The 125188-nt window shown below is 38.4% G+C and overlaps 1 protein-coding gene, 1 long non-coding RNA gene and 2 other non-coding genes across 7 annotated transcripts; all 4 read right to left on the bottom strand.

The window, feature by feature from the left end:
- Positions 1-2490: 2490 nt before the first annotated feature.
- LOC120529967 lies at positions 2491-9640 on the bottom strand. The gene is made up of 3 exons (XR_005633836.1): positions 9396-9640; positions 9232-9300; positions 2491-2749 (listed from the first exon to the last, which is right to left on the bottom strand). It is a non-coding gene; the product is annotated as an uncharacterized LOC120529967 (long non-coding RNA).
- Positions 9641-25185: 15545 nt separating this feature from the next.
- Positions 25186-25258, bottom strand: trnaa-agc. Its single transcript has one exon. It is a non-coding gene; the product is annotated as a tRNA-Ala (tRNA).
- Positions 25259-25798: 540 nt separating this feature from the next.
- trnay-gua lies at positions 25799-25884 on the bottom strand. Its single transcript is given in 2 exon segments — positions 25799-25834; positions 25848-25884. It is a non-coding gene; the product is annotated as a tRNA-Tyr (tRNA).
- A 12381-nt stretch (positions 25885-38265) lies between these two features.
- On the bottom strand, positions 38266-111574 carry dnajc5b (DnaJ (Hsp40) homolog, subfamily C, member 5 beta). 4 transcript variants are annotated; one of them, XM_039754584.1, is made up of 7 exons: positions 111330-111574; positions 111166-111234; positions 100228-100315; positions 89295-89417; positions 65680-65893; positions 59636-59810; positions 38266-38950 (listed from the first exon to the last, which is right to left on the bottom strand). In XM_039754584.1, the coding sequence occupies exons 4-7, from the start codon at positions 89399-89401 to the stop codon at positions 38850-38852; spliced, it is 597 nt and encodes a 198-aa protein (XP_039610518.1). In that variant the 5' UTR covers positions 89402-89417; positions 100228-100315; positions 111166-111234; positions 111330-111574; the 3' UTR covers positions 38266-38849. The 4 variants fall into 4 exon arrangements, with proteins under 4 accessions (XP_039610518.1, XP_039610521.1, XP_039610522.1 ...); XM_039754587.1 differs by lacking the exon at positions 100228-100315; XM_039754588.1 differs by lacking the exons at positions 100228-100315; positions 111166-111234; positions 111330-111574 and adding an exon at positions 98444-98523.
- Positions 111575-125188: the final 13614 nt, after the last annotated feature.

Raw genomic sequence — 125188 nt, 5'->3', positions numbered from 1 at the left:
CTGGTGGTGGATTTTAGGAGAACCAGGCACCTCATTAACCCCGTGATCATCAGAGGAGACTGCGTGCAGAGGGTGAAGACCTATAAATACTTGGGAGTGCAGCTGGATGATAAGTTGGACTGGACTGCCAGCACTGATGCTCTGTGTAAGAAAGGACAGAGCCGATTATATTTCCTTAGAAGGCTGGCGTCCTTTAACATCTGCAATAAGATGCTGCAGATGTTCTATCAGGTGGTTGTGGCGAGTGCCCTTTTCTACGTGGTGGTGTGATGGGAAGGCAGCATAAAGAAGAGGGATGCCTCACGCCTGGACAAACTGGTGAGGAAGGCAGGCTCTATTGTAGGCACGGAGTTGGACAGTTTGACATCCGTGGCAGAGCGACGGGCACTGAGCAGGCTCCTGTCAATCATGAAGAATCCACTGCATTATCACTATCATTATCATTATCACTGCAGTATCATCTCCAGACAGAGGAGCAGCTTCAGCGACAGACTGCTGTCACTGTCCTGCTCCATTGACAGACTGAGGAGACCCCACACTATGTGACTCTTCAGTTCCACCCTGGGGGGTAAACGTTAACATTATACAAAGTTATTGTCTGTTTTAACTGCATTTTTATCACTCTATAATTTAATATTGTTTTTTATCAGTATGCTTCTCCTGGAGTATGTGAATTTTCTATCTATCTATCTATCTATCTATCTATCTATCTATCTATCTATCATTTAAGTTATTTTTCCTTATTTTTGTTTTCTTGACCTTTTCTTAACCCTGATGTCTTGTTTCTATTTTTTTAATTTTATACAAGAAATAAAGAATTTAGGAGTTATTACAGATCCAGATCTTTACTTCAAATTGTGTATTGACTATACTGTACTACTGTGGGGAGAGATGAATTTTAACCTGCAGACCCAGGGACAGATATAATAAGGTGGAAAGAATGAAAGATTAACTCAGTTAATTCACTAGGTGTTAGACTATTAGACATTAAAAAAAAAAAAAAAAACCTAAAAACCCACTTATTGAATTTGGCTTTTTCATATAGTGCCCACCATAATATTAGGGACAAAGGACACACTTTTTTATTTACCTCTCTTCTCCAAAGTTTAAAATTACAAATCAAATAATTTGGATGTGATAAAAGTGCATATTGCAGACTTTAATTTTAAGGGTATTTGCATACTTTTCTGTCATACCATGTAGAAATGACACCTTTTTCTACGTGGTCTGCCATTTCAAGTCACAGTAATATCTGAGGTAATTTGTGGCACAGGTGTTTGTGAATGAGATTATAAAAGCTACACCAAGAAATAACTTGCATTATTTCATTTGAACCCGGCAGTACTTTCTGGTTGAGGTTAATTTACATTTCTTAGCATCCAGTGAAGAATTTGGAACTATGTGGGAATGGTTGAATCCCTGCTTATATAAGCAGAATGGTGGGCTGAATAACCAGATTCTAAATTCCCTAGCTGTTCTGTCATTATTTGAACATCCTGGCCTTGCAATGTGCCTCCGTTGTGAGATGCGCCAGCTATTGCAATATCCTACAAAATTCAACAGATCCTTATAGAGCTGGACATGCTGAAGTAGATACAATGTGCGTTTACAATAGGCATAATTCACAAAAAAGGATCATTTTACCAGTAGAAAAACCTACAGGAGTAAGATAACAAATGAACCCTCTATGTATATGTGATATGCTCTTCATAGGTATAATGGATCCATATTCATCCATCTGTTTTATAACCTGCTTACACAGTTCATAATCACAGAGGGCAGCTACCCATTTTGGCCTTACTGAACACAAGATGAGAACCAACCCTGGACAGAACATAAATCCATTATAGAACACACTAAGCAAATACCAGATTATAGTTATCTCCCAGTATAAAGCCAGGGTGGTGAAATGACCTGAAGAAGAATATTCATGTTTGTCAACAAACAGGGTGTGATGTAACAGCCACTCAAAACAGTGAAGGAATGTAAGAAACAACAGGTGGTAATGCAAGATGGAAGCATATCAGAGAAGTCATATGATGGTGTTGAAGCATGCACACATTTAAACCTAATGTGACCACGGGGATCACTTAAGCATCCAAGACACCAGAGTAGCTTAAAATCTTTGATTGCAGTCATACTTGGATATGTGTGGTGCAGTGAAGGCATCGAACTTTAAGCCCCCAGACCCCCAGAGAAGCTGGTTTTGCCACCCTCTGCCACTGTGTGTAAACAACCTAACCTGACTGATCCATCTGTCAAAGTATACAGGTATATTTCAGCAAATGCTTCACGTCTGTGTATTTGTTACATGTCTTAGAATGTTGCTTCACTATATAAAGACGCAATGAAAATGAAGTGTTGTTAGCTTGTTTATTTTTTCACCTGAAATCACAGAGGAACGTACCATTTAGAAAACAAGCAGCAACAAATAAATATTAAATTCAATAAGCACACTCTTGGTTTAACAGAGTGATAGTCTTCTCCCATGATTAGCAGAGCCAGGTCCTCTTGGTTCTAGTTGCTGGTATGTATTTTAGAGAAAATATCCTAGATGGAGTTCTTATTTTCATGAAATCAAAACGCATTCCTTTCCTCTGGCCTCTTCCTTTGATCAGTCTGGCTGCACATAAACTAAAGTGGCTGACCTCTCATTTTCCTTCTGACCTTCACAAGCTGGGCTGACTGCCTAGCATATCCAGATGACTTTGGTTGTGTACCACCAGTTTGATATATTTCTCTACCTCACCTAAAAAGAAAGCAAAACATAGTTTAAAGAATAATAATAATAATAATAATAATAATAATAATAATAATAGGGGCGACACGGTGGTGCAGTGGTAGCACTGCTGCCTCGCAGTTAGGAGACCCGGGTTCGCTTCCTGGGTCCTCCCTGAGTGGAGTTTGCTTGTTCTCCCCGTGTCTGCGTGGGTTTCCTCCGGGCGCTCCGGTTTCCTCCCACAATCTAAAGACATGCGGGTTAGGTGGATTGGCGATTCTAAATTGGCCCTAGTGTGTGCTTGGTGTGTCCTGCGGTGGGTTGGCACCCTGCCCGGGATTGGTTCCTGCCTTGTGCCCTGTGTTGGCTGGGATTGGCTCCAGCAGACCCCTGTGACCCTGTATTCGGATTCAGTGGGTTAGAAAATGGATGGATGGATAATAATAATAAATTTTATTTATATTGCGCTTTATATTTAACAATCTCAAATTGCTACAAAAAATAAAAGAATAAATTAACAAACAAGTAAATAATTTAGCAAAATGCCTTTCCAAAAAGATAAGTTTTTAGGTTTCGTTTGAAAGCATCAGTTGACTGTGGGGCTCTCAGATAGTCAGGGAGAGAATTCCACAACCTCGGTGCCACCGAAGAAAAGGCCCTATCACCCAAACTGCTAAGCTTGGTTCTGGGAATTTGAAGAGTGTTAGTATGCACAGAGCGGAGGGTGCATGAGGAAGTATGAGGAGTAAGGAGTTCCTGTAAATACAGGATAGGAGAGCAGATCCATAGATGAACTGATGGGTAAGGAGGGAAACCTTGTACTCAATTCTAAGTGGTACAGGGAGCCAGTGAAGGGTTTTCAAGATAGAAGTGATGTGGCTATGCTATCGCACCCTCATCAGGATCCTGGCAGCGCTGTTCTGAATGTACTGGAGTCTCTGGATACTCTTGCCAAGAATCCCAAAGAGGAGCGCATTACAGTAATCCAGCCTGGACGAGACAAAGGCATGGACAAGCCTCTCTGCATCTGCCAGGGTAATTGTTGGACGAAGTTTAGCAATGTTCCTGAGATGGTAAAAAGATGACTTACAGAGATGTTGTGAGTGTCAAAAGTGAGTTGAGAGTCCATTATAACACCCAAATTTGTAACAAATGTAGAAAGAGGAATGTTTTGATGAGAAAAAGTGATACTGGTGATGGTAGAAGAACGAAGTTGGTGTGGTGTTCCAACTAAAATGGCTTCTGTTTTAGATCTATTTAGCTGAAAGAATTCAGAGTTCCTAATTTTCTGAGAGTGCCTGTGATTCCAGTAAGTTTCACCTAATGAAGCAATGCCAGCTGTGACAAAAAGATTTTGTATTTAATGGCACAATATTTTGATTACAGGTCAGGGCCCGTATTTATCAAGCATCTCAGAATTAGGAATTCCGTTAAAGTTACACGAGGATAAGAACTTATCCTACCTCAAAGGAGAACAGGAGTAGTATTGTCTTGCCCTGGAAACATTTTGGACAATATTAAGTGAGACAGATGTGCTTGATGTATAATTTTGAGTTGAATAATTGTATGCTTTGTGCATATGGAGCTTGAGTGAATTCTCTGCATTGCTACCTTCATCTCCTTTTCTGAGATGTTAAGTGAGAGATCCTTTTTCCATTGTCCCTTGGATCTTTGAAAGGGAGGGACTGTATGATGGTTCTAGAAATTGCAGATATGCTGTCTAAGTCCTTAAAACTGATCAATATTTTTTCCAGCATAGAGGAAGGTGGGAGGTGAGGAAAATTGGGCAGGTTCTGTTTAACAAAGTTTCTAATTTGAAGATAGTGAAATAAATGTGTTGTTAGAAAGTTAAATTTAGAATGTAATTGTTCATAGGATGCAAAGACGTTGTCTATGTGCAGATCTCTAAGTGATTTAATCCCAAATATTTTCCAGATATTAAAAACTGCATATGTTTGCGAAGGTTGAAAAAGGTGGTTCTCATGCACAGGTGCCACCGATAAAAGATTCTCTATCTTAAAATGCTTCCTACATTGGTTCCCATATTCTGAGTGAGTTAAGCACTATTGGGTTATTAGTAAATTGGTGATAATTTGTATTTATTGGGGCGCAAAGCAAGGAATATAAAGAGGAACTGCAGGATTTTATTTCTATTGCAGACCAAGCCTATATTTCTTCATCTATTTGTGTCCATGTCCAAGTTTTTATAGCTTGTATGTTTGCTGCCGTGTAATAAAACTTAAAGTTAAGTAGAGCCATGCCACCTTCTGCCTTAGGTCTTTGTAGGATCACTCTTTGGATACGTGGATGTGGATGCTTTGAATTCCAAATAAATGTGGTTATGGATGAATCTAATTTCTTAAAGAACAATTTATTAATGTACATTGGAATATTTTGAAATAAAAAGAGAAGCTTAGGGAGGATATTCATCTTAACAATGTTAATTCTTCCAGCTAAAGTGAGATGAATGGTCGACCATCTATGCAAGTCTTGCTTGATTTTTCTCATACGGAGTAGTATTTATGAAGCGTCCTATTCCCAGTCCCAGCTAAGGGTAGGAATTCATGTCTGAGAACGAATGACCTCATGATTTTACAGTAACGCTTGCTGTAAATTGCTGCTGAGGATGACATTTTGAAGTTTTTTTTATATTAACACAGGCTTCACAGCAAACAGGATTGACTCTAGTATTTTTGCCTCCCTAGGCAAATCTGTATATGGTACCCCACCACCCCCTTTACTTTGAGTGGTATCCTCACTGTCAGACCCACACATAGAAACCTGGAGACACGAGAGGGGAGCCAGGACAGAGGAGAATAAAATATGATTTGAATTTGAAAATGTTGTTTGGAATGTTTGATTTATTATAGCAATGTCTGCTTACAAGACAGTGTCAGGAAAATACACCCTTGAGAGGTTCCATTTCAGAAAACATGTAGGAACTGACCTGTATTAACTGGCTTTATTGCTTTATTTGCATTTAAAGGTTCTCTTAGAACACTAGAAACTTTTTTGACACATAATTAGATAATAGCTCTCTTTTTAAACCAATTTATTTTACAATGATGGCAATAATTTAGTAAAATCTTACCAAATTAGCTCCAACAACACCCTAGTACAACACCCTAGTACTACAAATTAGCTCCATAAAAATATAGATTTAATTTCATTTTATTTCATTGATACGCTTATTATAATGTCATAATTCAATTAAATAGAAGCATGATTATCCTTAAAAATAATTATTATACATTTTATTATTAAACATTTATCGTATTTACCCCATTCTTGCTAATTTAGACAAGTAATCCAATTTAATTATCCAACCAGTGCACAACTTCAGAGAGTACTTTCAAAGAGAGGGATGGACTATGAATTCTGTAATACTGTGAAGCTCTGAAGAGCACAAAGGGCATAAAGGAGTTGCCTGAAACAATAAGGCAATCCAAAGCAAGGGCAGTCCCAATACAGAATCCAGGAAACAAACTTTTCAACAAAAAGGACAAAAAACAAAAGTTTGAGGTGTTGAAGCCCAAGAATAGGTACACTTATTTAACAATGAATGAGCCACAGACATACTATATCACCTTCCAGCGTATAGACACGGGAAGCGCCTTGTAAAGTAATAGTTATTGAAACTAGCAATGGCTATAAACGGCAGTCATTCTTCCAGTGTTCTTTTTATCTTCCAGAGTCACTCGGCATATTTTTCTCCATGATCCTCCTTTACCTTCTGTGAGGGTCAATATATTTAACATCCTGGGAGACTCTGCCTGCCTTTTTGAACCTTCTCGGGCTTGTAAAATATAATGGGGGTATAACAATTCACTTTCAATCTCCAATTCAGCCCCACTTCTCTTCAGGTTAATAAGCTGGCTATTAAAGTACATTTTGCACCCATGACCACCTGTGCATTGATACTGTGAAATCAATTGTGATTCACATTTGCATGCTCATCCACACTTGAAGCAAAGATTTTTTTAAATACAGTACGTGACGATTTGCCTAAGTGCAGAAGACATTCAAAAATAAATGCAAAATTTTTGAAATGGTTGGTTGTGACATACAGCAATCATTGCTATTGCAAAGCGGCCATTTCCCCATGGCCAAAATGTTACCAACACTTTCATTTTGGCTGACCGTAAATTGGCTTCTCTGTGTAAATGGATTGATCCCATAATGAACAAGCTTTGTTGTGAATATTATTCCATATCTTTCCAATCGGTATCTTGTTACAAGCTCAATGTGCTTCCAAAACATTCAGCCTTTTTTTCCAGAATGTACGTGCTGATCTCTGCCTGAATACAAATCTTCTGGCAGCTCTTAGCAAGTTTTGATGACTCACAAGCTCTCCAAAATCCTTGTGAAGTTACAAGTAGAATTCCTAAATTAGGAAAGTGTATAAAATGATTTTACTCGTACTCCTAACAGTAGGGCTAAATTCGGAGCCAATCAGGACCATTTTCCTACTCTTGACACACTTGATAAATATAGGCACTGGCGTTCTCCTTGTGTTATAGAATGCATTTGTGATACCTTATCTACTGTAAAATTGCATGCAGGTTTACAAAAAACATACAAGAAGGTCCAGGAAAGACGATAGCAGACTTATTCCAGGACTACAGAATATGACTTATAGGTAGAGTCTGAAGGAACCGAATCCTCTCCATTTTTGCAAATGGAGATTACTGTGTGATTTAATAGAACTATTCTGTTTCTCTTCTTCATATCTTGTTGAGGCACGTGGTGTCATTGTTCTACTGCCCATGGAAAAGTGATCTAAAATACTAGGAGTCTTGGAATTATCAAATGGAACCTTTCTGCCATTAGATTGGACAGCCCAGCACAGACAAATGTAGAATGCCCAGAGTTCATCAGAACTGTGACTGTGTCTGACTTTGTTTTTAATTTTCTCTCTTACAGTATAATTTGATCGTAGACCCCACAGAGATTTATATTCTCCAGGGAAGCTGCTGACTGGAGTTTTTGTTTTTCTCTTCTCTGTTGTCAACTGGCCATAGTTCATCAATTGATTAACCTGTCTAACGTTAGACTTGAGGATTACTCAGGCTGTGAAAACAGTGCTGACAGCGTTAGTCCTGAGTGTTACCTGGGCAATGGTGTAGGCACGTCTTCATACTAACATAATGGCGACTGGTAAGAAATGTTTTTCAGCAGCCCAGGTGTGATACGAGCAGTAATGTTAAGGAGCCTCTCATCGGCAGTGATGATGAAGTGAATCTGTCTTCAGGCAGTGAAATTGAAATGGACAGTGAAACCAAAAGTGACTCTGATGAATCTGAAAGTGATGCTCGTGTTTGGGTTTGTGTTGACCCTGCTTCAAATAAACCAGCATCACCTTATTTTGATTGTGTCAGGCAGTCAGTAATAAAAGTCAATGCTGACAGCCAAGATCCACTTACTTACTTCAAGTTATTTCTGATGGTGACATGATCGAAAGAACCATCGTTGAGAGGAAACCTGAAGCTGAACAGTGTCGGGTAAATGAATATACACCTAAGCAGTTTTCCCGTTCAAACATTCTGACTTTGCACTTTCAGTGTTTTGTACGTTTTTGACTGTATATATGGTATTATTATTATTTGTATTATTGTTATACTTTTCACAATTCTGACTGTATTTTCAGTGTTTTGCACATTTTTGATAGTATATACCAGGCATGTCAAACTCACTACCATTGGTGGGCTGCTTTGACTGCTATATGTGCGTCAGCGGACAGCACTGTAACAAAAATACTATTATACAAAGTTACTGTAGCTTTCTTTCCAATACTGAAAACTTTAAAAACATTAACACTTAAAGTTTAAAGAAAAGCAATTTATTTCCATACAATCTCCGTACAACAGTGTACAATTAGAGTTTTAGCCTCTTAGCTAGATCCTTATATAGGAGTCTTAGAGTCTGAGACTTATTTCTTTTCTCCCAACACTTGGCATCTCTTGTTAGTAACCCGTTCGTCAATATCAGGCTTAAAATCTTGTGCAGCTGCAACTTTTATGAGGGATGAAAGGTGCTCGACAGTAAGTCTTGAGCGACATGGGGTTTTGGTAGCTTGAATTAACGAAAACAATTGTCACAAAGGTAAGTGTTTCCGAACATACAGTACTCTCGATGCTAACTTACGGATCTGCACATACGAGGGTGGCAGGTAAGCATACAAGCCTGGCACACCAACTTCATTTTATTTTGCCTTCAGAATAGAATCTGACTACAGTTCAATCAATTCCATTTGGATATTCTCAGGCGCATTCTCAACATTGTAAAAGTATGGGGACGTAAACAGCGCAAAGTCCTGTTCATGTGAACTGAAATCACGAAAATGCTCACTGAATTCATTACTCAGTAATTCAAGTTGGAAAACAAATCCTCCAAAAATCTAATTTTACTTTACTAAGTTTACTTCAAAGTTTATATTGCAAAATAAGCCGATATGCAAAAAGCCTCCTTTTTACAAACTCAAAATTACAAAACATTGTTAATAAGCAACTCACCAACTTCTCGCATCTTCTTGCATTTTATTATCATTTCCGTGACCTTGTTCCATAAACACACCGTAAGAGCTATAAAAGGCAAAGTACAAAAGAAAAAGCATGTAAATAACTTAACATAAACATTCGTAACCTTTGTTTTACATATAACACAGAGAAATTAATACCTCGTTCACCTTTCAGCAAGGTGCTTGATTGTTAACCCCATATGTCGCCATTTTCCTTTCCTATTCCCGGCAAAACCGCACAATTAACTATGCAAACTAAAGACACCCAATGACTTGTCAAAATAAAAGAAACGCAAACCGCTGTATTTCAAGCCCTGCTGAAGCATCATGTGTCCTTTACAAAGGGAAAGCCCAGACACTTTGCGGAGGAAACTCATTTCAGCCGCTTGTATTCGTGATCTCATTCTTTCGGTCACTTCCCACAGCTCATGACCATAGGTGAGGGTAGGAACATAGATCAACCGGTAAATTGAGAGCTTTGCCTAATGGCTCAGCTCCGTTTTCACCACGAAAGACCGATGCAGAGCCTGCATCACTGCGTACGCTGCACCGATCCGCCTGACGATCTCCCGCTCCATTACATGAAAATTATGCAAGCTATTACTACTCGTGATTGTCAGTTCTGCTTAGTGGCCAGTCTCAGTAGCCAAGCCTGTAGTGTAGCCCGTCAGGCTGCTGCAGCCTAGCACTTCAGTTGTGACATTGCGGCTAAATTAACTTTGGTCAAGGGGGGACAGTGTCATGCCCAGGATATCGAGGAGCTGACGCCGCAGCTGCAGCTATACTAGCAGATGACGTTTCCGGTACTGTAATGCCATGGAAAAATGCGCTTTTGTCAGAGGCGGAAGAAGGAAAAGTCAGTAAGTAATGCCGAAGATGCAGAATGGTTCAATCACAAACAATAGTAATCATTTTGTACAAGTTTAGTGCTAACTAGGATCTGTCATGCGGGCTGCACAGATTTCTGCTGAGGGCCGCATGCGGCCCGCGGGCCGCGTGTTTGACATGCCTGGTATATACGGTATTATTAGTATTATTATTTGTATTATTATTATTACTTTAACAACTCTGACTTTTAGTGTTTTGCACATTTTAGTAGGAAGATGAGATTTAATAAAATGTAATTTTTCAAGCCAAAAAATGCAGCTTTTTACGTTTTTTTTTTGAGAAAAATTGTAATACTAAGAAGGTTTGTGGACAGACAGTGCTGGGCTCCATTTATGTTAATCAGTTTCAAATGGCTTTTTTTTCCTGTGTGTTTAAACAAATCTGTGTCTCCACTCAGTGAAGAGCACCATACAAAAAAAAAAATTAATAGAACTATTTAAAATCCATCCATTATCCAACCCGCTATATCCTACTTACAGGGTTACGGGGGTCTGCTGGAGCCAGTCCCAGCCAACAGAGGAAACAAACCTTGGGCAGGGTGCCAGCCCACCGCAGGGCGCACACGCACACACACAGCACATATTAGGGCCAATTTAGGATCACCAATGCACTTAACCTGCATGTCTTTGGACTGTGGGAGGAAACTGGAGCACCCAGAGGAAACCCACACAGACACGGGGAGAATAAGCAAACACCACGGAGGAAGGACCCGGAAAGTGAACCTGGGTCTCCTAACTGCGAGACAGCAGTGCTACCCACTGTGCCAACGTGCCTCCCACTATTTAAAATGGTAATTGAAAACAGAAGGGTGAATGACAGCTGTCATAATAAGATCACCACCCCTCTTCTGTATCATGAAAGGTGACTAAAAGTGGTTGGCAACAGGATAGGCATTTGACTGTAAACAATTCTAATACTTCCTTTTAAGGCGGGGAAGTGGAGAACCTAGGCAAACCTTGAAGATGGACATCAGCAGGGAAAAAGAGAGAGAAAGAAAGAAAAAATATGTGCATATATATATATATTTGTAACAAATTACTAAGAAACGTAGTAGACAGCACTACTTTGGGAATATTTCATAAGGACATTTTGAAAATGTATTTCAATTATGGTTGACAAGCTACTGCATGTTGTGCTTAAAGGTTTTTTTCTGCCTCACTCCACGGAGTCTGTGCAATGTGGCCGCAGAGAGCTTAAACAACTCGGCACATCCACATAAAAATGACAAGGGGTGAGTTTTCTTGAAGGCTTTTACTGGACGTACCTCATTGTAAACTGAAATAAATACAAAAGAAACATACAGGTATTTTACAGGTGTACAACCAAAGACAATAAAGAATGATTTACAAAGAAATACATAGCAGAGAGTATACACTAAACAATGAAGCTTTAAAAGACACTTACAAGGCGAGTGATTTCCACGGTTGGATCAAGACAAAGAGAAGCGCGTAGACAGAGGTTCAGATTGCAGCGTACCACAACTAACCAGACCCAGGGGTTTATATACCCTAAAGCAGGGCTATTCAATTACAAATTCAGTTGGGCCAGATTGTCAAACCAAGAAGGTTAGCTGGGCCAGTCATTTTAGCGGCAAAGCAGCTCGTAATGACAAATTTTAAAACCAACACAAACAAATTTATTGAAAAACATAAGGTTTATTCGTTGTTTCTCTTTTAACTTTGGTCAGTTTGCAGAGCAAAAGGTGCATACAAAAAGAGCTGAATTAACAGAATCTGAGGTAGCCCCTATTTTTTCTACTTACAAAAGAAAAAAAAACTGACCTAGGCTACATATCTGACCTATCTGATCACAAAGTGCATAAAACAAAATAGTGCACAGTAGTAGGCTATTAGAAATAACATTGTTTCCTTTTGAAACAAAATAAACAACTTGCACACATTTGACCCAGGAACATCTCAAAGTGCATAAAATAAAAAGTGCACAGTATTCACAACTATAACAACACTGAGGGAACATATTTTAAATCACCATGTGTGATTAGGCATGCCTCTGTTACGCATCCCACATTATATTGATGTATTGTAGGCTACAGTTACCCTGCTGACTTAGTGGGAGAAGTGACATTTTTTGTTTTGAACGAGAGCAGTGACTTTAGGCTCGTAAGTTGTCAATGCAATTCGAAGGCATTGGTGGAGAGTATGGTCAGTCAGGGAGCAACGAGAGTTGCTTTTTATGGAGTTCATGTGTGAAAAACTTGACTCACATGTATATGTTGATCCAAACATACTGAGCATGATGATCGCTACTTTCTTAATGTTAGGGAACTGATGTGCGTTGACATCAGTCCAAAACATTGCAGGCCTGTTAGTGGAAAGCTCCTGTGCCATGGTTACAGATGACTGCATGTCAACAAGTTCGAGTGTGAATTTCCCCTCGTCAATGGAAGGGACCAGTTTCTTAGCTCTGGCGGATAAGTCCCTTCTATTGCAACAGTGAACGGGTCTCTGACAAAAACGGCCAACTCTGTGGGCAGATCAAGTCCATCCAATCAACCAGCAAAGTTATTTTTCAACATCGCAATGAAATCTGTCATCACATCCGTGATTTGTGCGGGGGGTTAGATGCCTTTGCGGAGTGTCGGAAAATGCAGCATTCGGCCTGTGCTCAAATCATTTGCGAAAAGGTCCAGTTTAACTTGGAATGCGCGCATCTGTTCCACAAGGTCGATGACAGTTTTGTCTCTGCCTTGTAGTCCCAAATTGAGATCGTTCAGGTGTTTGAATATGTCGCTCAGAAAGCAGGCATCGGCCATGAAGTTGTCGTCCAGTATGCGACTCAAGTGCGTTTCTGCCTTTTTGCTTGCTGCCGCGGAGGAAAGTTATGATCTCTTCTCTGAGACCGCAGAAACGCTCCAGTGCTTTGCCTTTGGACAGCCACCTCACGTCATTATGCAAAAAAAGGTCGTGGTGCTCAGCAGACATTTCTGACAGCAGCATGCGGAATAAGCGGTGTTGGAGGCTTGATGTGGAGCGAATAAAATTAATTATAGCCATAACGCTGTCCATTGTCGTTTTGAGCGCCCGCTTAGTTTTGCGCACAACACCGCCTGATGCACAATGCAGTGTAAGGAGATCAACTGAGGTGCAACAGCGGACCAACGTGCTGCCAAACCATTCACTTTCCCTGTCATGGACGGAGCCCCATCTGTCACAAGCATGCACACACGCTTCATATCCAGACCACTGTCTTAAAAAAAGGCGGAAATTTTCCCAAAGACTATATCGCCAGTTGTGTGTCCTTCTAACGGCAGTAGGCCGAGCAGCTCCTCTCGGAAGCATTTGCCATCAAAAAAACGGACATATATGCACAACTGAGCAGTATCAGTTTTGTCTGTGGACTCATCTACTGCTATAGACATAGTATCAGCTTTCATCAGGTCTCCTAACAGCGTTTCATACACATCTGCAGCAAGAATTTCAACCCTACGAATGTTTGAAGTATCTGACAGGGGTACGTTTTTTATAGCAGATACCACGCTCATTTTAATTTTATCGTCATTTATCACCTCATCCACGACAGCCAGCATACAGTCCTTCACGGTTTCAGAGTCTGTGAATGGCCTTTTCTTTTGCCAGTATCCAGGAAACACGAAGGAGAGTAGCTCTCTCTTGGGCTGTGAATGACCGCACCATGGTAGTACTGCTCGGTTGTAAGATGCAATCAAACTCTGCACTTTTGCAGCCCTCTCTTGAGATCCCTCTGGAAAATTGGTGCGAAAAGTGTGGTGTTTCTCAACATGATGCCTCCGCACATTGTAATCTTTAAATACTCCAACGCACTCATTACAAATTAAACACATCGGTTTGGCGTTTGGATGTGGCGGCAAAATAAACAAGTATTTGTCAGTCCAGGCAGGGTTAAACCTACGGTTTTCATTGGCAATTTTACGTTTCAGTGTTGAGAAAGACATATTGATAGTAATCTAAGTTACTATCGGTACGCTCTGCATTTTTGCGTGTTGCAGGCTACGTAATTTACGTAGGAATGCGCGTTTAGCGGGACCATAGACATAATAAATACTTTATATTTATATTAATATACTATATATTTATATTAATATAATATATATATTAAATTATATTAAATAACAATTTATGAATAATATATATTAATTTATTATCTATGGCGGAACCACGGGCCGGGCCACTCGGAGGTTGATTCTGGGCCGCATTTGGCACGCGGGCGCCAATTGAATAGCCCTGCCCTAAAGATACGTTTTGGACGTGACTGAAACAAGAGATAAAGGGGTGCCTATGTGAGACACATGGGGTGTATTGTATTTATATGTTTATTATGGGACCCACATGCTTTATGTGAGTTTCATAGACATTTATGACACCACTGTGAGTGTCGGACGTGACTGACAGGTGTGTTAATAAATGACAAGATGAAGGGGGAGCACAGCTCAACAAATAACAGTTAACAGCTAACAACATGTAGGGCAGAACATTCCCCATCTAATATAATAACATTATATCACTAAACAGTACATAAAGGCAAATGTTAACTTATCCATTTTCCAGTAGAAAGAGTTTTGTGATAGGCCTGATAAGAGTTTCTGGAGATGCCTTGAGAGGCAGTATTAACTTCTATTTTTTGTTCAGTACCATCACTGCTAGGGAATACCAAGGAGACAAATCCCATAGACCATTTATTGTGTGATAATGGAATCTTCTTCAACAACACAATGTCTCCTATTTGTAAATTTCTGGATCGGTAAGCCCTTTTGCGCCTGCTCTGCAAAGTGGAAGGGTATTCACGTCTCCAGCGTGTCCAGAATTCATTTGCCAAGGCTTGCACTTGTCTCCACTGGCTTTTACAGAGATCGTTCTCTGTGAAACCACCAGGAGGTGCAGACAGTCTCTTCCATGGCAACATGGAGACAAAAATTGTCCTCATTTGACCATACTTTTGTGGATATGTTCTGAAAAGTGGCAGGTACCAGCGTTCTTACCCTTCTTTCATTGGAAGGGCTGGTTCTGCATGTCCATTCTCAGATATTTTCTCCATAAAGCTGGTGAACTGCTCTTTCATCTCGAGTCTTCTGTATAAAGAGCTCTGCAGAGAGACAAGGCAAGAAAGAACCTGTTAATGATTCTTGGGGAGATTAGATCTGAAAAACCTAAAAGGTAACGGAGCAACCCAGCTATTTGCTTAATCTCTGATAGGTTCCTTCTCCATAATTTTGAAAAAGACTTGGTCTTCAATTGAGAAGGTACACTTATTGTCTTTAGTTTTGTCAAATATTGTCCTTGCCCAGCACATCATTATGTGCAGACTTGATCAAAGAGCCGAATGGTGTTGGCTCCCCACCGTAAGTCACCCTCTCTCTCAAGTGAAGGTGGCTGTAAAAAGGCGTGAAAAGTGAAGGTCGCCCAATTTCCAACACATTTGTCTTGAAAGTACAAATTATTGGTTTGTGTGCATTTCCAAGGCAATCTTCACATACGAGAACCCATCCTAAGCCAAGTCTTTGAGCCATTAGTAGTGTAACACGGCTGCAGAGAGCTTAGACAACTTGGCACATCCACATAAAAATGACAAGGGGTGAGCTTTCTTGAAGGCTTTTACTGGACGTGCCTCGTTGTAAAAAGGCAAGTGATTTCCACAGTTGGATTAAGACAAAGAGAAGTGCGTAGACAGAGGTTCAAATTGCTGTGTACCACAACTAACCAGACGCAGGGGTTTATATACCCTAAAGATACTCTTTGGACATGACCGCAACAAGAGATAAAGGGGTGCCTATGTGAGACACGTGGGGTGTATTGTATTCAAATATTTATTATGGGACCTACATGCTTTATTTGAGTTTCATAGACGTTTATGACACCACTGTGAGTGTGGGACGTGACTGACAGGTGTGTTAATAAATGACAAGATGAAGGGGGAACACAGCTTAACAAATAACAGGTAACAGCTAACAACATGTGGGGCAGAACAGGTTTGTTCTTGTCAAAATTAATCTTTTGTTCTAATGGCAAGACTTCTTGTCACACAGAAGCAAATAACACGCTTTCTGAAGGAAATGATGTAATAAATGTTAAAAATGCAGAAAAGGTTTTTAAATGGAACTGTGTCTTGTAAACATTGCAATTTAGAGATACAAAAAGCCAGATCACATTACTATAATTTGTAGAAAAACTGTAAAAGTACAGCATGTTAACAGATAATTCAAACTAATTGTCTTTATAGTTCCTTACAGTGAGTCAACTGAATGACAAATATCAGGCGTGGATAGTGGACGGTTGCCGAAGACCACTAAGAAAACTCCATTTTTAAAAAGATATCACCCAAAGGGCAGCTTGGGATGACGAAGTTCTTTTTGAAAAGAAGCAAGAGATGGAGAAGAAGGCAGGACTTCTGTGTGAAAGTGAATATAAGCTGTCTAAATATGATCCTGCTACGTAACGTTTATTCAGTTATTAATTTTTTCTTAGTTTTTCATTGGTATGTTGAGCTTTTTCTTGTGTTGCATGAATTGCTTGTGATGTATCTTGAGTTGCCCTTTGCTGTCTTATCACTTTCAACTTTATTACTATGAGCTTGTAAAGCACCGTGCACACAGGACTGATTGATTTATCACTACATCTGGCAAGGCACAGGAACCCTGCAGTCAGCAACACCTCTTGACGATGTGTTTGCAGGCACTTCTTCATTAAGGATGCACACACACATGGAGCCGCTCTCCCCAAGTGCTAATTGACTCTTTTCAGACTTTTGGGTATTGCATTGAATTCCTTGGCCCCAACTGAAATCATAGTTGACATTTTTGTATTTTGTTTTACTGTCCTGGCTATGATTTAAAAACTGCACTATATTTGCATTATTTTATTTTGTAGGCTGCACATTGCTGCAGTGGTTAGCTCTGATGCCTCACAGATCCAGTGTTCAGAACTTAAATGTATTGCCCTGCCACTGTAGACCACAATATGATGTTTTGCCAGAGCGTAGTTATTATTATCTCACTTAGGAAGCCTTCTGAAGTTCACCAGCATCTGCCATCCTTTACCTTGGTTGGAGCATCTTGGCTCTCTTCCTTTCAGGTGCTTGCATGCCACTGCCTGGCTGGATGAACATTTTGTAAGCAGGCTTTCCTGTTTCTGAGATATTGTTTGCTACAACCCTAGTGTCCAATGCCTTGACCAGCTTCATCAGGACTTGGTCATGCTGCCACCTGTAGCGTCTCAGGATCAGCGCTACTGCTCCAGTCAGGTGACTAGCGTGTTTCCCCGAAAATAAGACCTACTCTGAAAGCATGATTTTCAGACTGCTCTGTAATATACGCCCTACTCCAAAAATAATCCCCAGTCAAGATCGTCAGCTAAAAAGTAAGGCGCCTAAGGCCAGGTTTATACTTCACGCGATGTGACGCGTGTGCCCGAAACATCCATTAAATTCCGAGGACACCTTGCCACAATATCTCTGAAAAGGATGTTTAATGATTACTGTACATCCATCAATTCTGGGATGCACCCATTCCAGCAGCATCGGCGCAAAACAGAAACAAAATCGCAAGGTGAACACAAGCACACGCATACACTAACGTCATTGTAGCTTCACCAAATCCCCACACCTTCATGTCTTTGTAAGGAAAACTGAGCACACTGAAACCCACCAGGAAAACAAGCAAACTCCAGGCAGGGATCACAAGGAGGGACGTGACTCCCTGCGAGACAGCAGTGCTACCGCTCTGCCACCGTGCCACCGCCATATGTGTAATTATCAACAGTATTCATTATTTAAACAAAGTTAACGATTTATCTGTAAAATGTAATATACATATTTTAATGCATTTCATCATGAAAGTGATATCAAGTATACTGTAAATGTAAGAATTCTAAATGTGCAGAGAGCTGGAATATTATAAATTTAATGTGTTCTGTGGTGTCGATCTATTGCTGCTTGCCACTGCTGTTAGGTCAGGAGGAAGCCCCAGCGATTAACAACTGGGTTGGTTTTAAGATGACGTTTGCGACAGTCTACTTTAATGATAAAGTAAACTACGAGATTAAAGTGTACATTTCGGGTTTAAAGCCGAAATTTCCACTTTAATCAAAAAATAGACATTTTCATTATGTCCTTATTTTTTTTTTTCTCTGTGGCTCAAATATGCCGCCGTACATTCCGATGGTATTGTGAAGGTGCAAAAAAAAAAAAAAAAGACGGCACAGAAGATGGTATGTGAGACTTTTAAAATATATCGTGTCATTACTTTGGGGAATATGCGAAACTTGAATATAAAAGCATCGTGACTACATTTGTATGTTGGCATTTTGTTTCACCACATCAAACCATTCATCAAACATCGAATAGCAAGAAATTCAGGCTGAAATTCAGGGTTTGAAAGTGGAGAGTTATGACGATGTTCCAGAAGATGACATGACTGTATTTGGATAAATGTATATTGTTGTACATGAATAAATATAAGATATCCCCTGAAAATAAGCCCTAGTGCATCTTTTGGAACAAAAATTTATATAAGACCCGGTCTTATTTTCGGGGGAAACACGGTAGGTAAACTGCCATGGCCTTTTATTGCTTCTTGTTGGCTTTTAACCAGAACTGCTGTGTTACACCCCAGACCATGCTGGTTTGGCTGGTCTGGACTACCCTCATCACTGCTTGATATTGCAGCCTTGAGACGGCATGGTGGATTTCATCCTGTGTGTTCCACTTATGATCAGAGCAGATGGGAATTTCAGTTTACTACAGCACAAGTTATGCCTTCTCTGGCTTGTACCCAAGACTGAAGGATTTCATGGTATGTTCTGTGATGGTGCGTGCTAAGGTTTTTAGCTTTGAAAAAAGAGCATCTTGGGTTCTGCGGGTACGGCCACAAGGTGTTCGGTGTGGAGGTAAGTTGATTTACCTGTTAAATGGCAGCCAAATGGGAAAGCTGTTCCATATTGAGATTCATGTATTGTACTTGGGATGCTGCATCCACAGAATGTACAAAAGGGGCCTGCAAGAGGAAAAAGGAGGAAGGCAAAAGGACAGAACAGGCACTCACAGTTTGGAAGAGTGTGAGGTTTTGGTTCAGTAAATGACAACTATACTGAGTTATTGCTGGAGCAGAGCACTTACCAGTAGATGGAAGGTACAAAGATCGAGAGAGAGAGTGCTGGATGCCAAAAGAGGCAATAGCTGGAGGTTCTATTGATCTTTAAAGTGAAGGACAGATGAGGCGATCATCCATTGCCCACAGAAGTAACAGCTGTAGCTTGATGAAAGAAAAGATCCACGAACATTGTGGTTTTCTGGACCAGATTTGTAATTTTTTTTTTTTTAATAATTGGGGAATTATTTATTAATCAATATTATCGTCCATGTCCAGTACTTGCTTTTATTATGGATTATTTATTGACTTATTCATTTAGAGAAGAAGCACTACACTTAATATATTGCTTGGACACTGTTTTGATAATAAAAACACTGACACTTGCACCATCTCTTGTTGTTTTTTGTCCTTATTTTTCCAGTCTGTCCTTGGTCTATGACTATCAGTGTTTGGGTTTCAAGAGAAGTGTGCCAGCTGCAGACAACCCAGGCATCACATTTTCAAGTCAAAAAGGCCTACATCGGAAAAGCTAGGGGGGCAAGCACTTCCAAATGTAGTCGTTGGCTAGGCTTTCTTTCTTCCTGACTGCTGATGATGGTATTTTGCAGATTTTCAAAGATCACAAAACCCATTGGTACAATCAGGGGTGGGTAGTAATGAGTTACATTTACTCCATTACATTTACTTGAGTAACTTTTTTAAAAAATTGTACTTCTAAGAATAGTTTTACTGCACCATACTTTTTACTTTTACTTGAGTACATTTGCGAAGAAGAAACGCTACTCTTACTCCGGTACATTGGGCAACAATCGACTCGTTACTTCTTTTCATTTACACATTTATATACACTATATTTTAGTTGGAGAGAAGTCGCTAGTGGATCTACTGAATGACTGTTTCACCAATCAGACGTAGCAGCAATAATCACGACTCCATTTCACCAAACAGACGTAGCAACAATAATCACATGACTCCGTTTCACTAATCAGACGTAGCCATGCAGTCACATGACCACACAAACTTCCTGCGTCTGCTGCCTGTGACAGACTTTCTAGTCATAAAGGGAGGGCTCTTGATCACAGCTAAACGGTCACAGCTTCACTGCAGAAACCTTGAGAGCCAACTCCTGCTGAAGCTTAACCATCACTTCACTGAGTGAAGAACAAGCACGTTATAACCAAACATGCACAGACACAGACAGTCAAGGTAAAGTGAGACTTCTTGTACGTGCACAAGGTGCCTTGTTCTAATGTTATTTACTATCAGCTGTGCTATTTGGAGGGCAAGTGACTATGCAGTATTATACTGTCAGCGTACAGGATATCTTGTCACTGTAAGTAGTCTGCACTGTTCAAACACACATGTTACCTACTGTAGGTATCGGCTTCAAACGTTTTCTTGTGAAAAACTGAGATTTGGAACTTTGTGTTATTTGTGCATCTTTATTGTGTAAAGATGTTATTTATTTTTACTCATTTTTTATTTTATTATTTGCAAATAGCACAATTTGCGCATTATTGTATATTTTTGTCTGTCTTATTACATTTCTAAAAAATAAATCATTTATTATGATCAAACAGTTACTCAGTATTCGAGTAGTCTTTTCACCAAATACTTTTTAACTCTTGAGTAATTTTTTGGATGACTACTTTTTACTTCTACTTGAATAATAGTATTTTGAAGTAACGCTACTCTTACTTGAGTACAATTTTTGGCAATTCTACCCACCTCTGGGTACAATAAATGATGGAAACACGTCTTGTACTTCCTAGGAAGATGTCTTGAGTTGATCTTTGCTAGTTGCTGCTTCCTTATCTTCCCCATCTATATTTTGGACAGGTCAGCAGTGTGTGTCCTCCCCCAGCTTCAGCCAGTTGAGGAATGGGCTCACCTTCAATGAAAAAGACGGTCTTTTTTTGCCAAACCCATTCTTATTGAGAGACTTCCTGATATCCTCATCTTGATTCTCATTCTACTCTTGTGACCAGCTCATCCAATTGGAGCAGTCTGAGAGGCGATTGCAATGTAATCCATGTAGCACCTCAGTGGAGGAAGCCTCTCACCAGATGATAGCATAATACCCCAGACTACCTGACTGGTCCCACTGAGGGTTATGTTAAAGGCTACCATGAACAAAATGGCACATCCCATTGCAATTCTGTCATGTACTCTCTGAGAGCAAACAACTTGTGGAAATTGCTGAAGTACCTTGTGATGATATTCCAGTTATTCTGGTCGCATGTTGGAACAGAACACCGTGGTGATGCCTATCAACCTCAAGTCTATCCAGCAGCATGGAGAACTCACAGGGTCTAGCACACCACATGCAGCTCGCTTTTTTCTCTCTCTTTGCTTGATGGATTTGCTCCCAGATCATTGATGAATGTCTGGCACTCCAATGGTTAATATATCCATTACCCATACAAAAGTTGCATATATATATATAGTAACAAAGGCGCTATATAGGCACCTGACCCGACACTGAAAGACATGGAGGCACGTATAAAAAGTACAAAGACTTTTATTTTTCTTCAGCTGTAGGACACGTCTTCCCCGTGCCACACACCCCAAACACAGTCCCAAAGCACAATAAACACAACCAATAATCCTTCTTCTCTACCACCACTCCTCCTCAAGCTTAGTCCTCCTCATCCCAACCCTGGCTCCTCGAGTGGTGGTGTTTGGGCTCTTTTATAGCCCACCTGGAAGTGTTCCAGGTGATTAACCACCTAGTCCTAATTGCACCTCCGGGTGGGGCTGAAGACTCGTCCAGCCGGGCTGTGGGAAGCAGACAGCCCCCCCTAGCGGCCACCCTGGGCCCCAACCCAATTGTGGAGGACTCCATCTCCCATGGAGCCCTGCGGGCGGTTGGGGAATCACCGTCGGCCAGGGAGGCTTCCACCAAACGCCCCGGGGGAGGTATTGGAGTGCCCATGGTGGCTCCCCCGGAACATAAGCAGCAGGGGCGTCCCTGCCGGGCATGGGACCCGGCTGTCCTTCACAATATATATAAATTGTGACTCTCCAGCAAAATAGTGACAAAGACACACTGCATCTGACAATTGTTCAAATTTATGTAGGGAAAGACAAGGCTTGTATAATTTTATACTTGGAAAATCTTTGAAGAAAAATAGAAAACTACAGTAATTGCTGACACATTTGGGCAGGAGCTGTTAATGTTTCCTATTTTTAAAATGTAATTTAAAAATGTGTGAGATGCACTTTGCAGTTTTTAGCCTTTGCACATCATTCAGTTTCAGTGTAAATGACACAGTACCTTGTTTAATAAATAACTCTTTACTCCCTCATGCTGTTTCCAAGTGTTAGAAATTGAAAATGCTCATAATTATTCTGGAGTGTTCTGCTAATCTTGAAGGCTCTTCCCAGTACCAGTTTTATATGTAATATGCAACAGAGAATATTATCAACTGATATACACTTATGAGTAAAGATTGAATTAGACATAGACATACTAGGCATGATTTGATGAAACTATATTATTAAAAATTATGAAGGGAATAAGTAATGTTAAGACTAACTTTTAAGTTCTTCCACCAGGATATAGATACAAACAGAAACCGCTGAAGATTAAGGCTGAAATTTTTGAAAATCACGGTTATTACTAGCCACAACAAGACGTGTTATTAATTAAAAAAAAGAAGAAACGGTAGCTTATAATTGCAGCCTATAGGAAATACATCCACTCAGAAAGTGAAAACAGAACTGTTTGTTCGAAGTTATGTTTTTTTTTTTTTTTACTAAGTAGAGGTTCTTAGTTAAAGTATTAATGGGTTGTAGATACATTCACGAGCATATCATAGAATAACACTCTGAAAGGTACAGAATGCCTTCTTATCTTTAAAGGTTTCTATTTTAGAAAACTTGCCTTCAACATTCCTTCGTTATCTTTTTTGAAGAAAATAACATTGCATACAATCAAGTTGAACTTGTACAACAAATTACTTCATAGTCAAACTAGAAAAAAAAAAGAAAAGAAAAAAATCCAAGTCAAAAAAGAAAGCAGGAACATAAAAAGAGATATCCTTACTGATTGAATTATATATGTCATGTATTCACTTTTCTGTTCAAGCATCTGGCATGGGTGATGTTTTCATGTAAACATCAGAAGTGCTGGAGAAGAATAAAACATAAATTACATACCTGTAAATGTTTATCATAACAATGGCCATCAACTGAAACAATTTGGGAAGTGAAAATCAAATGAAAAACTGGGTGTCTAAACTTCTTAGTCATGATTGAAACAGTGGGGTTTCGTTTCACACACAGTTTATGTGATATTGCCCCTCAGATTTGTTTAATGTTTAATTTTCTCAATTATGAAATGTTAACCTTGCTAAAATTAGGTTTTCATGTTTTTTAGTTTGTCTGGGGTGGTAAGTAAGAAATACTGCTTCCTAAAGGTTATTCTGCAGCTTAAACATCTATATCTTTCCTTGCCCACCATCCATCACCACCTCGATCTTCCACAGCTCCTTCTGCGTGGCTCCAGACAGCTCTCATCTACCTCGTGTACTGCTTGCCTGCACATTCACATCACAGACTCCACCTGATATTGCTCGTTTGGTCAGTAAAACCATGTGTGCGGATTATCCCTAGTTCTGAATCAAATACAGTGAATACAATTTAATGCTGAGTACTTCTCATTAGTATCTATAAATATAAAATGACAAAACATCCAGTGTCCATGACGTGGGTGCAAGGTTATCCAGCGTACAAAAGAGGGTTGCAATGTCTGATGAACGAAGGCGACACGAAGCAGAAGGAAAGATGGCTGTAAGGGCTAGAATGTCTGCTGAACAAAGGCAACAAGATCCATAGCGAAAAAGAGAGATTAGGGCTAGCATACCAGTGAACAGAGATTCCTAAATGAACAACATGATTGATAAAGACTGACTTACCTTTGTTCTATTTTACTTAATGGATATTTCAATGTGGTAGTTATAACATTCTTCCCATGCTAAAGGTAGATGCCCGTTACCTGGCATATAGTATTGTGAAGAACAGGAAAGTCGCAAGCAGTTAAAAAGATGATTTAATAACTCAAAGCTGAGATATATCCATTAAATGTCAATGCATTTGCATTCAGTAGCATCAGTGTCATTCAAGCAGTGAGCACTACATACGGCTATTAATATATTTACAATATAAGATTTTAGCAGCCATACATATGTATATTTAAAAATATATATATACTTGACCTGAAGTTACAATTTAAAGGGAAATTCATTTGTTGATAGTAGAGGACAGAAAGATACGGAAAAAGATGATCCACTCTGGCAACCCCTAACGGGAGCAGCCGAAAGAAGAAGAAAATTGTTTGCATTATACGTGTCTTAGTGTGCTCCACAAGGGACTGTTTTTAGCCTTTCCATGCTCTTGTTCTCTAACTATAACATAAACATAAAATGGTCAAGATAATTGAATAATGTATATGTAGCATATATTAGTAATAACAGTAGTTACTTAAAATTCTAATAAGATGCTGCTCAGTTTTCCTTGCTTCGATGTTATGTATCACAAACAATGCCATATTTAAGCATAAGCTAAACAAGCTACAGCTTGTGGACTCCATTTTTTTTAGACTTTTAAAATTTTATGTGGCTTTTTAAGTGTACAGTACTGTACTTTTAAATATGTAATCAGTAGATGCATTCATTTGAAAATAATTTATTTTTTACTTTAAATACCTTGCTATTAAATAATTAAAAGGCATATATATGCTCTGAAAATATTTTGCAGCGACCCAAGGTCCTGTTTTGGTAAGCACCTTTGTAAGACCTGGTGTAACTTTCTAGTGAGGGGACTAAAAGCGTTATATAGCTTTGGGCTTCGCCAAGTCTAAATCTGTCACTGATTATTGAAGATGAAGAGTAATTTAACGTTTATGACATGTTCCGATTTCAAATATAAATATTTTTCAGGGAAAAAAAAAAACCTCAAACAAAGAAAAATGTGTTTTTTTGGAGAATGCGGGCATCGATCCCGCTACCTCTCGCATGCTAAGCGAGCGCTCTACCATTTGAGCTAATTCCCCACTTATTGCACAACTATAACCGCGGGCATTTTGGTATGTTTCTGTTTTGTGTTTCAAGGGGAAATTATTTATATAAAGTAAATGTATATATATTTAACTGCGTTTCTGTACTAGTTGAATGCAAAAACCACTTCGGTGCTTTCTAAGTGTAAACACACCGGGAACGCAAAGAGACTGCCCTGCGATCAGCAGTCACAAAAGACAGCGTGCTAAAAAATGGACAGTAAATGAAAAAAATACGCCAGGGATCGTTTCCAAAATAATGTTATTTAATTTTTTTGATTGTGTCAAATTCGGCAATCGAAGCTCACTTTCTCCACAAGTAATCATTTTCCGATAAATATATTAGTACAAACCACGTAAGAGTGATTAAAACACCGATATCGCCTAATCTTAGTAAAGTCATGTAAAGTACAGTATAGTTAATTGTAATTGCACTTTACCATATCCGTTTTCGTACCCGTATTGCAATGTTTTTGCCAACGTTTTATAATACTGAAACAATGCTAATGTTGCAAATAAGAAAAAAAAAAGTCTGTGTCCTTCGAGCCGGATTCGAACCAGCGACCTAAGGATTACCATTTCTCCACTACAGTCCTCCGCTCTACCAACTGAGCTATCGAAGGCACATACACACAACTTTCTAAAAAATGTTTTTATAAAAGTCATATTTTTGGTATTTTTGTAGCAGTATGTTCTGTACTTGAAATAAGTACCAAAGTGCATCTGGAAGTTTTAACAAGATCTCCAAGAACCCTATAAACAAATATGAAAGAAACAGTCACACTATTTTCTGTATTTAAATAAACATGAATACGACTTTATAAGGCCCGAGTTTTAAAAACCTTGCTTTAACGACATCTAATTTGAACAGTATGGCACGTTTAGCCAAATCTCACGAGAAAAATAAAGAACGCTATTAACGTAAATTGTGTTTTGCTGTTAAATCTACATCTCCTACTAACACCTATACCAACTTTAATATTTTCGCGTGAATGAACTAGTGTATGTGTATTGTGAGATTCCAGAAAATATACTGCTTGTTGACCAAAAATTACTTTTAAACTTAATTGTGCGTGATAAAAAACATATATACACACAAACTACGATACGATATGTTGTTATAAGTGCGCAGCCTCGCACTTCTCGTCCACCGAACCTACCGGTATAGTGTTAACTGTCCTGGGGCGAGTTCCATGAAAATTGATCAAACCTAAGAGTTTAAAGAACACTTTGTTGATTTTCCCAAATCTATCTCAATCGGTCACTTTACTAAGGAATATAGTGTTGTTAAACATACTTAAGAAGAAAACAACATTAATATTTAATTTTTGGGAGTCAGTGTAAAAGGTCACGATGACAACGCATGGTTGTCAAAACAGAATTGCGGGACGTTACCAAGTGAGCTGGTGCGCCGTTGAAGTGTACGAAGTACGTGTAACTGTGCTTTACAAGCCAAAACCATGGAAGACGAAACGAATCCAGTTTTCAATATTATCTCGACATCAGCCCAGAAGGGTGATTTGGGAGTATGAAGAAGAACTGGTGAGTGGCCCTAGCATAACTGCTATACTGAAGAAAAACATACCCCGAGACTATTTTCTGTAACATCACGATGGCAGTTTGCAGCATTAATTGTTAACCCCACGTCTGAGGTCGCTTACGAATGCAATTCGACTGAGAAACATCTGTTGACAATACTGTAGCGACCCCTCGTACTAACCTTGAAAGGAAGATACAGTAATATAAAGAAGTAGTCATAGGAATGGTTTATTCCTAAACAATTCAAAATAAGCAGAACGTCTACTAAGAAAATTACCATATGCAACTACCTATAAACCTCGCCCTCTTTTTTGGTTTTCCGAACGCTCGCCAGGTCAGACCTCAATCCCCTGAGATTTCCCTAAACTCCCACCACCACCTCTTGCCGTTGTCGACAACACTCTAAAACCCTCTCGGCCTCGGTTTTTATCTCACTCATTCACGGAACCACCCCTTCTCGTCTTCTCCTTGTCAATTCATTTTGTGACGGATAGTCGTCCATGGTGCTCTCCCCGCCTCCTTCGTCATGCGCAAAAGCCTCCCAGCCGCAGGCAAAATCCCGGCCGGGACGGTCCAATATTTTAATTATGTGGTGCCGTTTTAGTCGATGAATGGGATGAAATAACCTTATGAAAAGTAATATGGTATTAACACTATATCGTAATTTAATAAACAAACAATATAACGCTTGTGCACAAAATTGAATCTATTGTTTCTTAAATGAATGAAAAGAAATTACACATTCCATAAAAAAGAAAATCGCACTTTTGTAAAGAGGAGCTTTTCCTTTTCGATGGCAACACAGTGTTGATGTTTATTGACACTCTTTATAAAAGCTAGTAATAATAAAAGTGGAAGATGCAAAAAAAAAGTGTCTGCACAGTACAACCTAACTTTGCTCTCTTTCAGAGCGACACAACCTAAACAGCCTGATGGCAATTTTTTAATTTTTTTGTTTATGTAGTTAATATGTATAATTCATAATTTATCTACGATCCTTAAATTAAGTATGTTAATTTACTTAGCTGTGAAAAAAAACTGAAGTTCAGATGTGATAAAATTAAAGACTTTTAATTAGAAACTGATGAAGAAAACAAACCCAAATTACGATGTAAAAACAGGAGTGATAATGACCTGCCTAATATAATCGGCACTAGATAGATAGATAGATAGATAGATAGATAGATAGATAGATAGATAGATACTTTATTAATCCCAAGGGGAAATTCACTAGCTGGATATGAACCTTTTGCCACAAGATGAGAAAACTTGACATTTCCATCTTCTATACCACCTTATAATAGATTTTTTTAGATTAGAGTATTAGATTGTTTATTTATAAAAGCACATTTAAAACAACAGGGGTTGTGCCGAAGTACTGTATAAAGAAGTATTAAAATAAACACAATACAAACAATCATGTAGAAGCAGATTAATAAGACAACCAATTATAATATCCACCACAATCCCATTGTACACAGTGAAAGGCAGAAGAAAACAAGTAGGTCTTAAGCAGACTTTTAAAAGCCCCGATAAAGGATGAAGACCTGATGTGAAACGGCAAGTCATTCCAAAGCCTAGGAACAACAACTGAGAAAGCACTGTCTCCACTAGACTTCAGCCGAGATCTTGGAACTACAAGAAGAAGTCGTCCAGATGACCATAGTGCTCTTGGTGGCACATAAGGGTGAAGGTGGTCACAGATAAGTTTTGGAGCGAGACCACGCAAGGCTTTAAAAACAAACAACAAGATTTTAAAATCAATGCAACACCTCGCCGGTAGCCAGTGGAGAGGGGCTTAAATAGGGGAGATGTGATCCTTTTTCTTGACCCAATTAAGAATCTAGCTGCAGCATTTTGAACCAGCTGAAGGCACGACAGAGCAGATTTTGGCAGACCCTGCGTATAAGGAATTACAATAATCTAGGCAAGATGTAATAATGTTATGTAGCATTGCACATACACAACATGCGCTGCAAGGCAGAGGTCAAGGACTGATGCCAACTGACAATTTATGAAGTCACCAGAAGCACATTTTCTAGATAGCTTCCCAAATAATTTAATGTGGATTTGCAGATGAGTTGAAAATGATTTGCTGTGTTGTATTGTTCTTTGTCTGTTGGCTGAGCGTTAGGTGTCAACAGGAAACATGAAATGGATATCCACTATTATCCAATAGTTGCTCACCAACAAACTCGCCCTTTCTTTTCTTCTGACACACTGGCCTGCAGAGGAAGACATCTGGGATACTCCCACTCCAATTTGCCACAATACCCATAAAAAAGACATTGGTAACAGCAAATCACGTGTTTGTTCATTGAAGAGCCCCTTTAATGGTAGGTGTTACCAGACTTTAAGAGGCTTGGAGTATGTGAGGGTATCTGTTCTAAACTAATGATTTAGTTTAAATGAGAGAGTTTTGGGTTTGTGAGGTGGGGGTCGCCAGATACAGACACACAATTCAAAGATATTCTTCTCAGTGGGTTTTATTTATTGTAGCCATACTATCTGTCCCCAGTCTGTGCTGTCTTTGCTTCTTCTTTCTTTCCCCATCTCTCAATATCCAATTGCAGTAGAGAAAATGTCAAAGTAAAACTAAATGGAAATTTAGAACATCTTCAGAACTTTAACAGAGATAAAAATATTGCAATTACCTGCATGGTGAGGGAGACTGAAGAGTGGAATCAATTTCTTTACGCTGACTGCTGGTGAGTGGCTGTAAAAGGACCACTAGCATCATCAGCGCCATGCTCAGGGCCGCACCTGGGGGGGGGACAACCATGACACTTGTCAGGGGCCCGAGCTAGATAGGGGCCCGCCCTTTTAAGTGGTGTATTAAAATATGTGCACATATTTGAAACACGAAAGGGGCCGAACTCTGTCAGCTGCCTGGGGCCCAGAATTTCCTAGGTGCCGTTCTGCCATACTGCTCAAGTCTTCAGCAGCCTCATCCCTTTGTCTACTCATAGACGCTGCTCAGCCCTGCCTCGCTCTGCTCACCCAGGGTCAGAGGCCACACTATGGAGTGGCTGGGTTTTAGCAGCCAGGAGGCTAAGTCCTCTGTCTGTGCCCAACTCCACACTGCTCACAGAGTTGCTCTTCATAATTGACTTCTCCAGGTGTACCCGCCCCCTTGGATTAGTCTTAGTCATCTGAGAAGCATGTCACTTTCAGACCTAGGGGTTCTACAATATTATCAGCTTATACATGTGTGATTGTTTACTGTAGGCATAAATGCAATTCATAGTGTATCTATAAATTTAATTGTACAAATTCATCATGAAAATTATATCATCTCAATAATAAAGTTTACTATTCTAAATGGTCAGAGAACTGTCATGACATTAATTTAATGTGCTCTGTCTGGCTACAATTGGCGCAAAATGAAGCCAGTTTAATAAAAACTCGTCCAGAAAGAAGTGGAACAGTGAATACTTGGATTTAAAATGATTTGATATGGTACTTTAATTCTGATGAATTGCTGGGTTCCTTCATAAATTAACAATTAATCTTAAGATTACATTTACAATATTCTTAGTGTTGGTGCTTTTGGAAAAACTTACCCTGCACTCAAACCAAACATCCTGTGTTCCACTATTTTTGGGTTCCCTACCAAATTTTGCAGCTGTAGGTGTTAAAATGATAAGGACAAAAATGCATCAGAGACATGGACAACCTGAATTTATCCATCATTCCATCCATTATCCAACCCACTTACTCCTAACACAGGGTCACAGGGGTCTGCTGGAGCCAATCCCAGCCAACGCAGGGCGCAAGGCAGGAAACAAACCCCAGACAGGGCGACAACCCACCGAAGACCTGAATTTGTTCAGCTCTGTAAATGAAACATGGCTTGTCTCTGTACTTTAAGTAGGCTGCAGTAATGCAGGTATACAGTAGATAATAACTGATTCAAAACAATGCATGTGCAGTTTTTTCATGTACCCTATCTCAAACATTGTTTTTATCTTTAATACTGTAGGTAAGATAAGATGGAAAGGTAAAAGCAAGAACATTGTCTTGGTTACTAGATTTTTCACTGCAAAAATGCTAAAGACTGGACAGAGGTGGAGAGATCTGGCAAAAGATGAAGTAGGAGACATAAGGATAGACATGAGAACAGTTAAGTCAAAGAATATGAGAGACAAGGTCCTGGAACCTCAGAGAGAGGTCAGAAAATTAGCAAGGGATTCTTGAGCATTAAAGAGCTGAGAGAGATAAAGAAAGAAGTGTGAGAGGCAGAGCCAGTGAGATAGATGGAAAAGATCAAGAGAGATGGAAAGAGCAAGACTGCAAAAATGGATAAAAAGAGAAAGAGAGAAAGAAATTGATAGGAAAATAAGAACCAGCAGGGATAAAGTGGAAGAAGACAGATTGCTTACAATGCTTGCCACAGGCCCAGCTGGACCTCAAGGCAAGTTTGCTTTCTCAGTTTTAAGAAATTCCAATGTAGCAACATGCAATTTAAATTAGTAAAACATAAATAAATTAGTTTTTAACTAGCGACTGCTGTCAAATAAAGTAGGGTTTAGGTATTTGCTTTAGTGGAATTGTATGATTCAGTGTTGCTTTACTAGTAATTAGGCCCCACTAGGAGTGAAATGATTGCAAGAGCCCTCACAGCAGGCTATAATGGCTGTGATGATTGAACTGTCAGGTCTAAGTAGGACAAATTAGTAAGCAGAAATAGTATTCACAGTTTATAGTTAGTTTAATTTTAATGCAACAGTAGTTTTAATTCTGTTATTTCTTTTCTGCTGTAGATGTGTCAAGATTAAATAATGGGCCAATGCAACCAAATTTAGAGGTATTTCCCAAAACCTGACGGGAGGGAAGATAGTCTTTATACCACTGAATATGGTAACTCTCCATGGCTAGAATATTTGCTGTCTAAGGAGGCTGCCTCCTGATTTGCATGACATTTCTAATATCATCAAAGAGCGTGTTTACATCAGCAAACAGATTTCCAATTAGAAGAAGGCCATGTGTAGCCTCCTTAGCATTATGTTTAGTTCCTGAAAATCAAGTGGAAAATGTTGAATAAAAAAAAATAGTATTATGTATAACAGAAATATGTAAATAATGAAACAGCAAAATAAAGTTGTAAAGGCATGTCCAGTGTCCACTGCTGTACTAATGCAGATTTAGTATACGTCCTTCATGTAGTAGTTTTTGAGAGTCAATAATGCACAGCCTGATGGATTGCATTCAGGACAGTGGAAGTGTATTTCTTTGCACACTTAACAATATTTTTTCTGCTGCTTGAGCATGAGAGGGTAGATTGTCAGTGCCTGAGCCTCAAAATCAACGTTCCCCTTTGTGTTATTCTAAGCTACTACAGTGCAAGGTTTATTCATTTCCGCATTTCCCGACATGAACAACACCATACTTGTTCTACTTAATTACAATCATTTTGCCCTTTTTTCACCTGGCATATCACAGCAGTTCGGTTTTGTAGTGGCAAATGCATCCGTTTCACTCTGTGTGTCAATTTCTGACGACCAATTGAAATTGTCACCACAATCACCTGATTTAACTAATAGTTCAGTTCCACGTTTTTCTAAAACTGGCTTTACAGCTTCTCTATTAAATGCTACATGTTTTGGTTGAAGGCTCTGTCCCACTGATGAATATCGATGAGTTTTTTTTTTTGCAGCATGATATTATTTCATCCACTAGATGGCAGAAGAATGCTGTTCAGAGTGTTTTTCAGGCTTAATACTGTACTTGACAGGACAGAGATGACAGCTCCGTCTCTCAATTAAAAGAATGCAAATGTATCTCCTTCTTCAAAGGAGTACGCGTCAGGAGCAGGAAATGTCTGAGAGAGAGAGAAGCAAAACAATCAATTCCAAAACTGACAGGTGCCGTACAGGTTTTTGTAAACAGAATACCGCGGAAGAGGCTTGTCACGCGACAGAGCTGCAAGAAAGGTAAGGAGCAATGTGAAGGTAGTCTGTCAACGTTTTTCAGGGGTTTTCCCAGGAACATCTGTATTCTCTGAGGGTGCGATCAGCCCCCCAGCCCACAATATATATATATATATATATATATATATATAGTCACAGATGGCCGACACCTCTTCGCTGAGAGGACCAGGGGGGCAAGTGTGGGCAGAACATTACCTCCCCAAGGATGCTTGATGGCAGCCCCCATGGGACTCCTGCAAGTCTTCATAGGAGTTAGAGTTGTTTACAGCCCTTTTGGGATCCGGGGGTGCCACCAGGGGGTGCTGCAGCTGCTCCTGAGCCCATATGGGTGATCCTTTCACCACACCCAGAAGTGCTGGAGCACTTCCGGGTAACATATAAAAGAAGCCAGCAGCCAGTACTCGGAGAGCCAGAGTCGGGAGGAGGAAGACAAAGCTTGACTATAGGAGTGGAGGAGAAAAGAAAGAGCGAAGGAAGACTGTGCTGGGCTTGTGGGAAAAGGGGAAGGCGTTCCCCACAAGGTAAAAATAAAAATAAAAAACATGTGTGTGCCTTGAACTTGTGTCCCATGCTTGGCTGTGTTGGGTTAACCCTTAAACCACCAGATCCGGCTATGGTCAGTTCCCAATGCAATTTGCCAGCACACCAGATCCGAGTATATTCGGCAACGCACATTCGTTGAACGCTGCAACCGGCTAAAGTTGGTTCCCAGTGCAATTTGGCAGCACACGGAGCCAAGTATATTTTTCTTATCATCATCAAGCATATGCTGTGTTTGGGGAACATATCTCTCAGCTATCTTCACATAAATTTCTCTGAGTATTTGTGCACGCACAAGCGTGCGTGTGCCTCTGTGTGCAAGTACAAAAATATTCAAATAACATATGCCATACCATTTTCTAAGCCTACTTAATCCTGAGCAGGTTTGTGGGAGGCTGGAGCTTATCCCATCAAGAATGCGGCAAAAGGCAGGAGCAATTTCCTGGACAGGGCACCAGTCTATCACAGGGGAACACACTCGCACATGCGTACATCTCATACATCCACTAGGGTCAATTTAGCATCGCCAGTCCCCCAACCTGCATGTCTTTGGACTGTAGGAGTAAAACCAGAGCACCCATTGGAAACCCATAGACATGGTGAGAACATGCAAACTACACACAGGGAGGACACAGGATGCAAAGTCTGGTCTCCTTATTGCAAAGCAGCAGTTCTACCACTGTGCCACCAAACAAATAAATTGTGTGTCTCAAACGCTGCTTGTTCAAAACTTTTGCAAATCATTAGGCCTGGAGCCATAGTTAAATAGCACAGACTGTAAAAATCCCAGTTTAATTTAACAATTTCCAAGGCAAGGCAGTTATCAATGGACATGGATCAAACAGTTTTTGAAGGAGATGGGGGTCGGTACTGGACCAAACTGGACCAAAAACAATAGGCATGGAGCCTTGATCATGGCATACACCATACAACTTGTTTGAAGGTAGTTATGTTTTGTTGTAAGTCACCATTTTACATTGGTCTCTGCATTCAGAGCATATATTTCGAAAACCACTTGTTCTAAAATGTTTTATCTTTATTAGGGTGTAGTCATCAAGGATTTAACACGTTGCAAAAAAACTTAATTTTAAGGCTTGAAAATCAGTTTTGATTTTCCACAGAGACATACTTACAGACAACATGTTAAAATCCACCTTTCTCTATGATTTGAATTTCATGGAATCGGAATCAGAACTCAACTCAATAACAAATTTTTGACGCCATCACCAAACTTCCATTTACCTGGAATTAAAAGAAAATGGTCACAGAGCACAAGACATGCTAAGTACACAAGTAAAAAAAAAACTAAAATGCAAATTTAAGGAATAAAATGTGAGTAAATAATATATAATATATTGTGAGAATGTTTTTTCAGGTGAGCAATGTTTTATTAATAATAATAATAATAATAATAATACATTTTATTTATATAGTGCCTTCCATATTATTAGATGGATAGCCTGTTAAAACCTGGACATTTTAATATTTTTCAGTTATTTATTGGAACACTTGAAATTAGGACTGTTCATGTCAATGTGACATGTGGTCACACCAATAAATTATGCTGACAGAAAAATACTTAATCATTGTAATCTTCAAATAATGGAGCTATGAAGTTAAGTTAGTGTAAGTTCAATACTGAGTAAATGTTTATTTATTCTTGTGCAAAACGTCAAAGGGTAAATCATACATATGTAGACAACCTTTTGGTTTGGTTAAGAAGATCATTTAACTTACCAGTTATGACTTAAAGCATTGTGAAGAATGAAGTGCTGATGCACTTGTTCTCATTTGTTTCTTCTCAAACATCTAGGAAGACTTCACAAGGCGAAAATAATTTGCTGATACAGAGTTCCACACATGTCTCCTTGGACTTGCTGATGGAGGATTAAAGTCCCATGCATGCAAAAGCATCCAGTGACAGCAACTTCCTACTTGTGCATGCAATCCGCTAGTGCTTCATTAACTTGTATAGGGGATCTGTTTGCAATCAGTAGCAGCTATTGGAAGTGAAAAGAGGAAAATATACAAAATATGCAATTTGGCATGAGCAGCGTAAAGGTAAAATTGAAACAGTAAAATAATTCATGGTTGAAGCCACACAGAATGTTTCTTTGTTTTACGACCGATGAGTTTACAATTTCACCAGTGTTTGTTCAATTGGGAGATTCTGAAAGTTTATTACTATACAACTGTATAAGATATCTCAATGAAAACTGAACAGTCTTGACAAAATTCCTTTAAGAATAAGTGTGTCGCATTTCGACAGTATTTCAACACGGTTTCTACCGACAGACAGAAGGATGGTTAGACAGACAGACATGACTATTGCAGTTCTTGCTTTGTGCATTAAATGTGAGTACACCTAAAAAAAAAAAATTTCAGTAGTTTTGCCTTGTTGTCAGATGTTTAGTGTGAGCACAGCTTCTTAAAGCTCATGAAAAGTCTCCTGCCTTCCGCCTTGGTTTATAACCAGTTGATAGTAGTGCTCTGTTCACCATTGACAGCAGGCGTGAAAAAATTGTGATCTTAGATGTATTTCTTAAACACTTTGCTGCATGGCATAAAAACCATCACGTTAAACTATTTAAAGATTGTAGGGGGGAGATGTTTATTTCTTAATTTATTGACTGTCTAGCCCCCTCCCATTCTTTGTGTACTCCTCAGCCGTCCTGTGCATGCATGCACCACCCTGTCTAAACTCCCTGCCACTCATATAACATTTTCTAGATCTGCCACTGACTATGTTTATGTGGTGGTGTTTGGTCCAAAATTTTTCAAATGTTCAAATTTTAATTTTACCTATCAAAGTAGAACACATCCAACATGGGAGGCTATGTTTAACCTGCCGTGGAAGGGATGCCAAATGAAGATACAAGCAAGAAAGCCCTTTAAAGAATTCAAGGGATGTAAGGACAACAGAAAGACAGTGGGGTATCCATAATAAAAGATTATTCATTCTCAACCCCTGAAACTGCTGGCAACAGAAGGCTGCTATTGAAACCTCTGCAGGGTTGTCTGGCCCATGTTAAAGACAGGGTATGTGAGGCTGTCAGGGAAACATCTGGGAATATGGCTCCAGGGTTTTTGTAGGGCATATATATTTTTTAAGTTCAGGAAACCAGAGTCTATCAAAGTAACATCAGACACAAGGTCCGGTGCACTCAGAAAGTCAGAATGAGAAAGCAAAAACAAAAGTTGTTGAAAATAAAAAAATGTACATATCACATGAGCACAATTATTCTGACCCTTTATATAACCCTTTATATAATATAATATATATATAATATAATATTCCCTGGCTGCAAAAAAGGGTAAATTGCTAGCACTGATGTGCTCAGAACAGAGTTCAAAACAGAGCTGATCAACTATTTGTCAAATGGTAGTTTTAAAGGCCAAAACAGGATATGATGTCAACAGGGGCCAGATCCTGAAGGATATTCCTCCATAGGCTCAGACCCGGAAGTAACGTCATTAAAAGGGCCAGAATCGGAAGGGTCCTCCTTCGTGGTTTGGAACCGAAAGTGACATCATCAGAAGGGCTGGAACCAGAAGTGATGTCATCAGAAGGCCCGGAACTGGAAATGATGTCATCAGGACCAGGCGGAATTTCCCGTGAACGGTCTGCAGGAAATCAAGAAAAAAGGTCAGCACACTCCTCCACCCTGTGGTCTGATATGGAATTACTCTCATTTAGATCTTTTGGCTGCCTCCCATGCGCACAGGTGTGGCAATAGGTACTTGGTTGATGCACCTTTGGCAGTGATTATAGCCTAAAATGTTCCTGGGTATGATACCATAATCTTCACATGCCTGAATTTAAGGATTGTCTGCCAATATTTATTGCAGATCATCTCAAGTGCTCTCAAGTTGGATGGAGACCGTTGGTGGACAGCCGTTTTCAGGTCTCTCCAGAGATGTCTTGGCTCTGGATGGGCCACTCAGGGATATTCTCAGGGCCACTCCAGTATTGTCATTACTTTGTTCTTAGTCTGAGGTCCAGAGCCGTCTGGAACAGATTTTCATTAAGGATGTATCTATAATTTGCTCCGTTTAGCTTTTTCTTAACCCTGACTAGTCTCCTAGTCTCTACTGCACAGCATGATGCTGCCAGCATTATTGGATACTATTGGCATGGTATTGCATAAATGATAAGCTGAGCCAAATTTCAAGTATCATAGCAAAGGAACTGTGTCAATGTGTCATTTCAGGTTTTTTTATATTTTTATTAAATTTGCATACATTTCTAAAGTCTTGTTTTTGCTTTTCATTCTGAAGCATTAAGTGATGTTTGATGAATGGAAAATTAATTGAAATGATTTTAGCACAAAGCTGCAACATAGCAAAATGTGAAAAAAGTGAAGGGGTCTGAATGCTTTGTGAATCCTCTGTAGGATCAATCCTGGATTTGACCCTAGTCCATCACTGAGAAGATACCCACCTATCTCATGACATTTTTTATTGTATACTAATAAAATATGATTAAAGTGATGATACATAATAATACATATTCTTCCTGATCATGGGTTCATTGATGTGATCTAATTAGTAAATTAACAGCAAGCCAATTTATGAGAAATAACCCCCAGCTTATTATAAATTTCAAAAAGTTGTTACTGCTGTTTGATTATTACAATTTATGCTGCTCAAGTACAGAGTGTCCAAAGAGCTTGGAGTGCAAGGAAAAAACCCACCAGGAAAAAGAGACTGTTCAAGGAATCAGACTAGTTCCCTGGAGTTAATCATTGTGCTGCAGTGCCTTAAACGTTTGCATGTAAAAGTAGTGCTTTGATATACAGTTTATAGGCTGTTAGAACTTAAAGCTCAGAATGTAATATGATAATTTTTTAACATTTGGGTAACTGTTGACACCCAAGGTAGTCATCTCACTCATCCAGTTTTTAGCAATTAATTTTGTATAAATCAAAAAGTTCATTTTTTTTTAATTTTGGTATCTTCTTGATCACAAAGTAAAAACAACAAAATCTAGAAGGCATATTATTATTTTTATGTATTGCAGTATATTTCATTTCATACATTTCATTATATATGTTCAGTATTCTGCTTGTTCTTTGAATGTATACTGTAGAATAAAAATACACTTGGAGTAAATCATTACAATCTAAACATCATAGCATCAAACTGTATATTTAAAAATAAATAAAACTATAAACTCATCACTGAAGCAGTACATGGGTCACTTCTTTCAAGCGGTACAGTTAAGTTACACACCGTGGAAAAAGTTATGGTGAGCTGCAATACCTTTTTATATACAATACTGACATTGTTCTTCACTTTTATCATATCTCTTAAGATTTACACCATGAAATTTCTGGAGTTTTAATGACTTATTATAAGATAAGTTTTCTTCAAACAATCCACATTATTGGACATTTTCATATTTACATTTACTAACGCAGAAAGTCAGATAATTACAACCATCATACAGTTTGTGCTGTTGGTAAACTACCACAGACAAGGGTGAATAATAAATACTTATGTGAAATAATTAATTCCAGAATGTATGTGTAAAATTCAGATGTTTATTGGTCTCTTTTCAGCTGTCCTTTGTTGCTTCTTCAGTTGTACGATTCTGTATTATAACTGCGATGACCATCTCCAATCAGCTGTGTTTTCTCACTAGCATTGGTTGGCTGAATCACAATTGGTGTATCTCCATCTGAAAATAATATAGAACACTGCTGTTACTTTTTCACCAAGAAATTATGATCACAACAAGTGGGAAAACATACAGTCCTTTACAGTACGTAGGAAAGGTTATGTTTGAAATATTGAGGTTTTCATTCCTGGTGTTTGTACTGACTGTTACCTTTAAAATTCTTTCTAAGTGGAATACATTTGGCACATCATCACCAATTTAGACTTACCTGCATTTCTCATATTAAGTATTTCTGTAGTTATCCCATCCTTGTTATTTATTTGATTGCAATTTCTTTTGTATTTTATATATAGTATTAAATGGCAGAATAGCCATACTGTTAGAGATATAGTCGTGTAAAACACAAAGTTGTGTACCTTTACTTTTTTTGGATGATGTGAGAGGCAAAAGTCAGGGTCTACCTATAATTATCCTATTTTGCCCATCAGATGCTGTTATCACAGTTGTCCAGCTGGAGTATAAAATTGGCAACAATGAAAGGACTATGGCCTTATGATGTGATGCAGATGTACTCTTTAGACTTTTTAGCTTACAAGGGTAAAGGAAATGTACATTTTTGTATTTTCTGGCAAGATAATAGTCATGAACTACCAGCGTAGATACCACAGCCAGAAATATAGTGTGACAGAATTCTCAGTCACAGGAGAAGTTATTGTGGATCTTGGTCAACAGTTTGTCCCAAATAGATATCGATAAAGATGATAAGATGCATAGCTGATTGGAAGATAGTGTCACATTAAGCATTAATCATAGATCTCATTTGACATATTTGGACTCTTGCATGTACTGTACCTTCCCATTGAAGGCATTGAAAGATGCACTTTCACTCAATTTTCTATCCTGCTTCCTATTTTACTGCAGTATGTTCTGTTGTTATGATATACACACATTTTGTGTTTGTACCTCCCTATTTATTGATCCCAAGTTTTTAATTTGAATCTTGATGTTTTTAAGCTGTGGATGATATTTAAATGTTTGGTTGTACTTATAATAGTACTTGTTGAATGCAGCACATGAACCTGAAATAATTCATCCAAGTGACTTGTTATTAGTGCGAACCTGCATCTGCAAGTGGCTCCTGGTTTGTCACCAAGACTGAATCTCAGCCCAGTCACCATCAGGATAGGGTTGAACTTTCTCTTTAGTTCTGTGTTGGGCTCTCTAAAATAACTTTTGCTTTTTGTTTGATCAAATGACTTATGTATTAGTTTAATCAGTGATTCTAAATTAGCTTGGTAAGAGTGTGTGAATGAGTGTATCCTACAGTGATTAGGCACCTTACCTAGAGCTCCATTTTGCTTTTTTCCTATGCTGCAGGTATAGGCTTCAGCTTCTGGCAACCCAAAAATTAAGTAACTTGAATGGAGAAGTGACCAATGTCTACATAAACAAGTTCTGTTTGACCTACAAACTACTTTCACATTATTTTTTCCCTTTATCGAAGAGTTTCAAACATTGCATGCTGTTCATAAAGATAGTATCCAGCTATGCCATATGAACCATTTTTAAAAACTGTACTTATAACTTATAATATCCTGCACTGTTTCTTTGTCTATCACAATTCTGCACTGATCTTTGTAGTTGTATACAGTAGCTGTGTTTTTGTTATGTACAGTACTTTTTAAAATCCCTCATTATGGCTACCTGAACGGTGTTGTTTCCTCTGTTATTTTTCCCATACTACTCAGTTTGTGCATTTAAAACTGGGTCCTATAATGGACCGTCCTTTTGATGGCACTATGTAAAGTCAAGGCTATTATTGTAAAATTTAGTTTTCATTTATTTTCTGACAAACTAGCATAAGACAAACAGCATTTGCCGGAGCTGCACTTAATTTTCATATATAATGTAATTTTTGTAACTTTATCATGATACCATTGTGGATGTTGTTTTTAATCATGGGTGCCACTATTTTGTCAATTTTTCAGTAGCCACACCCATATTGTTGTTAACAATGGTTCTCCATTGCTCACTCATGACTACCAGAAGTGGAAAGCATAATGTCATTGTGCCAAGAGTATTTAAGACGGCAGTGCACTACTACCAACATCACACGTTTATGGACATCGATGTGCTTTTTCAGATTAGTTTAGAGAGTGCCAAATATGCGTGCTGAAGGGACACCTTCAGGGCTCCAACAAGATAAGCACTAACCCTCCGAGACATTGGCAGGTGCTATCACAGACATCTTCTCCTTTTTCATCCGAAAACCTGAAGACCACCACTTAGGATGACTGATGTCATTTCCTCCATGGTTTTGAAAGCTCTACCCCTTCCACCATGTGCTCAATTTTAGCACACACAGAACTGGAAGCTAGCGTTCATTAGTAAATCCACAACTGAGAGTGACAGAACTCTCATGTTTACTCTACTTTTTGGTGAATGACATAGACTGTTACTGTAGTCTTTTCCTTCATTAGAGGAGTTAAACCTTTGGTTATTTATCTTTTGGTTTCTGACTCCTGCCTCTCCCAAACTACATTTACTCTCTCGTTTCCTGCTCTTAGTGGTTCATATCTCAAAACTAACCTACCGATTCATGGCAGAACACTGACATTTAAATCCAGCTATTCAAGTGACTAATACAAAACTATTTGTAACCAGATATACCAATCATGTGCTTCTTCAGTCCACGAGAAAAAAGTGAGAATATTGTATATAGTGTTGGCTTTATACAGCATATGCATCATTATTAATTCATAGATCTATGATGTTTTCAGTTTTGTGCAGCACACATTTATATATTATAAGCCTGGACATCATGCCTAATATCATATTAACATTTGTTGGAACGCTAATCAAAGACTAGTACTAAGTCATCTAAACTGGTTTTAAAAATTGTTAAATTCAGTTGTTGCTCTGTACCAACAATAACAGTCTCAATTCTATTTTCTGCCATGTAGGCTGAAAATAAATATGTCTTAATGATGACCTTCTGTTAAAACAATTCTTAGGCTGCTTAACACAAATTATGTTGAGTAAAAAAGCACTTTAAAAACAAATTTAAAACAAATCTTTAACACATCTTGGAAAACAGTTCAATGGGACTGCTCCCCTGTGTCAGTTATTTAAGTTTGGGACAGCGTTTTTACATCATATTTAATTGGGAGTTGGGGGAGTGCAAATGTACTAAAAACAGTCTGGCATCACAGTAGTTTTCTTGTGAATTATGGGTGTCATCATTTATTGTTCTGTGGGTAAAAATTAGATTTAGGTTGTTTTAGTACTTGTAGAGCAACTTTTTCAGTGGAAACATAAAATACTTAATTTAAAAAAATAACTGCAGCAGTAGTTCTAAGAAAATAATGACTTTTAAACATGAAGAGGACAAGGGGAAGACTGGAACCAGTCCTGGAAATGACATCAGTCCATGCCAGATCCCATGCCACCTACTGGGACAAGGGAACCCTCAGTTAATTTGTGTTTTAGAGAAATAAGACTGCCTGGTGTGAAAACCCATGTAGCCTCAGAGACAACATTCAAGTTGCACACAGACTGGAGTTGGATTGGGAATCAAACTGAAGTCATTGGAAATGTGAGGCGTCAGCACTAACTGTTATACCACTTCACCACCTATCAAAAGTCAAACCCAAGGTATTTATAAGCATGGTAGTCAGAATAGCAGGTGGAAGCTAGGCTATTGACTGATTATGAGCTTTATTGCTTCTATTTGCTACAAATAAAAGTTGAATGTTTATATGTTTGCAAGAAAATGGAAGTGGTGTGGGAATGGCTATCCCCAAAAAACTCAGGACATGGAACAGAACGACTTTCCATGCATGTAATAGAAGACATTTACGTTTATGTAATCATTTCTAAGATTTATTTTGTCTTTTGTGGTTGTTTTAGAGTGTTTATTATTTATTTGCATTTTCCCACTACAGTACACCCTTTTTTTAACATGAGAGGAGCCATTTTGTGTTGTGTTGTGATTGCTAGTTGCAACATCAGAGGTAATGGAGGTGATATCAGGGATCACAGGGTGATCCCTAGTGTCAATTTTGTGTCCAAGTTCACATATTCCTCAAAAGAAAAAATACAAAGTTAGTTTGTGTGGTTCTAGTTCATAGTTCTTGACTATTTTTCTGACATTTTGACTTCAAGTTTGGGTTTACTTTGTGCTTTAATGCTAAGCATTGTGATTCTTCAGTTTAGAGTTTTGCTGTGGTGTTCAAAACAAATTTATCTTCTCGTCCTTTCATTGCTTTGTGGCACAACAAAAAGATTTTTCCATGCCAGGTGTCGCCCACATTAAAACCTTCTTTATGTGGAGTCTCTCTACTTTGCAGAAGTTCACAGTCACAATGTAACTGTTTTTCCTGCTTTTGGAAGCTAATTATGATATAACAATTTTCATCTGTCTCTAACAATGTACTTGTTTTGTCTTCTGAGTTTCTTCAAGCTTTGCTTGCATCTTTCTCTAAACTTCCAACAAAATAGTACAGGTGTGACAGCATTTTGGATTTCTGTAAATTTCAGTATTTTTAAAGTAAAACTATTTTCAAGTTATTTTGTCTTTTCCACTTCTTTCTACTGTAGATATATTAGCTAATTAGTAAATTAAAATACAGTTTTTCTTTACTTATATTTGAAGTGATGTGGGAGATAGTTTTTAGATCTTCTCTGATGGGTCCCATTGCTACATAATTTTTATACACTTCATGATGAATAAGCATGCATAGTAACAACAAAGAGCAATGATCCATATCTTTTGAATTTGTGTCCTTGGATGCATGTTGGCACAGTGGGGCAGCTAACATCATGGGTCCTCACTGTGTGAAGTTTATATGTTCTCCCCATGGTTCTCTGCATGGGTTTCCTCTGGGTGCTTCAGTTTTCTCGCCCAGTCCAAAGACATGCAGGTTAGATGGACTGGTGATGCTAAATTGGCCAGTGTGTGCCTTTGCTTTAATCCTGTGAGGGACTGGCACCCTGTCCAGGGACTGCTCTGCCTTGCACCATATGCTTGCTGGGGTAGACTTCAGACCACCGTGACCCTTCTCAAGATTATATAGGCTTAGAAAATGATATGTTGTGGATGCATGTTCAAAGCCTTCTTTTTAAAGTTTAATCTTCTCTAATTGCTACAGAGATAAAATTCCAATGTGAAACATGCATACATAAGTAAATGGAAGTTTTATGAGACTCTTATTAGTCCAGTTGCAAAAACAACATTAAAATGAGCTTTAATATCCTATAGTGACACTGTGTCATTCTTCTATATTTATGCCCAGCTCTTCAATGAAACAAGTACAGCTCACCTCGCCCAAAAGAAACGCCATTGACTTTTGCTTTTCTCAGAATGTCTATGGTTCATCAGTGTTCACTAAATTTTCTGTGGTGGTAAAATGCGGTAGAGTGGTTCTCTCTGCTGTTTCTATAAGATTTAGCTATTGATAAACATAATAAGAATAAGACTTTGTGGAGGACGGCCAGGACACCCCTTTGATACTGGACCCGGGGGAGCAGCCATGGGATACACACTATATGCCCTGGAACATTTGGTGGCAGCCCCCCTGGGTTGAATCGGGGCCAATACCTTGGAACACTGGAGCTCATCCCTGTTGGGCTCCATGGCCACCGCCAGGGGGAGCTGCAAGGCTTCCTGAGCAACGCAGCCACACCCAGAAATGCAGCCTAATCAAGGTTAACTGCCACCTGGAGCACTTCCAGGTGAACTATAAAGAGAGCCTGCGGCCACTACTCAGGGCACCGGAGTCGGGAGGAGGAGAACAAAGCTGCCTGGGAGGAGTGAAGGAGAAAGAGTGTGGTTTGGGGTGTGCTTTACTTTTGTGTGTTGTGGGAACTGTGTTGGGCCTGTGGGACACGGAAAAGATGTGCCCCATGGCTGAAGAAAAATAAATCTTTTGTTTCATTTTTACCTGTGCCCCTGTTGTCAGTCTATGTCGGCTCAACGCCTATCTAGCGCCTATCCCACAACTTACATTACTTTTATTTTAAAAGATTCTTTTTGTCTTAATTCATCTTTGCAGAAGTGTAGCAGCCTACCTTCTACTTACTCCACAAACTGCTTTTATTTATTGAAAATGCCAAAATCAACAGTTTAGTAACTGATATGAAGCAAAAATGTCTGTAACTTCATCTTCATTTCACGTGTCACCAGGATGCTAAAAAGAGCAGCTCATTAATCTTTCACTGCATTTCAGCCACAGCAACAGGCAGGAGATGGTCACCATGTCACCAGCAGCATCTGCTTATTCACATTAGGTGGTGGGGAGCAAGCAATCTGTTTCATTCAATGTTACTTTCAAAGGAGCAAAGCTACCTATGGTGGATTCATCTGGTACTCATTTTGAAATACTGCATCCCTGAATAAAGTTAAAAAAGATGTCCTTATTTAGAGTAAGAAGGTGCCAAGGTTGGATATAAATATAAGACGTAGCTAAAATAAACACTTAAATAAAGCAGGAAACAAGCACACTAACTTATCATAATGAAAAAAAATGTTGTTAAAAATGCAACACAAACAAAAGAATAGCAGTCCTTGAGAAAAAATAACATAAAAAATGGCAACAGTCTTCATTGATTCCATTCAGCTCTAACCCCAAATATTGTCCTCCTGAGCAGCAATGACCCTCGCCCACGGCTGTAATCCTTAAAGATGCAAGTCATGCACTGCCAGATCTGCAAATGATTATAATGGCAATACATTGAGATAGGTGCAAAAAGGAATTACAGTTAATTTTCACTTTCTGCAGATTCTGTTTCTATATCTGCTTCTATAAAAATGTAACCCATTGAATTACACATTTGTGGCCATGCATAGCAGAAAAAAAACATCTCTTGTACATTCATTGGTCAAAAGTCCTGTTTTCAAAGGTCAAGAGTCCTGTTTTCAAAGGTTAAAGGCCATGCATAGCAGAAAAAAACATCTCTTCTACATTCATTGGTCAAAAGTCCTGTTTTCAATTCTGTCATGAACTAGGAGTCCCAGCACTAAAGAGTTTCAAAGCAAAGTTTCCAAAGTAGTCCCAAACACTTCCAATAAGAGGTGATATACCGTCAAACCCCAGCTAGCAATAGGGCAAATGCTGAATCGTTATAAAATAAATCGTTATAAAATAAAAAAGTGGGTTTTAGCCTCACTTGGGGAGGCAAAAAGGGAGGGTCGGGGGTTAAGGGGGGAAGAGAAAGAGAGCAGGCTTGATCTATACCTAATCTATCATCTCAATCTTTATAATTATAACTATCAACGTAATAATAAGCTGCATGGCAACAACTCTTGGGGAAATAGGAAATTAAGACCTAAACTATTTCACTTCCAGTTAAGACTATAAAATGACATCAAAAACTCAGAATCAGTGTCTCCATGATGGGACAGTTAACTTCGTAAGCTGGAATGTTAAAGGCCTGAATCACGAATTAAAGAGAAAGAAAGTACTTTCTCACCTAACAGGTCTAAATGCTAAAATAGTATTTTTACAGGAAACCCACTTACTAAGTAAGGATCAGTTCGGCTGCAAAAAGACTGGACTGGCCAAATGTTCCATTCTAGTTTTACAAAGAAAACTAGAGGGGTGGGAATTCTCATACATAGAACAGTACCATTTGTAGCATCAGATGTAGTATTGGATCCTGAAGGGAGATATGTGATGGTCATGGGAGACTTATCTAACTGTAAAATGATTTTGATAAATGTTTATGCACCTAATGTTGATGATAAGGAATTTATACAAAATTTATTTGCATCCATTCCCAATCTGAACACTCATAAACTTATAATGGCTGGGGACTTTAATTGTGTTCTAAATCCACTTTTAGATAAGACTTCCTCCACAGGGGAACGCAACTAACACCGCAAAGATAATTACAAAGTTTATAACTGATCACAACTTATCAGATCCCTGGAGGTTTTAAACCCAAATTCAAGAACATATTCTTTCTACTCACCAGTACATCATTGCTACTCAAGGATTGATTACTTCTTTATAGATAATAACTTCTTGCCTAAGATTAAATCTTGTAAATACGATGCTATTGTTATTTCAGACCATGCTCCGATGATCTTGGAGCTGAAATTACTAAGCCCCATACACTCACCCGCAGATGGCGCCTCAACCCGCTTCTATTAGCTGACGAGAATTGTACTGAATTTATATCCAAACAAATCAAATTCTTTCTAGAGACAAATACATCCCCTGAGATCTCTGCAGGAATACTCTGGGAAACTCTTAAGGCCTTCTTAAGAGGACAGATTATCTCATATCTTTCCCACAGAAATAAATCCAGAGCGAAGAAAGTAGCAGAGATAAAAAGCGAAATTACTAAAATAGATGAAGAACATGCCAGACTACCAAGCGAGACTCTACATAAGAGGAGGCAGGCTCTACATTCAGAATTAAACCTCTTGACAACTAAAGAAACTGAACAACTAATTTACAAATCCAGACATCATTATTATGAACATGGAGATGAAGCTAATAAGCTTTTAGGCAACAAATTCACAAGCAAGATGTACGCAACGCAATCTCGTAATTACTAACACTAACGGAGATAAAATCATCGAACACAAAAATATAATGTACACTTTTAGAGACTACTATAAATCCCTATATACTACTGAGTTTAAAGAAGACAATATACAATCTAATGCATTTCTGGATAAATTACAGATACCACAAATTGACGCTTTTAGTGTGGAGGAACTCGATAAACCTCTGTCATTATCAGAATTACTGGATGCTATAAAGTCACTCCAAGGTGGAAAAGCAGCAGGCCCTGATGGCTACCCTGCAGAGTTTTACAAGAAATTCTCCGCTCAGCTAGCTCCCTCCTATTAGCAACATTTACAGAAGCCAGAGATAACCAATCTCTTCCACAAACCTTTCGCCAAGCACTAATCACTGTCTTTCCAAAACAAAATAAGGACTTATTACAATGTGCATCATACAGACCAATTTCACTTCTGAATAACGACGTTAAAATACTCTCTAAAATCATAGCTAGAAGGATGGAGAAAGTGCTCCCCTCGTAATATCACAAGACCAAACTGGATTTATTAGGGGCCGACACTTATCTTCAAATCTTCGACGCCTGTTTAATGTAATATACTCACCAACTAAATCAAACACCCCAGAAATATTATTATCATTGGATGCAGAAAAAGCATTCGACATGATTGAATGGAAATACCTTTTACTATTTTGGAGAAGTTTGGGTTTGGCCCAACATTTGTGCATGGATTAAATTACTGTATACTAACCCAGAAGCTTCAGTTTGCATCAATAACATTTGCTCAGACTACTTTAAACTAGAGCGTGGCACAAGACAAGGATGCCCTTTGTCACCACTGCTGTTTGCAATTGCCATTGAACCACTGGCAATACATTGTCGAAATACTGATCAGATAAAGGGGATTAGCAGAGAAGGACTGGAACAGAAAATCTCATTATATGCAGATGACATGGTACTGTATATATCGGACCCAGAAAATTCTGTGCCTGCAGTCTTAGCAGCACTCACAGAATTTCAAAAGCTCTCTGGTCTCAGAATTAATCTGAATAAAAGTGTACTCTTTCCGTGAATTCTCAAGCATATAATATTAGATTAGACACCCTTCCTTTTATCATTGCAGAACAGTTTAAATACCTAGGGGTAAACATCACAAGTAAACATAAAGCTCTTTATCAACAAAATTTCGTCTGCATGGAAAAAATTAAACAAGACTTGCATAGATGGTCAACCCTTCATCTCACACTAGCTGGAAGAATTAACACTGTTAAGATGAATATTCTTCCTAAGCTCCTTTTTTTATTTCAAAACATACCAATATACATTAATAAATCATTCTTTAAGCAATTAGATTCAACAATAACCTCATTTATTTGGAATTCTAAACATCCACGCATCAAAAGAGCGACCCTACAAAGACAAAAGGCAGAAGGCGGCATGGCTCTACCTAACTTCCAGTTTTATTACTGGGGCAAATATACAGGCGATAAGAACCTGGACACAAATAGAAGAACATACACAGGCATGGACCGCAATAGAAGTAAAATCCTGCAGTACTTCTTTGTATTCCTTGCTCTGTGCTCCAATAAACACACGTTATCGGCAATACACTAATAACCCAATTGTGCTCCACTCACTTAGAATCTGGAACCAATGTAGAAAGCATTTTAAGACGGAGAAGCTTCTTTCTGTGGCACCCTGCAAAGAACCACCTCTTTCAACCTCACAAACATATGCAGTTTTAATATCTGGAAAAATTTGGAATTAACTTGCTTAGAGATCTTTATATAGACAACGTCTTTGCATCCTATGAACAATTACATTCCAAATTTAACATTCCAGCTACAAATTTCTTTCACTATCTTCAAATCAGGAACTTTGTTAAACAGAACCTTCCAGATTTTCCTCATCTTGCACCCTCATCCACGCTGGAAAAATATTGCTCAATTTCAAGGAGTTAGACTCCATCTCTACAATATATAAAATCCTTTTACAATCCCTTCCTTTCAAAGATCCAAGAGGACACTGGGAAAATGACCTCTCAATTAATATATCAGAAAAGGAGTGGAAAGTAGCAATGCAGAGAATTCACTCAAGCTCCATATGCACAAAGCATACAATTATACAACTCAAAATTATATATCGAGCACATCTGTCTCGACTAAAACTCTCCAAAATGTTTCCAGGGCATGATCCAACCTGCGAACGTTGCAACCAAGCCCCAGCCTCACTGGGTCACATGTTCTGGGCCTGCACCAAATTAACATTATTCTGGACAAAAATTTTTAATTACCTCTCAGACAGTCTTGGACTCACAATCCCTCCTAACCCATTAACAGCTGTGTTTGGGGTTCTTCCAGAGGGCTGTAAAGTGGAGAAAGACAAACAAATTGTGATTGCATTCACTACACTGTTGGCACGCAGACTTATTCTGATAAACTGGAAGAACCCAAACTCTCCTCTTTAAGTCAGTGGGAAACTGATGTGTTATATTATTTAAAATTGGAAAAATCAAATACTCAGTTAGAGGATCTGTACAGACTTTTTCAAAACATGGCAGGATCTAATCAGTAAGATTTTAAAATAAGTTTATAAAGCACAGAGAATTTGTTGATTTAGGTATTTTTACAAGCCTTAAATTTTACACGTTTGGCTTGCTCTCTCTCTCAAGGGTGGGGATCGATCTGTTCTTAACATAATTCTTTTTTTGTAAAAACTTGATTGCTATGTATTGATTGTAATAAAATTAATAAAATAAAAAAAAAATAATAAAAATAAAAAGCTTTATTACACAAAAAGCTCTGTAAATAAAAGAAGCTCCATAGAGCACATAAGGCAAAAAGGAGTTACCAGCAAGGGCAATCCAAGGCGAAGAAATCATAATACTCAATCAAATAGTGAAGTCGACAAACAGACAAAAATGGTCGAAAATCCAATGAATCCCAAAACCGCAGAATTAAACAAAGAAACACTTGCCATACTCCTAAGTAAATTCGAAATGACCACCAAGAACTGTGGGCGACCCTTCAGATATAAAGGGTAGAAGGCACTAGGATGGAGGAGAAGGAAGAACACAGTCACCAGCAAGACCTATACTGTGTGGTGCAGCAATGTAACCGGAAGAGACTGAACACCACACACATTAGGTGTGTAAGCCCGCATTATCTGTAGCAGCTCCGGAAATAGCCATGATGTATTAATTGATTTGTCACAAAGGTTTAGCTTTATTCACTTTGTTTTTGGCACATTAGAACTATTTAACAATGTTAAAGACTATGATGACTGAGTAAGAGTTTATTGCCTGCTCCCCTTGCTTCTATATCTTGCCACCTGAAATATAGAGAAGAAAAAAAACCAAAAGATATCCTCCTGGAGAAGTGAAACACAGGAGCAGTCACTGCTGGGTGAAGTCAGGTCCATAGGCCCAGCTGCAAGTGTATTGTGTCTCCTTCCTTACCAGCTGAGTACAAGAATGAGAGAACAAGTGTTGGGTGAAGGACATATGTGTGGGTTTGCATAATAAAGAATCTGGGTATAGAAATAAACTAATCTATATTTTAGGATAGGCTCATCCCATAATCCTTCCATGATAAATCAACTATGATTTCTTTAAATCCATTGCTTTTCGTAGAACATTTAACAGACTCACATGTATTGGCCTAACTGTATGTCTAACTAATGACAATCCCACTCAAATCACTTCATAGTGTGATAATATTCCACGTGGATGGTGATTATAGTCATAAAAAAGACATGGTTATAAAATTTAACAGACAGGAAAAATATAAGCAGTTAAAGCGGTAATCTCCAATGAAGGAAAAAGATGGGCCGTAATGTAAATGAAATGAGTATGTAGTAGTCAAAAAATGACTAAATTATTCAGTCTGAGATCAGATTCTGAAACTAAAGTATTTGATTAGATCATAAAGAAAGAATACTCTCTAGAGATGGTGTGGAAGACTAGAAAAGAAGTATATTCTGCAATGCAGCAGAGAATTGAAATTATCATGGTAGTTATAGGCAAGGTAACTACATTGATAAATAATGGAAGTATGTTAAGTCCACAAACAATATGGATATAAAGCAAAGCATAATAGAAAATGTGGGTTGAATAGGGCAAAATGAAATAAAATGTGTGTTTCCCTTTAGATGTCAAGTTTGAACTGTTATGTTTCATCCAGGGTTCTTCTGCTGGCTTGTATTTTTTTTTGTTCTGTTTGATTCTTTTGTTTATGTTAATATGGATATTTACTGTATGTTTATTATTTGTATTATGTGTTTTTGTTTATTAGTTTTATGTATTATTTATTTCAATGTATCCATGTTTGTGTTGCTATTAAGCTTATATTTTGTAGATGGTTCCCCAAGAGCTTGGTTCACCTGTCTATCACTGTCATAAGACTGCCCTCAACCGTATTAAAGACTGAAGGAACTTGCAGTTCCTTGTGGTACATTGTATGCATTTGGCATTGTTTTGCTCTCTGTGACAATTGTTTTGATTTGCTGTTGAATCTCTGGATTTTTTGCTCCTCTTTGCTTAATTTCTCAGCCTCTCTTTGGACTTGTGCTTTTGGGACTTGTTCACCAGTGGATTGCTTATTGTTCTAAGGGAACTCCTTCTGGGCCTTTTGTGCTCCTTTCAGCTTTTGTGTTAAAGAGCATTTTTGATAATAAATTTTTTATTTTATAATGATTCTTCATTTGCTTGTTTGTCATATGAGACAAAGGCTGATGGACCCTTCCTTATATGGGGTTGTTTGCTACAGTTTTTGGAACTTTGTTTGAAAGAACAATTTATTGACCGAAAAGTAATGTGCCTCAGAAGTGACATATTTAAGTATCACAAGGGACAATAATTATAAGTCAGAGGAAAACAGGCTATACTTCTTCAGAATTGGAAATTGAGTATAACTACAAAACAACACCATCAATCTATGGAATAAGTGTCTAGGAGACAAGTAAATAATCAATATAAGCCTGGAATTTACCCAAGATGAAAGTGAATCTTCAAGCTGACAGATACAGGGCTTATCATTCATATAATCAACTTTAGATTTCTAAAATGTGGCAAAAGAAAATATACAAGCTGAAATTTAACAAAAAGGAACCTGAACTTAAAATTATACCACTGGATTGATTGTTAAGCTGATTACCTCATCCATGCAAAATACTGGAATTGTATACAGCATAGAAGAAAACAGATGTAGAAATAAAAAAAGAATGTTGCAAACACAATATTTCAGTTACTGAGCCTTAGTATATATATATATATATATATATATATATATATATATATATATATATATATATATATATATATATATATATATATATATATATATATATATATATAGTGATAGATTGCCTGGCTAGCATGAGAGATTATCCAATTGCCAGTACGTGTAAACAGCTGACAAGATCCAAAATTTGCTCCATAAAGCAACAGAGTGTAACTGCAGTCCGCAATACCCATGAGGTCAGTCATGTAACACATGACAGTCACATGTCAGTTACAAGACACCCATCAAGTGCTTGGTTACACTTTGCTTAAGATTAGGGTTGTGAGTGCATTATGTGACACAGATGATGTTTCGTGACTGATGTTTTGGGAGTTCCATGATGCTGCGGGCATTACATGACTTACATCATAGGTATTACACGCTGCAGTTAGACTCATCTCTTATGAAGGGGTGTTAAACCACCTTTTAAACCTTTGACTTTTTGAGAATGGAGTCATGAGATGAGGAAAATGCTAGACTTGTAGGAGGAAAAGGGAAACTTAACCTGCAAAAAACAGAAGAGAGTTTAAATAGAGTGCTTTGTACTGTGTATTAAGTGGGCAAGTGGACAAGCCAACAATTGAATAGACAAGGCAAAGATGATTTCCGGCGTTTTGAAATAAATTAATTAAAAATCTGTAGCATTTGTGGTTTATAAAGTATGTTTCTGATTTTAGAACCAATTCATCATGGATACCCAAAACCACAAAATGAAGTTATGCTGTCTTGTAATTTCTAAAACTAGAGAAAATATGCTGTTCGAGATTTATTCTCAGTCAATGTGTGCCAGGACCAGTCCCATTTATGTACCACACTCAAGAGATAGGCTTCAGTTATGGCACGTTTATTTTACATCACCCACAATCTTGCTGGCCTTCGACATTGAAGACAGAAAAAAACATTGCCAGTTTGTAATGAATTGTAACAAAAAATGCATGAGAAATGTTTTGGAATTAGTTATTGGTTAGTTGATTTTCATTTTTCTTGAGCAGTCAGACGTGACCTAGGATTGTGCACATTGAGTGGACTTGGGTGAATGTTGATTTCTGAAATGAAGCATTTCTTCACTCAGACTAGAGCAAATTTAAGAGGAATTTCATATCTAATGAAAAATTGAACTAATGGATACATGGTAAATTTTGAACACCTTAAATTTCAAAGCCCAGGTCAGTTCTGGCAAAATTATGTGCACAAATTTTATGACATTAAAAATGTACTCCATAATTTTTACATGCCTTGAAAGGCCCACATAACGGTTCAGTTTTACACTGATTTGCTTTGGTGCTTGTGGCTGTTAGTCAGGGAAAGATCACAAGGGACGCTGTTGACTATTTACTTCTTCTGCATAGCAATACTCTATATGTTAGACTGCATATGTTGTAAAAACTACTCTGTGAAACTGGATTCGAAGAGATACTGTGCACACCCTATTCTCTTGACCTGATTCTGTGCGACTACCACCTACTGCCCAGTCTGAAGGCACAGCACAATGGGCTGCACTTTCGCCAACGAGGAAGGCTTCATAACGGCTGTGAAAGAGAGGTTTGCACAAGCAACAGAAATGATTTATTTGAGTGGCCTGGAAAGGTCTTGTCAATTTTTCTATATGTATACCATGGAAAATATATTGAAAAGTTAAACTTTTCTAGGTCAGGCTGAAAACCTTTAGATCACTCTTCATACTGAATTAGAAAAGTCATAAAACATTTCATGCAGTAGATACGTGATGTCCTAAACTGAACCCAAAATAGTTAATCATTTGTTCTGAATAGGTAATAAGTTTAACTCACATGAAACATGTCTACTTGCCAGTAAAAATAATCTAGTTGAACTCATGTTACTGTAAATTGACAGATGATTCCACTTAACCTACTTAGTTACAAAGCTAGGTGTTAAGTTTGATCCCATGGTTACTTTCCATAGCCACTTTACATCTGTGTTTAAGACATCTTTCTATCACCTCAGGAATATGCCTGAACTTGGATCACCGTTGACCTTCCAAGATACTGAGGAGCTGGTAAATGCTTTTATATCAACCATTTAGGACTATTCTAACCATCTTTTTCTTGGTCTCCCCGAAGAGACCATCTAGAAGTTACATAACATCCTAAATAGCATTGCACATGTACTTACTAATTCACTAAATTATTCCTGTATAACCCATGTGCATTTTGGTTTGCATTGGTTGCCTGTTAAGGAACTGATCCAGTATAAGGTCCTGTTCCTCATATACAAGTATCTTACTGCTCCTTCACCCACATATCTTCAGGGGGCCCACTTACTCACTCCACCCACTAATACTGTCTCTCTCCAGTCTGCATCCTCAGGTCCTGTTGTCCTGCAGACACAGCTGTCTATAATGGGTTATCAAACCTTCTGCTCCACTGGTCTACGCCTATGGAACAAACTGCCACTGCCTGTTTGGTCTTCACCGTCATTGACTGTTTTTAATAGAGACTGAAAACTTATCTCTTTCAACATTCTGTTAGTGCATTGTAATGATTATTTATTTGTTTATTTTTTTTTATTTAATGGTAAAGCACATAGAGGTGACATTGTTTATACTGTGTGCAATGTAAATAAAATGTTTTATTATTATTAGTTTCTTAATTTGTGCTACAAAGAATTAATGAGCAGCATAGTGGTGCAATGGTGGTGCTGCTGCTGCCTATCAGTACGGACACCAGGGTTCACGTCCTAGGTACCCCCTGTATGGAGTTTGCATGTTCTCCCCATGTTTGCATGGGTTTCCTTCAGTTACGCCCCACTGTCCAAAGACATATAGGTTAGGTGAATTGGCAACACCATATTGGCTCTGGTGTGCGTGTTCTCCCAGCGATGGACTGGCTGTCTATTCAGTGTTTTTGTTTCTGCATTATACCGTGTGCTAGCTGGGCTAAACTCCTGCCCCATCAGCTTAACAGGAATGAAGAAACAGAGTAGAAGGAATGATGCTAGAAGGAAAGTGACCCTGCAGTTATTTGTTGCATGACCTTATTAAGTAAGACCAATTGTTGTGAATGTATAGTGTGTGACACATGTGTGTCATTGGATCACCTTTGAGCTCACTCAAGGTATGAAATACCACTCTGGGGTGAGAGGTGGCACTGACGCTAATCATGTCCTCATTGGTTTCCTGCACAGTGCCAAGAAGATGCCCAGCCAGGACAGCTGACTTCACCCCTCCCAGTCTCTCACCTATAAATCACGGGGTCACTGGTAGGAGGTGTCACTCTGTGAGTAGAGCACAGCGCAGGACAGAGCTCCTAACCTGTGACTTTCCGTAATGAAGCATTAATTAAGCCCTAATTGGCTGTCTATTTTTGCTTCTTTTTTGGTTTCTATTCTGCGCCATAGAGCACTAGTTTTGCTTTCTTTTACTTTTGACTTTGTTTGACTTTAGATTTTCCTTGTTATATCATTTTCATCACTTAATAAGTTATTTTCATCTTTGTTCGATGGTACCTTGTTTTTTTGTGACTGCACTATTTTCTGGCATGGTCACTACCACATTGTTAAGAGAAAATAATTCAGACTTGCATGCTGCATGAGATCTCTCCTGTGATAGCGTAAAAAGTCAGCATTATGCACTTCCAGGTCATCTCTATTCAGACAATATCTGGGAGTTTGCTAGTGTGCTTTGTTTTCCAGTTTCCTGGCTAAAAAATTGATTTGAATTTTTTGGCTACAAGTTTAGGGTTTTGTTTATGGGTTTGACAACAGATTAGTTTCACTTTACAGGTAACAAAGCTGCCTTGGGTTTACACTTATGTTTGTTCTTCTAGTTTCTACATTAAAAAATCATATCTCCTATATCTCCTCTGTACTGACCCTCAGAAAGAGGACGAAGCTTGAGAGATATCTTATTTTAATCCTGATAAAACATAAATCTTACTAGTTGGTACCAAATCTGCCCTCTCTACCCTTCATGGCCTAAAAATTGATGTTGATGGGATCCTGGTTGAACCCTCAGCATCAGTCTGTAATTTGGGTGTCATCTTTGATCAGCTTCTTACTTTTCAACCACACATTAGCTCAATAGTACAGACAGCTTTTTTTCCTCTTCGCAACATTGCTCATCTGCATTATTTCCTCAGTATGAAGGATACTGAAACACTGATTCATGCTTTCATCACAACCCGTCTGGACTATTGCAATGCATTGTTTTATGGCCTCCTGACAAAATATACCAATAGATTACAATATGTTCAGAATTCTGCTGCTCATCTACTTACACACACTACAAAACACATCACTCTTGTCCTTTATGATTTCCATTGGTTACTAGTCTTTTCAAGAATCAAATATAAAATGATTCTTCTCACCTTTAAAGCCCTTCATGGTTTAGCCCCTCATTACCTGTCTGAGCTGCTGCTTTCTTACACCACTACTCATACATTAAGATCATCGGACGCTAACTTACTCACTGTACCTAAATACAGATTAGTAACTATGGGTGGCAGAGCTTTTAGTGTGATAGCCTCTAAAAATTGGAATGCTCTTCCTCTCAGCCTTTGTGAGGAAAAATCATTGTTCATTTCAAACTCCTTTTAAAAACACATCTCTTCAATGAGTATTATTCATTTTCTTGTATGTCATTTCTATTGTCTTGTTAGTGTGTTTATTGAACTGTAAAGGGTCCAGGAGTGTATGAAGGGTGCTACATAAATAAAACTTATTATTATTATTATTATTATTGTTTACCATCAAAATATGAAAGAACAGGTAAACAATTGTGGAAAACTGTTATCGGTACAAAGTGCTCAGTCATAGGTTTTTATTCAATTTAACAAAAAATAAGGCAAATAATAGGTTCAATGAATTCAAAGAAACAAACAGGTAAAAATAAAATGCAAAAAAAAGAAATGAATTAGAAAAAAATTAAAGCAGAAGCATGAAGGACAAAAATAATCAAATAAAGAAAAATGGCAATGCTATTAATAAAGTTGAAAAAGAAAAAAAACAACACAAGAAGAAACAAAAGTTTAATATACCCAAACCTCAAAGAAGATCGAAAATACAATCAATTCAGTTTGCAGTCCTAATTTTAGTAAATAAATAACAAAGTCAAAAGTAAAAAACAAAAACAAAAAAAAAAAAATTGAATAAATAAGCGATCCAAAAACCTACACAACCAAAAAGCAAATACACAGGCATCACAAAAGGGGAGCAGACCACCAAGCTGAAAGCTAACTAACACCACTCAATTGAAAGGGAGGCAGACACAGACTGGGCTTTACGGCCCTCGGGTGACTGAGCCTGATGTAATGATGGCACCTTAGAGCACTTATACAAACGGGTGACCCATTCCACATCCTAATCACATAATCACAGCTGAACATGACAGGGACCTGTTATGGATCACATTAAAGCCAATAGAAGGCTTAGTGGGTGCAGGAGCACAAGGAACTGTTATAGAAATTTCAAACCTTGTGTTCCTGAAGCAAATGGTAGACCATCCCTGACTCTGAATTTGACTGGGATTTGAGGGTTACTTAAAAGAAGAATGTCATGAACATTCAAATAGTGAGAAGAAGAAAAACTCGGGTCAAAAAAATAAATAGGAGGGAAAAAGCATTTTGGGATGCTACTGTGGTGAGAAATCGAGCAAGCATCAACATCATACAGACAAGGTGGTTTGCTATTCCCAGACTATCAGAATGTCTTGATAGTTTACCTTTCTAATGTGTGCCTCCCTCTGTCTCAATACATTCATATCCACAGGCTTCATATTATAGTTAGGCCTAAACTATCTATTTATAACTTCCTATGTCTTTAATATTTGAGAATGTAAAAACACTAAAGAATGTAAAGTAGCATATACTGTATTAAATATTCACATATTCACTAGGGAATATTGCATTCACTGCCACTTAAGGAGCTCTGTTACATCCTGTCAGAGGAGCTGCTAGTTAGAAGATTGAAAGGTCAAAAGGACGAAGATCCGGAATGAGAATAAAAATTACAAGTTCATCCAAGCATGGGATAGGTAAAAATGCAGAGTGAGGATAAAAGTAATGTGGATATGATTCAGACCTTGCTTGACTCCATATAGTGAAAAATGTTTGGTTGCTTCTATAATAGTTGTATGAACTGTCACATCTAATATCAAGATACGGTGAGTATAGGTACTGTGATATGGGTATTGCAGAGGACTAGCTAAAACCTCTGATTTGAATGTTAGAAGGCTTTTATCAGCCTAAGTGGAAAAAGAAGGGGTGGGGTTGAAGATTTATGTGAATGAGCAATGGCGAAAAAGGGAAGCACAGTAAAATTAAAAATACATGTGTGATCCAGATATTGAAATGAGAACTGAATTTGTCCACATTACTTCCCATGGATAGTTTACATCATCATGTTTGACACAGCAACAGAAATGATTCACTCTGTACCAATATCTTAATGATGAATCATTCTGATGATTTCAAACAAGAAAGTAAATGCCTATCAGTATGTTCCATTTGTGGATACTACAAGCTGGACCTTCTCAATTTAGATGTTAATGACTTTAAATTTAAACCTGTAAAAAATTTGAGCAGGTCTCACTTCATCGTATTTCCACTTACAAGCCTGTTAATAGACAGAAGAAGCTCTAATGCAAGGCAAGTTATTCAGTTCTTTAACTGCTCCTGGAATGACCTTTAGGAAGAAATAAAAAGGTCTATCTCATTTGTAAACTGAGCTTTGCATAGGATCAATACAGGGACAGAGAGATCATATGGTTGTGCTGTTTGCTTTATTGAATAGTACAAATGAAAACAAATAAGCATAGATCTAAATTGTTAGTGAAATTTATGGTTGAACCCATAATGGATGAATTTGGGAGTATGCAGGCATCTTTGAATATAACCACATTATGAAATTCCTACTGTTTGAATCTACAGCACACATTTTACTGCTTCTACAACAATGCTGGTAATCAGTAATAACTAACCTCTTTCCATGTCGGTCCGAATTTGTTCTTCAAGGTCTTCAGGAGAGACATAGCAGTCATAGTCTTCACCACCAGCTGCTTTGGGTTTGCATTTCCCACAGCAACAGTTACAGCAACAGCACAAACAGCAACAGAAGTAGCATCCCGTAAGCAGTCCACAAATTGCAAAGAGACTCTAGGTGAAGAAAAGAGAAAACTAGAGTTGGCTGATGTAAAAAGACAAAAAATAAAGATTGCATCATTTCCTGTCAATGTCTCTTGCAATTATGGTGTACTCCAAGTATCAATTAATCTTTGCAAACAGCTGAAATGAATTATTTATTGATTCCATGAAAATATAAATTTTAATAATTTGGTACTACTTTACAGGCCCAGCTCCAGGGGGTCATTTAGTTGGGCTAAAGCCCAACACTCCCTACCCCCCTAAAGGGTGGGTTAGTTTGACCAAAGTGAGGTGATTAAGCAATCACCTCAGGCAGCACTTTGATAGGGTCCTCAGGTCTAGACCCAGATGCGTTATAGTACATATATTGATTATGCCATTTGTAAAATTTTGCTAATTTCTGGAATCTGTTTAGGGTGTCACAATGTCTGTTAAAAGTCTCTTTACGTTTGCATAGCACATGTTTAGTTAAAAGGGCAGACGTCTTGTGGTTTGCAAAACAGTTTGAAACAGCTAGGTATTTAGAGAAGCATGCAAGAGGAACAATGCAGCCAAATTTTATTTCACATTCAGTTTTGTATTATACCTTTGATTGTTTTAAATACAAATTTTGTGTCTCTTATGTGTCTAATCTTTTATGTCGTTTCACATTTTATGGAAAAATATTGTTTTTTTTCCAATGTTTCAGGAAACCTGCAGCAATACATATTGCAAGTGAATTAAATGTATGATCTCATGCCTAGTAAGAGTTTGGGGGGTAGCGAATGGGCAGCAAAAATGTACCCTGCTTTAGGTGGCATTATGAAAAGTACTGTGATCATTGCACCTTTCTGTTGCTAACTGTTGCTGGGCTCACACTTGAATTATTTAAGGTGGCAGTCTGCCATCGGGTATAGTGTTATGTTGGATTTTTAGGACTTTATCACACCATGCCTCCCCTTTCCATTTCAGCCTGGAGTCGGGTCTGCTATCTTAGTAAAATAATTCATTCAAATGTAAATATTAATAATGTAATCATAAATCTATTCTAAAAATATATGATCTCCTACAATAGAATTACTGCAAGTTCCATCGATTATCTTTACTAGTTATTTAAATGTCACGGGTACAGGGGACCCTGATCTAAACCAGTCCCCCGTATTCAACCCAGATGAACATGCATTTCTGTTGCTGAAGACGAAACCAAAAGCAGAAAGACCAACAAACAAGCTGCAAATGAAGACAGCTGCAGGTGAAGGCCTGATAAAGTGTCACAAAGGATGAAATCCAACTTTTGGTGATGTCCAGGGGTTACAGACTTCAGGCAGTCTTAAACAGAACTGAAAATCTACACTTTAATCTCATCTTGATTGCTTCGTTTCAAATCCATTTCAATGGCATACAGAGACAAAATTATGAAATACTGGACCTACTATATCAGTAGAGCATTTATAATGCAAATTAAACATTTAAATTTAAATATCAACCATTAGCCCAAGGGTTTTCAACTCAGTACTTGCATGGTAATACATATTTCATAATAAAAAAGTATTTTGGACAACAAGGTAATGTTTCTTTCCTACCTTTTGTTTGACAGCAGGCAGAAAGGTTATCTAAATCTGATTCCAGATCTTGACATGATAATTATACTTTAAGTTTGCAGTAATTCTGAACTGTTGCCATCAAGTATCTCGTTTATGTGTCGTTTGACTGTTTTGGACAGTTTTTCATATTGTATTTTTTATCGTTATAACATGTTTTTAAAAAAAACAATCTAATTGAGATTTAACCTCTTTTTTTATTGGAAATATTTATTCTATTTATAGATTGATTTTAACCTCCACAAAATTCACAGTTTGTATGGACTATTCATTTATTTATGAATTTGCACTGCAATTTTTAAACACTTTGTTTTTGTGGAATAAAGCACCAACCGTTGCCTTATTTGCCTGACTCATGCTCAGACATTTTATCGATGGTTCTGAGTTTAATAGCTGCTATAGGATGTGGAGTTATCCTGGACCATCACAGTCTGACCCCCATGAGACTCTCACCTGCAAGCCTTTTACGGACAACAGTAGCTTTCTGTTATCCTAGCGAGAAGTTCTTATGTGTGTTGGGGGTGTGTGTTTTACTACAATTTTTTGGAGCTTCTATACGATTTTAATTTTCTCTTGGAGACAAAAAAATATAGTTTAATCTAATCTCTAATATAAAGCCTATAGTGTATGCCCCAGATGAACTACTGCATAATATTCTTTACTAATTCTAAAGGCAGATAAAACTGTGGCAAATGTAAAGCAGCCCTTTGAATGGCTTGAATTTCTTTCCATATTTATCAAATAGAGAACTCAGAATAGCTCTTTCAATGAGTGTTCTATACAGCACTGGCCTAAGCTATTGTTTTCCAGGTTAATAAAAAAACCAGGCATTTTGCACCCTTTAAATCCAAGTAGCCCTCTGTGTTAAAGTACAAGGAGCAGCCAAGATCCCCTGGCCCAGGTAGCTTAAGCTACTTTGTTTTCACTACAGAATTGGAAAAAGAAAATTGCAACAGACAAGCTCCTGCTGTCAGAATCCTCTGTGACTTAAATTTATTTTGGTTCTTTTTGATCATTTTTCCACATTTTACTTCGTGTAACTGAATTTACGGCTTTTGTCACTGACTATATTCTGAGTTTGTGTCCTGTTTTCCATCTGGAGTTGCTGTCCCATTGCCGCATGTGCTATGTGTGGTACAGCGGGTCCGCGGTTTCCAATAAAAAGCCCTGGTTTTAAATCCATATAGTTGTGCCGTTCTCCGTGACCGCGGGGAGTTCATGAGGCAATGGGAGCGAGTCGCTTCTGCACTTGTGGGTGCGGTCGTTCTTGATTGTCTCATTAGCTTCCTGCGGTGTGTGATTAAGGCGTCGCGCCCACGGTGGCGCACGAAGATATGTACTGTGCATATATACGGGTCAACACCAGGAAAGGGGGAAGAGATAGAAAAGAAATGAAAGGATCGAGGGAAAAAAAAAAAAAAAAAAGGAGAACGTGACAGAGTAGTCCTAGGAGGATGATCATCTGGACACCTCTAGCAGGAAACATCACGAGCTGGGGCCCCGCGGAGGAGCGTTTGTTTGTGGAGCCCAAAAGACTAGTTCGCCCCACTGAAAGTTCAAGTGAGTGGGGTGGGCTGAGGAGCGACAACGGGTGTGCGAAGGATGAAGGGAGGAGCGCTGACCTCGACGGTCTGGCAGTGACGTCCAGAAGGAGTCCAAGACGGAGGTTAGATGAAGGAGCTGGTGGCTGTAGAGGTCTCCGCCGGCTGCGAGAGCAATGGGTGAGCCGGGGAGAAAGAGACGGAGGTGGGCCGGAGAGTAAAGGGAGAGACTGCATTTTAACTTCTGCATTTTTAACCTCGTTTTAAAGGATTTATTTGACGGTTTTTATCCAGACTGCACACTTGTATGAATTTTTTGAAAACAGATGCACTGCACTATAACCTTGTTTGGACTGGGTTTAATAAAAGCTCATTAGCACTTTTGGAAATATCTCCTGGCTTCATGCGAGATTTGTCCTCAATTGTCAGCTTATCTCGGTGACATTATCGATGGTGTTGGGTTCAGGGCTCCTATAGGGACATGTACAGCGAACCAACATCGTCACACTTACCATTTAAGACAAGGTAATCCACTTTAAGATAAGCATGGCCTGTGCTTGAATGGGAGACCTCCCAGGAAGGGATAGGTTGCTGCTGAAAGAATTGTCCACTTACCCAGTTGTCTGTGTGTGGCTTTCAATGCTGCAGTGTAATTATGGGGACAAAAGTTGGCATCGCCCTTTGGACAAGACATAAAATTGAGATCCTGATTCTCTGTGGTCATAAAGATTTCCCGGGCATCTTTTAAAAAAATTAGTGTATTTCCTGGCTAAATTGCCCATCATGTTGACCATTCTGGCCCCTAATCCTCCCCAGTCTTACAACTTACATGAAAAAGGGGCATGATCTGCGTCAAAAGCTGGTATAGTCTAATCAGGTCAGTTAGACAATAAAAGGTGTAAGTCATCTTGACTGCTCATTGCATCCATAATGGCTAACATGGTACAACACCCTACTTACTCCATCACCTAATCGCTAATATGTGGCAAGTGCTGATATGCAATGAACTTACTAGTTAAGTAACATTTAAAGAATGAATATTTTCAAGGCATGCATATATCATTCCAGGACAAGGTAGCAACAGTCTGGAGCTACCATTTTAACTTTGCTCAAATGGCTGCTGTTTTCAGGAAATAGCCTTTCAGTAAATTGTTTCAGCAAAACAGTCATGACGACAACTAGCCAATGACTGACTTGGTAGATGACACCAAGCACCTCCCACTGATCTGTTCACTCTGACTATGACCGTCTCAGTACACTGGCTGATTGAATAAACCAGTATGCCCACTACTGATCTGGAGAAGTTTGTTCACAAACTGCAGACAAGAGACTTGCAGTACAGTACACTGAACTAGTTCAGCAAAGAATCAGTTGGTGTACCTAAACTGGTGATATAGGAGGTTGCATCAAAGGACAGGATATAAAAGAAGGAAATTGCGGGATATTTATCCAAAACCGAAAATTTAATTTAGTCATTTCAATGTTCTCACAGTTTTATCGTGATGTGTTCACTATTCTAAGGTTCTATTTGTATGACTGTTTTTTTGCTTTGTACCCTCCCCCACCATAGCCTATTGTTTATGGGGTAGAAGCGACAGCTTTAGATTCATCAAAAATTTCAGGCTCTAGTTTTTGACGGATCACAACATTTTAGGGTCCCCTGATACTGAAAACATCTGTCTTGATGATCTGTGCTTCACAGTTTCTTGAGGACAGTCTATATCGTAATCTGCAATTATGAATTCTTCTCATCAGTTCCTATAGTAATGGCCTATTTTATGATCAGAATGATCAGCAACAGGGCATTAAATAATTACTGAAATGTTATAGAATAGTTTTGTTAACTTGGTTCCTAGGGTGGTGAAAAGCCTACTGACACTCGCGTCTGAATTATTTTTTTTTCTTTTTATTGTAATTTTATTTATTGTCAAAGTTCAATAAAGATTATTATAAAATAATCCTAATTATTTCAGCTGTGAGGGCTCGTAAAAGACCTGTTGTAATAACATACACTAAAATGCTTGCCTGTAACCTTATGATCCAAACGTATCTTTCATCACTGCTCCAAAGTATGTATTTGGCAAAAATTCATTAACACTGTATTAAAATAAAAAGCTGGACCTCCGTTAGGTATTTTATATTTGTGCAGTGAAAAAAAAATTTGACCCCTTCCTGATCTCCTTTATTATTGCAAATCTTTTGGGCACAAAAATATATTGGTAAAAGTCAGCAGAGTGAACAAATACCATTTTTTTTTTTTACTGATGTCATTTATTAAAAGAACAAACATCAACTGCTTTAGTGTGAAAAAATAAGCAATCCCTTACACTTAGCGTATTGTTAGCTGCACTGATGGCACCCAAACACTTTGTGTAAATCAATGTCATTCTTTTTCACTCTAGAGGAATTTTAGTCCACTCTTTGTAATGGGCTAATAAAAATATTGGGATAATACAGAAAATCAGGAATGGAAAAAAATAATTTTCCATGACACTGTACAGCTTAAGTAAAGAGTCTCTGGAAATGAAATTAAAGCCATTCTACATTCCAAATGTTATTCAGTAGTTTCTGCCTCCGCACTGCAGGCTAATGTGAAGATGATGCCAGTCATATTTCTGTCATGATGATGATATAATCACAGTTATTTTAATGGGAGTAGAAGAATTGTTCAGTGATTATAGGCTCAGATATTATCACAACTGGCTCATGGTTCATAAACATTGTTATTAAGGCTGTCTGTGTGATTGTTAAGAGCCATACCTTTGCCCACCAGCTGGACAGCATGAAGTATGTGTTAACATTCTCTTCGCCAAACTGTTCTGCCACATAGAGACCTAACGAGCCGTACTTGTCGTAAATATTTCTCTTTGTCACATCAGTCAAGATTGCATGAGCATTGTTGATTTCTTTGAATTTTTCAGTAGCCTCTGGATTGTCAGGATTCTTGTCTGGGTGGTATTTTAAAGCTAGTTTTCTGAAACAAGAAGAGTGAGAATTATTGTAAATATTATGTCTTTACTTAAAATAGAAAAGTAGACAGAATAAAATAGTTTCTCGGGTTATAATTTATTTTTACATAAGGATTTGCTTAAAAAAGCTATTATAGACAGATTATTATTTTTGCTCACTTTGAAACTGGAATGCCCAGATGATTGTAACTGTATTATTCCCAAGATAAAATACTGCAATTTAGATAAACTTCATTTGTTGCAAATTACAGTAACTGGATTATTCAGTATGAATTTCTATAAATCTGAGTAATTTCAATTTCCACATTAAATGTTAGGCACATACATAACATAGAACATAATGTATATAGTACAGTATTTTTAATTGGTAATAACATCAATATTTGTTTAAAATGTTTTTGAGATCAAATCTATAAAAACACAAATGAAGAAATAAAAACTAGGACAGATTTTTACAGTTGGTAATAAAACCAATCCCCTCCAACCTTGCAATAATTACAAAATCCCCTGTCAAGCACATATGCCTAGGGGACATCCTTAAGGCTCTCAAGACTCCGTTCATTCTCCTCCCCAGAGAGCAGGGGTGTTATCATTTACCTCTGCTTTCTTTTCACTTGCAGACCTGATAACTCTACACAGGAAGACTTCTGATGTCACTTCCATAGTAGAACTGGAAGCCCCGCCCCTTCCACCCAGGATTGTATATAATTGCCTGTGTTCATTTAAAGAACCCATACCTGGTTTGAACTTATTGATCCTCCAGAAGTGCTTTAGAGTGAAGAAAACTTTTATTTTTTGTCCCACCAATAATAGACTTGCCTATTAGATGGGATTTCCCTGGCTGGTACCCCAGTACATTAATTTTTTTTACCTTCTTACACCCCTTACTGTAAATCAGCTCTTCCACTCTTTCAGCACTTTTCCATCTTCCGAAGAAATATTCCTTTCCTTTTTTTATGTTTTTGAACATTGATTATGGATTTTATCAGTGTATCTCTCATGTTAAAGAATAAGTTTTGTATTTTTTAAGTCAAAGTTATTTCTTTATAAACATGATATACAGTATATGCATGTGCAATGTGAAATAAAATTAAGCATTTGCTACAAAGTTTAAAAAATACATTGCCTGTCCTCCTGTTTTATAATGGAAGTCATGGACATGGTGCCTAACCGGAAAACAAAAGCCTAAAATCTTACCGAATATGTTCACTTTGAACTTTTAAAAGTTTCGATACAAGAAAACACAAGTTTCCAATGTATGTTTGTGACAAAAACAGGGGACTGGAAATATAAAGTTGAGAAGGTGGCCTTGAAGTGATTTTTTTTTCCCTTGCCATCCCTTAATCCTAGCTGTAAGCATTTTCTGTCTAATTTGGCCTTTTTCCAACTCTAATCACATGGATCATTACTTGGCAAACCCTGAGATGGGTAGGATACAAATAAAAATTGTGCAGTTCCAGACTAATCATTTTATATAGCAAAAACAGTTTGGGGAGCAAAAATGAGTGACCATTGGGCTATCTGAGAAAATTTTAGGTTTAGCCTCACAAGTTCTTTCAGTAAAATAAACCTTTGAACACAACAAATCCACTGTCATGGAATTTAAGAAGGTTTAAGTAAGGAGGAACATAATAAACATATAATGGAGGGTTTTAGCTTTTATTATGTCAATTTACTAGTAATATATTTCAAACTAGAGGATGGACTTTAGTGTAGTATACCAATATTGCTAATTAGCTGTTCCTATTACAGTTCTGTGCTAGTCACTTGGTAAAAAATAAAAGCTTTTCAAACCATTCATTACACTGCAGACTCTTCTCATTTTTATTTCCCATCCTGGTACCCTGCTGTAATACTTGGGGCTGCCGCTCCATTGCCAAACTACTAATCCTCCTGCCCATGGGACATGATGAAAGAAATAATGGGGGACTTGGAATGTGATGGAATTAAAACTCTTTCTAATTTAGTTTTCATCATTAACTTATACTGTAGAGTGCCAGAGGTTTGAGGCTTGGACAGTGTGTCTATGTCATTAAAACTGTGACATTTTGTCTGTGATTACCAACTGTGGATGCTGAACAGATTTACTTTCTCCAGGATTAAGTGGAGTTTTTTTTTTTTTATTGAAAGAGTCTTATTTAAATTGTTAATGGAATTGTACATTGTCATATTTGTTTATGTTATTCATTGATCCAATCTATGTCTTCAATATATTTAGTTTTTATTGAATAATTGACTATTACCGCATTATATTTTTGATGTATGTAAACATTCCGAGTCTGTACTATGTAGTTAGATAGATAGATACTATCTTTGTCTGCCTTGGGAAATTTGGCTTTTAACAAAATTTCAATAAATGAATAAAATACACACTCACACTATGGTTTGAACACACACCAGATTGACTAAACAGAAATTATACTTCTGACTTGTTAAATACAATCACAGTAAGGTATTATGTAGGCATATTGCAGACGGTATAAATGGTAGCGTTTCTATACACGCCTCTGCTGAATGATTCGTTGGCTGAAATTCCTCAGTGTTAGTTTGTCAGAGAGAGGATGTGCAGCATTATTCATAGTGGCTGTCAGAACTGATCTTGCTTTTCTTCTCCTTTCGAGAGTGCATCACCCTGCTTTCTTAATCGGCTCTTTGTTTTGATGGGCCCTACTTGAATTATGTTACAGGACTAGCACACCACAGCTTAGTAGATTGCATGCCATAACCGAGTTGTAGAATATGTAAAGGATCTCACTATTCTCATTGAAGGAATGCAGTCTCCTAAAAACAAATCTTATACAGTAACCTCAGTGTTACTAGACCAGTCCCGCCTGTCATTGATGTGGTCCCCCACTACTTGCAGCTGGACACCACCTCCATATCTATTGCCTGAATAGTTACAAGCATGCTCGCTGTTTGGTGTGGAGAGCATTATACAAAAAATATATTGAATTGAATAAGCCAGTACAGGACATGAATGGGTGGAAAAGGTAAATCAACAATACTAACTCAAATTAAACAATAAACATAACTCAGTGTATGGTTAGGTGTTGAATATGGCATGTTCACATGTTTATTACAAGTGTTTTTCCTGACTATGAAAAGAAGGCTCACATAATGGTATGGAAATCAGCTCTTTTGATCTTTTAATAGTGCTTTTTTCTTTTTAGTGAATTTAGCACATTTATTTTTTGAACTCTGTGGTGGGCTGGTGCCCTGCCTGTGGTGTTTCCTGCCTTGCATCCTGTGTCATCCCTGTGACCCTGTAGTTAGGATATAGCGGGTTGGATAATGGATGGATGGATAGATTTTTTGGACTTTTTAGCAGTGTTTGTGTTCCTTAAGGATAATTGCTTTTTCCCCTTTTTCAGCATATTTATTTTTGTTTGATGTCTTGATACTAGTTTGCGTTTAGGCAGGTGCTTGCATCTGCCCATATGGGATGAAGTAAGTCCTTGTAAGCTTTCATTAATAGGCTTGAGATACAGTAGGGTTTATATACGAAATAGTGTGTTTATTATACAAATAACATGCCAGGGTGGAATCGAGAGAGAGTACAAAGAAATAAAGACAAAATAAAGTCTGCTGTCTAAATTGATACCACATGCTTTTTTTGTCTTTTTCCACTCTGCCTCTGTTACAATCTTGGAGAACCAGCATCACAAATACATTTCATTAATTTTAATTTGTATTTTATCTGTAAATAAAGAAAAGCAAGTCAGGAAAATAGATGGAAGTATAATTTGTATTTTTACATACCTTCTGGTCCTAACAAGAAAACCTAACAGAATGACTGAAAAACAGAGAGTAAGCAAGAGAATTTGCTTAAGAAAACAAAATAGCTAATACATTCATAACAAACCAAGAGGAAAGCCGAATTTAGAAGTTGAAATTAATGTAAATGTTTTAATAAGAATGAAGCAAGCATTTTGGCTTTCATGATCATTTTAAACCAGATGAAAAGCAGGTGTAATCGAGCTATCTGAGAAAGAAAACTGTTGCTGCATTTGGTCCTATTTACTTCTGTAAGAGCAGCAATTTCAGCCTGGTGTCATCTTTTAATATTGCTTAACCAAAAAATGTTGTAATCCAAAGGATAGGTGATGAAAAGCTGCACCATTGGGAATAGGTAGTTGGGAGTCAGTGGTGTTTATAAGAGCCATCCATCCTTTAAGTTAATATTAATGGTAAAGTTACCTTAGTTTTTGCCTAGTTTGAAGCTGAATATACTGTAATGTAACTTTAACATACTGTAGATAGTGGAAGATTCTCTTCCACCTCCTATAAGTTGAAGGTAATGGAATGTTCTTAATGTTAGCTCTGGTGACAATAGTATAGCTCGTAGACTGAAGTTAGGCGATGAGAGAAACACGAGCTGTTAGTCAGATAGGCTTTAAGGACTCAAACTTTTCTGACTGTTTGTACCTACAGTATGTGCTATGAGTGAGATAACATATAGAAACCTTAAGAAATGTAACTTAGATACTTTAGCCTCAAGCCTCGAACGGAATACCATAGACAAGACGTTTCCCCTTTTCTTGTGTGGAAAGTTTGCTTTGAATTTCACTAAATTCTTTTACGAACAAGTAAAATATCATATAGAACCGAGTTATTAAATTCAATATTTAAGTTACAGTCAAAAACTTCAAGGCTAGTGATGCAATAGTGGAATTCTGTATATTTATATTCTGAGAGAGAGGTTAGGAGCAGGCGCTGATACAGTGCATTGCTGCACCCGCCACATGACAAACCAACTCAGGATCCCAGATTAGGACCTGAATGCAGCTGTGCAATGGGTGACACCTCAGCACCACACTAGTTCAGATGGACTGGAACTAATGTGAGGGTTTTTATGGTGGCTGGAGTGCCAATTCTCCCACCAACCCTCAGGTGCTTCCTTGCAGGTCAGAGGGCCTACATGCATATTATGGAGAAAAGACAAATTTAGATGACATATTTACAGAAAGAAATCACTCCTAAAATGAAAAATGGAAAAAATGATGGTTCATACCATGATGCCTTATACATATCTACTCTGAAGTTATAGCTTAATTTAGACAATTCCCAACTACAGTATATCTTGTGGTTTAAGGTACAAATCTTTGCATCCAAGAAAATTAGATGTCAGAGTTATTTACAGACTTTCAGAATGTCATGTTAACCTGAAATGTTCTGAATTCAAAATTTCTAATTAAACAAATATATTTGTCATGCAAATGTGAAACTAGTTTTATCCTCACCTAGCTCTTGCTTGATTATTTCTTAATTATATGTAATCAGTTCCTGCACTGGGAACATATTCTCAAGCAGCAAAGCTACATTGTCAAGCAGCATTAACATCTGTATAGTAATTGACTGTGCTCTGCTGCCTACACGTGGCTGTTCACGGCGAAAACGTCTCAAGAGACTAAAATTGGAATGCTATTTGTTTTGATGAGAAGTAAATAGCTGTGGAAAACCCAGATGCTGTTTTCAGTAGACTGCCCTGACTTGTTTGGGTAACAGAAGCATCATCACTCTAATTTATCTACATTTAGATCCCAAACAATTAAAAATAAGATTGTGCGTTACATCAGAGTTTTGGTGTTGTGAGGAAAAAGTATAAATTCTATATCTAGATTTTTTTGTTGAGAAACTGAAGTAGCGTGTTGTGAGGTACTGGCTAGTAGCTAGATGATTATATTTTTACCCACATATGTAATTGTTCTTCAGCTAAATCTCAGTGGCTATTGTCAGAGTAGATTTCAGAAACGGTTACTCAGCCCATTTTCTTAGTAGTCCTGGGAATGTTGTTGTTATATGGCTAAACTCAGTGTTTCGTCATATTTTTAAATGTTGTTACTTTCTTGATGATGTATTGCTGGTTTAACTGAGTCGCATCCTTTGTCACTGTCCTAAGGGATATTTTTCAGTTTCTAAGCCATGGTTGTTGTATCATGCTATGCAATGTCCTAATATTGCTTGTTAAATGATATTAGAGTGAACTTTCTTACCTTAGTTTTTAGGCAGATTTTACATTGTGTTAACTCAAAAAAAAAATTCCATATATTGTTTTTATGTCAAACGTTTTTCCTGTTTGACAGCTATAAATTTTTGACCTTGTGAAAAACATTGCCAGTTCTAACAGGAGTGGCCACCTTTATGGCATCTCTCCACACCTGGAATACCACCAAGGAGCACAGAAGTATACAACACTCCAAGGAAGGATCAGTAGAGAGTGGGAGTACATAAAACAAGAGAAATGAAGATAAAATAAAGCCTTCCAGACTCTTCACATCTAGTCCCCCTGTCAGCGAGCCTGTACACAATGAAGATCTCTATACAAGAACAGGTTAGAATTGAAAGACCCTTGAATTGTGCAGGGATGAGGAGATTAGCTCCATTGTCTGGAGTTCAGATCTTGTGCTCAGTCATTATCTTGATGAAGTTTTCAGGTTCTCCTCATGTGAGTTTTCCTCTGGGTGTTACGGTTTCTTCACACATTCCAAATGTGTATAGGTTAGGATGATTGGCAACTCTAGATTGGTCTTGTTTGAGTGTGAGTGAGTGGGTACTGCAGAGGACTGATGATGCCCTTTCCAGGGCTGGATCCTATTTTGCACCCAACACTGTTGTTGTGACTTCATCTCCTTGTGACCATTCATGGAATTAAATTAATATAGGCATGGTATGTTATGCGTATGAAAGATTGCTTCAAGTGAATATAACTCCTATACTCTGTCTCACTCCCTTTTATCAATACACCCCATAAGTGCAGAATCATCTGAGAAGTGACTTCATCAGTAGTGACATGACCTGTAATTATATTTATAATCTGAGGTGTACAGAGTGCAAATAGCAAAGGAGACAGGATTGTTCCTTGTTGTGCTCCAGGGTTGCTCACATCCCCATTAGTGACACAGTCCTTGAGTCTCACAAACTGTGTTCTGCCCAACAGATAGTCCATTATCCAGGACACCATAGGCTTATCCACCTGCATATCTCTGAGCTTACCCCTTAACTGAGATGGCTGTATGGTATTGAAGGGACTGGAGAAATCAAAAAGCATAATCCTCACAGTACTGCCAGCTTTGTCCAGGTGAGAATAAGCTTTGTTGAGCCGATAGATAATTGCATCCACCACTCCAATCTTTGTCTGACAGGCAAACTGTAGTGAATCCTTGTGATCTAACACAAGTGGCCTCATATAGCCTTGAATCAGTCTCTCAAAGTTCTTCATGTTGTGAGATGCAAGTGCTGCTGGTCTGTAGTGATTAAGTGAAGAGACCCCTGCATCCTTTGGAACAGGAACAATGCAGGATGTTTCTCACAGTGATGGCACTTTCTGGAGGCTTAGGGACATACAGTATATACATAAGAGAAATGAATGTACTGACTTGTATTGATTCCTACCTATGTAAAGTGGCCAAATAAAATTTGCATTGCGGAGACCATATTACAGTACTTAACCAATGTGCCTACTGCACATCTGTGTGATGCTGGGAAGCAGAGACCAGGCCACTGTCCGCACTGTCCACATTCCATTTAGTTAATGATACTAACTACCCACCAGTCACTGCGTCAGGGGCTCTAAGTAATCAAACACCGACAGGGAACTGGATAAGTGGATTAGAAAATCAATGACATTTCGCAGAAAGGACTTATTGTGCATCCTCTGCTGAGATGCTCTGTAAATCATCTGTGGTGAGGAAACTATCTGCAAGTTGCCATGTATACGGTGAAGCCATTACCTGGAGTAATTTAAAATACATTTGTGCATGTGACCAGAAGGTGCAGTGAGCAGAGACACCAGCATAAAACAGAGTGAAGAACTGGATAATATGGTACAGTCGACTAAGCCAGTCCTCAAAAAGACAGTGAGGCAAGAGAGCACACTGTCTGACAAAAGGTTACCGAGGGCCATCCAGTTAGGTGCTCCTGGGCTAGGACATCTTTGTGCCGCCTATACTGTCCCATTTGGTAAAACAACAAAGTGGGGTTAAAACAAGCTAATGGGAAGAAAAAATAATAAAGAATAATACTGATTTCATAAATGAAGCTGAAAGGCAAAATTGTTGAATCCAAACCTAAATAAAATATATTTCACTCTGCAAGCTGCACATGGCTATATGATTTCAAGACATTCAGTGGAGGAAGAACGCAATAACTTATCATGAAGGACAAATAAGTACAACTTCTAGTTTCTATTTGGCTGATGCCTTTATCCAAGGTGACTTACAACATTTCAGATATGATTGGTTACATTTCTTTTGTTTTTCCAATTGGACCACAGGCAGGTGAAGTGACTTGCTCACGGTCACAGAAAGTCAGTAGCAGAATTTGAATCCACACACTCAACATTGAAGATCTAAAGTCTTAACCTCTGTGTCACACTGCCTGCCTTAAGGTGCTGATCCTTTGTGAGATTACATGACTAGACCTCGCATGGTGTGCCATATTTGATGACTTTGTAACGACTTTCCAGTGCAGTTTCACTTCTCTAAAGTATCTCAAGCTCATGCCTTTTTCTGTCAGCCAGTAACGTGCTGTCTAACAAAGCCAGTGCTATGCAAATGCTTTCCAGGTATGGCAAGTTCAGTCACAATCTTTTCTCTTTTTTTCTGTAATTATATGTAAAATTTGAGACGGCAGACGTACACACTTGTGTTCTGTTTGAAATGTCCAAATCTCCTGCATTTCTTATTCCTGTTAGCAGCATTATATGCATTGTACTTCTGGTTGAGCACTCATTGGTTCTTAACACACAGAGACCACCCCTACGATTGATTTTGTTTGGACCTGTGTGGACCGAGTTGCTGGCTATGTCAGATTACACACTTGAAGGTATGAGGGCAGGCCACTCCTGACTCCTATAATATTAAGGTCCTCCTATCTGTCTTCTCATCCCCATTTGTTATTACTTTTGACAACTCTTATGAATCAAAATATATCAAAGCACAATCCACAAATACAAGTGGCTAAGTAAACCCCATTTTATCAGTTGATTTATCTGACTGGAGCACAAATTTTTCACTCTGCAAGATTTATTCAGCTATCTTGTGCCTTGTCATCAGTGCCCTGCATGACGGTATCATAAAGGGATTATTTTTTTCAAGTTGACATATAACCATGTATGGAATCTCAGTGCAGCTGGGCAAATAAGGTTCTTATGAATTATGGGAGGCTTTTTGCACTTTGCCTTTGAGTATGCCATTATTTGTGCTTGTTTCTGTAATCTGAATGGGATGCCTTGTTTATAAATATCTCTTTAAGTCTAACAAGTTTTAAGCTGCGTGGGTGAAGGACTCTGAGTGCAAAATGTGATGGATTGGGCACCCCATCATTAAGCAAGCATGGAAATACATCCTGTAGAAAATCAGCGTGACATCTGAGGTTTTTCAATTTCTTTTCTGGTAAGTGCTTGCTCTTTCACTTATTTTCATCTTCTTGAGCAAACCATTCCAATTGGTCTATTAGATTTGTTTCTTGCAATTGACATGTAACCTTTCTTTTTTTTTTTTTTTTTTTAACATGAGCTACTTTTCCATCTTGCTTACTGAGAATGTATAAAAAGATTGCTAGGAGGATGATCAAGGGTACGATTCTGAAAAAAGCAATGTTTATAATAAACACAGCACTGATAGCTACAAAAACTAGCTAAATAAAATGGTTAAATCAACAAGGTGTTATTGACACTGTACGTGATATTGTGTGCCATTACTATATACTCTTTTACAGTCAAATCAAGCCACTTTGAGGCCCACTATGTTAGACTTTAATGTTTTTATTTTTTCTCTTAAAGCAGTGGCTGCAGGTTTTCATTCTAACCATCTTCTTAATTAGTGAGCCATTTCTGCTGCTGATGAACTTGTTTTGCCTTTCAATTGATGTGACTCAGACCCCTTAGTTGTTTCTTTTTCCTTAATGAGCAGCCTAACATTAATGAGACACAAAACAAGATGCCACATGACCAGCCAATCTGAAAATAAAGAAAGGTGAAGGTCTCACTCATGTTGGCCTGCTCAGGTCACCAAAACATCTTGAAGGTGGTCTTAGAAAAAACAGAAAAACAACAGTCTGCTGTGACAGAATGAGAGCAGCAACAAGTCCTGATATTCAATAACGGCTTTAATTAACAACAAGAATTGGCTTCTCATTAAGAAACTGGTTGGAGTGAAATTAGTGGGTCTGTTGGCTCATTTCACATCTCATTTCTGTTTGGCTGCCATTTAATGAAGAAACAAATCAATTCAGAGGAGTGAATCCTTAAAATCAGGGCTCTTAAAATGAAGGAAAAAGGAGTTAATTAGCAGTGAAAACTGCTTGCTGCTTAGGAAAAGTTTTAGAATGAAAACCTGCAGCCACTGCAGCCCAGCAGGGGCCTCATGTATAAATGGTGCGTACGCACAGAAATGTTGCGTAAGAACTTTTCCACGTTCAAATCGCGATGTATAAAACCTACACTTGGCGTAAAGCCACGCACTTTTCCACGGTACCTCATACCTTGTCGTATGCAAGTTCTCCGCTCGGTTTTGTAGACTGGCGGCACCCAGAGTCAAAGCAGTGCTACTGTTCCTGTGTGGTTACACCTTATTTTCCTGACGCGGCTTTATAAATACACTGAAACTAACCGCATATTGTTTATTATTGTAATGCATCTGATTGTAATTAACTTGTAACAATATAATGGTCCAGGGAACAGCCATAGTATTCCAAATACCATAACTGCTTTAGCGTTGTTACTCTCACTTCTTCTTCTTCTTTAGGCTCCTCCCGTTAGGAGTTGCCACAGCGGATCATCTTTTTCCATATTACTCTCACTGCACCACTCGGAGTATTTATATCACTGTATCTGAGTGTGAATCACAGCAGCAGCTGATCGGAAAGAGAATTATCGGTATACAGTTTCATGGACACGCTGTCTCAGCCACTGCAAAACGTTTTAAAGCCTTTCCTGTACGGACCTCGCAGTTCAGAAACAATTTCATCCCAAGAACTTTAAATGCACTCAATCAATTGCTCCTTGTAGAACTGTTTGTACTTAGAAGTACAATCACCCCACTGTAAACTTGCACTATAGTTATAATATCGCACAACCTGAGCCACTTTATAAAGCGCGTATTTACATATGATGACGATATCATTTTTAAGGTGAAATGCAGCAAAATATGTTTATTAAATTATACAGATAAAACTTTAATTTCATTTAAATAATCTATATTCTTCACTGGGAGTGTCGTGAAGGATAGAATAATTAAACATGTAGTACGAAGATATTTCAATGTTCCTTAAACGTTTTGAAGAATTGGCGCTAAGCTTACAGATGGCTTAACGTCTATTACAGAGCTGATTGTGTGGCGATCGGTTACTTGGGGAAAGAAAAGCAAGGACTGCAGTTGCAGCTACGCCAATATATATTGAATATAAAACACAAAGAGAAAACAACACAGCTAAAAACGCAGCGACAAATTTCGGCAAAAGTTAAATGCTTGTGTCATGAGCACAAGGCGGCTATGCAGTGTCTGCAACGGACATGGCCATCCACCGTGCATAAGCTACCTTACTGACATTGGCAGGCGAAGGAGCCACCGATTCTTCCTCTGCCCAGTGCTACCACAAGCCTAGAGCCGCCCCTGAGTACTGCTGCAATAAATTATTTCATCGAAGTGAAACGTTTAATAACGTGCTTTAACTCCTATCATCATAAAATGATATCATGTATACATCTCAGTATTTTAGTTATTCAGAGAGCTGTAATATCATGAATGTAATGGATTCTGTGTCCAGTTGGAGGAAGAGAGCCGGTTTAAGAAGCAAGTAGTGATTCCCACACATAGGCACATAGAAGATCAAATACAAAACAAAGCATTTAACGTGCTACTTTAATTACGATGTGATTTGAGAAACTGGTTAATTAAACGATTTTAAGATGAAGTTTATGATGTTCTACTTTAATGACAAAATAAACTACGTGATTAAAGTGGAAATGTCGAGACTGAAGTTGACATTTCGTGCTTTTTCCCCACTGTGTGCCTTTTTTTCTCTGTACCCTAATAAGCTTTCATATGACACTCAGAAAGTGGGCTACAACTCGCCTTTTCACGGTGACTTTGATATGTGACTTCTTTTTTATTTCCGGCACTGTGCGATTTTGTGAATGTGAGCTTTCAAGTTTCTCCAACACGCTATGTCACTCGATCAACTTCCTTTTGTTGATTATACCACGGTTTATTTGAACAAATAGTATGTTTTTCCTTTGCCTCCACTTGGTATTCGCTGAAATTCTTATATTTTCCCCCGTGCTTTTCCCATTGTCTTTTCACAGAAGGCTGAGCTTAAGGGCGATTTATATTGATTTGTATATTCAAAGAGGTGTAATTCTGGGAGGAGCTGGGGCATTACATAAAGCGCGTGCACGAGCGTTAGTTTTCACGATGATCGGGATTTATGTAGCAGAAGAATGTGGAAGTTGGAGTACGCACAGATTCCTGCATCTGGATTTTTCTATGTGTAAGCACATTACGGCTTTTGTGCTTACGCCATGTTATAGTGCGAGTTCTACGCACGGCGTTATACATGAGGCCCCAGGACTGGATGTGGACACCCCTGTTTTAAACGAAAGTACTACAATTGTTTTTCTTATCCTTAATAGAAAGTTTAAAAGGAGGCATGGACTTTTTTATGTCATAGTCATGTGCAGGGCCATGGTGATAAGGTGGCACAAGTAAGGGTGGCATTTTTATACAACAGTATTTTTTTAAGGTTAAGACAGCGTTTCTCAACCTTTAAGTATTTGCGACCCGAGTTTTCATAACAGTTGTAATCGCGCCCCCCTCCTAACATTTTTTGGAAATGTAGATGCATATTTTATTATACCTACTTAACTTTTATGGACATTTATCTAACTCTATATTTATTGTTCTAGTATCAGAATGTAGTTTAAGTTAATTTGTTTTGGTTTCAACAGATTTTTTTTTTTATATTTTTGATTTTTGTTTTCTTTTTTTTACATCCTCGTGGCCCCCCTTTTTGTTACTTCGCGCCCCCCTAGGTAGGCCCGCCCCACAGGTTGAGAACCACTGGGTTAAAAAACAATAATATAAAATATGAGAATTAAGAGTGAACCATAAGATGTATACAAAGTGCCTAATTTTATACTGCCTTCAAATATTGTGGGAAATGTACTGACATTAAAAGTGTAAAATTTCTCATTGAATTAGCTTACTATTTTGCGTTAGAAGGAAGGATCGATTTTTGGTTTAGAAACTTTCAACTACAACTCATCTTCCAGTCTCTTTATTAAAACAATCTCTATCCTCACCTCAGTGCAACATCCAAAGGTTTATAACAATCTGTCCTTAATTAATTCTTAGAAGTTGGAGGCATGTTTGTGTGAATAAAATAAATGAATAAATAAAAACTTCCAAATATTGTATCTACAAAGAGATAACCTACAAGAGAAGAAGGGTGCCACTTCCACATGAAAAAACTACTCATTGTTATCATCTTTCACAAAGTATTGGTTCAAAAGGTGTATCAATTTTACGTTTATGATATATGTAAAAATTATGGTCAAGCAAAGACATCAGTATTAAATAGAGCATTTAACTAATTAGTATCATCCTCAGTGAGAACATCTCAACACAGCCTAGTAGGCTAGAATAATAGGAAGACATAACAGAAAGTTAAGTTGGTATCATGGTTTATTCCTCCTCCTAGCGAGAACCAGTTTGGGATCACGGGGAAAACTGTAGAAGAAAGAATGGAAGACTCCAGCTGCCCCAAAGCATGTTGGACTAGATGCCCCAACAAAATGAGACACCGAAAAGAAAACCAGAACCTCGAAGGTAGGTGGCTCCACCCTGTAAATTTGAAACCAATGACAGTTTGTCCCTTCCATCATGTGACCCCACCTCACATAAAGGATACACTCCCAGAAAGAGATGTGGCTTATATTATGCAGCCAGGTACGTACAAACTCCACCTAGTATGGACTCCAAGTGTATTATTTGCTCTGTTGACAGCCCAACTCTGACCATCAGACCACAGATACCTTCAAATGGTTAAAAAATAAAGGACACTTCATTTTTTTATATAGAACTTTGCTCTGATAATGTTATCCACTCTACCAGTTTTGAACATTTTTTTTAAAAACTGATTGTGATTTTAAACCACCTGGTTTCAATTGCAAATTCATATGCATTTTCCTAGTGCTTCCTCCTTTAATAATTTCTATCTATCCTTCCAGTTTGGTGCAATCTGTAGCATTTCCACAGTGTGGTGCTAGTAATCTGCAAATTCTAGTACTGTAAAATGGCTTGGGAAAGAGATATTATATGCAGTATATTTTAGCCTTGTAGTTCATCCTCATCAAACTTCATGGTGTGCAAAAAAGCATCCACTGTAAAATTGTTCTGTTCATGGAATCTGCACATTGTATGTCCAGTGACCATGAATAGAACTAATAACCTTCCAGACTTTATACATTTTATTGTATTGCCATTAACAAAGAAAACTCCATAATGTCAAACTAAAATATAATCTTACAGATTATTTTTTAATAATTTCTGACTTAATTCACATCAAATAAGTTATTTCATAAATGAACGTTATTATGACATATTATTATGACTCCATATTCTGGAGAGGATTAGTCACATCCTGGACCTCACTGAAATCTAGAATAGGTGGCTGGAAATGACAAATGCTGTTACCCAACAGGCTTCATGCATGTTTAGGCCATTTGAGCAATCTTTTAAAGTAAAATGACTATAAAGTGCACAAGGAGATTCATTCCAAAGACTCAGCCATCACTGTTCTCTCTGTCTACGTTGCCTGTACTAAATATTCACTCAATGTCAGTGAATACTTGTAGGTCAAGTTCTTTTCTATTTCTTTTGGAATAATCTGCTCAAGCTATATTTAATTTTAGCATTACAGTGTTTTTGTGCTGAGTAATTCTTATTAAATAAAGTAAAAGTACATATTGAACGTCAGTGAAATGTTTACAAACAACAGACCATGATTTTCTTTCTGTGTTCTGCAGTTGATCAGCAGCGTCTCTATTATGGATCCAAGATTCAGGCCTTCTGAGAGGGAGCATCAGTTATGGCAATATGGCCATGTGGCACGATTCCTCGAGGGTGATCCGGCTCTTAGGATCCTCATTGTTGATGACCCAAGTGGCTGGACCAGGCCAAGGGGACACCCACATAACACCTGGCTGCGGCAGACAGATGGTCATTTCTGAGTGGTGGGATTGGACTACATGTCTGTCTGGGTGGTTGTCAGCCAGGATTCAGAGGTGTTTCGTCATGTGGTGGGTGTGGCAACATTCCAGTTCCAGTTCATGCTCCCCAACCTGACCCGACCTGACTACTATGGATGTTCAGATGCATCAACAGGGAAAAATCACAGAACCCTAAACCTCAATCTAATGTTGTTTGCATATAGTGATTTTATACACAGCGTTTATTCCCTTTCATCATTTAGGAGATAAAATGGGTGTATAATATGTGCTAAATTTATAAAGTCTGTAAAGTCCTCTTATTGTTAGTTATCAAGTGCCATTTCCAGTCAATTATATACTGTAAGCAGCACAATGATGCAATCCTAAGTTTGAATCCCTCATCTGGTTGTTGTTCATGTGGCGTTTGTACATTGCCCCTGCAGGTTTATGGGTTTTCCTCTGGATGCTCTGGTTTTCCTCATACATTCAGGGACTATGTAAAGGCACAAAGCAGGGCTCATTCCTGCCTTGTGCTCTGCTGTATGTCACACTATTAGGTTCCAATCCCTGTGACACTGAACTGGATCAAGCAACTTTGAGAATGCCTTGTTATGTTATGCTATATGCACTGTATATATAGTTGGAAGCACAAAAGTTACTGTCAAGTGACCAACATTTTAAAATAGGCAGGGAGAAACAAAAAAAGAAAAAGAGCATGTGCTCCTAAGATCTCCATCAGGCCCATAGTGCTTGCCTGAAAATGTGGAACTATGTCAGATTAATATACACTATACGGCCCAAAGTTTCTGGACATCTGACCATCACACCGATTTGAGCCTCTAGAACATCCCTTTCCAAAACACCCTTGTGGCTATAACAGCTGCCAATCTTCAGGGAAGGCTTTTCATAAGATTTTGAAGTATTTCTGTGGGAATTTGTGCCCCTTCAGCTGAAAGAGCATTTGTGAGATGAGGTACTGATGTTGGCCCAGAAGACCTAGCTCACAATCTGCATAGCAATTCACCCTAAAGGTATTCATAAGGTTTGAGGTCAGGGTGCTGCAACTCAAGCACCAAGCTTGTCAAATCACATCTTAAAGGACTGGGCTTTGTGCATAAGAGGCATAATCATGCTACAAAAGAAAAGGGTCTCCTCCAAAGCTGCCTGTTCACAATTGTCTAAAATGTCTTTTGATCCTGTTGCATTAAAAGCACTCTTCACTAGAACCAAGAGGTCTCGCCTAAATCAGGGAAAACAGCCCCAGAATATTATCCCTTCTCCTTAGAACTTTGCAGCAGGCACAGTGAAGTCTAGAATTTAGCGTTCTCCTGGCATCCACCAAGCCCAGATTCATCCATCAAACTTCCAGTTAGTGAGGGGTAATGTTTCCAGTGCTTCAAACTCCAGTGGCTCTATACTTTACAACACTCCAGCTGACACAAAGAATTGCACATAATAATGTTTGGGCTTGTGTGGAGCTGCTTGTCCATGGAAACCTGTTTCATGAATCTGCTGACTCACAGTTCTTGTGAGTTCCGATGTTGCTTCCAGAGGCAGTTTTGAGTAAGGCAGCAGAGGATTGTCAACTTTTATGTGCTTCATCCCTCAGCAGCCACGCTCTGTGAATTTTTGTGGTCTACCACATTGTGACTGAGCTGTTCTTGCTCCTTCATGCTTTCACATCTCAATAATAGCACTTTGACAGAGATGTAGCAGAGCTACAATTTCATGTACTGACTTGTGGCGTCATCTGACAGTGCCATGTTTAAAGTCACTGAGCTCTTCAGTTTGACCAATTCTACTGCTAATGTTTGTCAATAGAAATGGCATGGCCATATCTCATGCACCTGCTAACAGTGGGTGAGGCTGACATACCTGAACTCAGTAATTTGGAGGGGAGTCCACTTAAATTTGGCCATATAATGTATTTGGGCATCCCAGAGCCTTCTTCAGTAACCTAGCCCCAGATCAACCAGGTCCTAATTAGCACAAAACACACACAAAAGTGATTTAAAAAGAGGAAACTACAAAGCAAAATATATTAAAAAATTTCAAAAGGCATAAGAAGAAATGGGGTGAATTGCAAGGTAGAGTGGCATGAAAACTACAGAGTCTTACAGGTCTAGCTAATTCTGATGTGCTGATAGTCTTGTAATGTCACCAGGCCTCTTTTTATAGAGAAAATTGCCATCTTAAATTGCATGAAACAATAGTAGACAAACAGATTGATAAAAAACATCTTAAATTGTATATACTGAACATAGTAACCTGAAGGTATTATAAGGAATGGCTTTGCTCACAGGTCCTCTCTGTGATATTTGCCTGTGGTTCCCCAGCCTTTCAATATGCGCTTTAGAAATAATAATAATAATAATAATAATGATAATGATGTGTATGTATTTTGTGCTAATTGGGTTTTTAGATTTTGTTTTTTGACTCTGGCTATGGTATATAAGGTTTAATTGTGATATGTCTATTTTCTGCTAATTAGTTTTGTGTGTTGTTTTAATATTTCTAGTATTACTAATTTAGTATTAGGTTTGTCATAACTGCTCTTTTCTAATGTTACCTTTTGCATCCCTTTTTTTAATTTAGTATTTAATTCCCCCTTTAGCTTGCCAGGTTTAGTTAACATTTTTCTTCTGGGTTTTCTTGTATTGAATAGTTTCTTGTATTTTTCTTTTGCATTCTTGTTTGTTTTCATTCCACCCCCTTATCATCTTGTCAGGATATCTGTGTTTTGATTTATTCTTAATGGTTTGCTAAGAAATATTATTATATTTAGAGTGTTGAGGCAAGGACTGTGGGAACCATTTTGAAGTTAGCACCATTTTTTGGAATGACAAATGCAATACATTTTGTTACAAAAAATGTTTGTGAAGCGCCATCTTTTGGAATGACAAAGATATAGCAACCAGTAGGACACACAGACACTGATCCATTTATTAAGATGGATATAAATATTGCAGCTGGAGATCCACAAAGGGAGAAGACAAATCACGTATCATAAAGTAGTTTTTATTCCTGAGCTTTCAGCCCCTGCCAGGAGCCGTCATCAGAGGGTAATGCTTAGACATAGAGGTGGGGGGGTGGCAACTACTTTATGATACGTGATTCGTCTTCTCCCTTTGTGAATTTGCAGCGGCAAATATACAAACCATATCAAACATTTCGTTGATTTGGGAGGTCGTGTTCTTATGCGCTGCAAGCGGTCCAAATTCCTCCAACATCCTGCGCTGCACGTTGTTATAGCGTAATTGCATAATTAGATCTGGACCACCCTATCCACAAGCGTTACCTGGTAGGTAACCACCCATACAATCAGATTGTGATTCAGACTACGAATGCCATGAATGTAACTACCCTGATCTACATACCGTCAAATAAATGAACCACACGCCGTGGCACAACACAAGAGTCTTCGCCTCTAGCGCTGATGTCTGAGGTTCGATTCCCCGAGAGGGGTTGCAGTGAGTGTGTAAGCCTGATGAGCCCAGAATTAGGGCAAAACACATGTCGCATACTCTTTGCATTATTTGACAGTAAAACTATTTCAACCATATATATATATATATATATAATGTATATATATATATATATAATATATATATATATATATATATATATATGTATATATATATATATATATATATATATATATATATATATGTATATATATATATATATATATATATATATATATATATATATATATATATATATATATATATATATATATATATATATATATATATATATATATATATATATATATATATATATATATATATATATATATATATGTATATATATATATATGTATATATATGGTGTTCCAGATCCAATTATGCAATTTTCATTACGCTATAACATGATGCAATATTTGTGTGGCGCAGTGGGTAGCGCTGCTGCCTCACAGTTAGGAAACCTGGGTTCGCTTCCCGGGTCCACCCTGCGTGGGTTTCCTCCTACAGTCCAAAGTCATGCAGGTTAGGTACATTGGCAATTCTACATTGTCCGGTGTGTGCACACCCTGCGGTGGGCTGGCGCCCTGCCCGGGGTTTGTTTCCTGTCTTGTGCCCTGTGTTGGCTGGGATTGGCTCCAGCAGACCCCCGTGACCCTGTAGTTAGGATATAGCGGGTTGGATCATGGATGGATGGATATATTTGTGTATTGCATGTTAAGTATACATTTTATTGATTTATTTTGTCAGCTGTTCTGAGGAGTCATGCAAGTGGGAAATGTCATTGTACTATGTACACATAGAATGAAATGATCTTTGGAAAACTGGATGTCAATCAGTCAAAAATAAAGACATAAAAATCTGTGGCCGTACATCAGAACTCTGAATAAGAAAATATGCTTAAATATACATATGCAATCAACATAAGAAATATGCTTACAGAAAATGCGATAGACCTTGAAGAGCTGGTCAAGCAAGTCAGAAATGAGAGCATGACATTGGCCCTGCACCTGAACGTCAAAAAGACCCAAATCATGACAACAGCAAATGGGCCAGTAAACATAAAGATCGATGATGAGGAAATCGAATAAGTTGAATAATTTATTTTCCTGTGATACAAAACTGACCAATGTGGTGAATTGGGTCAAACAATGCATAGCTTTTTGTCGAAGTGCAATGATGAGAATGAACTAGATCTGGAAAACAAAAATATCAGTTTTGTTATTAAATTCAGACTTGTCTACGCTTTTAGGTCCCATCACTAAGTATGGCCATGACAGTTAGACTTTGAAAACAGCAGACAGACAAAAGATTGATGTGTTTGAATTAACGGTGATGAAGAAAGCTACTTTGCATACTGTGGACATTGAAATTCTTAGGTGGCATCAAGACAGACATCACTCCAGAAAGAAAGATCGCCAAGATAAGACTGACTTTTAGTGGATATGTGATGTGTTCCAACAGTCGAGAGAAAGGAATTATGCGCAAAAAAGTCAGTGGTACAAGGAGGCCAGGATGACAAGAGCACACTAGATAGATACCATCGAAAATGACACAGGCTTGAATTTGCTGCTCAAGACAGAAATGCATGGAGGAAGCTGGCCCAGAGAGTTGACTGAACAGATAAATGTTTTTTCTGTTTTCTTTGCCTTAAGGATATAAACTGGAAGTCCACTCTGGATGTTTTTTTTTATTCCTTATTGTGTGTTCTGTTTTGGCAATATTTTTAAGTAAAAGTATTTTTGTTTTTGTTTGATGATTTTTTTATGGTTTTGGTATTCCCTCCATGGAAATTCATAGCTAAAATGAGTACAGCTTCTTATGTATCCAGAAGAGCAGAATATGGAAATGCTTGACTGTCAAACTATGATGTCATTTGATTTCTGCTAAACAGTTGTTTTACATACTACAATCATGACTTTTAGGAGTTTTATGTGATGTCAAAGTTGCTGATCACAAGTATGATAATATTTTTGATATTTGGTTCTTTGCCCTCTTAAGTGCCACTCGCAGATGTTTACAAATGCCATATATTTCAAACATAAGCATGTGGGTGGTTATGAATATGATATTATTTTATATTTTATTATTTTATTTTTGATTTTTGATCTTTACTATAAGAATCTAACCCTCTGTGGACCTCTATCAGAGGGTTAAAAAATGACAAATTTCTATTACAATTAAATGTTTAGACTTTAAACATTTAAATAGAAGCACACATTTTAATATTTCAAGTGTATGATGCTATGATTCTTGTTTATTATATACCTCTGCCTCATGAAGTTATTCATTACATTTCTTATTAACACCCCAAATTAGGGTCACTTAAGGTAATCTAGACTATTTTAAGGTTCATAACCTTTAATTCTTTGATTTTCTTTGACCAGCAGCCCAACAATATTGAAATGCAAAGCAAGCCAATAGATCATCAGTTAGCTCAGTGGTCTCCAACTCAGTCCCTGGATAGCCACCATCTTTGCTTCAACAAATTACTTAATTAGAAGGCAATTCTTGCTGCTAATGAAACTCGCTATTTAATGGTTTGTTAGTGCTCTCATCCTGCCATACCAGATGGAATTATTGATTTCTTTTTTTCTGAGAGCACCATCAACATGTTTTGCAGACAGGAGCAGATCATAATTTCCTTTACTTTCCCTTTTTTCAGACATTTTATGAAACAAAATATTTATGAATGTCACACAAGTGCAGATGGGTTTAAGTTAGGTAGACATCTTTTGGCAACAATTGGTTACTAATTAAGAAAGTGGCTGGAACAAAAAACTGTGGGCCGCTGTAGCCCTTCAGGATCTGAGTTTGATACCTCTGCTAGATGGTACACTCTGATGACAGCATAATGAGATTTTAAAATTTAAAAATAGGACACACAAACACTAATGATCTACCTCTTTGCATTAGAGAGACCAAATAAGGCTCCCCATTTAAATAAACAGCAAAGACTCTCATCTTGGTATAGTGGGGCCCGTTGTAGTGGTCATTGAGACTTCTCATGCTACCTCTTAAAATTTGGGTTAATTCTAATGTTTAAATATTGTTTTTTTCCCATTCTGTTTTTCTTTTCTCTGTACTGCTGTGGTGCCTAGCATTACTGCCAGTTTAAATCAAGTTTTACTTCATGTTCATAAAATGAGACGGAAGTGTTGTTGGAAGATATTTGCTTCACAAGAGAACCGGTAGATACCCCCTTTGTGGGACCAGAGTAAAATCAGACATTAACTTATATAGTAATCATTAGCAGGTTTACGAACCTGTTTTATAGAAAAATATTTATTTATTTACCTACTTATGTATCTATTTATGTATTCATTTATTTTAAAAGCTTCTGTAAAATGCCATATATCCCCTGAGGACAAATAAAGTTCTATCGGTCTGAAGTTCTACAGTATCTAGTTCTAAGAGTGATTTTCATATATACAGTATTTGAGTATATCCATCTTCATGTTAAATGGTAGTTTTGTATTCTATAGGATTTTTGTGTGCTTAATTGCATGATATATTTGGGTTTTTATTGAATGTTATTGTATCTTAAGGCCCTGTCGCACTATTTTTCCATAGGCTTTCTGTCACAGACTTTATTTACATAATCTTAGCAAGTTGAGAGCAGTACGCCATGCTCCCGTGACCATAAGTCATGTAGTTTGACCTCCCCAGCGACTCACTTCAACTAGGAAAAAGCGAGTCTCATTTTTTAGGCCTAGCAAACAGTAGAGAGGCTTGGCTGTCTAATGACTCATGTTTTATGTACAACAACAGGATGGAAAAAAGAAAAACAAACGGCAGCAAATGTAGCTGCACTGTCCATACCTGGAAAGCATTTGTATACTGGTGGCACAGTCAAACTGCATGTTATTTGCTGTCAGATAAAGGGGTGAGCTCACAGTACTTTAGGAATGTGATACTGAAGTGAAAAGTCTGCACAGGGTCAACTAATTTGTCATATCCTGCAATTTCAACTCGTGTGATCCGACATGCTCGGACATCAAGATCAGCAACAGCAAATGTCTACTTTGACATCCCCTCCAATTAAACGTCTTGAGTTGTAATGCCAGCTTTATTAGTGAAACTGTATAGAACATGTGAATATCAAACGTGCCATATAAATATAAAAAAAACTAACTTTCATTTAATTCTTTAATCAATTATTCATGTTTTTGCACTGTGGGAAGAAACCCGGCACCCCCTAAATCAGATTTAAATGGACGCAGAAAGAAGAAGTAAATTCCACAGAGCCAGCAATCCTAGCTTCTGGTTACGTCACTGCCTTATATAACATGTCCACCCACAATGTGCTTTCATCAGACAATTAAAATAATTGCAATACAAAGGTATCAATGAAATACTGGCAGCAAAGTTTAGGAACACCCTAGCCCGGCCATTTGACAGTTCTGTAAAATGTGAAGTATTTATGACTAGAAAAACTTAGAAAGAGCACCCAGTCAGACATTTTATCAATTTAAACACTTGGAGAAGTTGATTAGGTTGACTGAGATCAGCAGCCACATTGATCTACTAAGACTGTGTTGCAGCATCCTGATTTTGCAGAATTGTGCTTTAAAAGGTCTTTAGATTCTTTAGATGTTGTTGAACCCCATATCCTTACTTTTAAAAATTCAGAAAGGCTATTTGCATTTTCTGCGTAATGTGAAATTGATCATTGTCCTTTAGAAGAAAACTCACAGCAAATTTGTTTGTGATGGACATCTTTAGACATCTTACCTGTAGGATTTCTTTATCTCCTCGTGTGCAGAACCTTTCTCTAAGCCCAAAATTTGGTACAGTGCTTCTCCCGAGGTGGAGAGGGCCCTTTGTCTTTGCTCAGCCATGTTATCTGAGCATTACCTAAACATGACAAAACAAAGAGAGAAATACAACAATATATTTGTTAGGAACATTTCTATTTATATATGAAATTAAACATCTGTCTGTCTGTCCGCTTTTCAAGAGAGAAGTACTTAACAGATTTAGATCCTTTTATTTTTTCTTAATTTGCTTGAACATTCCGGTTGATTTTACGACATCTCTCATCGCACTAAGTACTATAGTTCAGTTGTGGCAACAATTTAGTTGGTGATCTTAGAGCCCTTAAGGTTCATGCTGCAGTTCCAGATGTGTGGTCCTAGCTGAGACTTTAGCACATTTGATTACCTTGTGTAGGCCATTGTCTCACACACCTGAATTTGTGAGACCTTGAAAAACACCCTAAGCCCTCCTATGAAACCCCTAAGTTGACAACCTCCCACCTGAACCTCTGAGACCAGACTAAGGAATATATCTAGACCCAATTAATATTAAAATTGAAGCACAGAAATAAAGTACAAAGATAAAGGATTACATAAAAGATATAATAATGTTAAAATAGTATTCTTACACCAGTTCGCCAACAATGACACAGATTCAGACTTTCCTCTCTATTGTCCAGATGATCTCTGTATTTTACAAATTTGTTTCAGTTTTTGTAAGAAAAAAATGGTGCAAATTCATTCTGATCCTCTTCCATACTTAACTTTTTGTTCCTCCAATGGACTTTCACTTCCTAGATGGTGTAATACTTGAAATAAGCAATTTCTTTTTTATATCTAATTACTCATTAAACATATAATAAAATATACATGCATCCTAAGTTTCACATTTTTATCTAAACAGATAACCATGATTTAAAATCGAATAACATTTCTAACCATAATATCTGAGTAATAAAGCAGTTTAGTTTTCATCCTCTCACAAACAAGAAAATGGAAAACTGCTTAGTTCAAGTTTTTCTCATATTACTTTAATGAAATTACAAAATTGCTTAGTTTAGGTCTTAATAGGAGAACTTCGGAAAACCACCCACTTCAAAAGACTGAGATTATTGTGCAGAATTAGACCAAAATTTTGCTTTTGTCATTTTTTGTGTTCAGTTCATTACGTAATCTTCAACTTCCTTAAACCGTCTGCTGATTTAAATAGTTTTTATCATCTGAGTGTCTCCAGTCCATTGTTGGCCTTACTGGGTTTTTAGGCCAAGTTTTCATCAGTGGGCACGGGGATCTGGTTTTCTTGACAAGACTCCACTCAGACATTATGAAAGGTTTGGAATTAATCCCAGGTCTCTTGATCTCTGATGCAACATCTTTTAACCACTGTGTCATCTTCTTGTCCATCAAATGGTCAGGTCCATAACCTTTTGGACGGTGATACGATTTTCATAATTTTGGCTCTGTGCACCAACACAAAGAACTTGAAATGAAGTAATCAAAACTGAAGTGTAGACTTGCAGTTTTAATTTAAGGGTTTTAACAAAAATATCATATGAGCCATTTAGGAATGACAGTCAATATTATACAGTAGTACATGGTCTCCCCCCATTTTCAGGGCCTCAAAAGTAGTCGGACAAACTAACATAATCATGAATATAGAATATAACAACCATTTTCAATACTTGGTTAAAAATCCATCCATCCATCAATGACTGCCTGAAGTCTGGAACCCATTGCTGGGTTTCCACTCTAGTGATGCTTTTACTGCAGCGGTCTTCAGGTGTACTTGTTTGTAGGACTTTCTGCCTTCAATTTTGTCTTCACCAAGTGAAATGCATGTCTAATTGAGTTGAGATCAGTTGATTTGACTTGGTGATTGAAGAATTTTCCACATCTTTGTCTTGAAAAGCACTTGGTTTGCTGTTACAGTATGTTTTGGCTGATTGTTCATCTGTACTGTGAAGCGTCATCCTATTGGTTTTGTAGCATTTGGCTGAATCTGAGCAGACAGTGTAGCCTTCACACTTCAGAAATCATCTTACAACTTTTGTGAATATTCATATCATCAATAAACACCAGTGACCGGAATCCATTGGCCATGTCACGCACGTGCACCTGGGATGCAGTCAAAGGGCTTAACTGAGGGTAAGATGTGAGGTTGAGGGTTGATAAAGTGCACTAATCTCTCTTCTCTCTTTTCCACAGATCAAAAGAGGGGAAACCCAGTTAAACCAGCACCAACTTCTGCCCTCTTCTCAAGACCACACCCTCCTACTGACCTCATTTTCCGCCACACAGAACACTCTTTTCTTGCACAGCCACTATAAAACCCCACACCCTTTATTCCTCAGTTAGTCGATTGGGACTCAGTCTTTGATGATTACTCATTGCATTAATTTGTTTTGCCTGTCAATATACGGGGTGGCTCCCCCAAACCTTTTTACTTGTTTTGTCTTAGAGCAGTCACGCATGCCCATGCCATAACACTGCCTTCACCATATTCCACAGATGATCTGGTATGCTACAGATCATGAGCTGTCCCTTCTCTTCTCAATATTCTTCTCTGTGCATCATTCTGGTACATATTGATCTTAATTACATTTGTCCAAAGAAAACTGTTCCAAATCTGGACTGTTTTTGTTTAAATATTTTCTTTCAAAGTCTAATCCGTCCTTCCTATGCTTGAGGTCTACCAGTGGTTTGCACCTTGTGGTAAACCCTCTGTCTTTACTGTTTTGAGGTTTTCTTTTGTAGACTTCGGCAATGATAGATCTACTTCCTGGAGAGTGTTCTTGGTTTGGCTAAATGTTTTGAATTGTTTTTTCTTCACCAAGGAAAGAATTCTGCAATCATCCAGCTCAGTTGTCTTCCATGGTTGCCCAGACCTTCTGGTGTTGCTGAGCTCACCAGTGTGTTCCTTCTTTTTAAGAATGTTCCAAATGGTTGATTTGACCACTCCTCGTGTTTCTGCTGTCCCTTGGGTGGGTTAATTTTGTTTCCCCTGCCTAATGATGGCTTGTTTTTACTTGCATGGACAGCTCTTTGGACCTCATGTTGAGAGGTCACAGCGATAGCTTCCAGATTCAATTTCCACACTTGGAATCAACCTCAAACCTTCTACCTGCTTAATAATTAATGAAATAATGAGGGAACTGCTCACACCTGGCTTTGGAACAACTTGTCACCCCCTGGAAATGGGGGGACCATGTATAAAAATGGCTGCCATTCCTAAATGGCTCATACAACATTTCTGTTAAACCTATTGAATTAATGCTGAAGTGACACTTCAGTCATGTAATTATTTCTTCATTTCAAATCTATTGTCGTGGTGTATAGAGCCAAAATTATGAAAATTGTGTCACTGTCCAAATACTAATGGACCTAACTATATCAAAAAATAAATTAGTATTTAATATGCTGGTTTTTCCTGAGTGCACCATTGAAAATGCACTTCACAAAGAACAACAACAATGCAGTTTATGGCAGCAAGATAAAATATGATACAAGATATTTCAAAGATATGAGACAGAAAATTAAATTGATCAGCTAATGAATTGTTATATAGTGACTTTTACCTCATAAAAATATATTAATCAACAACAACTAACTAAACAATCACCTAATTACAGGGGTGCCACTACTGTCCTATCACCTTTCCTCTTCACCATCTACACGTCTGACTTCAGGTACAGGTCTCAGTCATGTCACCTGCAGAAATTTTCTGATGACTCTGCCATTGTGGCCTGTATCAGGGATGGACAGGAGGAGGAATATAGGGGTGTGGTGGAAAGCTTTGGTGGGTGGTGTGAGCAAATCATTTACAGTTAAACATCACAAAGACAAAGGAACTGGTGGGGGACTTTAAGAAGTGGGCTCCTCCTCCCACCCCTGTCACTATCAGAGGAACGGAGGTTAAAGTAGTTGAGGACTATAGGTACCTGGGAGTACACATTGACAGTAAACTTGACTGGTCTAAGAACACAGACACTGTGATCAAGAAAGAGAATAGCCGGCTCTACCTAATGAGGAGGCTTAGGTTGTTTAATGTATGCAGGAAAATGCTGACAATGTTTTATCACTCTGTGATGGAGAGTGTGGTGTTTTTTGCAGCTGTGAGCTGGGGCAGTGCGGTGAAGGCAGCTGATCACAACAGGCTGAACAAGCTGATTAAAAAGGCTGGTTCTGTCCTTGGCGTCAAACTAGAGGATCTGATGGAGGTGTCTGAGAGGAGAATGCTGAAAAAGCTCCTTAGTATCATGGACAACCCCTCTCACTCCATGCTCGCCTCCTTGAGGAACCATCAGAGCACACACAGCAAAAGACTCATTGCCCCCAAATGCAGAACTGAATGCCACATGAGATCTTTTCTACCTGTGGCAATAAGGCTTTATAACGCCTCTTCGTTCTGTAGGTGATCTTTTCAGCCTTTGTGGCGGTCTGTTAGTCCCATTATGTCATCACAAGTGGCTAGCTCATTTTACTGAGGCACAAGTATTAAGTCACTTTTCATAACCTACACGAAGTATTTAATAATAATCTGTTGTTCATATTTTTGTACTATTTTTCTCTTTTTAAATCTTTATTGTACTATCTTTATTTCTCTTGTTGCACTAAACATGCCAATGACATAAGAATTTCCCTCGGGATGAATAAAGTTCTGATCTTATCTAATTATGGGTAGCAGTCAACTGAGAATAATGGTGTATATTGCAGTACTGCCTCAGTTTAAAAAACAATTTAAAAAATGTACACATGGCAAAGCATACTGTACATGTGATGGGAGGGACCAACTGGTGTCCCTGCCAGGGTGTATCCTATTCCCTTGCTTGTCCAGAAGGCCATGAGAAAAGAAGGATGATTGGGGAGCGGTGATATTGCTGTGCCATGCCACTACATGGCCACAGGAAGATGCTGCAGCAGCAGCTTCACTAGGGTTGGAGTCCCAGCAACCTTGGAAGGGTTCTCAGATTGGACTTGGGTACCTGGAACCTCAGGTCAGTAGGTGACTGCCTGCAATGGGCAGAATGTATCCCCATACAGTAGGTGGCAGCATCCTGTCTGGTGAGCCCTAGTATGAACGTTTGCTGGGCAGCATGAGAGTTCTGGCCCCAGGGGCCTGCCCTTCCGGGTTCTCCCATTTGGGGGAACTTTTGGATACTGGCAGCTCAAGAACGTCCTGCCTGATCCAGAAGTGCTTCCTGGGAGATTAAGCACCAGAGGATTAAACACCAGAAATACTCTTGGGTCCAGAGTTAAAAGCAAGCTATCCACTTGACTTAGGAGGAATTGGAGTCGCATGTGGAGGAGAATTTGGAAGTGTAGAAGAAAAAAAAAGAAAAAAAATGTTCTGTATTGCCGAGTTGTCCGGAAGGTATTGTTTAAATTAAAAACACTTTCATTGAACTGAGATTGCTGTGATGCAGTTGTGTCTGGGGGTTTGGTGTGCTGAAACGCCTCCCAGAGGCCACAGTGATTAAACAGATTTGAAAGTTCAAACATTTTACATTTTTTTGATTCTTCAGTGTCAGATATCTCATTTTTGTTTATTAAATATTTTTGTAACAGTGAGTCATATTCAAAAATCCCAGTAATAGAACAGAATAACGTTAGATTAAATATTTTAAATTGCACTTTATAATATCATATAGTTAAAAATATGGCTCAATAGCTTTCACAGACATTAGATTCTAATTTTAGTGATATACAAACAGCATTGCCTGTTGAACTGCTGTTTGTTTTTGTGGAGGAGAGTCTGTGAGTAATTGTTGTGCAAATGTCTTAAACATAACGTTTTTGAAAGACTTTCCTGAAGAGTTCAAATCTCTCAAGTCTTAATGTAAAATGTTCGCTGCTTCAGACCACCATGTAGAGCCTGTCTGGAGTTTTGCCGACAAATTACAGTATCAGAGAAATATTAAATCATTATAATGTGCGGACAGTGTGTCTGTGGGTTTGATTATAGTCTGACGTAAATTTTGAGTGTGTGTTTGTTGACACTTCAGTTTTTTTTTCCTTTTACATTAATTTCAAGATAAATTGTTTTTTTTGTGTTTTTTTACTTTATTGTTAAATCTCCAACAGCCGCAGAAGTAAGCTGGTGTACAAACAGCTCCTAAAGACACTTCTACGATGTTTGACTAACTTGAATTGGGGGTCCATTTTCCCATCAGGAGTGGCTATTGGATGAATAAATGAGGAAAATCTACAAAATATACAAGTTGAAGTGACCTCTCCCAAAGTTAATTTGAACCAGTTAACTAATTTGTAACTGAAATAACACAGAATGTCAGTCCGTCAGTCCTTTTCCAACCCACTATATCCTAAGTGCCCCCCACGGGGGTCTGCTGGAGCCAATCCCAGCCAACACAGGGCACAAGGCAGGAACAAATCCCAGGTAGGGCACACACACACAAAGGACAATTTAGAATCGCCAATCCACCAAATCTGCATGCGTTTGTACTGTGGGAGGAAACCAGAGCACCCCCACAAAGACACAGGGAGAACATGCAAACTCCATGCAGGGAGGACCCAGGAAGCAAACCCAGGTCTACTAACTGTGAGGCAGCAGTGTTACCACTGTGCCACCGTGCCACACAACACAAAGAGTTTCTCTGTTTAAAGATAGATAAGTTTGAAAATTATATCAGTGTTTTTCAAAGGGAGATACTGAAATTTTGAAACCTGGCAGCATGCTTGAGATATCAAAATAAATATACAGTTCAAATATTGAACTGTCCTGACAAGTTTCCTCAAAGGATACGTTTGCCAAATATCAATAAAATCAGTTCACAGGTAGCTGAATTATTTTATGTGGATTATTTTATGGGCAGCACGATGGTGCAGTGGTAGCGCTGCTGCCTCGCAGTAAGGAGAGCTGGGTTTGCTTCCCGGGTCCTCCCTGCGTGTAGTTTGCATGTTCTCCCCGTGTCTGCGTGGGTTTACTCCCACAGTCCAAAGACATGCAGGTTAAGTGCATTGGCAATCCTATATTGTAATTGGTGTGTGTGCCCTGCAGTGGGCTGGCACCCTGCCCAGAATTTGTTCTTGCCTTGTGCCCTGTACTGGCTGGGATTGGCTCCAGCAGACCCCCCGTGACCCTGTAGTTAGGATATAGTGGGTTGGACAATGACTGACTGGATTATTTTACAAGGCTAAATCAAAAGTAAAGGCAATTTGAAAATTACACAGTAACTGCAACTGATAGAAGCTGATGTAATACAACACATTCACAATGGCTTATGGGTAATTCAACCACACACAGCGCAGCACTCTGTCATTAATCTAGTTGAAGCTAAGGTCAAATAAACATGGACGCTCTGCTGTGGGCACCATGATGAGATTTCTTTGGGGAGGATGAATGGAACCTGTTGAAATTCACTGAAGGATGCTGGCTTGTGGATCAGTAAACAGTTTGGGTACCCATGTTGTGCAAACTTTACGGTACCCCATTTCATTATGCACTTTGGCATGTGCTGGTGTATAGCTGATATCCAAATGTGCAACAACAACAACGGACAATGTCATCTTTCGGTCTTCTCTGGTGAAGGCATGAGCTTCATCCGTTACACTTGTTTCTCTCACTTTAAACCTTTCTACCCATTCCTAAACTTTTCATTGAGTCGTGCTGTTTTCATTTCCTTACTGAGCCAACATCCTTCAGTGAATTTCAGTATATTTCAGTTCATCTGCCCAAGAAAATCTCACTATGTCATGTTGTTCAACAATGGAGCAATCCTTCAGTGGGGCATCCATGTTCATTTGAATTTGGCTTCAACTGGACTAATGTCAGAGCACTGCACTGTAAATGTTTGAACTACCCATAAGCCCTTTCATCAACTTCTATCTGTTACTATTACGGTGTAATTTTCAAATTTCCTTTACTTTTTGATTTACCCTCCCATATGCGAATGCAAATGAAAAAGTACTTCATTCATTCCTTTTTCAAACCCACCTCATTCATAGTAGGTTCTTGTTTTGTGCCAGTGCTGCCCGGATAGGCTCCAATGGGTAAAGCAAGGCACAAAATAGATAGATGAAAGATTCACAATGAACTGTGTGGATTCTCCATCAATCTGTTTTACAAACCTTCTTGAGGTGCCAGTGTTCATTGTGGCAGCAAGGAGCATAAGACAAGAGGTAACCAGTAACTGGACTGCAGTCAGTCACCTGTGAGACCCAAGTGCACACGTAGAGCCAATTTAAATTCACCTATCTTTGCAGTATTTGAGAAAAGAAGAGACACATAGATAAAGGCAGAACATGCAAACTCCAAACAAATGAAGATCAGGCCGGGGAAACAATATATCGTGTAGCTTTGAGGAAGCTGGGTCATGCAGAAATAACTGAATTTCTTTTAGCGGCGAGACTCATGAAGCAATCATTTGTCAATAATGTCATATTAAGATCCCCACATAAACAGAGAAGCCCCTTTACTGATAAGCTAAATTCTTTTTAAATACACTCTAGTGTATTCTGTGTGTCCCTCTTTCCATCAGTCCATCCGCCTATCCATTTTTTAACCCACTTTTCAAATTTACAGCTCTTTGGAGCTTGAGCCTTTCTGTTCTGTCTGTGTAGATTAATTTAAATATCTCTTATTTTGTATTTGAAGGTCACTGATCCATTTAGAATTATTATGATTTGAAATGTTATATATAAAAATATTGAACTGAATAACAACAAAGCATCTTCACCTGTTTTATTAATTTTGCCTTCTTCAGGTTGCTGTTCCTTAAATATAGCAGTTAAATATTGGCAGTTGGAATAATCTAAATAGATAAACACTCAATATCATGTGTTTAAATGTTATTCAAATAAATTTCTCTGTATTCTGTACACATCACAGTAATGGCTCTATAAACCTATTAATGCACAATTACACTGTAATGTCAGAAAAAATAACTGTTTAGCAAGCACTTGCACGTCAAATCAGCTCCAGAACAGTGACATATTAGCAAAATAGTTTTCATATAAAAAATGGAATTACCTGTTCTCTTACATTTTTCATTTTTCTATTTGAATGAGTAGTCCCCATAAGTAACATTTACAAAACATAAATGAATAGCCATCTTTTGATAAGCTCTACCAGAATAAATATAAATTTCAAACAAATATAATAGTCTCTACCTGTTGCACCTGCCAGAGCCCTCTCTTCTGACGCTTGTTAAAGATAAGCTACACAGGTCAGAGGAGTCAGGTTGCTCGGCTTGGTGGAGGAAGGGTTGTAGCTAGAATGAATAAAACATTCATCAAATTGTGGCTTCACATTTCACAGGCAGCCAATGGGGCAGCTTCCAGGGAGATGTGTGTACTTGCTCGTGTTTCACCCCGGCCCACCTGATGTGTATGAGTCTACAGCAGGAGACAGGAGTTAAAGCCGTTTGCTTTGCCCCATCAGCTGGCCCGAGGAGATCTGTGGCTGCCATGGAAGGAAACCCAAACTGTGTTGATCTCAGTGATGGCAGCCATTAATTTCACTGCATTTATGTCAGGTGCAGAGGCAGTCAGCTGATAATTTCAGATGACTTAAGTACTATTTATCTTAAATTAATGGCTAATAACTTAAATAACTAGATGAAGTCAATTACTGAATCAGTATTTGTTTAACGTAAAAATTGTATATTCTGACATAATGCGTGATAAGATTAAAAAAAAAAAACAACGATGCCTGACAGTATAGTGAAATTTTTTTAGTGTTTTCCTCAATGCCCTTATTTTAAAAACTGTTTATCTTTACAGCACAACAGCTGCTCAAACAATAAGTGCTTGCCACAAAATCTTTGCATATAGAATGCTACTGTGGCTGTCCGTTTGTCTGTCCAGGATTTTAAATCACCTGTAGCTCTCAAACCGTTTGACCCATTGACCTGAAATTTGGTACAAATATACTACATGACGTCTACTATCCGCTTTCGGGGAGATGATCGACCTCCAAGGTTATTCCTCTTTTTATTTTATTATAGAATCAACTCTCGGCAGTGCGCAGGAGAGTGGCCATATGGTGCCGTTCTCATTCCCTACCACCACTGCTGTCACTTCCCCTACCTCTTCATATCTTAAATCATTCTTGAGGCAGATTGAAGACTTATGTGCCAGCTCAAGTGAAAAATGAAAGAAAACGTACTAAGTAATTGCAACACAAACACTTAATCAGTTTTAATGCAAAAAGATGCTGACGAAAGAAGAGAAGAAGCCGGCCACTAGGGTGGAGAAAAGAAGAGCTGCTCAGGAGCAGCAAGCACATCAACCTTTGAGCAAACAAACGCTAAACGTACAGAGAAAGAGGATGAAAACTAGGAATGCTCAAGTCAAGTGTATTCACTGCACGTTATCATGCAGTGCGCCGTTACTGGTAACATTAATAATGTCACAAATGCATATTATCTTAATGCTAATACAATTTCTACAGCAACAAAACTCCTCCTCCTCCTCCTCTTACTATTACTACATCTAATAATAATAATAAATACACCAAGGTACCTGGATATAAAGGGAACAAAGGCAAACAACAAATAGGAGATAATATTATTACTGTGTATTATACTAATGTTACTTTTCATAACAATAGCAATACGTTCGTCAACCAATCCGTGATGAAGCTGAGACTCAAGACCAACATTTAGAAGAAGGCCCTACTGCTGACAAATAAATGCTGCTAACATGACCAGTTATATGACATTCATGGACAAAAGTGTAAGTGTGGCCGTTTTGAACAGCCATGGTTGCTCCTTTTAATCTACCAGCACAGCTTTGGTTTGGAATTTCATGTGAATACAAAGCTCCAGTTCTTCATTTTTCTTGTCTGCTTTGAACTTCTTTACTGGCTCTCAAACAGATCTGGAGTGTTGAAGCCCCTTACTTGAGTTCATTTAGAAGTATTTTAAAAATAATGGTGAGATGCAGCTACTAACCTCTTCTCCTCTTCCAGCCATAGAGTTGTGGAGGAGCCCCTTCTCTTCTGGTTTGACCTAGAAGTCCTGCCCCTCTTTGGTTTAATAGCTAAAAAAAAAAAAACCAACGCAACCGGAAGTCAGCGTTCATTGCACACACCACAGCTGCTAGTAGCTGCCTGAAGCAACAACCTCAACCACAATCACTAAACATGGCATTCTTTACTTTGAAATTCTTTCTTTCTATTTTTTTTTAATAATAGCATCATTGCTCATTAAATGGTGACCTCTCTGGAGACCCCCACACTTCTACTTGTAATGTCCCTTTTGTCCTCTTAATGCACAGTATCACAGTTATCCAAAGGATTCTTTGTAAGAAAAGACCAATATTGCAAAAAAAAAAAAAAAACAACAAACACACATATTTGCCAAAAAAGCAGAAGACAATGATCATCATATATATTATACTAAAGAAAAATATTAATACTTAAGAAGAATGGTGGCTCAGTGGTAGCGCTGCTGCCTCGCAGTTAGGAGACCTGCTTCCCGGGTCCTCCCTGGGTGGAGTTTGCATGTTCTCCCCGTGTCTGCGTGGGTTTCCTCCCACAGTCCAAAGACATGCAGTTTAGGTGCATTGGCGATTCTAAATTGTTCCTAGGGTGTGTGTGTGTGTGTGTGCCCAGCGGTGGTCTGGCGCCCTGCCTGGGGTTTATTTCCTGCCTTGCGTCCTGTGTTGGCTGGGATTGGATCGAGCAGACCCCGTGACCCTGTAGTTAGGATATAGCAGGTTGAATAAAGGATGGATGGTATGGATAATATACTGTAGTCTGGTGCAGTGGTACACAGGTTAGCATTACTGCTCTATAATTCCAGAACCCTCCATTGAATTCCTTAACAAGTTACTGGTGCTGATGTGTCACTCATTGCAGAGCTGTGATGGGTGCGGAAACGCAATATATCAGTGCTTGGTCTTTACTGTTTCTGTGCACTTTACACGTTCTCAATATGTCCATATCGGATTTTTCTGTTTCACTGCCGTTTTCTACCCACGTCACAAATTCCTGCTGTACATGACAGGTGAATTCTTATCCTTGGAATGGCATTGAATGACCGAGAGTGGGTGTCAGTGTGCCCTGAGAAGGACTCAACCTGATAGCACTTCCTGAGAGACTCCCAGGGCCAATGTACTGTAAAATGTTGGCTAAGGAATCGTGTAGGCTACTTTAACAAAATGAAAATGGCTGAGAGCTACTTGTGTTTTTTAACGTCTATTCTCATAGGTTATTTCAACCCAAACAAACTAAATAAGTTGTTTTGTCTGAACATTTACAAAATGTTGGTGTCCACAACTCACATTTTGCATTAAAACATCACAAAAAATATTTAGTTCACCTGCAAGTGCATTTGTATGACTGTATGCATTTTCTAGTGTATCTCACACGATTGAATTAAAACATGAATGGCGTCAAAACAAAACAATGCAATTACAAATACACATATATTACTTATTAAATTTTTTCATTTTGTTACATGTCACTGTTTCACTTTATTCACATGTCCACTTGCACGTATATGTTTTTTAGTTAGTCAGATGACTGGCACTGCATGGAGTCAACAAGAGAGGTGTATGGTGGAGTGGAGCCACTTAGGTTCACTCTAATGGAGTCCTTTCAATGTCCATCTGTCAGTCTTGTTCTGAACTTTGATTTCATGACATTCATGTCAGAAAACGCAGACACAGAGAGGTATGTAGACACAAACAAAGTGGATATTTTTAGAGCTGCTTGGTTCTTATAGTTATCTGGCTCTACTAAGCTCCAGAAATGCTGAGAATGCTGTTGAGACTTTAACTGCACATTATTTTGAAGGTTTACTAATACAGTTAGGTCCATAAATATTTGGACAGAGACAACGTTTTTCTAATTTTGGTTCTGTACATTACCACAATGAATTTTAAATGAAACAACTCAGGTGCAGTTGAAGTGCAGACTTTCAGCTTTAATTCAGTGGGTTGAACAAAACAATTGCATAAAAATGTGAGGCAACTAAAGCATTTTTTTAACACAATCCTTTCATTTCAGGAGCTCTAAAGTAATTGGACAATTGACTCAAAGGCTATTTCATGGGCAGGTGTTGGCAAGTCCATCGTTATGTCATTATCAATTAAGCAGATAAAAGGCCTGGAGTTAATTAGAGGTGTGGTGCTTGCATGTGGAAGATTTTTCTGTGAACAGACAACATGCTGTCAAAGGAGATCTCCATTCAGGTGAAAGAAGCCATCCTTAAACTGCGAAAACAGAAAAAACCCATCTGAGAAATTGCTACAATATTACGAGTGGCAAAATCTACAGGTTGGTACATCCAAAGAAAGCAAGCACTGGTGAACTCAGCAAAGCAAAAAAACCTGGATGTCCACGGAAGACAACAGCGGTGGATGATTGCAGAACCATTTCCATAGTGAAGAGAAACCCCTTCACAACAGCCAACCAAGTGAACAACACTCTCCAGGGGGTATCGATATCCAAGTCTACCATAAAGAGAAGACTGCATGAAAGTAAATACAGAGGGTGCACTGCAAGGTGCAAGCCACTCGTAAGCCTCAAGAATAGAAAGGCTAGGTTGGACTTTGCTAAAGAACATCTGAAAAAGTCAGCACAGTTCTGGAAAAATATTCTTTGGACAGATGAAACCAAGATCAACCTCTACCAGAATGATGGCAAGAAAAAAGTATGGAGAGGGCGTGGAACAGCTCATTATCCAAAGCATACCACATCATCTGTAAAACACGGTGGAGGCAGTGTAATGGCTTGGGTGTGCATGGCTGCCAGTGGCACTGGGACACTAGTGTTTATTGATGATGTGACACAGGACAGAAGCAGCCGAATGAATTCTGAGGTGTTCAGAGACATACTGTCTGTTCAAATCCAGCTAAATGCAGTCAAATTGATTAAATGATAAAGATGGACAATGACCCAAAACATACAGCCGAAGCAACCCAGGAGTTTATTAAAGCAAAGAAGTGGAAAATTCCTGAATGGCCAAGTCAGTCATCTGATCTTAACCCAATTGAGCATGCATTTCACTTGTTGAAGACTTAACTTCGGACAGAAAGGCCCACAAACAGACAAACTGAAAGCCACTGCAGTAAAGGCCTGGCAGAGCATTAAAAAGGAGGAAACCCAGCATCTGGTGATGTCCATGAGTTCAAGACTGCAGGCTGTCATTGCCAGCAAAGGGTTTTCAACCAAGTATTAGAAATGAACATTTTATTTCCAGTTATTTAATTTGTCCAATTACTTTTGAGCCCCTGAAATGAAGGGATTGTGTTAAAAAAAATGCTTTAGTTGCCTCACATTTTTATGCAATCTTTTTATTCAACCCACTGAATTGAAGCTGAAAGTCTGCACTTCAACTGCATCTGAGTTGTTTCATTTAAAATTCATTGTGGTAATTTACAGAACCAAAATTAGAAAAAAGTTGTCTCTGTCCAAATATTTATGGACCTAACTGTATAAAATCCAGTCCCTGTCTGTCTGTATGTCTGTCCGCTTTTCCGAGAGAACTACTTAATGGATTTAGATCAGGTTTTTTTTTCTAGAATTTGCTTGAACATTCCGGTTGACTTTGTGACCTCTCTCATTGTCCAAGAATCATAGTTGCTTACAGACACGCAACAGACCGAGGAGAGGGGCTTCCTCACTCACTTGCCATCTTCGGGACGTGTTCTTAACTATGCTTGGCTTGCGCATGAGAGAACAATTGAATTCAAATTTTTTAATATTTAAAATAAAGTGTTACTTAGTTCTTGATGAGTTTGAGTTTGGATATTCTATTAAGTGTACGGATCGTGATTTTGTGTTAAAAGGATCGTGATATGATTTTTTGGAAAGATCGCCCACCCTAATTTGACTAATAAAGTTTTCAAATTTAAATAGGATTCATTAACCCTTTGGCGAGTTACTTGGAAAGGGGTTGCGAGCTCGCGAGCAACATGTTGGAGACCCCTGATTTAGTATATGCTAAAGTTTATAAAGTTACATGTTAAAATCGTTCAAAAGGTAAAGCTACAATTTCTTAATGTGAAACTATTTATTGAAAACATCTCTTTGACAACCTTTTTTTTAATGTTGTCTTCCAAGACCCACCTGCAGTTTTATTTATTTACTTATTTATTACAGGAAACATTCTGTTACAACGAATATCTTTACAATGAAATTTTCATTACAACGAAGTATTTTTATGGTCCCAACAGCTTCCCCATATGACACGAGTCTATAGAAATCTTGTTACTACGAAGTACATTCAGCAGATACTTTCAATACAATGATGTCCACAAAATACCTTGAAATTTCCTTGTACTGTTTTTTTTTTTGTTTTTTTACCTTTTTGTTTCCTGCATTTTTCAGTGATACCTTTTGCTTATTTCTTGTCAACATTTGAAAAACATCCATTGGAATTTAACTCATTGTCACCCTCCTATAGAAAAGGCAGACACAAAAAAACGACAGTTCATATTAGAAATAAAAAACTTTTCATTTTTTGCAGCTCTCGATTGCGGCAAAAAACGTTACCAGCGAATTCGGAATTTCGCCATCAACACTGTCAACTTTCTTGAAAGACAGAGAAAAAAAAGAAGAAAAATCTCGGGATTCAAACAAATGTGAACTGCTGCATTTAAAGATGTTGAAAAAGCAGTTTTGATGTGGTTCAGTGATGCTCGTCCAAGAAACATTCCTATTAATGCAGCACTCATTCAAGAAAATGTGAGGTTTGTAAACTCTCTTGAGACCTCCCCCAACTAGACAGCATGCCGAACAGTGTCCCGAAGTGTGATCGCCTTGTCTGTACGGGGCAATAGCAGGCTCACAGCTATGCTGCATCTCTCCACTAAATTAAATGGAAAAGATCTCGATGGGTGATGCAAAGTTTGGAGCACGGACATTGTAAATGCAGATAACAGGATTACTTGGTCACTGACCTGGCCACAACCCTGCCTGACTGCTGTGTTTGTGTATGGCAGAGTGTCAGATCACGCTACAATAAATAACTGTGCTGTTCCTGTTTCAAACAGAATAAAGCTGGCTTTGCTAAAGTACTGAGACTAACCCTCGTGTTTTGGGGTGCAAGACAGGGACTTATAGCGTGAACCCAATCTTTTATGATTTGCTTCTGTGGTGCTTCACTGCACCGCTGTGAGCCTGCTATTGCCCTGCCCCAGCAACGGACAAACAATCTTCCACAGACACTGCAATCACGCTTCGGGACGCACTTCAGCATGTTGTTCCCGTTGGGTAAGGAGTGGGGGGATCTCAGACGCGTTCAGAAACCTCACAATATGAAGAAGAAGAAAAGGATGATTCGGCTTCTGATTGATAACTGTGCTGCACACAACATGCTTCCACATATAGATAATGTTCGTGTTGAATTTCTCCCACCCAATTGCACAGCAGTGCTTCAGCCATTGAATTTGGGCATCATTCGCACCCTGAACGTGTATTATGGCAAGGAAATGCTGAGAAAAATTCTCGTCAGCATAACTTGTAGGCAGGAGGAGATTAAAATTAATGCAAAAGAAGCTATTGAAATGATTGCAAATGCCTGGACACAAGTTAAAGAAAACACTATACTGTAGTAACAAATACAGAATCTCATTACAATGAAAATTTCATTACAACAAAATATTTTTAGGTCCCTGGGAGTTCGTTGTAACAGAATTTTACCTCTATATTTAATTGTTAAGGTATTCTTCACACCCCTTATTAGAAACAATGCGATTTCAGGGTCCTGGAGTGAATTGGCACCCTCTGGAAAGAGGAATACTTAAGCGTGGTGGAGAAGAATATAAGGACACTACCAGCCTCTAGGGATGGTATAACTTTATGATACTGCCAGCTGAGCCACTAATAGAGTATCAGGATATCAACTGTATATGACGGCCCTAAAGACCTGGGGCCTCATGTATAAACGGTGCGTACGCACAGAAATGTTGCGTAAGAACTTTTCCACGTTCAAATCGCGATGTATAAAACCTACACTTGGCGTAAAGCCACGCACTTTTCCACGGTACCTCATGTCTTGTCGTACGCAAGTTCTCCGCTCGGTTTTGCAAACTGGCGGCACCCAGCGTCAAAGCAGTACTACTGTTCTTGTGTAGTTACTCATTATTTTCATGGCGCGGCTTTATAAATACACAGAAACTAACCGCATATTGTTTATTAGTGTAATGCATCTGATTGTAATTAACTCGTAACAATATAATTGTCCAGGGAACAGCCATAGTATTCCAAATGCCATAACTGCTTTAGCGTTGTTACTCTCACTTCTTCTTCTTCTTCTTCTTTCAGCTCCTCCCGTTAGGAGTTGCCACAGCAGATCATCTTTTTCCATATTACTCTCACTGCACCACTCGGAGTATTTATATCACTGTATCTGAGTGTGAATCACAGCAGCAGCTGATCGGAAAGAGAATTATTGGTATACAGCTTCAAGGACACGCTATCTCTGCCACGGCAAAACGTTTCAAAGCCTTTCCTGTACGGACCTCGCGGTTCAAAACAGTTTAATCCCAAGAACTTTAAATGCAGCCAATCAAGTGCTCCTTGTAGAACTGTTTGTACTTATAAGTACAATCACCCCACTGTAAACTTGCACTATAGTTATAATATCGCACAACCTGAGCCACTTTATAAAGCGCGTATTTACATATGATGACGATATCATTTTAAGGTGAAATGCAGCAAAATATGTTTATTAAATTATACAGATAAAACTTTAACTTCATTTAAATAATCTATATTCTTCACTGGGACTGGCATGAAGGATAGAATAATTAAACATGTACTACGAAGATATTTCAATGTTCTTTAAACATTTTGAAGAATCGGCGCTAAGCTTACAGATGGCTTAACGTCTATTACAGAGCTGATTGTATGGCGATCGGTTACTTGGGGAAAGAAAAGCACTGACTGCAGTGACGGCTACGCCAATATATATTGAATATAAAACAGAAAGATAAAATAACAACACAGCTAAAAACACAGTGACAAATTTCGGCAAAAGTTAAATGCTTGTGTCATGAGCACGAGGCGGCTAGTGTCTGAAACATACGTGGTCATCCACCGTGCATAAGATACTTTACTGACATTGGCGGCGAAGGAGCCAGCTACCGATTCTTCCTCTGCCCAGTGCCACCACAAGTTTAGAGCCGCCCCTGAGTACTGCTCCAATAAATTATTTCATCGAAGTGAAACATGTTTAATAACGTGCTTTAACTCCTATCATCATGAAAATGACATCACGTGTACATCTCAGTATTTTAGTTATTCAGAGAGCTGTAATATCACGAATGTAATGGATTCTGTGTCCAGTTGGAGGAAGAGAGCCAGTTTAAAGAAGCAAGTAGTGATTCAAACACATAGAGCACATAGAAAATCAAATACAAAACAAAGCATTTAACGTGCTACTTTAATTACGATGTGATTTTAGAAACTGGTTAATTAAACAATTTTAAGATGAATTTTATGATGTTCTACTTTAATGACAAAATAAACTACGTGATTAAAGTGGAAATGTCGAGATTGAAGTGGACATTTCGTGCTTTTTCCCCACCGTGTGGCTTTTTCTCTGTACCCTAATAAGCTTTCATATGACACTCAGACAGTGGGCTTACAACTCGGCTTTCCACGGCGACTTTGATATGTGACTTCTTTTTTATTTCCGGCACTGTGCGATTTTGTGGATGTGAGCTTTCATGTTTCTCCAACACGCTATATCACTCGATCAACTTCCTTTTGTTGATTATACCACAGCTTATTTGAACAAATAGTATGTTTTTCCTTTGCCTCCACTTGGTATTCGCTGAAATTCTTATGTTTCCCCCCGTGCTTTTCCCATTGTCTTTTCACAGAAGGCTGCGCTTAAGGGCGATTTATATTGATTTGCATATTCAAATAGGCGTAATTCTGGGAGGATTTGGGGCGTTACATAATGCGCGTGCACGAGCGTTAGTTTTCACGCTGATCGGGATTTATTTAGCGGAAGAACGTGGAAGTTGGAGTACGCACAGATTCCTGCATCTGGATTTTTCTGTGCGTAAGCACATTTCGGCTTTTGTGCTTACGCCATGTTATAGTGCGAGTTCTACGCACGGCGTTATACATGAGGCCCCTGCTGTGGAGGGGTCAAAGCTGTATCCACACTTCAGTGAGAGAGGCAGCTGGAAAGAACGGAGTCATAAATGAGTATTCCTGAATAAGAATTAAAAAAGGGCTATGGAAAGTCGAGATATAGGCATGAGGTGAAGGTATCCAAAGAATGCCCCTCTCTGTCATCCCTGTGGACTTTAGTGCCAGAATGCTGTGGTTTGAGAAATGTACTAATCGACTATCCCCTAATGGAAGATGATAGTGGCTGTATTTTGTACTCCATAGAGCCCTTCCAGTTTCACAAATCAGATTATTGAGTCAGTAAATGGTGACGCAGCATATTGTCCATGAACACCTCAACAGTCAAAGCACATATGTGAGGATGTTTCTCGAGTATGGTTCAGCCTTTGAGACAACTGTTGAAAACATTGAACTGTGGCACATTTTCAGCAACTGACTGCTAGGTTTGCTAACCTGCAGGCCTTAAGTGGTAAAGGAAAAATCTTTACCTTCTCTTTACCTTTACTTTCATTAATAAACATTTTATACACTGTAGCCACCCTAGTGTGTAATCATTTAATATAGCAGTCAAACTGTTTTTTCCCTGCTCCTATACTTACCTAACACTAGATGTCACTAAAATCATTTTGATCTCTTTAAATGCAAGAAAAACTAAGTGAAGAGATGAATGAATTGGCAGAACCTTGTACATTTTACATGTCCAAATGATTTAAACTGTCACACTGATTACAAGCTCATTTAAATCGGAGGCTTTGTGTCACTTTGGATTCTGTAAACACAAAAATGGAAGGTTAATAGAAAAGGAAAACAGAAACGAGCAAAATTCCCTTTTACTTATTCTTTGAACAAAGGATGCTTGAAAAGTTGTGATCTAGCAATGTAATAAGTGTATGATAGTCAAAGATTTTAATTTATTATTTAACATATGACTGCCAAGCCCTTTTTTCAGTGTCCTCATGGGTATCTCCCTTAGCTCATCCTTAATTAGTCGTGTTTAAATTCTGACTGGTTTTTAGAATAACCTTTGTAGCTGCATTAGCACTGCTGAAACTTATTATTATGTTAAATGGGTTTCAAGGTATTGCAATTCCGAAAATTCAGTTCCAAGTTCAAAATTAAACAGTTTTCTCAAGAAACATGTCAATCTAATGTTTTTTTTAGCAGAATCAAAGTTATTCTATTCGGCAGACAGCTCATAAATGAAGATTTCATACAAAGGTGTCCACTCCTATCTTGAAAGAAGACGACAAATGGGGTTTAACCAGGACAGAAAAAGAAGGGGAAAGTCCATAGGCACAACTACATATGAGGATCAGAGTGTGTAGTGTGAGAAAGAAATGCCTTTATACAGCAGGTCTTCAGTTGGCTTCTTCCATAAATAAACGTCAAATACAAATGTCCTCTCCAACAGAGAAAACACAATGTCAGGATGTCAGCCTAAAAGGCAGACTTTCAAAGAAAAAGCCTTTTTCGAAATTGGAAGATAAAAAAAAAAGATTAAAATGGGTCAAGAACATAGACATTGGACGGAAGAGACTGGAAAAAATATTAATGTCAGTATCCTGATTCTCGCTATGAAGAATGACCCTGAGCAGGGCCATAGACATGCTGTTTTGGAAAAAAAAAAAAAAAACTATTGCTTCTTTGAGAACTTATTGTTATTTGATCACTACTGACTGATTTTTGTGAGTTGTACTCATTGTCACCGGCACCCATGTAAAATTTACCGCACTGACGTTCACTTCAGTGCATACTCATGCTTAGTGCATTTGTTTGTACAAAGCCCACTGATGAGGCCCGATGCAAGAAGCAGTTTGACAAATGCTCACCAAGCAGTAGTAAGCAAGCATGCCTAACGTATGCAGTATCTAACTGACAAAGAAGTACCAGAAATTCATATTTTTCGACCCAGTGAAATGCTCTCATAAAAGAACTGATTTTTATTTTGCCTCTAAGGCAGGCATGTCAAACTCACTACCATTGGTGGGCTGCTTTGACTGCTATATGAGCGTCAACGGACAGCACTGTAACAAAAATACTATTATACAAAGTAACTGTAGCTTTCTTTCCAATACTGAAAACTTTAAAAACATTAACACTTAAAGTTTAAAGAAAAGCAATTTATTTCCATACAATCTCCGTACAACAGTGTACAATTAGAGTTTTAGCCTCTTAGCTAGATCCTTATATAGGAGTCTTAGAGTCTGAGACTTATTTCTTTTGTCCCAACACTTGGCATCTCTTGTTAGTAACCCGTTCGTCAATATCATGCTTAAAATCTTGTGCAGCTGCAACTTTTATGAGGGATGAAAGGTGCTCGACAGTAAGTCTTGAGCGACATGGGGTTTTGGTAGCTTGAATTAACGAAAACAATTGTCACAAAGGTAAGTGCTTCCGAACATACAGTACTCTCAATGCCAACTTACGGATCTGCACATACGAGGGTGGCAGGTAAGCATACAAGACTGGCACACCAACTTCATTATATTTTGCCTTCAGAATAGAATCTGACTGCAGTTCAATCAATTCCATTTGGATATTCTCAGGCGCATTCTCAACATTGTAAAAGTATGGGGACGTAAACAGCGCAAAGTCCTGTTCATGTGAACTGAAATCACGAAAATGCTCACTGAATTCATTACTCAGTAATTCAAGTTGGAAAACAAATCCTCCAAAAATCGAATTTTACTTTACTAAGTTTACTTCAAAGTTTATATTGCAAAATAAGCCGATATGCAAAAAGCCTCCTTTTTACAAACTCAAAATTACAAAAAATTGTTAATAAGCAACTCACCAACTTCTCGCATCTTCTTGCATTTTATTATCATTTCCGTGACCTTGTTCCATAAACACACCGTAAGAGCTATAAAAGGCAAAGTACAAAAGAAAAAGCATGTAAATAACTTAACATAAACATTCGTAACCTTTGTTTTACATATAACACAGAGAAATTAATACCTTGTTCACTTTTCAGCAAGGTGCTTGATTGTTAACCCCATATGTCGCCATTTTCCTTTCCTATTCCTGGCAAAACCGCACAATTAATTATGCAAACTAAAGACACCCAATGACTTGTCAAAATAAAAGAAACGCAAACCGCTGTATTTCAAGCCCTGCTGAAGCATCATGTGTCCTTTACAAAGGGAAAGCCCAGACACTTTGCGGAGGAAACTCATTTCAGCCGCTTGTATTCGTGATCTCATTCTTTCGGTCACTTCCCACAGCTCATGACCATAGGTGAGGGTAGGAACATAGATCAACCGGTAAATTGAGAGCTTTGCCTAATGGCTCAGCTCCGTTTTCACCACGAAAGACCGATGCAGAGCCTGCATCACTGCGTACGCTGCACCGATCCGCCTGACGATCTCCCGCTCCATTACATGAAAATTATGCAAGCTATTACTACTCGTGATGGTCAGTTCTGCCTAGTGGCCAGTCTCAGCAGCCAAGCCTGTAGTGTAGCCCGTCAGGCTGCTGCAGCCTAGCACTTCAGTTGTGACATCGTGGCTAAATTAACTTTGGTCAAGGGGGGACAGTGTCATGCCCAGGATATGGAGGAGCTGACGCCGCAGCTGCAGCTATACTAGCAGATGACGTTTCTGGTACTGTAATGCCATGGAAAAATGCGCTTTTGTCAGAAGGCAGAAGAAGGAAAAGTCATTAAGTAATGCCGAAGATGCAGAATGGTTCATTCACAAATGATAGTAATCATTTTGTACAAGTTTAGTGCTAACTAGGATCTGTCATGCGGGCTGCACAGATTTCTGCTGAGGGCCGCATGCGCCCCGCGGGCCGCGTGTTTGACATGCCTGCTCTAAGGCAACATTTAAGATTGGCTCAATAATGCCATCTAGAGGTTACAACTGACATATAGGTACAGTATATGGTATCAGATTAATACAGAGGTGCTGGACTTACCTGCCAGTAAAACTGTTATGTAAAGTAACAGAAGATTTTTCAGAGTAAATGAAATGATCACTTATTATCATGTAACCTTTTCAGTTTGATAGAGCATCTTACTTTAGCCTCAACATATGCACTGAAAGAAAAACACTTCAAATCTTCCTTACCTATTATAAATAAGCTTAGACATAACTATGCCCAAGAGCAGCGTTTGGGGGTGGTAAGTGGGGTAACTGCCCCAGACTCCTCACCTAAGGGGGCCCCTCTTTTGAGGTCCGCATGTCCCATTCGAGCAGATTTGTCAACTTATATTCTCCAGCATAGATCAACCATGTCTCAAGACAGGCTTTGCGGTATGGCAATCCTAACTATAGAAGAAGACATTGCATCCAGATTAGAGTACGAAGATGTCATCAACAACTTTGAAAGGCAAGAAAAATGGATTTTCATCTCTGAACCTGAAAACCGGTAAGAGATTTCATGATGATACCTCTACGTTAATTTCACACTTCCTGTTGAAACACTGAAACTCACATTTTATTTATAGGCCATAAACACACCCACATATTAATGCACAAAAACATGTATCGCTAATGATAACCAGCTGACATGACATCATTGTGAGTTATGATTATGACATCCTGCATATCAAGACTCAGAGTATACTGTACTTGCAATTTGGGTACTTTTCTAGAAGAGGGCCTGCTAATTTCTACATGACACCGCATCGCATTTCGCACTGTCGTGGTATTGTCATGAATTATGAATTGCACTTTTTTAATAGATTATATCATTATATTTTGATAAAGTCTGTGTGTTATCTTGCAAAAATTTAGCTAAAAACTGTAATGAGAAAATCCGGTGCATGTTAACATTACTTTTATTAAATTCGCATGCAAGTTTATACAGTTCACACATACCGGTAACAGCATTTGACATAACCGGCCCTGCGTGGGATTGGTCAGCCCTAGGCCCTGCACACCCCTAAGGCTGCCTTTGAGTATACCAGTGCAACATATGCAACAGTATCATTTAGCACTGTATTATAGTGAGGTCCTCACATTTCTAATTTATTTAAACATATCTGTTGTTTTAATACAAACAGATTGTCACAGACCCCATTAGAGCTTGAGCATGCAAAATTCTGCAAGAATGTCCTACGCTTATACTGGATAGCATGTAATAATGTAAACAGGAGAAAAATGATCTGAAATTCTTCATGCACCTCCAGAAACCCCCATTCACTAAGTTATAAAGCACTACAAACCAAAAAACAGAAACTAAAAAAAAGTCCCTTTAGAGAACTCGTCCTTGACCTCATAAACACCAACAATGATGAGTTACAGCAGTTTTATGGTCAAAACATTCAAATATAATTTCTGATAAGCAAAGTTTTGGCAGAAAGAAAACATCTATCCATTCTTGTTCTGAACCTACTCCCTATAATTTGAGGTTGCACAGTTCTGGATCTTATCCCAGAAACAGCAGGCATAAGGCAAGAATAAACTGTGGACTGATTGATGTCCATGTGGAATAAGCTTTAGTATGAAAGGTCAGTTACAAAACAGTTGGAAAGTATGAAAAAAATATGATCTTTCCTACCACAAGTGATGGGATGATTTAGAGGAGGTGGCTTACTTGGCAGTGGCACATTAGGAGTATTCTACTGCTACCCCCAAGCAGTTTGGCATTGTGGTCAGGACACTGCGTTTTAAAGCTTAGGTTCTCATTTACATCCCCCCATTTTATTAATTTGTTACTTAACCTGCTTGTACTACAACAGTAAAAAAGTAAATTCTGATCTGTAACAATAGTAGGGAGCAGGTTGAGGAGACCCTGGAGAGGTGGAGATATGCTCTAGAGAGGAGAGGAATGAAGGACAGTAGGAACAAGACAGAATACATGTGTGTAAATGAGAGGGAGGTCAGTGGAATGGTGAGGATGCAGGGAGTAGAGTTGGCGAAGGTGGATGAGTTTAAATACTTGGGATCAACAGTACAGAGTAACGGGGATTGAAGAAGGTGAAAAAGAGAGTGCAGGCATGCTGGAATGGGTGGAGAAGAGTGTCAGGAGTAATTTGTGACAGACGGGTATCAACAAGAGATAAAGGGAAGGTCTACAGGATGGTAGTGAGACCAGCTATGTTATATGGGTTAGAGACAGTGGCACTAACAAAACGACAGGAGATGGAACTGTACATGGCAGAGTAAAGATGTTAAGATTTGCATTGGGTGTGACGAGGATGGACAAGATAGAAATGAGGACATTAGAGGGTCAGCTCAAGTTGGATGGTTGGGAGACAAAGTCAGAGAGGCGAGATTGCATTAGTTTGGACATGTGCACAGGAGAGATGCTAAGTATATTGGGGGAAGGATGTTAACGATTGAGCTGCCAGATAAGAGGAAAAGAGGAAGGCCTAAGAGAAGGCTTATGGATGTGGTGAGAGAGGACATGAAGGTGGTGGGTGTGACAGAACAAGATGCGGAGGACAGAACGATATGGAAGAAGATGATCCGCTGTGGCAACCCCTAACAGGAGCAGCCAAAAGAAGAAGAAAACTCCAACAGTAAAAAGTGTTTGAACTGCAACAGTGCCAATAAAAAGCATTCACTCTCTTGAAGGTTTTCATATTTTATTGTTAGAATGCATCTCACAAGCTCTCCTAAATCCTAGTAAAAATGAGAGTAGTTTCGTAAATTAGGAAAATTGATATAATGATTTCATTATATGCAATAATGCTTTCATTATTATGCAATAACATTGGTTGTCAAATGTTGTGTCTTTGTTGTAGCTACTGGATCTCTGTAACAATGTCTTTTGTTTTTGTACTTTACTACTGCAAGCAAATTTCCCTCTGGGAAAATAAAGTCCATCTAAACCTAAACCTACTCCTAATAGTTGAGGTCTGTCTCTTTCTATGAGCTTTCCACATCTGAACACTGCGATGTTCTCAATTCTTCTTTATAAAGCTACTCAAGCTTTATCAGGTTGCATGGGGATTGTGAGTGAATAGCCTTATTCAAGTCCAGCCTTAAATTCTCCATTAGATTAGATTTGAACCGATCCACTCCAGGGGCCTCATGTATAAACGATGCGTACGCACAGAAACGTTGCGTAAGAACTTTTCCACGTTCAAATCGCGATGTATAAAACCTACACTTGGCGTAAATCCACGCACTTTTCCACGGTACCTCATACCTTGTCGTACGCAAGTTCTCCGCTCGGTTTTGCAGACTGCGGCACCCAGCGTCAAAGCAGTGCTACTGTTCCTGTGTGGTTACACCTTATTTTCCTGACGCGGCTTTATAAATACACCGAAACTAACCGCATATTGTTTATTAGTGTAATGCATCTGATTGTAATTAACTTGTAACAATATAATGGTAGAGGGAACAGCCATAGTATTCCAAATACCATAACTGCTTTAGCGTTGGTACTTTCACTTCTTCTTCTTCTTCTTTCAGCTCCTCTTGTTAGGAGTTGCCACAGCGGATCATCTTTTTCAATATTTCTCTCACTGCACCACTCAGAGTATTTATATCACTGTATCTGAGTGTGAATCACAGCAGCAGCTGATCGGAAAGGGAATTATCGGTATACAGCTTCAAGGACACGCTGTCTCAGCCACTGCAAAATGTTTTAAAGCCTTTCCTGTACGGACCTCGCGGTTCAGAAACAGAAACAATATCATTTATAAGGTGAAATTCAGCAAAATATGTTTATTAAATTATACAGATAAAACTTTAACTTCATTTAAATAATCTATATTCTTCACTGGGAGTGTCGTTAAGGATAGAATAATTAAACATGTACTACGAAGATATTTCAATGTTCTTTAAACGTTTTGAAGAATCGGCGCTAAGCTTACAGATGGCTTAACGTCTATTACAGAGCCTGATTGTATGGCGATCGGTTACTTGGGAAAGAAAAGCACTGACTGCAGTGACGGCTACGCCAATATATATTGAATATAAAACAGAAAGAGAAAATAACAACACAGCTAAAAACACAGCGACAAATTTCAGCAAAAGTTAAATGCTTGTGTCATGAGCACGAGGCGGCTATGCAGTGTCCGCAACGGACGTAGCCATCCACCGTGCATAAGCTACCTTACTGACGGGCGGGCGAAGGAGCCACCGATTCTTCCTCTGCCCAGTGCCACCACAAGCCTAGAGCTGCCCCTGATTGTACTGCTGCAATAAATTATTTCATCGAAGTGAAACACATGTTTAATAACGTGTTTTAACTCCTATCATCATGAAAATGACATCACGTATACATCTCAGTATTTTAGTTATTCAGAGAACTGTAATATTACGAATGTAATTGATTCTGTGTCCAGTTGGAGGAAGAGAGCCGGTTTAAGAAGCAAGTAGTGATTCACACACATAGAGCACATAGAAGATCAAATACAAAACAAAGCATTTAACGTGCTACTTTAATTACGATGTGATTTGAGAAACTGGTTAATTAAACGATTTTAAGATGAAGTTTATGATGTTCTACTTTAATGACAAAATAAACTACGTGATTAAAGTGTAAATGTCGAGACTGAAGTTGCTTTTCCCCACCGTGTGCCTTTTTTATCTGTACCCTAATAAACTTTCATATGACACTCAGACAGTGGGCTTACAACTCTTCTTTTCACGGCAACTTTGATATGTGACTTCTTTTTTATTTCCGGCACTGTGCGATTTTGTGAACGTGAGCTTTCAAGTTTCTCCAACACGCTATGTCACTCGATCAACTTCCTTTTGTTGATTATACCACGGTTTATTTGAACAAATAGTATGTTTTTCATTTGCCTCCACTTGGTATTCGCTGAAATTCTTATATTTTACCCGTGCTTTTCCCATTGTCTTTTCACAGAAGGCTGCGCTTAAGGGCGATTTATATTGATTTGCATATTCAAATAGGCGTAATTCTGGAAGGATTTGGGGCGTTACATAATGCGTGTTCACGAGCGTTAGTTTTCACGCTGATCGGGATTTATGTAGCGGAAGAACGTGGAAGCTGGAGTACGCACAGATTCCTGCATCTGGATTTTTCTGTGCGTAAGCACATTTCGGCTTTTGTGCTTACGCCATGTTATAGTGCGAGTTCTACGCACGGTGTTATACCTGAGGCCCCAGGACATTGACATTGTTCTTTTTAAGCAATTCCTGTGTAGCTTTGGCTTTATGCTTTAGGTTGTTACTGGAAAACAGATCTCTCCCAAGGTTTTCTCTGTATTTTGCTGCACTCCTTTAACCCTCCACGCTCACAAGGTTTCCCAGGCCTGCTACAGAGAAGTATCACCCACAGCATGATGCCACCACCATTGTGCTTCAAGGTGGGGATGATTTTTTTGCATAATGTGAAATGTTTAGCTTACATCCAACACGGCTTTTAGTCTGATTGGCAGAAAGCTCAATTTTGATCTCATCAGACCATTGAACCTTCTTAAAGCTGACCTCAGAGTTTCCCTTGTGCTTTCTAGCAAATTCTAAGAAAGTTGTGGCTGATGAAGCACCCAGACAACAATTATTGTCTGCACAGTCTCTCCAATCCCTGACACTGTAGCTTGTACTTCTCCACAGTTGTCATAGGTCTCTTGGTGGCCATCTTCATTAGTCATCTTCATGTACAATCAGCCTGCTCTGGGAAGACTTCTAGCTGTGGCACACTCTTTCTATTTCTTAATGATTGATTTAATTGGAGTCTAAAGGACATTCAGTTAATTGGATATTTTCTTGTCTCCATCTCCTCACTTATGCATTTCAATCTCCTTTTTCACTGAGTTGCTTGGAGTGTTCTTTTCTTGTGTAGGTCAGGCTACAAGTTGGGCCTTGCAGTTAAGGTGCATTTATACTATCATCAATTGAAACTACAGACAGTTGATCTCCATTGACCTAACTATGTGACTTTTAAAACCAATTAGTTGTACCAGTGATGATTTAGGTGAGTCATTTTAATGGGAGTGAATAATTACTATATGCAATGAATTATTTTGTGTTTTATGTTAGTAATTATGGGCGGCACGGTGGTGCAGTGGTAGCGCTGCTGCCTCGCAGTTAGGAGACCCAGGTTCGCTTCCCGGGTCCTCCCTGCATGGAGTTTGCATGTTCTCCCCGTGTCTGCGTGGGTTTCCTCTGGGCGCTCCGGTTTCCTCCCACAATCCAAAGACATGCAGGTTAGGTGGATTGGCGATTCTAAATTGGCCCTGGTGTGTGGGTGTATTTGTGTGTGTCCTGCAGTGGGTTGGCACCCTACCCAGGATTGGTCCCTGCCTTGTGCCCTGTGTTGGCTGGGATTGGCTCCAGCAGACCCCCGTGACCCTGTGTTCGGATTCAGCGGGTTAGAAAATGGATGGATGGATGTTAATAATTAATTTAGACCTCTTTGCAGATATCTGTGTTGACTTTGACATTAAAGAGTCTTTCTCTGTTGATCAATGTCAAAAAAAGCGAAATTCAATTCACTGTGATTCAATGTTGTATAACAATAAAATATGAAAAAATAATAGGAGGGTGAAAACTTTTTATAGGCACTGTATTTATCTAATTTTTAAAATGTTTGGAATTGGAAAATGTGAAGGCACACTATAAATCAAATGTTTAGTGATTTTATATGTAGTTTAATTGTCCACAGTCTTGCAATGAGTGTTGTTTATATGACCCTTTGACATCTTAGACTCTTAAGCTCAAAAAGGTTTTCCTAATTGTGTTAAATAAGCAAATATTGTTTAAAAAGATCCTTGAAAGAGTGCCATAAGATTACAATTAGAACATTAGAAAAATGTAGACAAGAAAAGGGCCATTCAGCCCAGCAAAGCTCGCCAATCCCATCCACTTAATTCTTCCAAAATAACATAAAGCCAAGTTTTGGTAGTCCTTACTGTCTCCCGCGCTACTTGGTAGCTTATTCCAAGTTTCTGTGGTTCTCTATGTGAAGAAAAATGTTTATGTGAAATTTACTCTTAACAAATTTCCAACTGTGTCCCGTGTTCTTGATGAACTAAATTTAAAATAACCGTCTTGATCCACTGGACTAATTCCCTTAATAATTTTAAACACTTCAATCATGTCACCTCTTAATCTCCTTTTGCTTAGGCTCAGCTCTTTCAGTGTTTACTCATAACTCATTTCCTTTAGCCCTAGATTCAGCTTAGTCGCTCTTCTCTCTTTTTCTAGTGCTGCTATGTCTTTTTTGTAGGTGTGGATTCCTGCCTTATGGACAATGATTCTATGATAGATATTGGTCCCTGTGATTCTCAACTAAATTATATGGTTTTCAAGATTTTTTGTTATAAGTATATGCTTTTGATAATGTATAAAATATGAACTGGCAGGTAAAAAAACTGTATTAAGATTATTGATGACCTTGTTAAATGTGTTAAACTCATATATTTTCTGTGGTTTTGATAAGCATAATGATACCGTTGGTTGCGCATTCTCATCATAAATAGATGAATTTTCTCTGCTTCCTCTGACTCCTGCTCACATCACATAGTTGTATTGTGTATTCAAGTTTTATTTGGCTTGGTGTTTAAGAGTGTGCACTCTCCCGGACTTTTGAACTGCCTACAGTTGGTTCCTCGTTTGTGCTCAATTTTGTTTGTATAGGCTCCACCATCAGTGCCCCAGAAACCTGTAAAAAAGGTGTCAAACATGAACTGACTATATTTCAGGAACATAAAGACATCCAATCCAGTGCTGGCTCCAGACTTATTCTTGAAGCTGCAGGGATAGCCCCCAGCTCCCTGTGATCCCATAGGACAAACAGAAAGTGGGTGGATGAATGAGTCACACAACGTTGTTTTTAAGAAACTCTGGAGGAAGTGGAGAAGTAGCCACTTGTAAACAGCTCCAAAAGAGCATTTCACTTCATCCGGAGTCTGCAAAAGTTTTCATTGCTCAGTTCAGGTCAAGTTTCTCACAATGTTATTTGAATTTTAAAACTTTGGCATACTTAGTTGCCCTCATCCCACAATTCTTTTGGGCAGCTGACCCTAAACAATCCTGCACAAATATGCAAGAAAAATTAAAATTAAAAAAAAGACTGCAAAGCAACTCTGATATTAGAACAACATTGTAACTGTGCAGACAAATTGTCAGGTGTTGGTTCATTCAGGGATACTGCGGCCTCAGAGCTGCTTCTGACAGAGTTAGCTGTGTACAAAACCAGCCTGTTCTCTCTGTCTAGACAGTGAAGAATTTCTCTTTTCATTTCTAGCAAATAGCATACCAACAACGGACATGTTGCCGATATTTTTTTTTTTTTTTGCATTTCACTGTCTGCTCTTTAAAAGCAGAACAGGTGAAATTAAAAGAAAAATCAAATAATAAAGGCACATCTCCGTTTTTTATTTTTTTATTTTACATCAATACAGAGCAAATACACTTGCAAAGTAAGGCTTATATGTTCCCAAATGTGTGCTCACTGACTCACAATGGAAAACAAACATTGGTGCTTTGCATGCAGGCCTTAAGTTTGCATTGCTGATGTTGACTATGGTTGTTTGCTATGCATTGCTTGTCTGTTTTGCATTGCTCATATTTTTCCTTATTATTGTATAACATTAAACAAGCAGGTTTGCTGCTAAAACCTTGGTGATAGCTGCAGATGAACATATTATTTTTAGAAAAGCAGCATGGCAGATCAAAAGCTATGAGCCGGACTGTTTCCCAACTTAGATAAGCAAATGTTTGGGGTCACTTGGCAGTGGGGGTCCCTGAACTCAACTAAAGCAGAAGGTTAAAGACACTAAAATATGTGTGCTGCTTAGGGCCTGTACAAGGTTAAAAACAACCCTGGCTTTGAGGATGACTGTTATCAAAGTCAAAATAAACTATATTGTCATCTCAACAATATACAAGTATCCACAAAGATGAATGATAAAGCTCAAGGCTCAGTGTGCACATTGTGCAAATAAGACAACGCAGTGTGCTCAAACAGACAACCATGCAACATAATATTTAAATCGGCAATATACCAATACAATTAACTGCTACAATTACACAGAGACCCATTAAATGCAAGTTCCATAGATTCATGCAGTGACTGATAATTTCAAATGATATATAAAGTGACTTGTATATGACGTGGAGGGATAGATTATGATCTAAGAGTTCAAGTTAGAAGATCATGGAGGCTGCACTTTATTGAGGAGTCTGATGGCCTGCGGGCTAAAGCTATCACATAACCTGACCGAGCTGGCTCTGCTGCTGCAGTTTTTTTTTCCAAATGGCAAAAGAATGAAGAATCCAAGAGAGGAGTTGAGAAGGTTCCTACACAATGCAGCAGACCTTGTGGGCGCAGCATATGGAGAAGGTAGAGGTACCCCAATTAATATTTCCCACTCACCTCACTATTCTCTGTAGTCTCTTATGATTGGACATGTTGCACTTTCCAAACCAAACTGTAATGCAGCTGGTCAGAACATTCTCAATGGTGCCTCTGTAAACTGTGGTGAGAATGGGATACTGGACACTCGCTTGATTTAGTCGCCTCAGAAAGTGTAGTCTCTGTTTGGCTTTTTTATTAAGAAAGTGGTACAGTTAGTCCATGTGAGGCCCTCTGTTATGTGCACACCAAGGAACTTGGCACTCTTTATAGTCTTCACAGTGGGGCCATTGACGCAGACTAGGCAGTGAATCTGAATGGCTAATGTTTGCAGCTGGAGTAAGCTGGGCTGGATGAGCCTCTTTTAGGCCTGTCGGTAAAGGTCTTGGCCTGCTTTTATGGGTCATGCCATTATTGTCATATTTGTAACTCCTAGTACAAAAGAAAAAAAAAACAATACTTACAGAACTAATTCCAAAAAAACTTCAATGACAACCTTAGGGAATCCACCTAATCCACCAGAATATAAGGACAGCCCCAGGTGCAACATCATAGTGGTCTTGCTCTTGGGATTCCACCCTGAGAGCACACATAATTGTAGAACATCCAAAGACACAGTACAGTGCTAATAAACAATAAACAAGCCTAACAGAAGTATGAAAAATATTAATTAAAAAATGTAAAAAACACACGCTGTATGACTGGATGGTCACAATGCATAACATCACAGGTCAAACTTACAAAGGCCAGAGAGGACATTTTCTGTTTGTTTGAGTTGAAAGGATTAAAAGCAAAGCACTTGTGTTTAAAGTTGGCTGGTCAACTGTTTGATCCTCATGTTTGTTAACAACAAATTAGTTTAGCATATTGGAGTTTAATGTTTGGTCTGTCTTATTCTTTTGACTACACTTTTCTCTCGATCAGTTTTAAAAATATTAGTTGATCTGCCGGTATCTTCTTGCACAGATCATAAGAGAAGGACAGACTATATTCATGGTATATCAGAGATAATTCCTTCCATAGTCTACATAAATTAGATTTACACAGTTTGAAATTATAATCCCTTTTTTCTGTTTGGACAGCATATTCATGCTGGTCAGACATGCAAGTTATAATCTTTGCTGTACTCAAGGCATTTGTCATTATTTTAACTTAACCTTGATAGTCTGTAATTTGATTAACAAAGTAACAAACACTTTGACATGGCAGTAGTTCCATGTATCATTTCATTCCTGAATAATAAACTATACCACCTCTCTCACTCATGTTTTTATTTTAATTACCAATAGGTTTAAAAGCTCTTTTATTCTTAGAGCTATAGGCATCTTGAATTCAGTTACTGGTAGGAATGCTGCTGAATTCTGAATTCTCATTTTGTATACTGCTTAAAGGTAATTCTTCTTCTTTAATCTTGAGTGTGCTTTTTATGATAACACTAGTTGTTAGTTGTTGTGTCTTGGCTTACTTTCTTGTATCCGTGTAAGAATGTCTTATGCTTTGTTCTTTCCTGCCGCAAACAAATGTCCATCTGGGACAATAAAAGTCTACCTAACCCAACCTTCATCAAAGCGAAAAAGGACACATATGGTGGGTGAATTTTTAATGCCTTCTCTCCATCTCCACTGTCATTAATCTGATTGTCAGATATTACTTTTCTCTCTCTGAGCTCATTCACTTATTCTTTTTTCCATCTGCAACGACAGTTCATATTGGCAATATCTGTTTTCCTGCCTTTAAAAGGCTTAACCCTTTATCTGGCACTGCTAGCACCCATGCAGACAGCCCCCGTACACTTTACACTTGTGCATAAATGACAACCACTGGAATTTCTTTTGCCTCTCAAGAAATCCATTAACTGCTTAAAACCAGATGTCCTTATTAGCCATTTCTCAGACTGAACTATTAAGCATGTGACTGATGCTAATGATGCCATTTTTTATGCCAGTTAAAAGATTGAGTTAGTTGCTAGGGTACCATACATTTCTTAGTATGTCCAATATATGCATTACTTTCTGCTCACACATTTTGTGTGGGCAGCATCATTTTCAGATTTGTGAAGATAGTGGGTCCCCAGTAATTTCCTTAGTATTGTGTGATGGCTATCATTTAAACAGAAGCACTAATTATAAACCTTGGGACTATTGTTACCTGGTATCAATTCTAACAAGTCCAATAAGTAAGATTTTCCTTTCCTGGCCTGTTATTTTATTTCTAATCATATATGGTCAGGCATCTTTCTCATCATGACTAGAAGTCTAATCATTAGCTGCCCCTTAATGATAGATAGATAGATAGATAGATAGATAGATAGATAGATAGATAGATAGATAGATAGATAGATAGATAGATAGATAGAAAAAAGAAAAAACGTTTTAGGTTTAGCCTCACAAGTAAATGTTCTTTCAGTAAAATAAACTTTTGAACACGACAAATCCACTCTTATGGAATTTAAGAAGGTTTAAGTAAGGAGCTTTTATTGTGTCAATTTACTAGTAATATGTCTAAAACTAGAGGATGGACTTTAGTGTAGTATACCAATATTGAGATACTAATTAGCTGTTCATACTACATTTCTGTGCTAGTCACTTGGTAAAGAATAAAAGCTTTTCAAACATTGCGTTACACTGCAGACTCTTCTCATTTTTATTTCCACCCTGCTGTAGCTCTTGGGGCTACCGCTCCATTGCCAAACTACTAATCCTCCTGCCCATGGGATATGATGACAGAAATAATGGGGGACTTGGAATGTAATGGAATTTAAACTCTTTCTAATTTAGTTTTCATCCTTTACTTATCATATTGTAGAGTGCCAGAGATTTGGGGCTTGGACAGTGTGTCTATGTCATTAAAACTGTGATATTTTGTCTGTGATTACCAACTGTGGATGCTTAACAGATTTATTTTCTCCAGGATTAAGTGGAGTTTTTTTCTTTTATTGATAGATAGTCTTAATTAAATTGTTAACAGAATTGTACATTGTCATATTTGTTTATGTTATTCATTGATCCAATCTTTGTATTGAATAGAATTAATTTTTATTTAATAATTGACTTTTACCACATTATATTTTTGATGTATGTAAACATTCTGAGTCTGTACTATGTAGATAGATAGATAGATAGATAGATAGATAGATAGATAGATAGATAGATAGATAGATAGATAGATAGATAGATAGATTCAACAATGCAGAATAATCTACAATAAATCAAACTATGGGTAAAATGATTCATTTAATGAATCAGGGCTGCTGACAGACACAAGAAACTGCAATATATTGTAGTCACAGAAAACTGTTATAGACAAGTGTCACAATCATATGCATGTAGAGCTTTACTACAGGAAACATTTTAATGGGAAAGAAAGGGGCAGGTCCACAGATTAGATGCTTATCTCTCCAACTAAATTTCTCTCAAGGATGGGAAGAGGTAACAAACGCATATACAGATATAAGCTGGAAGTCCCCAAACATTTAAAGGGAAGCAAAAACAGTAGTTTGTAAGTGCAACGAATATTTTGTTTCATCAAGGATTTAATTGCAAGGGATGTCCGGCCTATCTAATTTGTAATGCACAAGATGAATTTCAGTT

Source organism: Polypterus senegalus, chromosome 5 (assembly GCF_016835505.1).
Source record: "Polypterus senegalus isolate Bchr_013 chromosome 5, ASM1683550v1, whole genome shotgun sequence".
Taxonomy (NCBI): Eukaryota; Metazoa; Chordata; class Cladistia; order Polypteriformes; family Polypteridae; genus Polypterus; species Polypterus senegalus.
Note: the sequence above shows the minus strand (reverse complement) of the source record. Positions and strands in the feature narration are given on the sequence as shown.

Excerpts from the sequence above, each read along its gene's own strand:
- dnajc5b (XM_039754584.1), bottom strand. The coding sequence starts at position 89,401 with ATGGCTGAGCAAAGACAAAGGGCCCTCTCCACCTCGGGAGAAGCACTG. Across the intron at positions 59,811-65,679 it reads TGTCCAGCTGGTGGGCAAAG|AGTCTCTTTGCAATTTGTGG; the intron begins GTATGGCTCTTA and ends TTCTTCACCTAG. Across the intron at positions 38,951-59,635 it reads TCGGACCGACATGGAAAGAG|ATGGAGATACACCAATTGTG; the intron begins GTTAGTTATTAC and ends TATTATTTTCAG.